The sequence below is a fragment of the Anarhichas minor genome, unplaced genomic scaffold, assembly GCF_050575085.1.
Source record: "Anarhichas minor isolate MPS153535 unplaced genomic scaffold, ASM5057508v1 ptg000014l, whole genome shotgun sequence".
Taxonomy (NCBI): domain Eukaryota; kingdom Metazoa; phylum Chordata; class Actinopteri; order Perciformes; family Anarhichadidae; genus Anarhichas; species Anarhichas minor.
In genome coordinates, this window is record NW_027466460.1 from 760,561 (window position 1) to 904,739 (window position 144,179).

The 144,179-nt window shown below is 41.0% G+C and overlaps 5 protein-coding genes and 1 long non-coding RNA gene across 10 annotated transcripts in view; 2 read left to right on the top strand and 4 right to left on the bottom strand.

Moving 5' to 3' along the window:
* Window positions 1–426: 426 nt before the first annotated feature.
* Window positions 427–26,055, bottom strand: LOC142949964 (glycine receptor subunit beta-like). The gene is made up of 11 exons (XM_076091863.1): window positions 26,037–26,055; window positions 21,580–21,703; window positions 9,626–9,732; window positions 7,679–7,746; window positions 7,196–7,422; window positions 6,512–6,594; window positions 4,715–4,852; window positions 4,073–4,225; window positions 1,804–1,952; window positions 840–998; window positions 427–720 (listed from the first exon to the last, which is right to left on the bottom strand). Exons 1-11 carry the CDS (start codon window positions 26,053–26,055, stop codon window positions 427–429), a joined length of 1,521 nt encoding a protein of 506 aa, XP_075947978.1.
* Window positions 13,067–16,988, top strand: LOC142949401 (uncharacterized). Of its 3 annotated transcripts, none has more exons than XR_012954029.1 (6): window positions 13,067–13,101; window positions 14,036–14,601; window positions 14,698–14,859; window positions 14,943–15,029; window positions 16,054–16,368; window positions 16,472–16,988. It is a non-coding gene; the product is annotated as an uncharacterized LOC142949401 (long non-coding RNA). The 3 variants fall into 3 exon arrangements; XR_012954028.1 differs by having other exon boundaries at window positions 14,036–14,085; window positions 14,336–14,601; window positions 16,054–16,988; XR_012954027.1 differs by having other exon boundaries at window positions 16,054–16,988.
* Window positions 26,056–39,630: 13,575 nt separating the features above from the next.
* LOC142950069 (uncharacterized) lies at window positions 39,631–72,245 on the bottom strand. The gene is made up of 14 exons (XM_076091973.1): window positions 71,804–72,245; window positions 69,951–70,027; window positions 69,374–69,488; window positions 65,166–66,246; window positions 58,819–59,204; window positions 55,163–55,266; window positions 54,816–54,933; window positions 53,717–54,461; window positions 51,760–51,772; window positions 50,330–50,423; window positions 49,082–49,865; window positions 47,474–47,621; window positions 45,405–45,798; window positions 39,631–43,525 (listed from the first exon to the last, which is right to left on the bottom strand). The coding sequence occupies exons 1-14, from the start codon at window positions 72,084–72,086 to the stop codon at window positions 42,840–42,842; spliced, it is 5,028 nt and encodes a 1,675-aa protein (XP_075948088.1). The 5' UTR covers window positions 72,087–72,245; the 3' UTR covers window positions 39,631–42,839.
* Window positions 72,246–78,633: 6,388 nt separating this feature from the next.
* LOC142949965 (glycine receptor subunit alpha-1-like) lies at window positions 78,634–103,446 on the bottom strand. 3 transcript variants are annotated; one of them, XM_076091864.1, is made up of 10 exons: window positions 103,358–103,422; window positions 96,127–96,257; window positions 94,587–94,654; window positions 86,599–86,822; window positions 85,750–85,832; window positions 83,809–83,946; window positions 82,998–83,212; window positions 80,684–80,833; window positions 79,586–79,714; window positions 78,634–78,963 (listed from the first exon to the last, which is right to left on the bottom strand). In XM_076091864.1, exons 1-10 carry the CDS (start codon window positions 103,420–103,422, stop codon window positions 78,634–78,636), a joined length of 1,533 nt encoding a protein of 510 aa, XP_075947979.1. The 3 variants fall into 3 exon arrangements, with proteins under 3 accessions (XP_075947979.1, XP_075947980.1, XP_075947981.1); XM_076091865.1 differs by lacking the exon at window positions 79,586–79,714 and having other exon boundaries at window positions 103,358–103,446; XM_076091866.1 differs by lacking the exons at window positions 79,586–79,714; window positions 103,358–103,422 and adding an exon at window positions 80,530–80,541 and having other exon boundaries at window positions 78,634–78,994; window positions 80,706–80,833; window positions 96,127–96,220.
* Window positions 103,447–109,103: 5,657 nt separating this feature from the next.
* On the top strand, window positions 109,104–118,085 carry LOC142949960 (uncharacterized). The gene is made up of 7 exons (XM_076091857.1): window positions 109,104–109,229; window positions 111,727–111,805; window positions 114,789–114,913; window positions 114,999–115,109; window positions 115,528–115,597; window positions 116,777–116,949; window positions 117,138–118,085. Exons 1-7 carry the CDS (start codon window positions 109,173–109,175, stop codon window positions 118,083–118,085), a joined length of 1,563 nt encoding a protein of 520 aa, XP_075947972.1. The 5' UTR covers window positions 109,104–109,172.
* Window positions 118,086–125,549: 7,464 nt separating this feature from the next.
* LOC142950070 (neuronal membrane glycoprotein M6-a-like) overlaps window positions 125,550–144,179 on the bottom strand; it is an 18,912-nt gene continuing 282 nt past the window's right edge. Inside the window, exons 2-7 of the mRNA XM_076091974.1 lie at window positions 134,953–135,145; window positions 134,347–134,503; window positions 133,214–133,367; window positions 128,431–128,507; window positions 128,232–128,297; window positions 125,550–125,813 (exon numbers count right to left, since the gene is read on the bottom strand). Of these exons, the coding sequence (XP_075948089.1) occupies window positions 125,661–125,813; window positions 128,232–128,297; window positions 128,431–128,507; window positions 133,214–133,367; window positions 134,347–134,503; window positions 134,953–135,145 (800 nt within the window). The 3' untranslated portion in view covers window positions 125,550–125,660. The remainder of the gene's footprint in view (window positions 125,814–128,231; window positions 128,298–128,430; window positions 128,508–133,213; window positions 133,368–134,346; window positions 134,504–134,952; window positions 135,146–144,179) is intronic.

A 144,179-nucleotide genomic window follows, 5' to 3' on the forward strand; every position in this document is an offset into this window, starting at 1 on the left:
TTCTTACATTCATTTTCTAATGTCGTATTGGCCATTTTGGAGCTCTATACCTTTCACACAAAGTGTTTCCAGTAGAAAGCATGTATGTCTAATGCACAGTGTAGGCGTCTTGGTGTCACCACAGCGGGGTTTAGTTTATACATTGTGCTGTATCACACAGAGACACACATGCAGTGCCTACTTAATGCCTGGGTTTAAAGGGGATTCAAGCGAACATCCCCAAGGTTCAGTAGTTTTGGTGAATACAGTTACTCCCAGGGACCACAGCGGTCTCCGGAGCTCTGCAAACATGGCTCTGAAATAGTATACGTTCAATTTAATATTTGCTGTGTCATTTGCAAGTTCAATGTAGTTTCAATATCAGTATGGTGACGAACTACAGGATACAAACCACTTCCTCTTAACAGTACTCTATTATTCTCGCTCTCACAGATAGACAGACCAGTAGACAACATTGAAGAAGAGGAAGGAGAAGGGGAAGAGGGCCCTTGCATAGAGGTCAACGCGTTTGGCGGCAGCAGGTATGACGGCTTTGGGTGGCGCTGGTTTCTTGTTGGCTTTGTTCTGGGCCTTGAGGGCCCCCAACACCTCGACCGCTTTACCATAACAGTCAAAGTTTGAAAGTTCAAAGTCTCGTGGTAAGGATCCCACGATGCTGAAGTCATTGGCGCGAAGGTCCGACTTAGAGGTGCAAACTTTCTTACAGCGAGTTTCGACCACCTGGTCAAAGACAGAGAGTATTTGATTGTTTCACTTTAAAGAAAGAGTCGTCAAATGGTTTGACTCTCGCCAATTAAATTGAAATGAACAGCTGGTCCATATGGCCGAGTTGTGTTTACCTGCAGAGTGTTGACATGAATGGGTGTCCCACCAGTCCCATTCACTGTGTTGTTCTTTTTATTTGCTGCCATCTTTCCTTCTTTTTCTTGCAAGTCTTTCTCTTTCTGTGCCATTATGGCTTTCTCCTCCTCAATCCGTCTGGGACTGTTCAGCATCACCTAGAGAAAAGAGAAAGAGAGGGAAACACAGGGAGTAAGAGAGAGAGAGAGAGAGAGAGGAGGGGGGGGAGGTAGTGGGAAATAGAGAGGGGGGACAGAGTGACAGTGGATGGATTTTGTGAATTTCGCGGGCACAGCTTGCCTACAGAGATACTGATGACATTTGATATTTCCAATCACTTGATGTCCAAAAGCTTTTCCTCCACTCTGAGTGTGTGTCCTGTAAGGTGATGTGATGTAAGGTTATTTGTTTTAATCAAATTTTCTGCAAAAACATTTCCAAAATCAACTTTGCTAATGGTATCAAAAAGAATGGAGGAGGGGGCGAAAAACCTTGCCATCACGTGGCATGGGGGAGTTCTGCACTGTCCTGTTTTGTCCACTGTCCACTATGTTATTGATGATCAACACGTCAAATTTACTGAATAATACAGTAAACTGCAACCAGAGGAAATGCCCAGACTCCCTTAAAGAATCATGCTGTTTTGTGAGTTAAGAGAATCTTAATAAACGTTGTGTAATGCTGTCTACGATAAATTCATAATCATAAACGTAGGACGCAGGATACAATAAGTTACATCTGTCTTTGGGCAAAACCTGTTGTCACCACTCAAACCTTAAAACACTCATCCACAAAGTATTTGTTGTCTAGACCTCCTAATGCTGAGTCATAGAGGACTTTTCCCTGTTGTGTACCGCTACTGTTGCTCGATTCTTCTCACATAATCCGAGACCCTTTAACCCAGTGATGGGTACGGAGATGTACTGTACATGTACAGTTGTGCGTTTGTGTGTAAGAACTGACCTGCACCACAGCGTATTCCACCAGTGATGAAAACCCGAAAAGTAGACAGGTAATGAGCCAGATATCGATGGCTTTTACGTAGGAAACCTTTGGTAGCTCTGACGCCAAGAGCATACTCTCACTGGACAGAGAGAGTACTGAGAGAATACCTGTAAACACACAGATGTTAACACATTAATGCCGCCACGTGGGAAGATTATTTCCAGATAAGTGACATTTGTGTCAAAGTAACTCTACCTAGATGGGAGAGCAAAAGGTGGTGGGTTTGTAGCAATGATGAGTGTGATGATGTCAACGTAATTTACCATCAACTAGATCGTGGGATAGCATGATAAAGGAAGGGTGGTTTGATGAATCGATGGATTGATGGCCCAATATGAATTCCTGATGAGGGCAGAATTCGGGAAAATCAATAATAAATTCGATATTTGCAATATTTTCTATTGTTATAAATTATAACAATACACACTATAATCTGCTGTGAAGACCATGTATCAAATATTTATGTCTGGAGCGCCCTGGTAGCATTTCAGCACACCACAAGTCTGAACTGAATGCTGTAAGATTAACCAAAAGATTGCAGCACCAGACGCTGCACAGAGAATAAATCAATTTCTTGATACGCCCTTTAAGATAACCGCAATAAATCTCTAATAAGTCTCAATCTTCATGTCTCATGCACAATAACAGTTTAATAAGCGAGGAAACAATGTGAAAGAGAACATTTTAGGAGGGGACTCTACTCATATATTATTCAGTAAAAACAATTTTTCCCCTCGTTGTGCGACAGGGACAGAAGAGGTAAACACAAACAAACAGGGGTCTCATTTACAACCCTTGTGTACAAACAAAATGGGGCCTGAAAGAGGCGTACGCCGCTTCCCAGCCAATGACTGCTCTCGCACAAACAATACACTCCATATCCTCAATTTCAGTCCTGATCATGATCAATGGTGTCACCTAGAGAACATTTAGAAAGTTACCACTGTTTGTCTCGATCGTTTTGGAGGCAATCAGTCTGGCCGCCGTACACCGATGAGCCTTAATATTACATAATGTTCGTAATGCTGCAGGACGGATGCACTGGCACTGTGAGGCCGACATGAATGGACGAATTAGGAGGGAACAAACGTTCAGGGTCCACCTCACCCACAAGCACCTTGATTGCTGTGTCCGAAAAATTACTTTTCTTCCTCATTTCTATGCATCAACATTCCCTCTATTTCTTTTTTCTTCTTCAAATTTTCACTGAGCCAACAGATGAATAAATGAATCCAGGAAAACGCAGCATGTGAACAATTATCCACCATTGTACTTTATAAAACAGGCAGCAGTTCATTTGTTCTAGAATAACACAATGATGAAACTGAAGCGAAAACGTATTCGAAAATTCACTGAGAGAAGTGTGGGCAGCGTTACTTGCACCCGTGATTGACAACATAATAAGTCAAATCCATCCGTGATGCGGCGTGTAACTCACTGCTGTTATTCTATGTCTGAAGAGGGCTTATGTTGCCTCCAGAAATAGAGTGGCACACTAGCTGTATTACAGAAGGGAAATTGGACGTGGCACATCCCCACAAAAACGTTAAGTCCCCCAGCCCTGACAGAAGAAGAGATTAAGTTCTGCCTTTGGCAACCAGTAAAAGGAGCTTGGACGATCTCTGCACCACCTCAGCCTGGATTCCTCTTGTCTTTCCCTATCATTACCTTTGTCTCCTTTGTCCACAAAGACAGGATGACAATCCATTTGACAGGCAACACAGACACATAATTCTTTTTTTATGAGGGCCCAAGCTGTCAGAATTACCACGGAGCCCACACGGTCACTAACTGCACTCCCTGAATAATTATTATCTACGAACAAGCAAGACAGACAAAAGTGGCTCAATATGCATTTGTAGAACAAATCCAAGATGTCGAACAAGTTCAGCAGCAAAAAACAGGTTAAAAAGATTGACCTAGAAGCTAAAGCCTACAGATTACAGTGTAAAGTGAACCACCACATCACCTGGCCATCAAGACTGAAGACAAGGAATAAAGGAACAACACTGTTCCTGTAAAGCCAGGTCTGTCATCACTGTTACGATCTTTAAAAAGCCAAAGCAGCATATCAGTCCCTGTTTGCAAATATCGGTGAGGATAGTGATACTGATACTGATATTTCACCTACCTGTGAGTCTGCATAACTTCTGTAAATATTTGAATATTGCATACTTAATAAATTGATGCAAATACAGCATGTCAAGTGTATATCTGTGGTACTCACCCAATGGCACCCTCGCAGCTGAGGCATCAGGGTTGATCCAGAACGATAACCAGGACAAAACGACAAGCAACAGAGTTGGCGCATAAATTCCCATCAAGTAGAAACCAACCTGCCGACGCAATGTAAAGATCACTTCAACGCAGGTGTAGTATCCTAGAAACAGACAGAGAATAAGTAATGCATACAACAATCTCTCTGGTGGATTAGCCAAAAGCTAAACTATAGACGATGGAGCGTGTAGAAGACTAACCTCATATGTACCCTTAACTCCCCTTTACTACCCACTGAGCCAATCAAGACAGAGACTATAAAACACATTTTGATTGTGTCACTTGAATTAATCAAATCACGTATATATATTTTTTAAATGCAGCACTATGAATACATTCATAAAGGGGCAATAGTTTTGCATGCAATGTTTTTAAATGCTGCATTTGTGTTACCATATTACCTTCCAGTAATATACCAAAATTATGAAATGTTAAAATAAAAAATAAAATGTAATATTATAAATAAATGATAAAATATGAACGTAAAATATAATGTAACAGTTAAGGCAGTAAAGGGTTAACCGTTTGCTTTGCAGTGGCTAAATGCAGGCTTATGTTAATGGTTATAATGATATGATCAATACATACTAACCTGTTCCTTGATAGTATTTTGTGCAGTTTCCATATATTATGTCCTCTTGTTTAATGTCGAACTGAGGGAGAGCAATTTCATCCATCTGAACTGGGTCAGACTGCCACATGAACACCAGATCACTGGTGGTGTAGCCAACTAAAACATACAAATGAAAATGAACAATCTTTATGTTCAGCATCAACACCTTTAGTCACAAGACATTAGTTTTAAAACACACATTATCTCTACAGTATATGCTGATTTTTTAAATGTATTTTTAAACTCTCTTTGTTTTGCCCTTTGGCACGGTGGTGTGATAGTTAGCACTCATGCCTCACAGCGAGAGGGGCCCGGGTTTAAAAGGCAGTCTGACCGGCCATTTTGTTTGGAGTTTGCATGTTCTCCCCCGTGTCAGCTTGTCTGTGTTCTCAAGCTTCCACAGTCCAGAGACATGCAGGTTGGGTTAATTGATGCCCGTGGATGTGAATGTGAGCGTGAATGGTTGTCTGTCTCTATGTAACAGCACTCTTGAAAGCCTGGCGTCCTGTCCAGGATGTACCCTGTCTTCGCCCTAATGGCAGCTGGGATCAACTTCAGCCCCCCACGAACCTGAATAGGATAAGAGGTTACAGATAATGGACGGATGTTTTGCCCTTTTCTCAGTTTTTTCAACTTTGTTTTCCTGTTGCTGCATATTGGTGACAGACCGTACAACAGATTCTCTGTCTTCACCCACTCCAACTTTCACCCCTTCACTTCTGACCATAAACTATTGTGTGGGCATCGGAAATGGGCATGCTTATTCAACTGAGCAACCTACCGATATTTGATATTTAATAACCGTTATTGACTGTATTAAAGTCTTTGGGAAAAGCCATTTGCAGCTTGTACAAGGGACAAGTTGTGTTTCTTAATAAAACTCTTGAATGCCAAAAGTAAACAGGAAAGCACACCTAACTGAGACCTCATAACTTACCTACTGAAAGCACCATGCTGTCAGAGGCCACGGCATGTGTTCAACACATTAATGTGGTAGTAAAGGTGGAGCTGAATTGAATTACTTTGTATACTGCTGGGTAGTTTACTTTACAATAATAGAATGCCATTTATCCACAGACGATAGCTTCTGAGTGGTTGCCCTAGATTAAATAGACGCCGGGGATCCCCGCTAGTTAGTTGACCTTTCTTGAGTTGACCAAGTACAGTTGAGTTACAACAACTTGTTTTTTAATGGCAAAATCGTGTCATTAAGAATTCCCTTGGAGAAGTTCATTAGAGTACAGCACGTGGAAATGGACAAAAATACTCAAGAAACTCACACAAAATAAAAAATGGCCAACTTCCTGTTGCATTAAGAGCATGACCCCAAGACACTTTTGTATTTAATGTCATTGTTCTGGAGAAGTGACTGTTATGCTAGCTTTGATCTTTCAGCATTCATGCAAGGTATAAAGTGCCGTGCAGCAGCAAAGTGGCAGAAAGAAATGGGTTACTACTGTAACACCTGTATACTGTCATGTTTTTCAGATCAATTCACTCTTCATGAAACACAATCCCATTCGCAGAGAGACACTGAAGTGCTGGTGATTTATTGTAGGATGACTGTGAAAGGTGGCTAGTTTTTCTGTACGACAGGAAATCTAACTTGGCTTACATCAGCCAGGTGTCAAAGTAATCAAATGCCCTTATCCTGACTTTTAGAATGGCTACAGTTGACTTTAATACCTGTCAAAAGCTGTTTCACTACCTGTGAATATCAAACATTGTGTGTGTGTGTGTGTGTGTGTGTGTGTGTGTGTGTGTGTGTGCACTCACAGCTCTCCAGCTGCATCTTACACCGCTGTGTGTCCATTGGGAAGAGTTGAAGATCCAAGGGACAAGACAGAGTCACCGACAGCCTGCACACAGAAACACACACACCTTTTGACCTGATGATAGCACGAGGTGAAAAGTTAAGAAAATAGGAGTCAAATTCCATGGCAATCCTTTCAATAGTTGTTTTCGATGTTGATATTTTATTTCCGGACCAAAGTTGTGGACCCACCAGCCAACACACCAACATGACATGTGGTAATTATGAAAGACGCCAGCGGTTAAATGCAAAAGCAGCGGCTCTGTGGCTGGGAGTGAAGCTATTTAAAGCATGAAGGATGTTTCAGATTATGATGGAAAGATGATAGAAACTGAAATGACGAAAAAATCTTTAACCTAGAATTTCAATTTGAACTCATAAACTTCTTCCAGGTCACTAGGTGGTTGGACATGTGCCTGGATAGACTCACAGCAGAGAAGATACAACAACTTGGGGCCGATCTTGACACTCAAACCAATTTATCAACTATAAGACCCCCTTCTTATACAAATCATGGGTTTATGATTGATTCATATTTTAGTTTTTAATAACTGTTACATATTTTGATTATTTATCAAATCTGCTTCAAGCAAAAAACGCTACAAAGTAAGTCATGGGTCCTGGGGATGAAAAATATGTGCGCGTACCTCATACTGATTAAGATATCTCCGTTCCGGAAGATGAAGAGCAGAATGTTGTCCTGCGTGACATCGTGGAAGTTTGCGTTTTTCTCATTAGCAAAGAAAAGGTCTGGTTTCCACAAACACTGGAACATGTTGGGGTCAATAGTAAGGGAGTCACTCTTGAAGTCAGTCGGAAGTCGTAGGCGAGGGTCATTCCATCTCTGACGGAGAAATATGTTGACTCTGTAGTCCTGTAGAGAGACAGATGTTGCATTGATAAATGTCACCATGTTTCCTGCTGCTCCTGCTAATTATTCTGCTGCCACTCACACTACTACGTGTACATCTACTGCTATTACTACAATGTTATTAATACTAGTAATAGTATTACCATGTTTTAACCACTGTAAAACGTTTGGTTTACCCAAATTAAGAAAACATTATTTTTAATTTTAAACCAAATATAATTTTAAAAACCACTAAGTGTGTCTGTGGTGTATGTGTCACCATAGTGGTCTCCTGGATGGACCCAAAGCTGTTTATGAAGATGTTCACCCGGGACTCAACTGGGATACCTGAAACACACAAGAAGTAATATGAAACCAGACTGTTCTATTCCATGTAAAACAGACATATATCCGTCCTGATCAGATGCTAATGACTTAATGTATACATTTGAGGAAACACCTTCTCCAGGAGGAAATTCCACATGGATACACTGAAGGTACATACAGTGGTAGCACTTGAAAGTGCCCCATCTTCCATTGTGGAGCTACCCGGGTTTGGAAACGTGCTATCCTCCAGCAATCTTTTCTGCCACAAGTATTAAGTCAAGGATCTATTAGCCCAAACGGGAATGTAATATATGACATATATGGCCCTATATCAAGAGTGATGTTGCCAAATATGTTACATATAAGGTTATATATTGTTATCACATATACATACATCAAATACTGACATTTGGGTACTTGCCGATACCTTGTATTGATATGAGTACTACATTACACCATTACAGTTCTAACAATGATTTTGAAAACATTTTTCTGACTGGAACAAATTAAATGGAGAACAAGATGCCGTTGCTGACATTTTAACAAATTTTTTTTCTGATACAAACACAGCATAGTTTGCAGTGGGGATGTCAATAAATGTGCTATCAGTAAAACAGTTAAAAGAAATATTAAAAATAAGAAAAGCTGAACAAAACTCTGGCTGACAAGCAAGACATGGACACTTATCCGTGTCTCCTCACGGTCCTTGATGTGTTGTAGAATTGATTCACCGACATGTAAACTGAACACACACTGCAATGCTACATTCACAACTTGCTATAACATTACTGCTAACTTCATACTCATCAACACCAACTCTCGTTTGAGCAGACAATCTAACGTTACGCCGGGCTTTCAATTCACTAGCAAAAACCCTGACAGAGAATGCCAGGCGGACACGCAGCTGGCATTAAATGATGGACTTAATCTGCTTGTGCAGCGGGTTATAGTTGCAGCTGGATTCCTTATTAGGCTCAACTGGCAAGAAGTCAACTTCACATTGCTTAAAAGTAGTTTCACTCGTACGAGTATGAGTATGAGCACGGATTTAGACCCAATACCCGATACTGATATTGCCCTCCACCTCCGGAGAGAGCTCCAACCGCAGCGGATACGGATTTGGGTCTATCCGCAGTGGGCTCATCACTGCTGGACTGAGCTGAAGGAGGTTCTGGTGAGCCTGGGTGATTTTGTTGGAATACGAACCCTTGGCACGAATGAATAAGTAATAGGTATTAGGAATAACAACATAGAAATTTGCCATCCATGAATAGCTTCTACTCTATGATGGTCTTGTTTACTTATGTAGGTCATATAGAGGCATCAGTATTGCATTGCCACTGTCATAAACGTGCTCACTTGTTTTGTCCTAAACCTTACTTAGTGGTTTCTTGCCTCTACCTAAGCAAGTGTTTTTGTTTGAATTCACGTTAACTGTGTGTTTACTGCCAAGTTTGACACGCTTGGCTACCTGGTGCGCTAGAGAGTGATATTAAACGTCCCATCGTCAGTATGTGAGGAGTTGTGATGAGAATGTGTTGGTAAAAACTCTTTAGAGAGAGAAAGACAGGCAGACAGCAACAGATGATAGAGAGATACACTTGACACTATTTGAAATCAAGTAAAACATCAACACAACACAAGATCAACATATACTTAAAGTATGTTAATACAGAATGGACTATTGGATCATAGTTATTCATGCATTGAAGTGGTTTAAGTCTGTCTTAAAACAATAGTCATGTACCCAGATGTAAAATAACTGAGTACCCATCCTTTAATAAAAAATATATTATGATTCTGGATGGGCACACAGACATACTATTTGGTCCTGTGTGGCCACCATCTTTCCAAAAACAAAATGTTTCTCACTACTTACCTGTATAGTTTGTGGCATTACCTTGAAAGTTAGGCCTTATTCTTGGGTCATAACTGACCATCAGACGGTTCAAGATGTTGGAGGTGGAGTTAGGAGGGACCTGGGCCAAGTCTTCTGCGGACAACTCGCTGTTAAATTGGAATGAAAATGATTAACAACGAAATTTGAAACACTGGAAGTATAGTAAGCTTTTGGTGGAGTGCATTTGACAAAATATTGTCATAAGGTGCCCAACAACATAGCAAAGCACTAACTGTCCTATTTTTTGCTTGGCTCGAAAAATAGCAAAATCTGGCAAACAGATATTGGTTTTTAGTGGTATTTATATATATATATATATAATATATATATATATTATATATATATATACCACAGTGACTTCCGAATAAGGACATTAGCACTAGAAATCATCAAGACTATCTTTTTAAATAAATAACATAATTTGTCAGTATGAAGTCTAAGAGTCAAAGAATTTTTTTCCAATGAGCAGATAGAGTTGATTGCATTGACAAGAAGGGCAATGGAGGAACTCTGGACCCAGCACTTTGTAATTGTTTTTACTAGCAGCCATAAAGTCTTCAAAACTATGTGTTGCTTTTACTGAGTCCCATAGGATATTTCCAAGGTACAAACAAGTACATATGGACAAGACGTGGTCCGCCGAAACCGTCCCACACTCCCTGCAGAAGGAGTGCTGAGACCCACTAAATTTGGACTTTTGATAATAAAATTAGTCAGATTTTTTCAGCAGAAATCTCTAAAAAACAGTTAGTAGAAGAAGACTGGGTTTACCATACATAATGCCATGTTTCCTCCGATATTACTGTTACCCAGCGCTGCCTTATGTAATTGTTGAATTTGTATTCATATATTTGAAGCCAGGGCATAGTTTACCTATGAAGCCTTTAGTGTTTTTTGAAGCCGACATGGAGAGCCAGAAGTCTAACCAATTGGACAAAGCCAAAACCCTTCAGTAAGATTTTGCAGGTCTCACCTGAGTGTAAGATTTAGTTTGAATTTAGATCCTGGCTTCCCGTTGGAGGAGGTCCACAGAAACTCAGGAGAGTTCCTGTCTGGGCTGGGATAGGTTAATGATGGTGTGTTTACCGTAAGCCTTATTACAGTAAACTTACAGTAAGCTTTTCTGTGTGTTGTGAATTTGACGAACTGCTGAGTCCCGTTTAATGCTCCGTTGAGACTACCTCAATTATTGGACTTGCTCCGTGTTTCAGTGTTTATCACTTTAACATTGATTGAGTTGTCCCACGCTGTAGGCCCCTGCTTGTGTTAGCTTCAGTGAGCTGCATCTTATCAGTTCAAGGACCAGGGCCTTGGCCAACGAACCCAAGTTTGCGCTTCTGAGTGATAAAGAACTGCTATTGTGTCTTTCAGCCCCAGTAAGAATGCTCTTTGCTTTGAAGGCTTTTCTCTCTCACTTTTTACTCACCCACACCTACACACACACACACACACTCCTATAGCCATCCACACATACACCTCATAGACTCGCGATGACTCCATGCCATTATCACAGACTTGGAAACCACGTTGTTTCTTATCTCTTTGTTAACTTTCGGTCTCCCGTCCGCCATCAGGGACTTTCACATGACGCAGCAACTAACGTGGTCACATCCGCCATCTCGCTTCCTCTTGCTCCTCTCGCTCCTTTTCACACACACACACGCACACATGCGCCCACACATGCCATACACATGCCATACACATGCTTGCTTGTGCTTGTTTATTGCAGTTGTAGCGGTCCTAGCTGCTTGTTATTGTAGTCTAAGAATAGCTGTTTATTGATTATTGATCGGTATTACTGAAGGTATACATGCGCTTAACATAAATTATGTTGCTCTGGACCAAGTGGAGATCACACAATCAAAATTCAATGTAAATCGGATAAAGTTTGTCACATAACTCTGATTTCCTGTTGCCAGGTGATATGACTCATGAGTCAACGATGGCATGTGTCCTCAGGCCTGGACTGTTATGAAGCATGTTAAGTTTGGGGGAGACTTGACCAACTACAGTCGAGTTACAATAGCTTGTTGTTTGTTGTAATCATGTTAAATGGCCGCCATGGCATGGCTGTTCCTACTCTGAGAGTAGTGTGCCGAAAATCCATACGGAAGAAGAATAATTAGATGAATATGAAGCCTGCAGGATTGTAGTCAGTGTGCTGTGCATAGGGTTATAGCCTTATTTTGGAATCCAGCCTTGTCCAGGCCACGGTAAACACATTTTACCATTTGGGCTATTATTTTGAAAATGAACCCTGCGAGAAATGTATTTTTATTTGGAAAAATCAGCTACGTCTGGGCCCCCTGGTAAACTACGATTACCAACTGGTGTCTTTTATTTATTAAATCCAGCGCTCCTATAAACTCCTATTACCATTTCAGGCTTTTGAAAATTCAGCCGCCACTGTGAGCTCCTGTTACCTGGTTGATGCATTGCCGAAAGAAGCTGGAAAAGCTGGAAGCTAAAATGTATAATACTGTCAAAGCTGGAAGTTAAGATGGATTATCTAAAAGGGCTGAACATTTTTAAGAAATGGCGATTAAAAGCACAATATTTGAAAAAGTTTAATACAAGCTTAAGAGAGAAATAAGCTTAATATTTAGCTTAGCTACATTCTTCCACTGCTTTTCACAGACAAGGAGACACTGATGGAGGTGTAATCATCTGATGAGAATCAAGTGTTTCTGTGGCAAAATAGGTTTCTGATCGATCATACCACACTGTAAAAAAGGATTTGAACAATAAGTCATGTTAACTTCTTTCTGTCATTTACTTCAACTTATCATGATGATTTATACAATTTGAACTCAATTGTATAAGTTTTCGGTACTCCAACTCAGGTATTTAAGCCAGTTCAATGAAATGTAAATTTCAAGAAGTTAAATTAACTGAATACTGTGAGTTATAAGTATGGCTATGTCTAACAGTCAAAAACAAGTGCCAATAACTGCAGTTCCTCAAACGGCCACTTGAGGCTTTAAAAGCGATTCAATTTCCATAGGACCCCATGTTAAATTGTCTAACTTCTAAGCAGAAATACAAATGCATACAGCTTGCTACAAAAAAACGTATCTTCTTGGTCTCTTCAGTTAATTTGCCCCTTCATGAACTGTACAGAGGTGACTTGTATATAACTAATACATTTCAATTATATTGAGGCTGAAAGTTATGCATAATTGAGAGCGTGGCCGCTTTGAGTGACAGGTGGGTGCCGCAGCAGGTCGCAAGCTGTCTGTCTGCTCAGCTGCGTCACCAACCTATGTAAATACCAGACGGCGAACTAACCTAAGCCACGCGGCGGACCAATACGTTTTGGCAGCCGGATCACGAACGTGACCTGAACCTGACCACGCAGTACGTCGGTTCAGCGAACCAAGCGGCGGATGAATATGGTTAGCCAGCGAGACGATGAACGTCAACCAACCGACCATTGACAAGCGGCGCACGGCTCGGAAGGACAAAGGCGAAGTGAGGTGAGTGGATGCGTCAGCAATATCAGTCAACCCAATTCGTAAATGTATAGAAAGTATCTGCTGTCATGTTATTATATTGTCTGTAAATGCATAACGCTTAAAGTGTAATGCAGTTGGTCCAATATGGCAAACAGTCTAGCGTATAAGTTCGTTTTTAATGGTCACATTTGAGCCGTGTAAATCCTCATAACCGATCTAATTGGACCCGAACACGATATAAGGTTAATGAACAATAGTATACGAAGTCCTATCAAGAATGTTTCAGAGGGCATTTAGAAAAAAGTAATTTAAATAAGCTAATGTTTTTGGGCAGCTTCTCAATGTAACTTAGCCGACGTTTAGCAACATGGCGGTCTACAGACAGTTGGCTACGGTAAGCTTATGGACTATTTGTTGTCTGGCTAAAATGTCAGTAGCTAAGTTAGTACATTTGAAACCTAATTAAATTGAATATTTTAATCAGTTTAAATTTCTGCTGGCTGGCTTCTTAAACTGCTTTTGGCTAAACACGGCCGCTCGAAAACGGGAACTAGCTAAGTAACTCGGCGCACATGGTGTAGCTTAACCTACATGGTTTTGAAGATAATTAGCTCGCTAGCTAGTTAGCTAGTAGCGTACTTTAGCGAGCTATCTGTGTTCGCGCCACTCTAGCTTTTTTTAAAATCTCCCCCACCACAGGGCTTTCCACCACGGGTCAAGTTATTTTAATGTCATTCCTGCTCATGAATTCCCTCAGTTTCTTATGATTTTGTTAATTAAAAAAAACTCACCATAGGTTATGGAAACTACCTCGTATCCTAAGATCATAAATTGATTAGAAGCTCATTGTTCTGTGGCTATTGTGTGCATTTTACTCTCTTAAATGAAGTTTGCCGTTCATATGACTAAAGGTTTTGCTATATCATGTTATATTGATTGATTTTCTGTGTTTCAGGTGCTGATGGTTCATTCATTGAGTTTGGTTGCTGTTGATGAAGTGGAGTTGTAAGTTCTGCAGTTTTGCCTCATACAATGAAAAAACAATTGTGAGTCATTACAAAGACAATCATGGACGTGGAAGACGGGGTTTCAGCTGTATATACCCAAACTGTCTAACATATCTCTAATCCCATGTGGAATTTACGCAGCATATAAAGGAGCACAAGGAAGTAACCAGTCCAGTTGCTAAAATTCGCTGTGAACTTTGTAATTTTTCAGCACCAAGCAAGATAAAACAATTTCCTTCATTTAAAAGGACATTTGCAAAGGGGAAACGTGTTAAGAAGTCAAAGAAAGGTGAGGTCAACTACTGTCCAGATCCACCAGAAGGACAGAGTTCTGAAAACATGGAGGAAAAGCGAAAGATGTTGGAGGTGGAAATGCTTAACAAAGACCCTGATCACCAGCTGGTGGAACACCTGATGACAGCTACGTTCCCAGCGCCGAAAAGAGATTATTGGAGATCAGCCACTCGTCGCAGAGGTCCTTTCCAGATGGCCAGCTCTGTTCCTTGAGAGACAGGTAGGCAGTCACACTGCTTGTCATACTGTGTAAACTGCGTGTCCTATTCAGAAATGTTGTTTGACTAGTATTTACTATCTGTTTGCGTCTCCTCAGATAAGGGCAGAATTCAAGAGAGTCGTCACCACAGACCTTCTCGAGTGTTTTCTTGACGGACTTGATGGCCTGGTCCCAAGACTGCTGGAGGTCTACAAAGCTGCAACCATGTCTGGAAAGAAGCAGGCACTCAAAGACATTTTGAACTGTCTTGAGAAAGATGTAAGGGGTTGCTGATTATTTGTAAATTGATGCTATGTGTGCTACAACATTGTCATCTCACTGCATATTTCTCGGTCTTGTAGGACACAAATGAAAGGAGGACTGCTGCTTTGCTTGGCCTGCCACATTACATATCCGAAGATCCATCAGACGTCATCAGGATGTGTGACGTAAGACATTATGTATTTCCTTAATGCAAAACTGTGGTTACGTGTATAGATTTTAACATAATTGTGTTGTCAGATATTATGTAGGCCCTCTGATGCATTGAGGAATCTGAATTTTCTTTTCTTTTCTTTTTTAAATGACCTCAACGGCAAAGTCGGCATCGTTGTGTAGTCATGTGAAGATGGAATAACATGTCCTATAGGTTGTATGATGACAGTAAGAAGTTTGTTGCCTCTCTACTAGAGCAGGAAAGTCACCCTCAATTTGAGCACAGGCTGTACATAGATAAATAGAAAGGAGTTTGCGAACATCCGAAGAACAATTTTAGTGACATGAATTAGCCTTGAAGACAGTGGTGGAAGAAATACTGTTACAAGTGTAAGTCCTGCATTCAAAATAATGCAGGACCTGCATAGAAAGATAAGACTGTCGAATGCGTTGATGTGGCTAGTCAATATGGGCCCAAAGTTAAGTGTTTTTTTTAGCTCTCTTCACGCCGAAACCCCATTCAAGTGAATGGAGAAATTTTGCTCAGTTTTTCGGGAAAACCGCTGGGTGATTCTCTCTAAAAAATACTTAGCACACGACTCCCGATCAGGCCGCACGTTTTGATGTATTTTTTGCGCAGGTGTTGGCAACGCTGTGTGAGGAGAAGCTCGCCAAACTTAATGGATAAAGATTATTATTATTATTATTATTATTATGATTAAGCTCTATGGATTATATACAGTGTGCTTTGGCACAGGCAGTTTTACTGCCTTTGTGCTACAAAGCCACACTGAATACGAATCTGTAAAGTGACTGGTAACTAAATATATGGAGTGAAAAGTACAATATTTACCTCTAAGATTTAGTGGAGTAGAAGTAGAAAGTAACATAAAATAATCAAGTACAGTATAAGTACCTCAAAATTATACTTAAGTGGAGTACTTGAGTAAATGCACTTAATTACTTTCCCTCACTGCTTGTAGAGCATATGTACTTAAAGATGTAAAAGGTCAAACACTATTATTTCTGCTTTTCAAGGCTCATGGTGAGACTGGATGCAGCCATGAAGGGGATGCAAGTTGGCCTTCTGATAGGCTACGAAGGTCCGGAACGGGATGCAGTTCCAGGCGAGGTCTTCAACGTCGCAGTTGTGGTCGAGGAGACAATTGTGCTCCATAACATGAAAGATGTGCCATGCAGCTTTGCCATGCTTATGGGCATTATATACTCTGTGAATCTTGAGTATCCACAAGCCATGAAGTATTCCTTCGAATTTCTCCAGCGAGTGGTGATGAAGATCAAACCAGAACAAGCCTCTGCAAGAGTACATGGATTGAGAAACAAACTCCTGAGGTACAAATTGTAAAAGACAGAAAAGGACTCAAGATTTGCTAAATCCTGTCAGTTGGTCCTGTTAAAATTGTGCTCATTGTTCTTTTTCTTTTTTTTCATACAGTTACACATTCAGTGCAGTCTCTCACTAGAACGCACACCCACTCTTTTATTCCAGAAATTGGAATATAATATGTATGTGTATATGTATGTGTTTTCTTTAATATATAATAACCTGAAAATATGAATGTTGTGTTTTTGATACATTAGAATGAGCACGGAGTCTGCTATGTTTCTGAAGTAGCCCAGAATGGACAGTGTTTGGTTTGTGTTACGTTACCTGAAGGCCGCTGTAGTTCTCAACCATGCTTGGAAAGGGACGAGTGAGTGGAGGGTTATTCAGTTCATTCGTCAGTAGATACCACTAAATCCTACAACTTGGACACTCATTTGTTTACGGTTGGTCTTGGAGATTTGTATGTTAATGTTTAAATATACAGTGACTTTAAGGTTATTCTCTGCTGAGGTGGAACTTTTTGTGAATATTCTGTTTAACTACAGTATGGAAGTTGTTGGCGATCTGCATGTTTTAATGTAAACTATTTTAATGCAAGAAAATAAATTTGATTTTTGCCTCAAGACATGGTGTTTTCTTATAACTAGTCATTTGAAACGACTCATACTTTTAGGTCATTTTAACTAGGAAAGTAATGTCAAGACTTCCTTCTAACTAAAATATGTGAGTTGAAATCACTAGTTGGGACAAGTGAACAGAATGCATGATAATAAGTTATATATCTTTTTCACTCATTTTGCTAAATTGAAACCACTTATTTGGTCAAGTGAACAGAATGCATGATGATAAGTTGTATATCTTTTTCACTCATTTTGCTAAGTTGAATAAACTCATACTATACATTAATGTGAACTTACAAAGAGCAATCCAAAGCTAAAGTAAACTCAAAGTGATGAGTTGAAACAAATTGTAAATCCAATTTGACTTGACTTGAAAGTTTAAGGCAGCAATTGTACTTACGTTTTTAAGTTGAACCACATGGATTTTTTTTACAGTGCAATAGGCAATTTGATAGAGAAGCTTAATATTATAAAGTTGAATGAAAGTGTGCCTGTCAGTGTGTGTGTGTGTGTGTGTGTGTGTGTGTGTGAGAGCGAGAAAGAGGAAGTTATACATCTGAAACATCTATAGGTTTAAATCTGTTAGAAATTAAAAAAGTACAGAGAAAGGTCCCAAAAAGACTTAAGAGCAATGCACCAATCAGAAACAAGCAGAAACTGATATGGCTTTTATCAGGTAATCACAAATACCTGTGTTTCTGTGTCTGAAAATGTCAGTCATTGTTGCCATAACTGGGATAACACAGAGGTACAGACACAAATACAGAGATTAATTATGAATTAAACCTCAAATAGCTGAATTTTTCATTCTATCAACCGTTTAAAATGAGAGCGAAGGGTCCTAACTGCTGACTGATTATTTTTCTGTATGCCAGGCCTGAACGTGATGAGACATTGTTGGGCATAATAAATGTTGGTGATAATACAAAGAAGGTACGACCTGAACAAGACACTCCTGTGACACCTTGCATGGCAGCAGGGGCTACCATGCAAGGTGCCACCTGCCCACTAGAACTAAATAATTCAAACAGATGGCACAGCCTTCGGGAGCGATTTGATCAACTTCTATTGCCGAAGGACACATCGACATAGACGGGAGGAGCCTGGGATTGAACCGCCGATACCCCGATTGAAAGACGACCCGGCTCTCTAATAAATTGTGTTGTTTTGAGTAGTTCATTCGCACCCCTCCTTCATCTTCTCCTGTCTGGACACATCCAACATCCTCCTCCATCTCTGTTGGTCCGGACACCTCTGACACATCCACCTCCTAGCGACTTACAAGAGCTGACATGAGACAAAACACACAGTGTGCTGACAATTGTCAGCCCTTAGTCTTTCTCCAGTTCCTTCATATTGTTTTAGTATTGGGAGGAGATCTGCAACAGTTGTCAGATTAATCTCCAATAGCCACGAGTGCCTATTGGAGATCTCAGAATGGTTCTACGTAAGCCACTTGGACCAGTTTATGAAAAGATTCTGGAACGCACAGTTTATTCCGATGATCTTGTGATTCTTCAACTCAAATTGCATCTACGCCAACGAGGCCCATGTCCAAGGTGTTGCATAGGCCTTTTTTGCTACAGGACAAAATTATCGGCAAAGCCAACCGTTCTGAATGAACTTTGAAATATCCATCTATCCATTATCTGTAACCGCTAATTGAAGAGCTGGAGTAGGTGCCAGCTGACATTGGGCGAAGGCAGGCTACGCACCCTGGACAGGGCGCACAGGGCTGACAACCATTCACACTCACATTCACACCTATGGGCAATTAAGAAGCATCAATTAACCAAAGCTGCAGGTCTTTGAACTGTGGGAGAAAGCCGGAGAACCCTTGGAAACTCACGCTAACACAGGGAGAATATGCAAACTCCACAGAGAAGCGTCAGCCAGCCCAGGATCAAACACCTCTTGTTCTGATCTTGTGTTCCAGACCCGTCGACTACTGCGAACTGTATCAGCAGCTCCAACCTGTCATGCACCAACGTGATGAAAGCTTATTCCAGCAACTATAAAGAGAAAAAGACTTTAAAAGAACAGACTCTAAAATGAAAAGAGATTTTGAGACTGGCAAGGATGCCATAATGACCCCTATAGCTCTCTCTCAGCGGGAGAGAGAGAGGGAGATAAAGAAAAAGGTTCAAGCCGAACCTCCACGTTGTTGACAACCAGGTCCAAAGATACCGGGGGAGCCAATGAAAACTGTTCCCGGAGTGAGAGATGGAAGAATACAATCCAAGCAAACTACTAATGACATCCCACAGGATCCAAAATGCTGAGTTGCCAAAGAGAAATGCTGTAACACACAGTTTGACCACAGTAGCGGCAGTGCGAAATAAACACTAGTTCTTATTGCAGAGGGTCTAAAGAAACATCCATTACTTTCGTCCCGGAAATGACTACTGACAGTTTAACCTGACTTGCTGAAATGGTGATTAACGCTGACATGCAAAACTTCGTGATTTGATAAAGTACAAACAAATCAGTCAATCATAACACGTGAAACAATAAACTTAAGCTTTAGTGAATTTACTTTCTGTGATACAGAACAGCTTTCCTGGGAAAACACCACAACAGCATGACAAGGCCACTTGATTTTTCACAGTTCTGCTAAGTGTTGCGTGATGTACGTGTTGACTTGAAAATTGTCACGTTACCTCTGTCCCGTGTTACTTTGGTCCTGCGTTAGTTTCCTACCGGCTCTCCCCTAGTTTAGGGTGTAGTCAATAGTTCAATAAATATTTCCTTTAGAAAGGACTTGATCATTTAATTTGTGTGTATATTAAATTATAAGTCACTATACACCATGTCGAGACTGAATTGATTAAAATCAAATTTTAAAGTTTTCCCTATTTCTCCAAAATTTGGTGGCATCCTAAAATTGTGTTGCTTAATAAACTAATTGTGTCTTATAGCTGAAGCTGAGTGCCATCCCTCTCCTTCACCTTTTACACTAATTCAGACAATAAAGACCTTCAAAATACTAAATTGCAATGCTTTTGAGGTTTCATGGAACAGCATTGCCGTGGCATTGCGGTCTTGGTAACTCGACTGTACTATAAACATTCGAGGCTTAAGCCCCGGCAAAATGACCTGGTGTGAAATTTGGTAGGCATATGTAACATGTGGAGACGTACAAAAGGTACCATGAACCCAACAGGAAGTTGTCCGTTTTGAATATATTTAAGGCCATGTTTTGCCTTTCACATGTGGTGTACTTTAACGAACTTCTCCTACAGAATTAATTTGATCAGTACATTTTAAAGACTTATGATAAAAAGTTATTAAAATCTTGAGTTTTCGTAGAACGACTTTGCTGTGGCTGTTTGTCGTAGACACTTGTGGGAGGCATCGTTCGACTCAGGCGAGAGATCCTGTTTCATCGGTGTTGGTTATCCCTGCCCCCCTTCATAACCCATTATCCATTTGTCCTACACACTAGAGGGAGGCATCAATCCACTCAGCAGAGAGTTTCTGTTTCATTGGGATGGGTTATCGACGCTCCCTACAACTTGCAAGGGACAAGCGCAAATTTGGCCATAAATCAATGACAGTTTGTCCCAACATCAACACACTTGCTGGATATGGTGTATGGAGCTGTTGAAACATGTCTCTATCATGCCAAGACATATGGCTGGTTGTGCATTTACAGACAGGCTGCATACATTGTCATGATGAAACACACGTGTGATTGGTCTCAGTCCTTCTTAAGACTGAATAAAACCAACCGAGGTGACCATGAACCCCCTTGCTGCTGCCTGCGGCTTAAGGGTTAGTTGGCAATTATGCTGCTTCCTTCTGTTGCGCAAAAAAAGGGTCAGAACCCGGAATCACTACACTTTTATGTTGTTTTTATGGATTTGTGAAGCACTTTGTAACCCATGTTTCTAAAAGTGCTTTACAAATTTGTCACAACCTCTGCCTTGTTATTCCTCCCTCCAGCCACATTCCCACTTCCCCCAGGCTACTGCACTTCCATTCACCATCTATCCACCAGAGGCCCTCAGACTCTCCCACCAGACACCCGACTCCAACATTCATTCGCATTGTTTTGGTACCATTCCTATTAGTCCTGAATCAAGAACTATCTATCTGTTGTACTGCAATACTTGGCAATATTGATTTGGTCTCGCCAGACATGGCAATGCCAGATTGTTATTGTTGTTGTTGCAACTGTTCACGTTCCATTTTTTAACCATATCTAATTATTAGAATAAGTCACCAATAGAAATGTAACAAGAGTGCAGAGTGTTCTAAAAACGGATGCAACACAAACATTATGTGTGCACAGCAAAAACATGAACATTATGCATATTATCATACAGCAGAAAACATCAAGATAAAATAACAATACAAATTGTTAAACACATTTCTCTCTGTATCGGTAGAATTATTATTGTGCACAAAGAATAACGAAGCATATGTAATGTACTTGCACTTTAAAAAAAACCAAATCTATATGGATAATGTGACCTGGTGGGGTCACGGAATGATGACAAATTGTGAGGATAATGTTGCTAGTAATGGCAGCATATTGAGTGTTATTGGTAATTGAGAAAGGATGAATTTGGAGAATACAGTATATTTACTTACGATGGACAGACGACTTGTTTGCCTTTCTTTCCCCTGGATTTTCCTTCTTTGCCTGTGGTCAGTTTCCAACAACACAACAGCAACAGTAGCAAGATCATCGGCCTGAATCCAGCAGCCATGGTACCTAGAACAGAGTAAAACGCTGCCCTGAACAAATGCTACCTGTAACATACAATTAAACAATAACCATAACAATGTTGGCAACTGTGGCAACTCTGCCGACTTTAAAGACCCCTTTACTGACTTGGTCACTGGCGCTGAAACTACAAGGAAACTATTGTTTGTGTAGAAATGATTAGGGCCTGAGCACAAAATTGCAGAGCTGAAAGGTCCCTGGCACTGAAAGCGGAAAGAACCTATTTTTTTGTAGAGATTATTAGTGCGGCCCAACCAGAAGTCAGCCCTTTTGATTTTTTTTTTGATTTACATTTTTAAACTCCTCCTACAGGGTTTATTGGATTCATTACAATTGGTTTCATCTGGACCCTGGTCCTTCCTCCTACCATGGCCCTGCTGACTCCAATTGCTAAATATCACTTTTATTATTACTCGCATTCCTATTTCATATTACCGATACCATTAATGCACATTATTGACCTGCTTCTTCACCAGAGTCTCTGTGCTTTCTTGCCTCACAGGTTCCTGGTTATACCTGGACCAGGTCTTGCCTCCTGCCGTGGTTCTGTCATACATTGAATGTGCTGTAATTACATTGAATGTGTTGTAATTCACTATCCTGTTCTACACATGACATCTATTGCACTTCTGTCCATCCTGGGAGAGGGATCCCTCCTCTGTTGCTCTCCCACAGGTTTCTTCCTCTTTTCTCCCCGTTAAAGGGTTTTTTGGGGGAGTTTTTCCTGTTCCGATGTGAGGGTCCTGGGACAAGAGGATGTCAAATGTGTACATATTGTAAAGCCCTCTGAGGCAAATTTGTAATTTGTGATTTTGGGCTATACAAAAATAAATTGAATTGAATTGAATTGAATTACATTTAGTTGTCATAATCCTCCAACAAATCCGACGCTTTATAGGTATGGAATTCTTCGTGATTCCTCCAAGAGGGAAATTCACAGAATTTGTTGGGATCATTGCTCTCATCAACAGGTTATCGATATGCCATGTTGGATTACTTTTCATTACTGTGACCTATGTTTGAAGACTTAAGGATGCACAAAAACTGATGAATCTTTGCACCCATGTTCAAACTGGTAATTATTTCTTACAAAAAAAAGATTGTGAGAATATACAGTGTTTGGGTTCATGTGTGTTTACACACCCCCTAATGTGTGGAAGGCCTTAGTTGGGACATAGTTGCTCAGACATTCAAGAAATTAGGTACACACATTGCTCTCATAATTTCTGACATATTTCCCATTGGCTTTCATCAGCTCCGCCCAACCAGAAGTCGCCCATTTTTAATTTACTGTGTCTTTTCATGTATTTCATGCAAACAGTTTTGAAGTACTCCTAACCATTCATGGAAAAGATTTTAAAAAATCTAAAATGGTGCAAAATTGATTTATAAAGTCAGATCTTTAGTAGAGCATATTGAGCTGGACATTTGTGACAAAATTCATAACAATCTGACTTACAATGTGAAGGTCTTTCAAATAACATATTTGTGGGTTGGTAATTACAGTGCCACTTTGTGGCCGATTGGAGTAACATTCCTTAAGAAGCACAAGCAAATCATTCCAGTTATTGGGTCAAGTTTTATGTTTCTAGTTCGTTTCAGCTCACGAAAATTGTAACCGATGCGGCAGGATTGTAATGTTTCGTGTAGTTAATTTGTGTGTTGTGAGGCAGGAATTCCAGCTTCTGAGTGTAAGTAATTGTGGTGGTGTTTGTGTTGTTAGTATACATCTGATTCTTCTCCCCCAATTTAGCACATGTAAAATAATTGTGATGCAATGTAAATGTTGTAATTTATTTGCTCATGTCACATGTATAACAATGTTACTATTCATTATGTGTTCTAACCATGGACAGGGGTTGTAATTATTTATTACACATTGCAGCTTAACCATTGTAGTTTGAATGTTGTCAAAATATGACTGCTATGATATGGTGGTGTTATCATATTATATTATTAATCTAATTCGTTTTTTTTTGTGGCTTTTTTTGGCTTCACAAAAGTCTGTCAATGAGTAAGGGACTCATGAGGTAAAACCATTGGTCGGCGGGAGTTTCTCCATTGGTTGTTACTTCTTCTAAATGAATAGGATATTACATTAAAGCAGTCCTCAATTATTGGACCCAAAGGTTATTTCACCATGTCGTATGATTATGTTAATTCAGCACACTGTAAGAGCAAATCAGTAAGATTAGTTACAAAACTCGCCAAGTTACAAAAGTTCAGAGGTCCACCACCAGCCACCACTGCGTCAGAATTATAACCTGTATAACACTTTGTAGAAACTGCGACATTGCCTTGCGCGGACATGACCAGTCTGCTGGCTTGGTAAACCCTGGCCCTTTTAGATGCACATTTGAGACTCCAGACTAATTACAATGCTCAATCAAATTTTAAGGGGACTTCAGCCATTATGCCATTATTCAAAACGAACTTCTTACAATAAAATATTCACTGCTGCCATTATAGATCATATATATATATATTAGTGCTGGGTAACGATTACAATTTTTAATCGCATGATTTTTTTGCGATTAATCGCATTGTTATGCGCAAAGTTCAATAATGAATTCAAATGTAGTGTATTGCGCACTTTTATTTTAAAAGTACTGCTATATGAACAAAAGGGCAATAACATTTGGTTTGCAAACACTTTAAACAAATAAGGTGCTTTTTAACAGCAGTATTCCCTTTACACAGTAGCAGTTATATTTCTTGCACATATATCTGTGCTCATACGTGCCGTCATTTGTTGCGATCCTAAGAACGTTCCTCAGACCGACATCTTCCACAATACTAATCGGCCTGCAGTTGTAGCTATCCACTTCGCTGTGGTATTTGTTAGCTTGTCTTGCTTTTGTTTATCTATACTTCTCCCACACGCTGCATCCAACGTAATCTTCCGAAGCCTCCCTCCACTGTTTGTTTGGGTGATTTGCTGGCATTTAAAAAAACAACTGCGTTAACGCACGATAAAATAATTGTTGCCGTTAATTAATTAATGCGTTAATACGATAATAACGTGTTAAGTTGCCCAGCACTAATATATATATATGGTTTTTTTGGAGTTTTTAAATGCACAATTTGTTTTTGTTTTATTTTGTGCAACTCAGTCTATATACAGTATAAAGAAATCTTTACACATAATCTTGGACATCATCTTTACAAATACTGTACATCCATCCAGTTTATGTATAGTGTACCTATTCAGTATTTATGGATGTAAGTATATGTGTACATACGTATGTGCGAACATACTTGGCCAATAAAGCTGATTTACATAAGATTCACCCAACCCCCGCCTATTACGGCCCCAGCGGGATTTTGAAATGTGATTGTGTTTTGTGTGGTTGTGTTTTCGTGAGTCTTTTTTTTGAGGATCTGCTGTGAATTTTGTTGCCTCTTTCTGACTGGCTGGAGTCGTGGGTTCAGCCTGCGGTGTGTCTGCTGCTTACTAGTCCATCCATCACCTTCGGACTTTTTAAAATGCTTGGGTGTATGGCAGTTTGACAGCAGCGTTGTACTGTCCTCGGTCTCCTGACGTGTCAGTTAAGGTTAGCCAGCAGATAGATTATTTTTGTTGTTGTTTTAGCCTTGGTTTAACCTAAGTAATATTGTTTTAGTTTATTGTTAGTGTAAGTTATTTGAGTTGAAATAATACATCATTTTTCCAACACTGCAATTCAGTATTAAGACTTTGGATTGGGACCGAGGAGGGAATGGTGTTCATAACTTTTATGTTGCGCAGTTACCCTCTAGATGGCGGCTAAACATAAATCACTGTCTCGTTCAATATACACCTTTTGTTATTTAATTTACTGTGCAAAAGTCTATACTAAACGCAACGTTTTCTCTGGTTAGGGCACAAGATGTTTGTACAGTCTATTACCCCGACTTGCAGAATCATAGTGAGAGAAGCTAGTGGGATAGAGAGAGGGACAGCGAGAGGACTAGAGAGTATGGGTTGGAGGAGGAGGGGGGGCTGGACTGCGGCATTAGAATTCACTGTCAAGATTCAATGACACAGCTTAATAATGCACAATTGTCACACACATACCTTCAGACTCTTTCTCATAGCAGGAAAACTGTGACAAGTCATTTAAATGTAATGCACTCCACACACATAGGCACAAAATAGGCTGTTACACTTACATGCACAGAAGCACAGGACAGCAAAACCCTAGGAATTGTCCTTCAGTCTGAGGTAACAAGATCTGTATTGCTCTCTCTCTCTTTCCTGCACACACACACACACTCCGCCGCACGATGCATAGACCAGTAAGAGACGGAAAGTGACATTGCATATGTCTTTGATTCTTACCTCTAGAGTGCCAAATCATTATTTCTGCTGCAGTACAGGGAGTCCGTGGTTAGTCACTGAGACGCTGTAGCCTGGCTGTATGTCCTCTCTCTCTCCCCCCCTCTCTCCCCCTCTCTCTGCTGTGCTGTCCTGTGTGTGTTCCTTTATGTGCAGTGATTTATCATCCTTTTCTCCTTCCTCTGGGCCTGTCAAGGGGAAAGCAGCACAGTACTATTATTGACTCTTCTCTCTTATTAACAGAATTACTGAAAGTTCTTTATTAATAGTGTGTAAACCATCACCATAGGTACCAAGTACTGTATTATTCTTACCTATATTTTTGATACATTTATAGGGACGTGGTTACTGATGTAATGTCAGAAATTAGCTATTTATATATTTGCTTCTCCTTGTCTCTATTTATTACTATATGATGATGTTGGGATCTGGCAGGAGCGTGTTTGGTTATTAGCAAGTATGAAAACGAAATCATTGATATCAAAAGTATGAATATCAATATGATTATTAACATATATTACCAATAATGGGGCACCACCCTGGGATCAATAACCAAACTGTAGATAAAAGTCTCAAAATGTGTGTTCACTCACAATGTCAATAGTCAAAGTACTATTCCACATTCAGAGTGAACCATAAAGGTTTGAATTCGAGCACAGGCTCTATTATTACAACACGTGCACAAAATAATCACAGAAACCGCTCCTTAAAATATAACAGTTTATTTACTTAACAATGCTGATTAAAACCAACAAAATAAATCTACAAACATCTTATACAACTACAAGTATACTACCTAAAAGCAACAAACAATCATGTGGTGAGGAGTGTGTGGGTGTGTTGAAGAAGGGGGGGGGGACAAAGGAGAAAGAGCAGGAGCAAGATGGCGGCGTAGTCTCGTGAGTTATTACTCCACGCGAGACATAACAATGGCAGAGGAGAGAGGAAAAAAGGGGGGAGTGAGAAGGCGGACATTTTCAGATAAGTAATCAATCATGTCATGAAATACGCCACAATGGCGGCGAGGCCGTGATTATCCAACAGGGAATACAACACAATAGAGGCTTCCTCTGAAGAATACGGGGGATCATTGTGCAGGTTAAAGTGGCGGAGCACGGGGCAAGTTATTCGTTTTCTCTTTCGGGATCCAAAAACGTCTATTGTTTGTCCAATGAAGTTTAGAATATCAACTATTTTTTTTTAATTTAAAAGCAACGTTGTTTCGGCACCTTCTTTCATCCAAATTGAGTCGGACGGGATGGCCCAGAGTCGAGGTGAGCAGTGATTTATATAGCCTTGGTGACGTCATGGCCGCGTCACAGAGACTTCCTGTGGCCTCATCCAATGAGGCACCAGTGTTTGGTTTGACCGACATCTCACACATAAGCCTGATGGGAGGTTGGTGCGATTAAATCACTTTAGGCTTTTGAAATGCCAGGTAGGCCTTTTGCTATGTTTCAGCCACATGGGGAAGTCCCAACAATGTATAATTGAGAATCCTGCCAACATGCGGCTTGTTGTCTCCTCCCTCCTTTTTCCAGCCTGTGTTGAATCAGTTATTAAAGAGAATGTAATTTAAGAGAATGTTGGTCTGCGATTTGTTTGACTCTCTTGAAGACGCGCGTCAAAACGTCAGTCTATTAACTAGCAAAGACCATCAAACCATCAAATAGGAGCTTTCTTTAGATTTATTAAAAGAAAAACGTAATTGAGATGCAACTCAAACTTTGCATCGACTTTGTGTCGCTCATCCGTTTTGTGGGGAAGCTTCAATATTGGAAACATATTGGACTGATGGCGCTACCTTAAAGTATCCCGTTTATGTCAAAACTACGTTTTTCTAATCCTACTTTAACTTTAAATGTTCTATTTGATGAAAAGTACATTGTCCAGTTATAGAACCTTCCACCTGTGCCTAGCTTGTTCATTTTTTATTTCAAGTCCTTCTCTCCACATGGAATCATACGCTTTCTCAATGCTAAAGAAAACTAATGCCATCACTTACTTCAAGTTAAGGATCTTAACGAGAGCATCTGCTGTGGATCATCTTTTTCTAAAGCCACTCTGATATTTGCAACAACTTTCTTTTTTCTAAAACATATGATAACCTATAAAAGAATAATTTTTAAATAAATGTACATTAGTGGGAGGTTAAAGCTATTGGTCTATAGTTTTTAGCATTGGCTGAATCTTTTGCTGGTTTAGCAAATGGTAAGATTATCTTCCACTTTTCAGGTAGTCTTCCTTCTCAACATAATTTATTGAAAAGTTTCAACACTATTTCTAGAGCTCCCTACGGTAATTTTTGCTATAATATTTGCTTCCCTTTTGTGCCCTGTCTTTGCCCTGTAAGTGAATTCCATATGCAGAGCTGAGCTGATTTCTACCTTTTTATCAAACACATTTTTATTAACTTTTAAGACTTCTTTCCTTAGTTTATGTATTTCAGTAAAGTGATCTCCACTGTGGACACTGGCAAATACTCTTCCTAGAAGGTTGTCTTTTTCCATATCTGTTTTTGCAAAATTATCTTCACCCACTAAAATTGACATTGTATGGTTATCCTACTTCCACTTATCTTTTTAATCATTTTCCATACATGACCTATTTCTCTCTCTCTCTCTATCTTCTAATTGAAGAACAAAACTGTCTCCAGGCATTCTTTTAAGCTGTTTTAATTATTTTGCGTGCTATGGCTTTTATATTCTATTAAATGGTCCACACTCAAGCTATTTCTGAGGTTTCTTTCTTTAATAGCCAATAGCCATAGTGGCACAATTCTTTTATTCCCAGTTATCTCCGTTTTAGGTAAACTTTTAGATGTAGCTTCAGTTATCATACTTGTAACATTACGAGTACATTCATCCACATTCTCATCTATTTTAATGTTGCTAGCTAGCTCCCTGCAGCATTCCTTAAATATGTCCCATTGAGCATTTTGAAAGCACCATACTGTGTATAGTGATTAGATAGATAGATAGATAGTTACTTTATTAATCTTGCAAGGGGGAATTTTTTCGCTACAGGAGCATTTATAGATACAGGTAAAACAATAAAAATAACATTCAAGAAAATAATCCTATCTATGTTATCATTGCATATTTTCCATTCACATAGGCTGGCCATATTTGCAGAAGCCAATTTCAAATCAATACATTACATCTTATTCCTATGTATATCCAATTTTGTTACTCTAACCTTGGTTATACATACACGATTTATTGTGTCAATCGTCACTGCACCATTGTTATCAGTATGATCACTTCCCCATACACTAATATGTGCATTGAGATCTTCAATAAACTTATCTTTGGCTTGCCTCTCCCACAAATTCCTTAAAACAAGCAGTAATCATTAAACACTAACTGTCCGTTTTTGCACTGACAAACTATTTGCAATATTTGTTGGGGTAGCAGTGGGGCTACTTGGGTCAAAAAACGTCTGTCAGAACTCCTATCACAATATTCTCTGTCCAACGTAGAGATTAGCTTTAGGCCAATCGAGCTACCATTGGACACGGCCAATCACGGAGCTGCGCTTCTCTTCTTTAACGCCAATGTCACGTATGCCGTATGTCACGCCGCTGTTTGAGATTGGACGTGTCAGCGAAGTGCAAGACAACTCGTCAACAGTAAGTAACATTATGTTTATATTTTCTTCTTCAATAGTCATACATGTTATATTTCCATCCGTCACACAGTCATTTTGTGTTCCACTGTCACATTACGTTGTACAACACAACGGTCAGCATAGCTTGCGAACGCTAGCAATTGCTTACGCTAACGTAACGACATGTAATAATGTAACCTGCAATATTAGTTACCGGAAACAGCCATGTATAAATACTACTTATGAGTGGAAACACACAAACGTCCCAGTATAGACTGATTCTCAAGTAACAGTTTATTAACTTTGTTATCGAAATGGTGTATCAGTTAATGTTAGCTAACTTTCTGTTCGACGTCAGACCAATAGTGGTTTGGCCTTTTGGAGGAGGCAATAGACAACATATGTCTATTGACCCCAAAAAATTGGCAACATGATTGTGCAGATAATGTCAATCAGACGTAGTACACTGTGTGTGACTCACTCCAGGCTAAATAGCAATTCCTATAATTTCAGATTAATACAAGTAGTGAAACTTGTCAGTCTGTGGCCTCGGACTCTGCCCATGGTGCAACTGCTGCAGCCCGATCTGTCCTGCAACCACCTTGGAGTTTGTCAATGGGGAATATTTTCTTAGTAATTAATGTTTTGTATGTCTTATTTTGTATATGTGTTTAAAATTAACTTGTGTTCTCCTTTCAGGTCACTAAATCACACTTTGGTGGGTCACAGTCTGTCTGTCTGAAGCTTAATTTAGTGGCTAGGAGCCCAACGATTTAAAAAATTTCTCAAATGTATTCATGACTACTTAAATACAAGTGTGAATTAGAATAGTGCTATATCTGGTGCAGTGCATTTATAATACACTGTCCCTGTTTTAAATAAACAAACAAATAAATCGAATGAAATTTGCATTGTGATGCTTGTGACATCCGTGTCATTTGGCTGCTTTGGGACCGGACCTGCGGCGCTCTGGATGACATCCATCGGCAACAAGGTCGGCCAGATCTTTGTGTACTGACAGTTCTGGAGGACTGGACGCAATGGCCTCTGGTGTGATGGAGCATCTGTTCCACCCCTGATGCTGCCTTACATTGACTCAAGCTGCTGCATGACTGAGGGGTTGAGCCAGCTGCAGACCAGGTTTGCAGAGCGGCCAGTCACGTACGACTAGACATCTGGAATTTCATGAGGTTGGCCATAGGCTGCAACGACGCTACTCCCGTCTACCCAACCTTTATGGGCTGCCTCTCTGCATGCATCTTTGTGTAGGCTGCAGCAGCAGGCAAAGAGAGAGAGCAGCTCAGGTAGGAGGGTGCGCCGGCCCTTACTGATCGTCTGGTGGACATGTGAATCAGCAAGAAGGTGCTGAGCCACTAGGCATGCGGTAAGGAGGCCATCATGCTGCAGAAATGGGGGGGGGGGGGGGGGGGGGGCAAACGGGAGATACCTCATGGGGGTGGCATTGCTGGACCAGGTGCACATGGATCACATTTGGTGTTTGCAGAAACGCCACATCAGGTGTGCCGTTGTATACGGAGGCAGGTACAACCATCACCAAGAGGGGCGTTGTCCTGACTAGGTACCACTGTGTCAGAAGGTTTCACATCCCTGGACTCCTTTCACTGCCACCTGAACAGGTTCATTCCAGGTTGGTGTCTCTTTCATGTTTTGTATTCTAAATAATTTGTATGTTATTATGTGACAGCATTATTCAGATTGTAAAGCAATAAAAAATGGCATGCAGCTTGTGATGCAGTGGCAGGTCTTCGCTGCTTCACCCTCGGGCCCTCAGCTGATGCAGGCTCCAGTAACCTCACAGGTCACTGCTCCTGCTCCAGGCCGTCGCAAACTGACCCGCAAAGTACTGCACGACACGTGTAAGAAATGAGGGCAGTTAGTACAGCAGAGACGAGACACAGCCAGTACCAGGACATTGTATACTGCCCCTCAGTAGAGTCTGTTCCCAAGTAGCAATTGTTGGAGGACATAAGAAAACAGTTTGGGGATGCTTCTTCCTCATGAAACAAAAAACAAACCTGTAAGAAACAAATAAATAAAGACAATAAAATTCCACGTAAGTGAAAATAGGTAATACAAAACAGTGTTGTGTTCTCTTTTTCTCCCTTTTCTCCACATTAAACCACAATTTGCACGTTATCATTATTTGTGTCATTACTATTACAAATTAGCACATCAAATTCAAATGTAGTTTATATTTTGTTTTACTATGCACTGGTCCATGGAACAAATGTCTCAACGTTCAGACCCTAAGCTTATGTGGTCCATGGCTTCTATTGTATCCAATGCAATTATCTTTCAACTCTACAATTCTCTGAAATGAAATAACTAAAGCTGTGTCCCAATCCAAAGTCCTTCGCAGGACGCAGCCTTTGCGGGCTATGTCAGCCGCATCCTTTGAAGACAGCAAAGGCCGAACCGAGTGGTCTCCGAAAAGAGACTGGTTAACAGAGGATTTCCTGTTTGCGTAGCCAGCTGTTCCTGCCCCCACCCATTGCCGCCCCCGTCGCCTAGCAACCAGCTGACATGAAAGAGCATTGAAAAGACAGCTAACTAACGCGCTATATAAATAAAATGTATTATTATTATTATTATTTATTATACAAATGGAGCCAGAGATGCTTTTATTCTTTTTATTCTACATTATTTGGGAAGATATGCTTTATTGTGGGCTCCACCGGCGCATGATATATTTCAGGCTGATAGAGGGCCATTTTCATGTGAATTAAGTTAAAATGAAATCATGATTGGTTAAAAGTAATGTTAACTTCAGCTAGTTAACGTAGATTTTATGGCTGATGTCATTACAACTTATATCATTTTCATATTTAAAATGGCTCTAATTTAACTTGAATGTAAAAATCATTATTCAGCTGAAACAAACAGGACACAAGGCCCGACTGTCACCTGAGCAGGGAGGCCCTGGCGCTGCTGCTGGAGTGGTTGGGATGCCTCGATCCAATGTCCACCGCTTTGATTCACCCACTTCCCATAAACCCCTGAAGACAGTCTAGTCTGGGTCAGTCCACGACTCCAGAGTGATCCGTCACAGCCCACTCTATCTGCTTTAACGTGTCATATATATATTTGTGTTTGTACATTTACTGTATATTTTATTGTTATGTGATTTATTGAATTTGTTAATTGTATGTTCAATAAGTTCAATAATTCATTTTCCATAGTTCATTATCTAAATTTATATTTTTTAAAGATAATAAATCACATTTCCATTAATCAGTTAAATAACTAATGTTCCTTTCTTCTTAGTTTTCATAAATAAAAAACCCTATGTATTTAACAATAAATATACTTTATTCACTACAATTATATATATATATATATATATATATATATATATATATATATATATGTACACATACATATAAAGATATCTATATATATATCTCTCATCTCTCATCTCATCAATTTCTCCAGTAGAGGAAAGAGCCTGTATACCCTCTCCCTGCTCTCCTCTCCTCTGCTGCAACCTCATTAGCTCCAGCGGCTCATTTTTTCTCTTTCTCCTCCTCCTCTTCCTCATGGTCACTTACAGCTATACTTGGCCTTGGTGTGCCCTCAGGGATGGATGCAATGAGACGGGGAGGGGGGGGTCAAACCATGGCCAAATTGCAGCACTCAGGGTCCTGACCCTGGATACTTGCAATCCTAAGGGCAGAGGAAATCAAACAAGACAGTATCAAAATAAATGTCAATAAAAATGGTTTATTAACTTGTAGTAACACTCATGCACATACTTCTTCTTTAAGCTGTCCCTTTTTTTTGTTGCAATAGAGTCAACCTTCCATACAGGCCCATTTTTCTCCAAAATTGTCCTAATCACATTGAGAAAATTGTGAATTATCAATAATGTTGTTAATGTAATGTTAATGATTGGAAAAGCTGACACAGCAGGATCAAATAGATGGGATGCAATAGTTTTCACAAAATGTTGTTTCCATTTCATACAGAAAAAAGAAGGGCCCGTAGGGGGAGGGATAGGGAGAGGGAGATTGAGGAGCCAAAGTTGAAGAAAGAGGCAAACCCAATAAAGTATGATAAATCACGATGGTGTCAGTAAATGATTCTCACATCTACAGTATCTAAATATTAATAAAATACATTAACACCATCGGGCACATGGACAATTTGGTATTGATATTAACAACACAGAGGAACTCCAGTATATACAATATCCAAAAAGTACACCTCTGTCACATAAACTTGGTCAGACTTGATATTGACCAAAGTAGAGTAATATTGGATTACAGCCACTTATTAAAGTAGTAATGTTGGAAAAAGATTAATAAATAATCTAAGTCACAAGGGTCAAATATATACATTTAATAGTATAGTAGTCATAACAATGTATGTCATAAAAAAGACCGTATATTTCAGTGTCTCATAAGGTCTAGACATGCAAAATGTTACTCTCCCAATTTGTCTTTAAAATCTGCTCAGACAGATATGTTGGTCTCCACCTGGTGAAGGTCTTCCAAGGTACACAGCATACATCCTGAGAGATCTGGTCAGCTGTGCTGGTCTTGCTCTGCAGCTGTAGCAGTATCGTGATTATTTTAAGTTGTGTAAGGATCTCACAAAGAATTGCTAAAAGATATACTCAGTTATTACCGTGTACCAAACCAATCACAGCCAACTCTGTTGTGGGTTGTGATACACTTGGTTAAGTTAGTTAAGCACCATCTACTGGTCATTCCTTTTGTTGCAGTCAAGCGATGTGGTGATGTGATTGTAGTTTTCTTTTTCATTGGGCAAGTTCGGTCAGGTGACTAAAGTTATGAATCATTCATCATTGTGACACTATGCAACCTGTGATGTCTATAACAACACATGTTATAACTTGCCACACTTTGTAATAACTTAAAAATATATAATATTCCCACTATTATGAAGTAACATAGTTTGTAAAAACGTGCCACATTTTTTGCTAAACATTTTTAACACGAAGTGTAAGACATTTTCCCTCATTTTTAAATTGCTTATTACTTAATATTGTGATTATTACATGATGCAGAGGTTGAACTAATCATTTACCGCATGCAACATGTATTACAATTACATAATGCATTGTTATATGTTGTTATGTGCACTTAAAAAAATAAAAAAGGAGAAACTGCAATTTTTATGGAAAAATATTTTAATGGAAAGAAAATAAGTCGACGAAATCAAGTAAAGCAAGTCATCTTTAATCCTACACCTTGGTTCTTCAAGCTAGCCAAATAGTCTTATTTGTCAATTCATGCATAATAGAAACAAACGTTTTGGACAGAATAATGTGGCTTTATCTTCTATTTTGGAATGTAATTGTCACGTAATTTAAAACAAATCGTATTTTTATTATTTCATAAAAAGGATGGCAATGTGGTGAAACATGGTTTTCAGTGTTTGACGACCCCCCCTTCCACTAGGGGGTCTGTGTCCTGTTTGCTGTCTTTCTGTCTTTCAGGGTGTTGATCGGCAGCTGATGAGCCACACCTGATCCTGGTGTGGTGACAGCGATATAAACTCACCATCTGAACGTGGATCTCTCTCCCTCTTCTTTGGTTGACACGGCTGCTTATTTGTTTTGTTTGTTTAGTTTAGTTTGTGTTCTTTAAATAAATGTGTATTTATTACTTTACCACTTGTCTTGTCTACCTTCATGTTGCAGCCTTTGAGCCGGGTTGTAACATATGGGGGCTCGTCCTAACTTAATTGACCAGGTTTAAATTTGTGTAGTGAAGTTGGCTCTGCTGGTTGTAATTGGCTTGATGTGCAGAGACTGATTTCAGGATCACTGGCAGCCTAGTAGCAGGTGCACCTCGTTTGGTGAGTGAGATGTGCAGTCTGGTTGTTTGGGAGACATGGAGTGTGGTGAGAAGGCTGTTTTCCTGTTTTTCCTGGGAGTTTGATAGTGTGGTGATAAAAGTGGTTGGAGCAGTTGTGTCGGGGGCACGTCCGAGGCTGCAGGTGGGTGGCCAGTTCATGGTTGCTTTACCGGGCCTGCGGGTTTTAGTTTAGTGCGTAAGTACCCACCACAAGTAGCGCCTGAAGACTAGGGGAGAGTTTAGGTCTCTGGTTAGGCAGTCAGAGGGACGGGGCTGCTCTTGCTGTTACTGTAATAGTTTGATTCTGTACGGATCAGTTTGGGTTTTGTGTTCAAAGTTTGTTTCCTCTGTTATGAATTCTTAGGAGTTATTGGAGCGCTGTTTGTCAGATTTAAGTTGGATGCTGTTGGTCTGAGGCTTGAACCGTTCGCTGTTCCTGCTTTACTGAGGGAAACGATAGTTTCTGGGGTTTCCTGCTAACTGCATGTTTTGTATTCTGTTTTTTGTGATCATGGTCATGTTCTAGATGTTTCTGGGTCATTTTGGACTCAGTAATGAGAGCATTGCACAGCCTGTTGGGTGTTTAGCAATGCCATTAATTCAATAACCGCTCCCTATATGGTCAGTTCTTTAGAACTCTATAAAGAATCTGCTTCATTATTCTTTTCCTAGGTTGGTTCCAAAGATACCACATTTTATTGAGGAGGTTGTCCCGCTGTATAGAGCCACTGACTTCAAAGTAATCTCAGGCTCTCAAGAGGACAAGTGGAGGTAAGCTTATCTACAGTATTTCAAGGCTAAATATAATCATGGAGATTTGCATGTCAGTTTGACTCTTCTTTGCTAACTAGGACCTATTGACCATGCTACATGAACAGATGGCAAACCCACCTGTGTGTAACCGTGTTCTCGCCTGTCTGTAGACTCTGGCCAACCAGGAGTCAAGTTAAAGTGTGGCAGACAGATTCAACACATCTCCATCACTTCTGTTCCCTGGATCTCCAAATACAGTCTGTGCTGTCGATGGATGTCACATCATTGTTAAACCACATCGCAACAATCCCATAGCCTATTATAACATGAAACAATTCTAGTCCATCCTCCTCACCGGATTCTGTGACAGTGAACGGAGCTTCTGTCATGTAAATGTAGGTCACCCTGGTAGTTTGCATGACTCCAAAGCATTTCGCAACACCGATGTTGCACGGCTATTGGAAGAGGATCCTCAGGCCCTGGTCCCAGAGGGAATGCACATCATCGGTGATTCAGCTTATCCTCTGTTGCGACAACTGATGAAACCCTACCGGGATAATGGGCATCGAACCGCCAACCGGAGGATCATTCGCAACATTTGTTTGGATTCAGGTGACCAACTTGATGAGCAGGGTCTTCTTCATCAACTTGGAGGACATTGATGACCCACATCCAACTTTTTTACTTTATCCATTGTTGCAGGTCAAACCGAGGTTCTGCTTGATAAGAAATTACCACACCTGCTTGAAATGGAGCTGATCTGTGTGGGAAGCATTACAATTGGTGTGTGTGATTGATTTTCCAGATGTTGTTCAAGAATGTTTTTCTTATGATTTACTGTAATTTTACAATAAATAACTAATGCATTTAACAGAACTAATCATCTTAATGGGCAGGGTTTGTTTTATGTTGAGGTCACACAAATAGGATTTTCCAAAACAATGAATCTACTTTTCACAGTGGTCTAAGTATCTTTTTATTTAACTGTATTATAATTTAGGGTATAAGATCGGGCATATTTTAGTTCTTGGATGTCATATTTATTTAAATATTTGTGAAGATGGTGTCATTTTTAAATCATACAACCTTAAATTGAAAAACTGTACCAACAGTCCAAACATCACAGCTACATAAACGAGCTACACACGGAGGAAAAGCTTCCATCAGTGACAATTGTGCTTTTCTTTTGATGTGTTTTCTGAAGCTTCACAATCGTTAATCGATGGACTTCACACATTCCAGTGCTCTGACTGAGAAAATGACATTGAGTTGGAATTATGCTTTCTCAATAAATATCTTTATTTACAGATGCTAAATAAATAACCTTATCTATTGTTACCATTATTAGCCACATCATTGGCCAACATGAGACTATTGGCCAATAATCTAGCGTTAAGTATTACAATTACAGTAAACTTTATTGTTCCGACTGATGAACCACAGGGAAAAAACAGGACTTGATTGCGTGACCAAGACACAGGATAAGGTGTAGGTAAAACAGTCTTTATTTAGGTTCAGCAGAGGTTCACCAATCAGGCAAAAACATCGTCGAGGAAAAACAGGCAGAGAGCAAAGAAACCAGGAGCATAACACGAGGAAAATCACTGGACCGCCGGACACAGAGGACGAACTAGCACAGAGACGAGGGAACACAGGGTTTAAATACACTGAGGAGGTGTGGGTGATTAGACACAGGTGGATCCAATCAGGGGGCAGGGCAGACAATGGCCCAATCCCAATCTCCACCCTTACGGACAGTGGGACAGTCCTAAACCCTCAGACTTTGCGGGAGCGCGCCTCAAAGTCTGTGAGGGTTTAGGACTGTCCCACTGTCAGATCGAGTGTTTGAGGCTCTCTGGCAGACATTTTGAGCCCTTTATGAACCCTTTCTGTAAGTCAGCATTAGATGCAGACTTTGCCTAAGGGAATTACCCACAAATCTTTGCAATGTGATGTTAAATACGGGGTAAACAAAGAGGACGGCACAGGTGTGTTCAGCCTGTCATATTAAATTTACTCAGAAACATTAAGGGTTAAAGATGGAACAAAACAAACATGAAATCAGAAGATATTTATTCATTTATTTATTCATCAAATATTTGATTTTGTCATCGAAGCTGTTTTTACAAAAACGAGTAAATAGATTATATGAAGTTACCTCTCATCTTATGAGGAGAGAGCCTGGAAGACGCTCAAATCAGGGAGTAAATTATATAAATTAATTACCCACAATTAAACATATTTTTTTTGGCTTTCATAGTAACGTGATATGCTGCAGCAAAGTGCTGTCCCGTTCCTATTTACACCATTTCAAGCCCTCACAGTCTCTCACACTCAACCACTTACCAGGTGACGTCAGTAAGTCCTTGAGGGTTCAGGGTTTGAGGCTTTAGGGGGGACACTGGGATTGGGCCAATCACAGTGGCGGGAAAACACACAGAGGCAGGAAGTGAAGTGATCTGAAATGAGAGGAGAGGTAAGTAACACAAAATAAAACAGGAAATACTGACAAGTGATAAAAGGAAGAAAAGCATAACTTAGGAGACAGGATGAGACACGACAGTACCCCTCACTCTAGTGACGCCTCCTGACGTGGCCTCCATGGCCCGCGCGTTAATTTGCAGTGTTTTGGTTTTAGAGGTCCTATACTGCAAATACAAAACAATCAATATCAATCATAGGAGCACTTTAGTTGATCATGAGACATGGAATAAAACATATCTAGCAATTGTGAGAGATTAAAAATAGAATGTATTTAACATAATCATCCCCTTGAATTTTACTTAATCGTAATCATATCAAATGAATGACACTTGTAGTATTCTCACCGCTGGACATTTAAAGCAAGAAGAACATTGTAACATGTTACAATGCAGAGGTGTTTTATACTGAAGGATTTCTAGCCAGATGTGTGGCCCCTATCCCTGGTTAGGCTTTTCTGCTTCAAAAGGTCAGAGCATATAATCACCAAGTTTAAAACTTACGCTAAAGAGCTGGCATGCCCTCCGCACAGCCTCCACCTCCCGTGATCAATAAACCAAACATATATATCACTATTCAAAATGTTACTCAAGGTAAAGTACAAAATGATTATATCCTACATATGTTTACTTTCTACACCGAGACAGACAAAGCTGTAACGACCGTCAACCGATGCTCAGCTTTAGAAGAGGAAGAGACACGTTAGAAGATGAGGAGACTGAGAGAGAAACAGAGAGATGGTGATGGAGATGAGAGAGGAACACGTGTTCTTTGGGTTGTACTGTGGAACCTATAGGCTCAATTTACCACCTGGCATAATTATAGTGTAATAACATCTTATTATTGTATAAATATGTCACTGAAAACACACATGGTGCACTCAAACACGAAGATGAAATAGAGAAAATGTATGTAATTGTAATCATTTATTTGTAATACAAGTTTGCAGGAGAGGCAAGTGTTAGAGAGAGGGACAGGCACAGAATACAGCGGGCGAGAGAGAACAGTTGTGTGATCTTGCTTTGCCATCATCACTTTCATAAACATTGTCAACATTCATTTGCAGATGTTTTGTGATTGTTTTAGCCCATTGTGTTCTTTCAGATTGTAGTGTGGGTCATTCATCACAACATTGGACCTGATTCTCATGTATTACTGCTGCACAGATCATTGACACGAATCCCTACTGATATAATTAAGTTATTGTAATCCAATTTTTGCCTTTCTAATATCTTTAAATGCACATATTTAGATCAGCGAGGCATGGCCCCAAACCCCACTAGTTATTTTAAATACAAGTTGTCAGGAGAGAGGAGTCACAGACAAAGGGACAGGCAGTGAGTGCAGAGGGTGACAGAGAGCAGGAGTGTAACTTTGCTTTCACTTCAACAATTAGACATGGTCAACATTCATTTTCAGATGTGTGATTAGACTCTTCTAAAATGTGTGATTGTAATGTGGATCATTCATTGCATCATTTCATCTGATTCTCATGCATTACTGTTTATACTAATGCCCACTGACATGCTTTCAAAGCTATTGTTCTCCAATTTTTGGTCTCCAAACATTAAAATGCAGATATTCAGATCAGGGAAATAAAACTACTTTTCAGGGGGCATGCCCCCAAAGCCCACTAATGAGCTCAGTTTTTGGACAGCTTTATTCCTAAACCCTGCGTACAAGCATGGTTAACAGGCGCTGTGACTATGAGGGAATATTTGCGGTACAGTCGAGCTATTTTCACCAGTATTGATGGGTGTGCCAAAATTCAAGAGTCTTCCAGCACCCCACGCACCTTGTTTATGCAATGTAAAATAAAAATGAATCATCTGACTCTAATAATAATATTAATCATTAGAAGAACAATAGGTCCGCGGGCTCCGCCCTCGTCGGAGCTTGGGCTCTTACATAGCGATTTCAGTCTGGCCTTACCGACCCCTGGTCGTTGCTCGTGCCCAAATTATAATCTCTACAAAAGCAAGAGGTTCATCGCACTCTCAGCGTCAGGAACATTTTCTTATTTGGGCCCTTATAAAACATTTCACCTTCAAAACGTATGCTCGTGATAAAGGTATTTCTCTCCTCACTGAACAAAACATGTGTACATTTTTTAAATATAAAACTAACACAAATATCTGTACTCATTCTCTTAACGCATATAAAATGTCGCTGTCTCCGAGGGGCGGAATTTACGCTTGTGAACTTTGGTTTCACATTACACGTAAAATATCATTTTTTGCATCAGCACTAAAAATAAACTGACTTCTGACAGACATCCATCTGTAATAGGAGCTGTGCCACCCATGGACACATGCTTGACAACTGATAAAATGTCAATTTGGCCCTTCGAAGTTGTTATATATGACTTTGGAAAGGACATTTTTTGTTGAGGGAAAACCTAGGACACTGCTACTCGGTGACATTTGTTAATATTATAGTTCTAAACTGGCCGACTTTCAATACTATTTCAATATAAACACACATGGAGCGATAAGCGTCTGGTTTTTGGTTCATCCTAACCAGAAGCTGTAAAAGCAGTTATTATCGCCAGATTTTTATCCGATTTTTAAAAAATATTTTTATCTTTATCGGTCCTTGAACACAGGTGCGAGGAATGCTGACGTCAGAAAAAGCAACCAAAACAAAGCCTAAAATTCAGGTATTTCTATTCTATGTCTTGTTTAAAATCTCGCCCGAACAAACATTTTAAGCTGCAGGCTGCTGAGCGCAGAGAGGAGGAGAAGAAAAAAATCAAAATAGTTCAATGAATATAGCATGTAGAGCTTTTATTTTGTTGGAAAAATGTTGGATATATAGATCCCAGTGTTTTCCAATCTTTGTAAAATAAATGATCAAGGAAATTCAACTTGCGTTTTTTTCTTCTTCTTCATGAGTTATAGCATGATAACCGTGTAATGCTTCATAAAAGACAGTTTTGAGTTCTCTCTACTTTTAGCTGTGATTGTGCTTGTGTTTCCATTGAGGTGCAGGACGTTTATATTGCTGTGAAAAACAAGGCCACAGAGAGTAAAATGTGACAGGAGCAAAAAAAAAAAAACCCCGAAACTGCTTGGGGTTCAGAGGGTTAAAGGAAGACCAGGTGACATTTAAACCCATTTAACAAAAATTAAATTACTACCAACAATTTCCCAAAGCATATCATAGTCTCATAGTTTTTAATGTGCTGTCTCTAACAAATCCAGGCAGCTTTTATTGTCAATGTATTTCTGTAAAGCATGAAAAATAACTTGAGGACACCTGAAAACAGATTAATCGCAGTGAATATCGTGTTTAGGTTGCAGATATTGTTGTGGTATAAGTCGGCTAATTGTTGCATGGTATTGCAGTGCTGACTTTCAAATCAATCTGCACCTCAAACTGCCTCAACCTACAGCAGTGACTACCTGGCACAACCCAGCAGTTCCCACTGTAACACAACATAACCTACTTTGGTAAACAGTCAGTGGGAATGTTAAGTACACATTATTAGTAGCCGATGAAAAACGATGGTTTGGTCTATTTTTTTTACAGAGAACTCATAGTCGTACAGTGTTTGATCACATATCAAAGACACAAAACATCTGGAAAGTATGAAAGACAGACTAAGTAAATATGGTAACTGCTTCACACTATTGTTGCCTTATCAACATTTAACCCACTCACAGTAGGGCTGGGCGGTATGACCAAAAATGCATATCACGGTATTTTGTAAGATTCTGGCGGTTTCACGGTATATCACGGTATTTTTTTTCTCACGTTAAAGCATTAATTAATTAACGCCGAAAAGAAACGGCTGGCCAGCCAGCGGTGAACAGCTGTTTGTGTGGCATGTCTTCCGTTACGTCACTTCCTGTTTCCTTCACCTACATTCCCCTGGGTCCTAAGCCCCTCCATGGAGAGAAAAAGGGTTTAGACTGTAGGATTTAGTTGTTAGTAGGTGTTGTTTAGGTTTATTTCTTTAGTTATTTATATATATATATATATATATATATATATATATATATATATATTATATATTATATCATACACCGGTATGACGGTATATGAAAAATTCATATTGTACGGGAAATTAAAACCGGTATACCGCCCAGCCCTAACTCACAGTTTAACTACTCTGTGATCAGCCCAGTCCGAGGCCTCCCATGACCTCAAGTCCACAGCCTGTGGCGGACTGCTGGTGCGTCCTCAGGTTGCAGATCCAAGCGAACCTCTTCCCACACTGGTTACAGCTGAAGGGTTTCTCCCCGGTGTGAACCCTCTGGTGCTTCTTCAGGTTGCCGGCCTCCGAGAAGCGTTTCCCGCAGGTGTCGCAGCGGAACGGTTTCTCCCCCGTGTGGACCCTCTCGTGGGCCTCCAGATTGGACAGGCCGGAGAAAGCCTTCCCACAGGCTCGGCATATGTAGCTCTTTCTACGCTGTTCGCAGGCCGCAATGCTGTCCGTCTGGCTTTTGTTGTGGTGAGCCAGAAGGCTGGCTCGGTGTCGCGCGGCGATGGCCACCTCGATGCTGGCCAACGCCGCTGTGGATCCCCTGAACGATGGAGCCGCTGTGGAGCTCATGATCTTGTTGATTGAACTGAAACTAGAGATACTTGTTTTGTCAGCTCTGTGGGTGTTACTAACGGCGGCCGTGGCGGTGGACAGTGTGGTCTGTGCAGAGGGAACGCTGTGCTGTTGCTGAGGAACCCTGTTCCTGTCGCGATGCCGCTGCAGGTGAGCCTGTGCACTTCCTATCATGACTGTTTTTTTGCTCCATGGAGGCTGGGAGGACGGAGCGTGCATCAACACGGGTATGGACACGGGAGTCTCTGGAGCCAGACAGAAAAAAAGAAACAAGGAGTCAGCACACATTCATTAGATTGTTTTCTCCGATTTACTGAAAAATGACACGGGGCTTTTCTGTCCACATTCTACAATAAATCGATACAACAGTTAGTTCAGACCAATAACGGGATTGGACGAGAGGCATTGCTGATATAAAGTCCCAGGACTCTATAGCAGCACTATAATACAAAGAATACGCCCAACATGTCAAACTAAAGATCTGATTGGTTGAACACTATGACAATCAACAATATCGTCCCCATTCACTTAAACTGCACATGGAGCACTTGAGAGTCTGCAGGCCTCGGGCCTCTGTTCTTACCTAGAGACACAGAGGGGAAATCTGATTGGATAAAAGCTCTACTTAAAACAAGCTGCACTGGAAGCAGAGCAACTGAGGAAGACAGTAGCTGTGCAATGAGAAGATAAGATAATGGGAAAAAAAATTATAATACATGTACCGTATTTTCCGCACTATAAGGCGCACTTAAAAGCCTTTAATTTTCTCAAAAAACGACAGTGCGCCTTGTAATCCGGAGCGCCTTATATATGGATCAATTGGTTAATTGGTTGATCCATACTGGTTGTACACGGCGCTCTGTCAAAATGTTTCAGTACGACTGGTAAACTACAAAGCCGCACCGCGGTAAACACCGGTACTGTGCTTACTCCTAGTCCAACATCACTTGTGTGTATAAAGACCCCAAAATGGCACCTTTCAAGAGACACGTTTACGACGCTATTCTATTCTATGCGCCTTATAATCCGGTGCGCCCTATATATAAAAACAGTTCTAACATAGGCCATTCATTGAAGGTGCGCCTTATAATCCGGTGCGCTTTATAGTGCGGAAAATACGGTAGTGTATTTAAGAAAAGTTATAAAATTATAAAATAGCTATAACTTTGTGATTCTGTCTAGGCCAGCAGAGAAGGCCTTGATGGCCCTGACGGCCCACCACTGCTTAAATCTACTGATTACTTTGCATGAGTTAAGATGTGGAGCAAATCACTGCAGCCATAACTTCCCAGAGTTGTAAATTCCTGCCTCTTCGGAGTATGAACCGCTTCAAACTGAACTCCCTGGTTTGTAATGTATCTTCTCACTGCTCAGTTTCTTGGTCTATTTCTGGTCTGTAAATACTTCCAGGTCCACTTTAAAATGTGGAGAGTCAGCGTAATCTTCATCTTCTGAGACATTACATACCCTGTTGCAACCAGGGGTGGAAGTTACAAATTATATTTACTCTTGTTGTAACAAAGTTTTATTTGGTTTTGTGAATTTAAAAAAATCTGTAATTTTATTTGGACTTTCTTCTCACAAGTATTGGACTTTGCACCATTTCAAGGCGCTTCCATTACAGAGTAAACACAAGTCCTGATAAACTGTGTGAGAATGGAACAAAAGAAAGGTAATACATCTGCAGCGGAGAAGAGGCTGCAGGTGTATCTGCAGCCGCAGGAGCCCAGAGCTCCAGAGAGGTGACGCTCTTGAAAAGATACAAGCTCTAAATGTTTACCGTCCCTGGCCGAGTGTTCAGGGTGAGTGTGTCACATCCGGGCCGAGGGGCCTCACTCATTTCCTGAATTTGTGCTTCCTCGATTCCTCGTTCTCGGATCCTCCGGCTTGTGAGTCTGAAATGGATCTCAGCGCTCCATCTCGAAGGACATGCCAATTCCTAAAATGAGTCTCGAAGAGCGAGGATCGAGGAGGCTTGCCGGAGGAGCTATGAGCGAGGAAACACCGGTGTATTTGCGGAAGTCTTTTCGGCACACGTAAACAAATAAAAGAGACGACACACAAAGATGAATAATCCTAAACCACGGCAGGACTCTACAAATGTAAGAGTAGACGATCTCTCACCTTGTGACACAGTTGGCTGGATCGGACCGGAGGAGTAACTCGGCCCTCTGCTCATCCTCACTGCTGTGGAAAGTGAGACTTGTGGTGGCTGCAGCACGGATTGAGGTTCGGTCTCCACAATAATAACTCCATCCAGGTCACACTCTGCCGAGTCATCAGTGGTGAACGGACATGAAGGGCCACTGCGGGCCGACATAGAGTCACTATCAGGAGCCCAGCGGGTGAAGAAGGTCTCCAGTTCAAACAGAGAGTATTCAGAGTTGTCGTTACTGGACCTCTGCTGTTCTTGTGTTTTGGGGTTGGCTGGCGTGTTGGTGTCTGGTACCCTCAGCTGGACTGCCACTGTACTGCTGGGGTCTTGCGATACCACAGGCGTCGACTGAGGAGCTGCAGACTGGAGAGGAGGAAGGTCGGGGGACAGTGAGCAAAAGAGATTAAGACAGATTAAGACTCTTAATGACATTGATCTCTCACTCAGGACTTGATGGACATCTAAACAAATAGTTGTCATATTGAGATATATGCTGAGTCACTTTCTTACCAAGATTTAGATGAGAAAGCAGATTGAATTCTGTCCTACCACTGTCTGTGCGTTAAGTACGGAGCTGGAGGTAAAGTAAACATCTGATATACTTTGGTGCAAGCAGGGGCTCCTTAAAGGGCCATTATTTTTTGTTATTATTCTGTAGCTTCCTATTAGTGCTCCTCATGTATTCAAATCTGAACATTCAAATATTTTGGTCAAAGTGCATACGTTTTAGCGCCAAAATGCTATTTTCCCAAGTTCAAAATTTCCCCCCGTGACGTATGTTTTTGCATGGAGACGTTGCTCCATTTACACGTATCCGTAGTCCGTGTGTCAGCCGCTTTAACTTGCAGCCCTTCCAAACTGGGAACTGAAGCCGCTCCCTTCAAAGCCACCTGACTCCATTGACAGAAACAGTACTTTTACCTCACACGGGAGTGTTCAAGAAAGAAAGAAATCCAAACTAATCCCACCAGTTACAGCTAGTGCTAGTGTTTATATATTATTCATTAACTTATTGATTAGCTTACTTTGGTAACCTACGTTACTGCTTTTCGCTAACGGCTGAGATTGTGTATTCACGTTTTCATCTGGGTTGGAGATATTTTTTAATCAGTGCTTTTTTTTTTAAAGAATGAAGCAGGAATCATCACTGAGAACCTGTCACGGTCATCTAACATCTCCTCCCCGCTAAAGAAAGCTCAGAAAAAGCTGGATTTCTTAAACAAATATGTGCACAGGAATTTTCAGTACGATTTTCAGACGTTTTATAAACTTTTTTTTAGCTGTCTTTTATTCGGAATCTGTCAGTCTGTTTGAACTGTTATGCTTTCATTTTTCGGGCACTCCGCTCCACCTTTACGCCATCTCTGGGACCATCGGGAGCCTAGGAAGGCGAGTATTGTATATAGTTTGTATTGTTTTTGGGTGAACATTCCTTCCAGTCAAACTTGAGAAGGAAAAATTCCCATGCCTTTGTATGTGTGTGTTGTGAGAAGAGGCTCCAACTTACATTTCATTGTTTGAACCTGTTTTGTAAAATAATGAATACAGGAACCTTGTAACCATGAAGTCACTGCGGCAAAAAATTGTTCGCGCACACCAGTCCCTGTGAAACCACAAATTGTAATTTTTACGTCATGTTAGTGTTCTGATTAATTAAACAAGATATGATATTATAAGTAAGCTTCAGTGTTGGTACATGTATATTTTTACTTTAACAGCTCACGCTGAAAGAAGGGGAATAAAGTGTTGAGGTATAATGTGCTCTAATTCTCACTGTGAGACGGGATTTAAGAGGTTGGAACCAAGCGATTCCTCTGATGATTGGTCTACGAGCCCTGAGGCGTAAACGTGACTGAATACAGTGCATGTCTGCATGGGTTCTTACATCCCTAACAAAGGCCGTTACTGTCCCAATACCTCAGCGCTTCTTAACGTTCTTAATGTGACCGTCTGTGATTGTTAAATGTGCTGGACATCTTTAATATCTGAACCACTAACATACAACCGTAGACACAATACAAAATTAAAAAAATGTTACTTCAGCCAAGACTTGGATTGTAAAGCCCAGAAGGTGGTTTGGATGACACCCCACAATGCTGGCTGAAAGATCCTCCTGAGGGTGGAAGTGCAAAAATGACTGAAAAGAATGTATGTGCTTCAGAAATGTAGTGAAATTGAATTCTAGACTGAGGAATACAGACGTTCAAGGTAATCTGTACATATGGTTATTATGAATTAGAAGAATGTACTGTATGAGTTAAGAGATTTTTATGAGAACATTGTGTCACAATTTTGCAATGTATGATTTTATAATAAAAACACAAATTCACATGTTTAGTTAAAAAAAAAAATGTTTTAATGATTTACATCACAAACTGTGGACATTAAGCAGGATTGTTGTTACAAAATTGTGACACAATTGAAAAAGCTCGTGTTACATTGACAGTGTATGTTGATGCTACAATAGCTTGTTTTGTACATGATGATCGTCACACTGACACATTCCTCAAGAAGAGAATTATTATTCTTGTAGATAAAACAGGAGAAATGCTTTTGCATATCCTGGATGCGTTTCCACTGGAAGAACATGATTAAAATACTATTAAAAAAATGCACACAATATTGCATTTAATGCATCAATAGAGCTGCTGACCGAACATTTCTCCAAACAGTGTTTGAACTCACCACTCTGTCCCAAATGTCTGATTACCTCAGTGGCTGTGAGTTGTCGTTTGTTTTGTAGATTGGTATTTATGACAACCATCGAAAACCGCCCTGCAACTCTTCAATTACTAGAAATTAAAAAATCATAAGCCGTGCCACTTATTTACCTCCACGTCAGAGATCTAAGCCTGTATCTGCAACAGGCACATATATTAGCCACAGACCTTGATTTATAATTCCCTACGTTTATTATCATATACATGATAAACAACAACAGGGTCATGTCATACTCACAACACTGCTGCTCACTGTTTTATGCACTAATTATTATCAATTTCTTCTCTCAATGACACCCACCCTTTCCTGCAAGGATGTTTCACATTAAAAGCCTTGTAGTAGCTCAGCTTTGCCCCTCCTGCTCACGGTGGGCTTTTAATGTGAAACATCCGTCCAGGAGTTTCATAGAAAGTAGCGCTCAAAAAGATGTTGTAGTAGAAGCAACTGGAATCAGTTACTGAATACAGTTGTGTAATTAAGAGAACGTGTTCTAAAAAGAGTAGTGAGTACGACATGACCGTCGGGTCACTCTGCTGGAAATGTGTACAGGCTGAATTTACCACGCGAGCCATTACAGTACCGGTAACTCCATCCCTCCTTAACAGTTAGGGACCAGCCTCAACTTGTTTGTGATGGCTATTGTTTGAGAATTGACAAGCAATTTAGAGAAATATAGAGATATGTATGTAAAAAGATGGTTGTCATTTAAAATTGTACTGTCAGATGTCAGTTTGGACTTGTGGACATCTGGGGTTGGAAAATAAATTCCATATAGAATATTTTGGCTCCAGGCCGGATGTAGTCGTTATCTTGCTGCTGTCTGTATATTTCAATAGCGGTTTGAGTTTAAAATGTAAGGCTTGTTATTTACGCCTCTTTGTGTGATTTTGATACATAATAACAACATGTTTAGGTCTTTGTCTAGGATGTCCCTGGCTGCATGTCGTAGGTTTGTGGGTGGTGTCTCTTTTGGTGTTTTTTCAGGTTGCTTGGGTCAGAGAACCTCTCAGGGCAGAGCGAGCACTGGTATGGTCTCTCCCCGGTGTGGATGTTCCTGTGGATCTTCAGGTTCCAGAACTGGGAGAATTTTTTGCCGCAGATGCTGCAGCCAAAGGGCTTCTCTCCTGTGTGAGTCCTGAGGTGGGATTCTAAATTTGCCGGCGAGGTGAACCCCTTACCGCAGAAGCTACAGATGCAAGCCCTCCTCCTGGGGATGTTCTGCTGCATGTTAGCACTGCTCTGACCCCGGCAACTGTCCTGACCCCGACTCTGACCTGGGTCCAGGAACTGCTGGGGCCCCTGTATCTGACCTAAAACCTGAATGGGGCTGGACTCCTCTGACAGATTGATAACAGGAGTCTGCTGCTGAAAGGACAGAGAGGTGTGGAAGCCCCTAGAGCTTTCAACAACCAACCCCTTTCCTGCTGAATTCTCAACAGCCAATCCCCTCCCAGAACCGGCCGGCTCTGCTCCAATGAGTGCGGTGGGCAGGTACGAGAGGGGGGCGCAGTGAGAGGACGGCCCCGGGAGGCTATCTTCATGACAATAACTACCCCCCCCATTGGTCCACAGTGAAGAACGCCCATAGCTGACCTCTGAGAAGCCCGGCCCAGACTCCTGCAGGTCACACAGCTGATTGGTGGACGTTTGTGTGATTTCATCAAATGGCAAAACAGCTCTGTAGTCATCGGTGCTCGACTCCACCAAACCTGGAGACAAAGATACTTATACTTAGTGGCTTCTCTCTTTCACACTCAAAGGTGGAGAAATACACAGTTTCTGCTGCCAGGAAATGAAGTCCATCCTTCAGTGTGTAAGAGGTTGTTTTTTCTTTTCTGCAAGCATCTTTTGGACTTGACTACAGTATTTGATTTCTATATGAGAAATATATGGACATAAGCAATACGCTGGTATCTTATTGCTGATATTGTGCTCATGTTGTAGTTTGCTTTCACAATGTTTAATTTGCCTTGCCACTGAACAGGAAGAGGGCATTTTATTTTGAAATTGCTAACAAATACAAAATACAAAGTGGCCATGCTTGGTAAGAGACATCTAAACTGGCATTTACACTTTGTATCGTACGGAGAGTCAGCAGATCTCTGGTGACGTCAGAGGTGTGTGCTAATAGTGTGATCACCGCTTCAGATGGAAGGCGGATGTGTCCACTCACCCTCTTGTATGCTGAGGCCTGACTGGCTCCGAGTCCTCGTCGCCGGCTCCACCTCCTCCATCTTCACCAGCACGACGACCGGCTCCTCCTCGTTCTGCACATGTACAAAGCAGAGTGCAAACGGCATTGAGAAGAAGCGGCTTCATTCAAAACATGATGGCGTGGCTGCAGAGTAAGATATTTCCGCCATCGGTAAAAACAATTCAGTCAGTGACGGAAAATCACTTGTGTTAACGCGTTTGTCCTGTTTGTCAGTCATTGAATATTCCGTCTTATGTTGTCGAACAAGTTTACTCTTTTCTACCAAGTCGAGCAGTAAATTGAGAGCAAAATGTAAAATCAGTAATGTTTGCTCACTGCAAAATAAAAGCGCTGCACCTCTATGGAAACAGCACAGCTATGGCTAGAGGTAGAGAACTCAAACATAGTTACCATGCCATAAATCATAAAAAAAAGAACGCAAGTTCAATTTCTGTGATAATATATTTTACAAAAATTGGAAAAACACTGGAACGTGGATGTTTCCAAGTGACCACAAGAGTTACCCATAGTTGAAAAAAAAAACATGGAGACTCCACATGCTTTATATATATAATATATATATATATTATATATATAATATATAAATATAATATATATAATATATATATATAATATATATATATAATATATATATAATATATATAATATATATAATATATATATATAATATATATATAATATATATAATATATATATATAATATATATAATATATATATATAATATATATAATATATATATATAATATATATATATATTATATATATATATATATTATATATATATTATATATATATATATATATATATCTTTTACAGCCTCTCTTGTCCTCTCCTCTCCGCTCTGTGTTCAGCAGCCTGCCGTGCAGTCGAAGTTTCACAGACTTTTTGTCATGTGACTGTTGGTCTCTGACAAGTCAGTCATGGCTTCCCAGTTGTGACGAGTAGCGGAGAATTTCATGATTTTTTACAGGATCCGGTTAGAGCAAAAGGTTTAATTGTGGCGAGATTTTAAATGAGTCATGTTTTTATGATTTTAAGCTTCGTTTTGGGCTTTTTGTTTTTCTGACGGAAGTGTCACATGTGTTCAGGGAAGATGATGGTTTTTACAGCTTCCGAGTATGACAAACGGTGGAGTTTTGGCGATTGTTTAAAGAAAACATGCTTTTCAATCCCAGAGGGTTCAGAGGGAAAAACTATTTTTCCACTAATACATCCACAGACCTAGTTTCTAAATATAGTTTAACACTGTGCTTTAAGATGTACATAGCATCCAACATTGTCAAATATAAAACTAGCATGTTTATAGAGACATAATTATACATATGTGCATAACCACCCAATGCATGCCAAAATATATTCCATTGTTTTTGTATTGTTTACAATTTACAGAAACACCTGACCTGTGTAAACACAAAGTGTTGGTTTATATACACCACTGCTTTCACCTACTTGTGTATAATAGTTCTGTTTATTTCCAACTATCTTTGTTAGCTTTGTTTTTAGCTATACGTCTATTTCTTTCTTATTTCAATCTTGCTGAAATAAGACCGACGTATATATTTCTTTAAATAGCAGCAATACAAATCAGATTGCATTCTGATATTCAAAGTCATGACAACTTCATTCTTTAAAAATAGTTTTTTTAACAAGACTTTTCAGTGGTAACAAGCATATTTAATTCTTTAAATGAAATGTTGCATGTGAAATGTCTGAGAATATACACAGAGTAACAATGCTCTCAAACATTTACTTGGAGTACATGGATACTATTTCCAGACATAGTAAGTGACTGAATATTGGCTGAATTCTGACACGTGTAATTATTTATTCCAACTATATAACCAATGAAAACAACACAATGTGTAACACACAGATCACTTGAGAAACCCATTTTAAAATCTCCCAACACATAATGTAGTGGAACCAATGGTTCCACTACATTCCACCAGTCAGTGCACCTCTCACCTACTAGCCAGCGACGCTTGTTCAATTTGTAATCTTTAAACTGCGCCGCCTTCTTTAGGAGACGGCAAATTTTGAGCCACAAACTGATTTGTGGTTAAGTTTGAAGGGCAGCTGAGCTTAAGAGACGTGTGCCTAAACAGCACTGGCTCAGCCTGTGTGTTTAAAAATGTGGCAGTAACCATTTTAATATAACGGCTAAAAGAGAGTGTGCTGTGGAGGCCTGGTGGTTCAGATGCATACCACACCATAGTTTAATGGCAATTGTCACACACAATGAGCACATTGTTGCACCGTGAACACACACACACTGTGCTGACACACTCAACACTTTTCTCTCTGATAACGCTTGTAGTTAGGGCCGGCTCAGGTTTACAGCTGGGGCCGGCTCAGGTTTGCCTTACTCCAGCCCCTAGATGAGCTGCTATAGGCCTAGACTGCTGGGGGACATCCTAGCACACACTGAGCTGCTCTCGCTCCTCCTTTTCCTCTCCATCTGTATATATTCATGCACATTACTACTTTGGTACTTCCTCAGAGTCTTTGTGCTTTCTTTCCTCGAGGTTTCCATGGATCCTGGTTATGTCTGGACTGCAATGCTCTTTGTCGCCAATGTGTGATTTGTGATAAACAAATAAAATGTAAATTCACTCTGCAACCTCTGTGCGTCTAATAAAAATAACGAGTGAAACAATTTAATTTCCCCAAGAGTTTTTTTTAATGAATTCTAACAAAAACTACAGTGACCAGCTGCAAGCAATTACTGAACCTTTTTAAAAAGTAAACTATATATTTGTGAGTTTTTTTTTTTTTTCACATCAATCAGAAAGTACTTCGACATACACTAACACATTGTGGGCTTGAGTCTGCACATGAGATTCTTTCATACTAATACAGACTCCTTCTTTAAAAGGTTTTTGGGAAATGAGGCCCAGGACAACGAGTATCCACTCCAGCAGAAAATGTAAATGCGAGTGCAGCATCATCCTGGATGGACGATACTACACATTCTATACGCTACTAAAAAGATGTCTCCACTTTTCAGTCTGAAAACTTCAAAAGACCAAGACATTGTGAAGAGAGATTTTCAAAAAGTAAATAAAGTATCAGAATTTGTTTGTCCAAAAGCTGCTTCACTTCAGCATGGTTTGGTTGAGGAACTAATAATACATCTTATTCTTATTTATCTCTTTAAAAACAAAGTCACATTTAAAAAAAGGTTAAGGTTATTTTTACAAATTATTTTCATTCTGTTGAGCAGAGAGTGTATTTTTCTTACTGCCATCATAGAGTCTTTGCTGGATTATTACATCCTACAGCAGATTTCCAGTAAGAGGACAGTTCAGCTCTTGTCCCAGGTCTCCTCTTCAGTAGAATGTTACGGGTGGCTCTTTTGCTGGTGTGTTTTCAGGTTTCTTATCCAGGCGAATCCCTTGCCACATATACCACAGCTATATGGTTTCTCTCCGGTGTGAACTCTCTCGTGTTTCCTCAGGTTCCCGGCCTCGGAGAACATCTTCCCACATGTGGAGCAGCTGAAAGGCTTCTCCCCCGTGTGGACGCGTTGGTGAATCTCCACCTTCTTGGGGCGGTTAAAAGCCTTGCCGCAGTAACTGCAAACAAACAGTCTTTCGTTGGAGCCCGGTCGACGGAGCACTTTGCTGCTGTCGGCGAAGGGCTGGGACGGGGGGAAAGCGGGACCGTAACGATAGCGGCCGTTAACACCGGAAGAGGTTGATGGGAAATCTGTCGCCGCCATCGAGTATGAACAAGACGACCTCATTCCTTCCACTTCAACCACAGAGTGCTTGTCAAAAAACTCCCCAACCAACGCGTCAGCGCTTTTATTGTCGTCACACAACACGTCAAACTGTGAATCATTGCTGCCGCCATCAATATACTGGTGGGGGTTTATTATTTCCTGCAGTGAGTCTCTGCCCTCAACAAAGGCAATGCGTTCACATTTAAGGAGAGGAGAGGAGTCACTGACCTCCACTCCTCTGCTGCTGCCGGTACGCCTCGTCCTGTTGCTCTGGATCTGGGACTGACTGGAAGTGGACTGGGTGTCCTGCAGTTCAAGGCTGGGTCTCTGTCCTGCAGGTCCACGAGAGACACACTCCACCATTCCTTCAGAGAGATGGTGTGGGGCAAAAAAAGAAAAGAATAGAATGGTTAAAAACTCTCTTTTAAATTATGCAACATGGCCACGGTTTTTAATTTCTAGCAAAAGCACCAATTTATGCATGAGAGGTTTCACACATTTTACCATCAAAAAGTATGTCTAACAAAAAAGGTATATTTTCTCAGACTTGATTAACTCCTCTAAGGCTACAGAAGACTTTATTCAGACCATGTGTAAAATCAGTGGAGTGCTCCTTTAAAACGAGGAAAGAAGTAGTAAAAGGAATCTGACTGAGTATTCAATGTCAATTTCCAGTGCTCGGCTGTTTTCCATGCTACAGACAGTGGGCGAGTACTCACCATCATCTCCTATAATCGCCACGTCTTCCACCGTTTCTTCAACTCGTGACATGTTAGCCTCCACCTTCTCCTCCTTCACCAGCACTGCCTCTGGCTCCACCAGCTCCACATCTGGAGACTGCACAACAAGGCACGTTTGTCACTCGGTCAGCAAAGAGCAGGCTGCTTTTTAGATTCATGTAGCTACAGTAGATTAGTTCTGCACAAACACAACCCTCTGTTGTTTAGAGGCAAGTTCCAGGGTTATGCTCCATGTAGGATTGCTCGGCAGCCAACCCGTCCCATCCCTGTGTGCTTGATTTTCTACACAAGTCACGGCCACCTTGACTACATCGCTGAGGGCTTACCTTAGTTTGCATGCTGTCAGAATGGATCGGCTCGCCGCTTGCGACCGCTGCAGCAGCTCTACTGGACCACAGGGCCACAGCCATCCGTTGCTCAAAGGCACCAACTGCACAAAAACAAGAAAAATGTCTATTATGGAAACACCGACAGTGTACATTTCAATGGTCAGTATTGCCAGTGTTACTGCAGTGGAAGCAGAGATGGGAAAATACAAAACTGAATGTGTATTCCACATAACACAGTTGTCTTTAAATAAGTGTCCAAATTGTTGCTATGGAGTGTTTATCCAGGTCAGGGTACTGAGATATAATCCGTTTATATGGAGAACAGAGACGTTTTCTGTTTTTGTGGTCGGAATCAAAAAACTGACCAATTTTGTTTTTTGCAAATAGCTTTTTTTTTATTTTTTTCGTTTAGAATTGAAGAATGAAGAAAGGTCTTATTCTGGTCAGTACTATGAAGAACTTCATGATGAAATGTTACCAAAATCGTAACTTTTCATGGAACAATGCTGTGATGAGGATTCCATTTTGTGCCATTTCCCAGGTTGTTGTTGTTGAGGGACAAGGGACGCTAACAAACAAACGAAACCTGGCACATATACACGTGTGTTTTCGCCACTTTAGAGCAATATAGTTTTTACATAAACGGAATTAGTTGTAACAATTCACCTAATTATATTTACTATGTCTGACTGCGTAACAGTTGAAGGTACAAAAAACACTCTGAAAGGTCTTCTCTATGATTCACTATAAGGACAGACCACATCAGACACAAAAGAAACCACACAGCCAGTTATATAATTTTATAGTCAAATTCATTCAACATACGGGATGCAGAAAAACAAAACAACCGTGAGGCTCCCGCTCTACTCCGGCACAATAAACCAAACATTTACAAATCGTAGCTCGAACCCCGAGTCCCAAAGTTTCTTAACGTAACGCAAAACAGTCCGATGACAAAATCAATCCAAGACGCAAAGTCAATGACAGGCGCGGCTCCTTAATCCGTTGAACACACGCTACCTCACCACCGCCGGTTTAGCTGGTGGTAGTTCGTGCCGAAACCCTGTGCAGACTCCCGCTGTGTAATCCCAGGAAAGTTCCTTTCTGGTCCGTTGCTGAGCTGTCACCGGCAAATCGTGCTCTCTGAGTCCACTAAACACAGACTGCTTCCCCTGTCGGCGCGCACCTTCCCCCCCGTCACAATTAATACAAACCAGGACAACTAAAATAATAACAATAACAGACCCTATTCATACCCTGTGTTAATGATTACAGGCAGCTAATAACATTCATAAATACAGCACTTTTAAATATGTGAAGGAAAATAACCCATAGGTTCAATCACCATTCACAATTGCCGTACTCAAAGGCAGACTTTTGTGATCATTACAAAGTAAAAAAAGTATCCGTAATTAAAAAAATACATTTCAATGACTTAGACCTAAACATCTGCCAAAGGTATCTGAATGTCCCTGCGTGTTAGATAATAACACAACTGGGGAGCTTATTACGAGTATATATGGGGTGTCCGGACACATCGCAGGGAGAGCATGTGATGAAAGAAAGATGATTTTTTACGTTTTTGAACTACAGCCATCTATCAGTTAAGAGGTGATAACCACTAACAAGCTGCCAACCAGCAGGATCTATCGTATTAAAAAAAACATACGTATTTGTATAGGAATATAAAAACACCCACAATTCGGGCCATGTCCACACTACTCCGTTTCCATTTGAAAACGCATACGTTTTGCTACATTTACACTGAGCACCGAAAACAGAGGAGTTTGAAAACGCTCCCGAGGACGGATACGTTTGAAAACGCCGGGTTGCGTCGTATGGACGGTCGAAAACGGATACATTTAGAAACGATGACGCCCATACCCGCGTTCGCTACTTGATTGATTCTTAGCAGTCATGACGTGTCCGTCCCTGATTCGTCACACTATCATTATCAGAGATTGGAGACTAGAAAAATATATATGCTGATGTCCTGATTGCATATGTCTGTAAAACTTGATCTCACACTGTGCTGGTTAACATTAAACTGTGTAAATAATTTGTGTTTCACATGCGTGCCGAACCATGAGGGGGATCCGTACGGATCAACAATGGTCTGTTGCGCCGCTGCTATCGATACATCAACGAGCATTAACATGTAGACGAATTCAATCGGATCCGTCCGCAGTCTGTCATCCACCGCCGCTATGTTCACACAAGCACAGCACACATGATCGGACAAACACGCTAAAACAGAATCTGTCTGTCTCAGGTCTCACTGTTTAGCTTAATGTGTTCATCCCTGCTGGCTGAGACTAAGCAGCCAGGAGGACAGGAGGACAAGAGGAGTGAAGTCTATGTTCTTAATGCTTTAGAAACTTCACTCAGTAAATGGTAGGTATTTGGCAATTTACTTGGCACTGGCTCAGTCAGTGGTAACCACTGCACCCCCCTTACCGCCTTCAAAGCCTTTCCTATGTGCTCATGGTTAAGCGTAGTGCCTGGGGCACATGCTGTACTGATAATTGATACCCGGAGAGGTCAGAAGGAGATACGTTTCAAAAACCATGTTTAGAACTACAAAAAACCCTGCAGCAAACAATGTTAGCAAACAATTAGCTAGCGTCAGCACTTCTATGCATCGCAAGCTATTGGTGGTACTGAATGTCTACACATGCTTATATGGCTTTTAATGATCGTATCAGTGGATATATAGTGTTGTTCCTTTATTCCATCGTCGTCTGTCTCGATCTCCTGATGATGTGGTGCTTCACATCTACACTGTGATCAGCAGCTTCAGCTTCAAACACACAGTGTAGAGCCCTCTGTCTGCTTCTCTCTGACATCTATTTTAACTTCCTAAAAGTTTGACAATGTTTATGAATGGAGTGCAGTTAGTGACAGTGTGGGCTTATAGTCATACCTTTAATGAAATATGCATTGAGACCATTTCTAAACATGGCAGTGTCTGGTGAGCCAAATTTTTGGTGAAATTTGAAGTCAGTTAGTTGAATATCACGGATATATGAATATGTATAGGGACATTATGACACAGACTGGTATGTCTAGTGACTAGTGACTGCTGCCTCTTCTCATGTCATCTTCCAGAGTCAGGTCACTGTGACATACAGTGAGGTGGAGCCACATTTTGATGGTTTCGACCATTTTCAACCAAAATTTATTTTACTAATAGTGATCTGTACGAATTAATTTCGAACATTGAACTTAGGTGGTTGTTGTTGTTCTTCTTCTTCCCTCTCACGTGAAAGCTGAGCTTAGCCTTATGCAACAACTACAGTTATGGTAAACGGTGAGCAGGCTTGCAGAGGCCGTCCAGTCTTCCGACCACTCAAAGCGCTGTACAACACATGTCACCATCATTCTCCCATTCACACACACAGTCATACAATGATGGCAGAGGCCACCATGCAAGGTGCCACCTGCCCACCCGGCCCCTTAACTTATTCACAGTCACGGAGAACTTGGGTTTGGAGGACGGCCCGCTCTATCGCTGAGCCACAGAGGCTTAGCTACTTATTGGAAATACAGAAGGAAAAATAGCATTGAATAGTGTGTTTGAATGCAAAGACTGATCTGGGTATATACTTCACGTTAAAGTGATCCACTGTCCTGCATCGTTATCGTCATCTTACCGGAGGAAAGCGAGGACTCTCGGAGCCTGTCGCTGCCGTGGATCTGCACCCTCGCCCGGGTACCGTTCACGGCACTCTCCCGAAGCCTCCGCTCGGCGTTTCCCCGGGCCATCTTCAGCTCCAGCAAATGCAGCTTCCTCTTCAGGCCTTTGTTCTCTCTCTGGCACTGAGACATCTGTAAACTCACCACCGCATAGTCGTCGTCCACAAGCTTGCATATCTCCGCCACTGCTGCGTTAGCCAGGACCTCCATAATGGAGGCCAGCTGGGTCTGGAAGGCCAGACGGCTGGACATCCTTCCTACACTCGGTGGCTCGCTTGGCCGCTCCGTCGTTTTAAAAATACCGTTATACTCCTCTTGCAGGATTAAGGAATGCTGGAGGTTTGGTCAAACCATCACAGCTATAGTGGAAACTCTACGTGTTTAAATGTTGAGCTGGCGAGAGAAGGCTAAGCTAACGTAGCTTCTCCTCTGTCCGCAAGCAACGACGACAAACATATGGCGTCATTTCCGGCTACAGAAACACTTCCGGTGCTTTCCAAATCGCCAACTTTTGTTCCTTCTTTTTACATCAGTACGTCCTGCAGCTACTCTTACAGTATTGTACTGTAGTATGCACACAATTGGGACGTACTACTTCGTCATAACATTGCGCCTTTAACTTTGACCCTCTTGCTCATATATATATATATACAATCATAGCGCGAAATTTGAAGTAAAAACTATGCGATTGATTAGAAACGCAGCTCAACGAGGTCGCCAGTGGCGGAGGTCAACCCGGAGACCTCTGCCCTTTCTAATGGATGTAGTTTCAAATGTTGAAGTTATATTTCCATGCTTTATATAATCTAACATGCTGTATGACATCAACAACAGTAAAATTACTTATACATTCTTATTTTTAATAGTTCTGTCCTTTTATTTGTATCGGTTCTCTTTATTCACTTCAACAATTCCTATTTCTATTAATACTATCTATTCCACGGATCACCAGTGGACATGTTATTGCTGGCAGATGTTATTTTTGTTGTCGAATGTATTTTGATGCAGAGATGTTGGCACTATGGTCTGTCTGCACGTGAAGCAGCTTTACATTTAAGTTAATAGTGGGCCGAGCACCAACGAAGTCGAAGCGGAGGACCCTTTGTTCTTCTAGTGTTTATTATTATATTATTATTACTAGGTCCCAAGCACCAACGAAGTCTGAGGGGAGGACTTACTGTTCTTCTAATGATTATTATTATTGGGATTCGAGCACTGATGACTTTGGTCAAAGGCCCCATTGAAATCACAAAAATGATTAGGGCCCGAGCACCAACAAAGTCGGAGTGGAGGACTTGTTGAAATTCAAATATTTATTATTATTATCATTAGGGCCCGATCACCAATTAAGTCGGAGTGGAGGGCCTATTGTGCTTCTAATGGTTTTAAAATGTAGATAATAATAATTATTATTATCTCTTTCGGAGAAGAAACAAGGTGCTTGGGCTTCTCAAAATCTTGTGAAAGTTAGCACAAAAATCAGACTCAGCGAAAATAGCGATCTGATATGAGTGTCCTGCTCGGGTCGGACAAAATGGCTCGAAAGCGCCACCTATCGAGTAGCCCCGCTGTGGGTTTCACCTATCTGTATGGCATTTGGTCGGTATATGTAACATGATGGGACATACAAAAAAGCCCGTTGGAGCTATTTGTAAACCCAATAAAAAGTCGGCCATTTTTAATTTAATGTCGTTTTTTTTTTTTACCATTTCGAGGCGCTATACTTTAACGAACTCTTCCTTAATATTTAACCCAATTGACTTCAAATTTAGTCAATATCTTCTTCAGACCTTTGCAATTAAAAGTTATTAAAAGATCAAAAATGAAACCGAAAGTTGTGGTAACTTGGCTGTACATTATGTAATCTATGTGTACATGTTTCATAACATTCTCACCCTGAAGACATGTACATGATCATTTCGAATCATAGTTATAGCCCCACCCAGTGGTAACAGGAAGTTACAGGTAGTGTAACTTTTACATCCTCTTCCTCGAAGATTAATCACATCCAATCTAAAAATGTAAGACTTTGATTATGCTTCATTCAAATTGATGTAACTTGATTTCACATGGTCAGATCTTTTTCAAATATCTCTTTTTTGAAGAGACTCAAGGCCTGAAGACATCTGTAGGCCAATTTCGATTCACCATTATACACCAAGCTGTTACAACTCGACTGTACTTGGTCTAATCTGCCCCAAACTTGACATGCCTGATAAGAGTCATGGCTTGAGAACTACTGCATGCCAAAATTCACTCCCAGTCAAGCGCCACCTACTGGGCACTATGGCTGTGTGAGGTATTTCACAAATACAGGTCCAACAATGTTGGGGGGTTCAGGGGCATACCCCTTGAAAAAAAATCAGATTCCCCTGATCCATTTATATATACATATATATATATATATATATATATACATATATATATACACACATTTTAATAAGTTTGGGGAGCAAAAATGTATGTTTTAAAAGCACATCAGTGGGCATTAGTATAAATGATCTGTCAAGAAGTCAAACATGAGAATCAGGTTAAGTGTTGCTATAAATGACCCACACTACAATCTGAAAATACAGAAGAGGATAGAATGATCACAAAACATCTGTTAATGAATGTTGATAGAAGTAATTAGTGTTCACGTAAAAAGCAAATTCATACTACCCATCTCTGTTACCCTCTGTTTCCCTTTCTCCGTGACTCCTCACTTGTCTCCCTTGCCAGTGTATATAAATAAATAATTAACAAAAATGAATATACACCTTCTTTATTTTATCTTGTGTTTGAGTTTGCAACATTTTGGATTTTAATTATGACTCAAAAAGCACATAAACATAAGCAAAATGTGTGTTTTACAATGATATCTGTATACAATAATAGTATGGTCACACTATGATTATGCTCGGTGTTTGTGCTGTTAGATTGAGCCTCTAGGTTCCACTGAATGACCCAAAGATCATATTTCTATGTTAATAGCACTTTGAACTGGATTAGGTATGTTTTTGTTTGTGAGGATCAGCATCATGCTAATCCTATCATCTCCAACCCCTTTCTTTTTTCCCCAGCCTCCTCATCTTGTCTTCTCCTTTCCCAGAGCTGAGCATTGATCGACACCATTGTCTGTGTCAGAGTAGAAAGTAAATACATGTAGGCTACTCAGGGGTTAGAGTGAAACTAACTAGCGGGCATCACTGGCGTCTGATTAATGTAGGGCAGCCACACAGAAGCTTTTGGTTAAAATATGTGTGTCTGGGGATGAATGGCATTGAAAAGCGTAATATTGAAGTACTTTACTTGAGTTTTTCCATTTTCTGCTACTTTATAGATCTACTCCACTACTGCTGAGAGGGAAATGTTGTACTTTTTACTGTACATTTTTATGTTGTGTCTTCTACGCTAAAAAGTCACCAATACATCTCACGCTGGGGTTCATTGAAGATAGTGCTTATGAATTGCCTTGACCAAGGATGCTAGGACAGCTGACGCAGTCTGTTGTTGTCGTTATCGCTGTTGCCGTTTGTTCCATGTAGTTTTTTTGGGGTTCAGTCAATACCAAATTTTTTAAATTCAATACGATACCGATTATTTTTGTTAACAATGCAACGTTATAGATACTTATACTGATCATTTCTTAAACGGAATGTTGTTTTTTTCAAAATAAAAGTCATTTTTAGAAGAAAAAAAAAGATCATTACACTTAAAGGCAAATCACATGACGTATACAAACCATTAATAACAAATTTATTACAAAGGCAAGTTAGAGTACAGTTAAATAAAACGTTTGTGCCACTAAGTGTAAAAAATAATCCAATATTTTACAGAAATACTATGATTAAATAATAAGCCTCCTTGTTGTTCTTTGATGTTTGAAGAGCTTACTCGTGCTGCTGCTGTGTGTGGCACTATATTGTCATGAAATAGCGCATCCTGCTGTATTTTGATTTACAGGCGAAAAGTCGCACTAAAACACGCTACGTTTCCTTTCTGATGTTCTCTGACATGTTTGATGTGAAGTGTGCGACTAGGCACCGCTGTGCTCTGGGTTCTGACTGTGACACAAACCAGCTAAATACATCAGGGCTGTTTCGCCACAAACATTATACAAAAGTGGTGAAAACGTTTGGAAGTGATGCAGCCACCCACATTTGTATTGATATAATTCTACCATGTATATATTGTTAAAGCACCCAATACCACATGAGTATCCTGTGAGTAGCATGTGCAGTCTCTCTGGAGACAATAACGTTGTCTGAACTAAAAACTAAGAAATGCTCTGTGCTGACATGGTTTAGCTCAGCAAAAGCTATCGTCTCCTAAAATGACATTTTCCACTTTTCATCACTACATATGTATGACTACATGAAATACAACAACATGCACTAAGACAGATTTAGAGTTGTTGGAATGTGTAGCTTGTTCCCCTTTTGACTGAGCAAAGCTCACCACGCTAGCAGGTTCCTCCTGCTTTGAGCCAAAAAACATAAATACTTCAATTAAAACTGTACCGAGAACGTCTCAGCATCCTTTGACATCGACACTCAGTGTGCAGTGTGAGAAATGAAAACGTGTAGTGTCAGCAGTTCTGAAAAAAGCAACAAAAGCTGGAAGTGTTTGGAAATTTGAATCCAGCGTAAGAACTCACAGTAGGATAAGGCAAGATTCAATCTGTGTTCATAACATTCACTTGACATTTGATGAATTTTAAATGTATTTTAAGTCACTTTGATAATTCACCTCATTATATAGGCCGAAAAAAACTCTAGAGCTGTCAGCTGTTTCACTAGGTGGTCAGTGGTGATGATGGCTGCGTATACCATCATAATTAACCAAGATGATCCCAGATATGCAGTACATGAGCCTCCCCTCCTGGATCAGCCCGGGGGTCTTTCTCATTTCACGGTTTTGTGCCACCTCGATCCCTCGCTCCTCCGGCTTGTGACCCGGAAGTCGTTCTCAGCGCTCCATCTTGAAGGACATCCCAATTCCTAAAATGTGTCTTGAGGAGCGAGGAGCGAGGAGGCTTGCCGGAGGAGCTATGAGCGCGGAAACACCTTTGCTGAAGTTTTTTCTGCACACGTAAACAAATACAAAGAGCCGTGACACACAGCTGTAATGATCTCAAACCACGGCTGGACCCTACAAATGTAACAGTTCCTTTTTGTATTTAGAAATTGTATTTATCTAATATGCGGGATCAGACTTTCTTACTTCTTACTTCACAGCCTATGTAGCTCCTCATGAGGCTCTATTCAAACCACATTTCTTAATGATATTCACCTGATACTTGTGTTTTTATACTGAATGTATACATCCAACTCAACTGCTATAATCCTGACATGATGTTTACAGGTGCAAACAGCTTCAGGTGTCAAATTATTATGTCATTCTCTTACAATCAGCACTAATTTGCTGTATTTCATGTTGTCATATAGAAAGACAGGACTGTGTTTGTGTGTCTATAATATATATCAATAAGTCACATATAATATACGTCACTCTTTATTTGTATAGCACTTTCCGTACAAACATTTGTAGTGCTGCACGCAATAACATATATACAGTCTATAATGTGTGTGTTAAATAGAAAGTGCATGACATCTGAATATTCGTGTTACATTCTGCCACGCTGTGAACTGAATTACTCGTAAATATATAAGTTGTTATGCTCATCTGACAGGGATCATAAAATACAGTGGTGTAACTAAACAATGGACAGCTGATGCAGCATATTTAATTGTCATCGCTTTAAAATGACGGTTCGAGACGAGGAATGTCTCATTTGTTAAACGCCTGTCGCCTCGTCTCCTCTCATCTCTTCCTCTCCTCCTCCGCTCGTATCTCCCTTGGGCGGGAATAAGGCGCGAACCACGGAGGCAAAGGAAAGGAATCGGGGAGGCACAAAATCGGGAAATGAGACAGACCCCAAGTGCGTCAGCTATGTAAACACAGACAAAACCATACATGACAAATTGATGGATTAAGTGTTATAAACACTGTCTCAGGCACTCTTTTACAGTCCACTCTGTGATCCTCTCTCAGGTTGAAACAAGGAGTAAGTAACGACTGAGAAGGCTTTAGTGACAATTCTTTTGTCCGCCTTTAAAACAGAATACACATATTACTGCTATGATCGAGGACACATGTTAAATGCACTTGCAATGATATCACAGGATACAGTCTTGCTTCTTTGTTCTGGCTCACATACGATTCTGCTACTCCTTTTTTTTAGAACCACTCACCCTTCAGAGGCCAAACTGTATGAGGATCAGTTCCAGATGCCATCCACCTCGCCCGGCGCTCCGTCTACAGGCCACACTGGGACTGCTGCCGGTGTCTGCGAACGCTACACATTTGGCTGAAGGACTGTCCGCATCGGGAGCAGCTGTAGGGCTTCTCCTGCGTGTGGACTGTGCGGTGCCTCTTCAGGTGGCTGGACGAGATGAAGCTCTTCCCGCACAGCGTACACCGATAGCGCCTCTCCCCGGTGTGGATGAGGAGGTGGACCCGTAGGTTGTTGGGCTGGGCAAAGCCCTTACCACAGTGGGGGCAGGTGTAGGGCCTCTCCCCTGTGTGCACTCGTTGGTGCAGCTCCAGGGCAGCTGCGCTGGGGAAGGCGCACCCGCACACGGCACACGCCGCGGGCTCTTTGGCAGCAGCAGCAGCAGCGGCAGGGCCGCTCCTGTAGAGCCGTCTCTGGCTGGTCGTAGTGGCAGAAGGAGCTGCAGGGGGAAGAGGTGGCGGAGGCAGCGGGGCCGGTGCAGCCACCACAGCGGCAGCAGCGGTGGCAGATGCAGCAGAGGCCATGTCGAAGGACGCGGCGAAAGCAGCCATTTCATGGGTGCCGCCTGTGAAGAGCATGGTTGGAGGGCCATCCAGACTGTCTCCTCCCTGAGAGGGGAAGGAGGCAGAGGGGTGGCCATTTTCTGTGTTCCCCAAACCCAGCTGTGCTACTGCATATGCTGCACCAAGATGGCTTACCCTCTCCTGCATCCAGGCCAGGTCCAGGCCCAGACTGTTGAGGCGGTCGGGGCTCGGGTCATCCGAGGCTACAGGGTCTGACAGCTGAGAGGGATGAAGTCCATCTTGCGTAGCATCATCTGTCTGGATCTCTGGCTTCAGAGCAACATCTGTTAGATCGCCTTCAAGGTCACTGCACACGCCCCCGTGGGCCGTGACCCCCCCACTACTGGCTGTCAAACTGTTGCACAGAGGCGTGGTGGCTTTACTTTTGGCTCGAGGCCTGCAGGTCAGGTCTATGGTGGAATCAGTAGGCGATGAGGAGGGCTGGGTGGTGCAGTGGTGGTGGACACTGGTGTCAGGATCAATATCACTGGGTTCCTCGCTGGGCTCCATGGCTGAAGATGGACAGACAGACACTGGGGAACAGGCTGAGTGGAGTTAAAGAAGAAAAAAGAAGAGAAATTCAAAGATTGATATTTATTTGATGTTTGTTTGTTTGTATATATATCGCACAAAAATGGTTCACTCTCTTTGAAAACAATTACAAAAAGCCGTCCCAGGCTGCTTGAACCCTCTCTGTCTGATCAGGGCCCTGAGGTGCTGATAGTCTGTGACTTCATTGTCAGAGATACAAAACTCAAGTCGGCTAACACGTTTTCCTTACCGTCCACTACGGTCTCAGAGTTAATGGTCAATATCCCCCGTCTGTTCCCACAATTCTGTCTTTCATGTTCATCTGCGGCTCCATTCCCACTCTGGGCCACAGAGGAGGGAGTTTCACCAGACTCATCCAGCTCCACTGCGGGGCGCACCCATTCATTTTAATGACAACTTTAATCCGTCCGTGGAGAGCGCTATGCGTTTTAAAAGGGGCCGTTCACATCCAAACCGACTGGGTTCTCGCATGTTGTCTGCCAGTGTTTTTTCACAACACTAATTAACTCAGCTGTGTGACCGTCATTATGCTCCAGTACACATGTCCTAAACGGTTCTTCCCTTACATTGCAACTGAAACTGTGGAGGGAAACCACACAAACACGGGGAGAACATGCAAAGCTCCACACGGAAAGGCCTTGTCCAGACAGGGGATCAACCTCAATTATATATCTTCTTATCCTCAGGACATTTTTTTATGGCTACTGAGATTTGGCTCACTAGTGATACTGTCCCCTTAATTAAAGCTTCCACTGTTAACTTTTGCCACTAGAATCATCGCCTATAAAATAGATTGAAGTGGTCTTTGTTTTCTTTTGGCTCTCTTAAGTTTTTTTTATTACTGGTTCAGTTTCTTTCCTCTGTATACTTTTATAATGACACCCTGAGCTTAATAGTGCTATTCACACATTTTCTGAGCTCCTCTCTGTACAAATGAGGAAATGCACGGATGCCAAAAAATATTCTGATATATTAAACTTTGTGCACATCTACTAGTGCCCAATTTCCTTTTGTGAATCCCAAATCAACTTGGACATGTGGATAAGCCTCACATCCCGCCCTCTACACGCCCACATTCAACCATAAATGGTCAATGCAAAGCACCTCATGAATGTTGCATAGAAATTACGTTCTTTACGGTGACTCACGGCAACTACGGAGAGGGTGACCAAGAAAAGGATATTTTTCGGACACAGAAATCAAAGTGCTTGTGGGTGAGTTCATCCCTGAACACTTGTTCCCTCCTAATTCGTCCTTTCACGTAGTCCTCTAGCGGTGACAGTGCACCCATCATGCAGCGTTACAACCAAGGTGAACACAATTTATTTAAGGTTTGCTATGGTGAGCTTGGCCTGTATAATGATGATGACTCATAATGAGGGTCATTAGCTTTATTTACAGACTTTGCCTAATTTACACATTGCACATGTGCCGGGTGAGGTGACTGGAGAAGGCAGAATGTGTGTCTCCATCGCCCTCTGATAGTTGAATCGGATAGCTGTTCTCAATTTGTCTGAAGTATGCTGTATATGTCCCTGTAGAATGAAACATTCTGTAAATGAATAAATAAAGTTGTGGTCACTGCAGCTATTTTAATGCCAATTCTGCCAGTAAAATCTGTGAAGCTTTCCCCAATACCCGAACCTCGAGCTCTTTTATGTAGGAACAGTCCCCTGATGCCTTGGCTAACTCTTTCAACAATAGCTGGCTCCCAATCCATGGCCATGCTCCTCTCCAAATCAGGAAGAAAAATCCTAATGCTTATCCATGACTCAATGAGACAATGGATGTTTATTAAAGGCTAAGAGGTTATTACTCTCCCTTAATATCCTTAGAAGTCACATCATCAACTATTAGACAACAGGTTAAGAGGCAAGATCAGCCTATTTATCCAATTTGATTTCCAGAAGGTTTTATTGAAAGTTATTGATTCTGTTGTGAACGGTTCCTCCACTTCTAACCCTGAACCGAGCCGTGAATGAGCAGAGGGATTTCTGAATTACTTTGTTAAAAGGTTGGAGGATATTAGGACTCTGATTGTTTCAGACATGCATGTCCTATTTGTCCCCCCCCCCCCCCCCCCAAACTATGCAGTGCTGACCCAATTTCAGCCAATTTCCCTCTCACTTCTAGAAACTCTCAGATTGAATCATCTTCCCAGCTCAATATTATTCACTCTAAACTTTTAAAAGATGTACTGCACACTGTCAGTCCCTGCATTTCATCAATTATGATTTGCTGCTCGGCCACTGGTATTTTTCCCTCTTCTTTTAAAACAGGCAACTATACAACCTGTCTTAAACTGCTCACTCTCGTAAACACTGACCTATTTCTAAAATATCGTTAATATCTAGGGTTAAGGACAGTTATTTCCTCTCTACATAGTACGGAGACAGCCTTAGTTAAAGTGACAAATGACTTCCTGTTTGCTGCAGACAAAGGTGGAAGCTCCATTTCGGTCCTGTTAAGACTTGAGGGCTGCCTTTGATACAGTGGACCACTGGCAAATGGTAAATGGACTTGCATTTGTAAAACACCTTTCTAGTCTTCCGACCAATCAAAGTGCTTCACACTACATTTCTTTACCCATTCACGCACATTCATACACCGATGGTAAGCCTTCGTGAGCAATTTGGGGTTCAATCTGTTTTTACCTCTTAACTTTTTTAAATATTAAGCTTTTTTGAATTTTTTCATTTTTTTTTAACCATGTTAAAAAAAGGATGGACGCTTCATAGAGCAGGTCAGGCTCCGTTTCAGCAACTTTTGCAATGCAACGGCGCATTTAATAATATTATAAGTGACAAAGTGCTTTCTTGAGCATTTAAGTCCATCTGTGAGACATAACTGTGATCAAATATTCTAAACTCAAGGTTCACCTGATCAGGGCCAGAAAAAGCAACTAGGTGGACCTTGAGTTTAGAGTGTTTCATCACAATAATATATGCCGTGACTAAGATCTACTAATGGAGAAAAACTGACTGGTCGACTACAGTCCAGACGAGGCTTTACTCTATTATATCTTCATATTCTTTGTTTGTATTAAAACCAGAGTAAACATTGAAGCCATAAGAATAATCAGTGAAACACAGATGTAATCCTTCACAGAGCCACACTCACCAGTAGACAGGTCACACTCTGCCCTAATGTTGACCTCCACCTTGAGGTCCAGGTTGCAGTCGTCGCTCTCCACTTTCTCCTGCTTCACCAATGGCAGCAACGTGGTCTCCTCCTGCTGTGACACAGTGAAAAGCAGCTGGAACATGACATAGACATTTATTTTCATCGCACAGTTCAAGTTGAACCTAAAACTCAGACCTAGGACCATGTTCCTACATGTAGGCTACACTTAAATCCACGATGTCATAGCGGACCGTGTCAAGTTACAAATCCTCCACTACACATTGTGCCATGCAGAATAGTGAGGGAAGCATGATGAAATTTCATGATTTCACTTCTATAAAAACACTGGCGTTGAGTGTGTTGATGTGGTTTTAGCGGTTTGGTCTACTTGAGTGAACACTACACTACACAAACTTGAAGTTTCCAGGTCACCAATAAGTGTCATCTCTTCTGCCTTCAGCTTTATGTTCTCAGAGGGGAGAGTGGATGCCTTACATACAGTGCAGTATAACCTTGAAATAGTGCTCTCAAGACTCAATAGACCTTATTTTTGAAAATCATTCTGCTGATTTACCTTTGAAATGTGATGGAAGGTTTTGTCTATAGAAGTGGCAGGAAGAGGCGGCACCACAGGCTGATGGTTGTCAGCTCCTGAAAAAATAGCACAGAACACTGAGCTAGTATTGTCCACAGCTTTTCCTGCCTTTTGAGCTTGAGCCATGTTGGCTGTGTCATCATTTACCATTGTACAACCTATCTCTTACAAGAAAAGTCTTAGCTTCTGAATGAGCTCCTACAGCTTCAGACTCTCGTGTTGTGCGATTATGTAAAAGTATCATGTGATTTGCAGTCAAAGACAGAGAGAAAATGTAGTGACAAGTACTAGCACGACGTATGATAGTATGATATAGTATTTCGTACTAGCATTCATCCAACCATCAGCTGATAGGAGCAGAGAGTGTCCTAAAGCTGATGATGATTGCAAAGAATCTATTGATGGAAGTATTTGTTTATTTATGTAGGAACAGAAAAGGGATTTCTGGCACAACTTCACATACTTCTGATGGATATGCTATATATGCACGGCAATGTATATTACTATTATTATTATTATTTATACTACTATTAGTAGTTAGTCTCTAACTGTGCCTGTCTGCTGTTTGTTGCTGAGCAGGTAGTGTATCGGAGCACTGTCACAGAAAACCGCTACCTGCTGCTGCTGCTAACAAGGCTGATGAGAGCCATGAGACTGAACCAAAACAGTTAACTTCCCTAAAGCGGGATTTGGCCACTTCGGTAGTCTAACTCTAAAAGCCTCATATTAGCTTCCGTTTTTATTAAGGTCCTTCAAGTCATTTCTACAAATAATTTAGGTTTCTCTTTGCAATCAGTATGAAAAGCAGGGAAGATTGTAGTGACACATCCTGTACATGTGGGCATGTGACTTCTACTATAATAGAGAGAACATATGCTTTCAGGAGGGTCATGCTTTATTGCCTAATTTTGAGACTCATTCAAGGTTACAAGGTTTTTACTTGTCATTGTACGACAAGGTTGCACAACAAAATGTAGATTGTAATCCCAATTTGCTACATAGGAAAGAAAAAAAAAGAAAAAACAACAACAGCTATATTACATATGGAGGGTGGAGGATGAGTAATGGAGTTGCACTGAGGAAAGAAGCTGTTCTGAAGTCTGGTGGTTCGGCAGCTGATACTTCTGTATCTCTTTCCAGACGGCAGCAGGGAGAACAGGCAAACGAAGGCCGGGTATTTCAGCAGAGAAAAACTCTACACATTGAACAGAGTGGAAGCAACGAGCCTGGGAACGCCTCGGGATCCCCCAGAATGAGCTGGAACATGTTGCCTGGGAGAGGGAAGTCTGGGTCAGCCTGCTTGGCCTGCTGCCACCGCGACCCGACCTCAGATAAGCGGAGGAAAATGGATGGATGGAAGCAATGGGGGTTTGCTGGGAGCCCAGGGAGGGTCATTTGAATAAATACACATTTGGACAAAACCAAAACTCTCTGCACATAACTGCACTAGAACTGTCATTTTGGCCAGCCCTGCCACACGGTGCATTAACATGTGAATATAAGGGCCCCGAATGATGTTGAGGTCCACAGTAGTACAGGAGCCACAGGGCACGGTGTGTGTGTGTGTGTGTGTGTGTGTGTGTGTGTGTGTGTGTGTGTGTGTGTGTCTGTGTGTGTGTGTGAGATCAGTCATGACAGCAGAGCTGGATGAAGTTAGAGCAACTGTGTGGTCTCATTGAGATTAAAGACATCAGCCACCACATTGCTGTATGAGGGCATAGGTGTGTCATGATGCTCTCGGACGTAATGTAGCAGTGATGATGCAACGCACTTGGCCAACTGCAGCCCCTGCCTTTATTTATTTATTTAACCTTTATCAATTACCACCTTACCTTCGGATGGCCTAAAATGAACGGCGTGCGCTTCCTCCCGCTGACTCCGTCTCCTCGTCTTCCTCTCGTAGCTCCGCATCTTCACGTCGATCTCTCGCAGCTTCCTCCGCAGCGCGTCGTTCTCCCTCTCGCTCTTCTCCCGCTCCTGGTCCATCTGGGAGCGCAGCGCTGCGTAGCCGTCGTCCACCAGTTTGCAGATCTCCGCCACTGCCGAATTTGCCAGTATCTCGATAATCGAGGCGATTTGCGCTTGGAAGCCAACGCAGTCCGCCATCATCATCATCGCCAGGCCCGTCTGTCTCTGCTCCTGCACGGACAGACAGATGCGCGCGGCAGACGCCTGCTGCTGCTGCTGCTGCTGCCGCGGTGCACGTGCATGAATAGATCCGCGCACCAATATGTGACGGCTGAGTGTTTCGCTCACTCTGTCCGCCTTGTTTTTTTATGTCCTCTAGAATGTTTTGGGCTCTTCGGGGTGAGAGAGTCGCCTTCTGATGATGTCAGTTTGTTGTTCAGCATCACTTCACAGGCAGCTGTGTCCTACGGGTACGTCCCATAAGTCTCTCGGTTGCACCCGCATTTCCCTCACTTTGCATCTTTTACGCAAGAAACCACGCTAGAAGAGAGGAAACGAGGAAATCTGTTCTTTTCTTTTTTTTTTTTAGAGAAAAGAGACCTCCTTTCCTCTGAAGCGTCACGTGAAGCGACGTCTGTTTCTGATCACAGCTGGATCAGCTGTCAGTCGGCTTTAACAGCTGGAGAGACTTGTTGGAGTGTGTGTCTGCACACATGATCGCTGTGCTAATATTAAGACACACAGTTATCATGAATGCGCAGAGCAGCAGTGTGATCTCTGTGTGTTACCTGATTAACAAGCATTCTGTATTTATACTGTGTTCTGTGTCCCGATGAGAGGCGCGCGGATATATTTCTACTGGCAGATTGATGTTGTATTCATTCATTATTTGCGTCTGCATTTATTGATATTCTGATAGTGAAATCATTATTTGATAACCCAGAATATGATCATTTTGAACACTGGAAATTATTGATTAGGCTAAATGTTTCGGGTAAAATTGAAATGATGTAGCTCATATGAAACCTGACCCTCAGGCATTATCATCCTCACGTCACGCTTAAATTATGTAAAAAAAAAAAACATGTAGTATAATCTGTAATATGAAGTAGGCTAGCTGCCTTTTGATTTGATTCTTACAAAACCGTATGTTGCATTTCCCCTAATTGGTAACACTTTATAATAACTGCACGCTATATGCAGCATTAAAGTATGAATAAACACTTAATTCATCATAAATAAACATTGTTCCTACATTTATACACATTACTATTCAATTCATAAACATATCTATAAATGTTGTATTCTTGATGAATTAGCTAATCTATAATGTGTTTAATGATTGTATTTTTTAATACTTATAAATAGTGGATTCCACATTTCAAAATTAAGTATTATATTAATAAAAAACAATTATTTAGGAGTTGTCAACAGTTCATAAGATCATTTATAAAGTGCTAAATGCTTTAATAATTGTACATTTATGCATGCATTTATACATATGCATTTGTACATTTATTTAGGCATGCACTAATGGTGAGGGAGTGTGTTAATAGATGTTTAAAAAAAATGAAATTCATGATTAATTTAGGTAGTTACTAGTCGTTAGTTAAGTATTTTGTGGGACCTCTTCTAAAGTGAGGACTATCTGTCTCACAAAGTATTCACAAATGATATTGAAAGGCCGGTAATACCTGATTCCAGCTGCAGCCCAAGACTCACAAGTCTCAAAACATTTTCTCAAATGATTTTCTATGAACATTTGTTATTACATATTTATTAATTTGAGACAGAAAAAAAAAATACTTTCAACACATGATCAAATAATACATGAAGTATACATTTAATGACAGTACAAAAACTTCAACTACACTGATTCTTTGGAGTTTGTCTCGAAAATCTCAGATAAAAAGACACATTCTTGCCATCTCAGCTCTTTCACACGAGGTACAGTGACTAAATATGACTCCTTGTACTTTCTTAAAATATCATGAACCAACATGCCAAACGCACCATCACAGTGTTTCTTTGGGAGCCATTCATTCCACTCAATCGCTGCAAGATGGTCAGAAAGCAAACTCTCAGGCTACATCCACACTATTGCGCTGAAACGATCTCTATCCTCACAATGTCTCAGTATCATTGTAGCTCCAATAACAGCTGCTTCCTCCGCATGTCGGCAGTAGTATAATTAATAAATGCAGATGTTACTGCACAACAGCTGCTAGTATAGACAACAAGGTCAGCAACGCCTGCAATCTGGTATCCATGTTGAATTTAACCACTGGTAGTCGATCGGTAATCAAGGCTTTTGTTGTTTGTTTTGTAATGGCGGCGTGACCAATCAGGGAAGGACACGTCGTGACTGCTAAGATCCAATCAAGTAGCGAACGCGGGTGTCTACCTCATCGTTTGCAAAGGTCCCCGTTTCCGCCCGTCCACACTACACCGCAACCCTGTTTTCAAACCAACACGACTTCGGTAGCATTTTCAAACGCCTCCATTTTTGGGGTTCTAAAACTCCGGAGTAGTGTGGGCGCCAGGCAGGAACGTAGCAAAAGATATGCGTATTAAAAACGAAAACGTAGTAGTGTGGATGTAGCCTCGGTGTGGTTTCCCCTAAGCCTCTGGATCTGCTCCCTGTAGGATTTCCAGGCCCTCTCAATATGGTGGGTATGGGCAGAAGTGTGGGGATCTATATACCACCTGCTGTGGATGACAGTGTGATGGTTGTATCCTAGTGCAGGGAGTATGTCACTGACAGTTGATGATCCAAGCCTCACATGATGGGCAATCAAGGGGACTAGATCTTCTCCCCACTAGACGCAGAATAGGCTTTCCAGATCCTCGCCCTTGGTGATGCCTCACACCTAACATCCCAAAGACCCACTTCTTTCTTTCCCACCAACCAGCCATTCTTCCTCTCCCATACCGATGCAGAAACAAAACAAACACAGACGTAAACAGATACTTTATCCTAACTATAACTTGGTTGACTATATTTCACGATTACTTAAAGTGATTGTTATTAAAACACACCTTTCTTTTGTGCAGAAAAAAGGGCTCTCATCAATCACAACAAACTCCCTTCTCCTACCAATCGGCTGGCCTGCACGCCTTCTTAACCTTTCAACTGCTGTGACACAGACCTTCCTTATTTTTTAAAACCATTTTACTAAGTTGCTAAACGGGCTACAGTGGTGTGACCCATCATGCCAATCTGCCGTAGTCGTAAACCCTGAGAAAATCTTCAGAGGCAAATAAAAAAAGTAATGTTTAGGTGTCTGTAAAAATCATTGACAAAAAGTCCTATCCATTACAAAGAACTGGAATGTTGTGAGCCTATGACTATGTTATTATCGTTATTGCTTGCCTCCTTGCACATGAATTGCATACAGTTACTCAGGGAGATCTTTGAGCGACTGAAGTGTGACTTGTGCCTGACAAAAATGAGTTTTTCCCTTCTCCATATGTGCTGCTTGTCCATAGATCCTATTTAAAAAGAACAGTGACATATAATAGTTTTTTAGAAAGGGGCCTCATGCAATTCTATACGCCCCAACGCCCTGCACTGCCACACACACATCAACACACAGCCAGCAGCGTTGATGTTAGTCTACCTTTACTTATTAAATCATTTAGTTCATACCAAGCATATAGCTCTCCACTGTTTGCCCTTTTCTTCAGTTTCATGTCCCGGCGGCATATTCTGCATTTGACTTTTGTTTTTAGCGATCTCCTCTTCTGAAGCCACTTTATCAGCTTCAGGGTGTTCTTTTGTGGTTTTTTTAGCGATGTGATCATTAACAATCCTCTTTCGCCAAGTGAATCTGCTCATTGTTAGCAAAAACAATAATACTAATGAGTCACAATCATGCTTTCAATACATCATCAACGTGGGACAAAGGAAAACCCCTGACCAAAGTTGAAAGGGCGTGTTGACCCGGCTCAGAAAGGGGTCACTAGCAAGCTAGTCACGAGCTGGAGGTCCTGAGACTGGCACACGTAACCACGTCAACTCAGTTGTAAACAGAGCAATCCAGGAGACAACTTCACGATGTAACGATACTGTATTTCTTTTGATATCAGAGAGAACAAATCTTTTGTTTAGCCCGCTGGGGTACGATTGCATCGTCGGCCAAGCCGAGAAAGAATTTGGTCAATTTTGTCTAGAATCTTGTTTCAAATCTCGGCATTGACATAAACCCCAAAGCATTCACTGAGAAATACAATTCTACCTAATTCACCTAAAATATGTTAAATGTAGAGGTATGCACATTTCTCCGTCACAGCATGTTAACGTTAGATGACCATTTATTTGTTCATATGAATGTAGTGATTCAAATATTTTAGGCTTATAGCATGCCAAGACCAGCAGATAAGGGAAATAGAACATTCTAGATGTATTCAATAATACACAATTACTTTCTATTAGGTGTGTCCATAGCCCCTACTGCACTACTGGCAACCAAAAAAAAAAAAATCCCATGAGTTGTAGGTGTGTAAGCTGAGGGCAGAGTGACGAAAGGAGAAGATTGATGAGCTAACCATGGAGAGAGACTATCTGAAAGAACAGTTGGCATCAGGTAAGTCTCTGAACACACAGTATGTAGTCACATGATAGTACAGTTGGGTCTTATAATGTGATTGTAGTAGGATATGCATACACACGTGTTCCTTTGTGACATATGTGCTGTGAGCCTTGTGTTTGTAGTTGCATCTGTTTAAACAGTTCTTAAAATAAGAAGACACATGTTCCTCCCAAGCAATCCACATGTCTTCAAATTCCTCTTGTGAAAGCTCAGTGGAATCTTCCTCTGATACTCTGTCTGACTCCTCCTCTAACGTCCTCATTAGAGAGGGACAAGAAGAAGAGGAAGGGGAATGGGAAAAGGTATGGGAAGAAGTCTGAGGGGTTAACGTTACTTTCACCCCGTTTCACTTGCTGGGTTTCCGGTCGGCTCACGCTTATCTCTGCTGTACAATTGTTCCTCTCCCGGCATGACGTGGCATTGCGTGTGCATTTGTTGATGGCGCTAACTAACCAGTCTTGCTGTAAGAAATCCCATTCTGGATAGAGAGGAATGACCTGGTAAACCATCTACATGTAGGTCTCTCAGTTGCAACCACTCTGATCTCGCTGTAGATTGAAACAGTATGTGAGCGTGTGACTCACAAGCATACATTCCGTTTGGTCTGCGTGTTCTCTTAATCGCTGACCAAGAAAAGGAACGGGTGGTGACCCGGTACAAAACAATTCTGAGGCAGTGCGGTAGAGGAGGGACCATGTCTGCTGCTTTCAAGCAGGAGAGGAAAAGAGCTGACCTAGGAACTAGGAAGGTTTTCACATCTACTCTGAAGTTGTAGAAATGGGAAAGATCAAAACTTGGCTTAGATCAGCAATGGTTCTGTCAAATGTTTGCGAGATTGTTGAATTGAATTGGTACTGTGAAAGATTTTATTAAGTCTTTATTTTATTTGTGGCATTGTGGCACTCTATTGTTGGCGTTAGTGAATTTGTATTCAGCCATGTTTACCCTTGACAGAATTTAATTTGACATGAGATTGCAGAGGTTTGTTTTCCTTTTAAATCAACGGCACAGTTGTACAGTTACACATGTTTTATATCCAGCCATGTTCTCCTGAAGGAGAATCTGTGGATGTTGGTTTTTATAAATAAATGAAAGGCTGATGGTATGTTTTTACCAGTACATTTTTTAGCATCTTGCAATAAATGTTTATATGCTTTTTATCACGTTGTATTGTGTCTATGTGCTTTGTAGATAACTCTGTAGATAACTGAAGAAGATAGAAGACTGATTGAGACTGTTGTGAGTTTTGAGGTTTTGCCAGCCTTTCAATGTCATTTGTAAATACTTTGTAAGGCATAGATAGTCCTCACTTTAAATGAGGCCACACAAAATACTTAATGACTAGTTACTACCTGAATTAATCATGAATTGCAGTTAGATTGTGTTTCTAAAATATATATTAACACACTCCCTAACCATTAGTGTCTAAATCATTATATGAATAAATGCATGCATACGTGTACATTTAAATCATTTCTTACACTTTATAAACGATCTAATGAACTATTGACAACTCTAAAATAATTGGTTTGTGATTGAAATAATACTTAATTTAGAAATGGGGGAATCCTTTGTTTATAACATAGGAAAATAAAATCAAACAATAAAGATGAGCTTATTAATCAACAATTAAACATTTATAGATGTGTATGTGTAGTAATGTGGTGAATGATGCTTTATTAATGACGAATTCATATTTACTCATAATTTACTAATGCTTCATAGCCTGCGGTTATTATGAAGTGTTCCCCATGGATCCCAGGGCTCTTCCTCATTTTCAACTTCTTCCATTCCTCATCACATTGATGATATTTAAGGTTTTAAGTCAGATGGGCCACTTATAAATTCTGAATTTATAGGACACATATCCATATGCTGTGTATATTTATGCATCTTTTACAGAGCACTCTCCGTATACTTAATAAATAGTCTCATCATTCTGCTACTGCAGAGGTTGTCCTCTTTGAATTGGCTTTACATTTTCTGTTTTTGTTCATTATTTGTGAGAACTGATATGAGCTTTATGCTTTCAGAATGTTTTATAAATGGGTCAGGGTGAAGGAAAAGGGAAATGAAGGTAGTTAATGAAGTCCTGGTATGAATAGCGGTATAAGGATGCGTGTGCATGTACTGTAAATAAATAATCTCTGTACTTTCTTTCTCTATCGCATATGTACATCTTCACGTCGAAGTATCTTATAAAGAACCCAGTAGAATATATTGAAGAAGAGAAAGGCCAGAGGGAAGCCGGCCCTCGACACAGTGTCAATCTTTTTGGCTCTGTCGATAAATAACTTCCTCATCTCTTCGATGCTTTTACCCCCTCCACCTGCTGCTTCCCCAGGTGGTTTCTGGGCAGCGTTTGCTGTGGCTCCTGGGGTGTTCAGTACAGTAACAGTATTGTTGGCGCTGCCCTTCCGGCCCTTGCTGTTCCTTGGAGTGGAGGTCACAGCGGCTGTAGAGGTCAGTCTGTTCTCATGCACTTCCCCTTCCTGGTGGAGAGACAACGAAAGAGAGGACGGGCTCACGGATCAGATGCACATTTATTATTTCACAGACTACACATGCCACTGATGGGCCCTTGAGCATGGCACTGAACAAGGGTTAAACTGATTTGCTGCTTTGTTTATATATATACTATTGGCCTTGGATTGGATACAGCAGAAAAGTTTTTAGGAATTTCATACCTAAGCATACTCAGAAGTTTAAATTTGCCTTATTACGCTTTACCACTTACTTCCTGTGCAAACGCCCCACGTTACGTCATCATTTTACAATTCACTATGCATCTTCTGCAAATGAAAACGATTCAATAGGTTCATAAATGACCATTATGGAACATTTACAAAGCTTTCTCTAAATGTTAAAGAGATGCTTAGAGACGCTGTACTCAAGATATAACTTTTCTCAATCTAAAATCTAGTGTATCATGCTAGTTCGGGGCATCAATATGACCTACACCAGTGGCTCCCACCGTGTGTAACCCTCACCCAGTGCTCCTGGCCATGCCTTTGCTAAACCAGCAGACTGTTGGAACATGCAGGTAAAACACAAATACATGCAAACAATGCGCACACACCCACACACACACACACGTATGTACTGTGCCATTACCCTGTGGTTGGTGGTGTAGACGTTGGTCATAGATCCATAAGGAGGGCCTGTTGGTTTGAGGCCGTTGTCAACATTAACACGACGGAGGGAATAAGCTAGCTCCTCTGGATCAACACCACCTCCACTGATCTACCAGTTGACAGCATGCACACCAGTAATCAACAAACAGAAACCAAAAGGACCAAACAAAATGAAGAATAGTGTCTAAAAACAAGGGGTTGGGACACACATTCATTCAGTCAATCTAAATGTTAAACGTGTTCAATGTTAAAAGCTGCCAAATACATTTTGTTTGGGGATTTTGGTCTAAATTCTGAACAATTCCCTTAGCAGTTAACACCAATTCATTTACATTTTTAAATCATGGTTTTTGGTAATATCTCATTCTCTACTCATCTACTAACAATCCATCTGATAAAAGATGATCAGAGATTTTGGGGGGGATCCGGCCAACTCCCTTATTTTACCGGTAACTTGTTTTCATAACAATTTAAACTGAGGAGGTACAAAGTTTTTGGCCAGATAATAATACTATCCACTAATTAAAAAAAATTCAGATTCTACAAGTTTAAGATATACGTATATATTTTTTTTTTACTGAATTACCCTCCCAGACTGAGACATATAACCATTTCTGATTTCCAGCTTCCTCTTAAGTAAATGCTGTTTGTGTGCGTGAGTTGAATGAATGCGGAGTTGATCCTTTTCTGTACCAGAGATCCTAATCATGCATCGACAGCAGACTAACACTCTGTTTGGAGGGCCTTCTGTCAGAGAAATAACACAACTGTGAACCACATAGATGACGTTACAGCCGTGGTATCATGCACTAATACAGTGAGGGAGATGTGGTGTTTCAGGAGACTCAAACATGCACAGTCAGATACACTTTTGACATTTGGTATCATCAGGAATGGCATCGTGATTTTCTTTTTCACCCCCACCCCCTCCTCTCTCTCTTCCAATGCCATTACTCTAAAAGCATGCAGCCTCAAACCAGAGCTGAGAGACAAACAACAAAAGTGTGTGTGCGTGTGTGTGTGTGTGCACATCTGTGTGCAGGTATGGATAGTAAGTAGCTTGTGGAATTTTCCGTACCTTGCTCTTGCTCTTAGGATGCCGTCTGAAACGCAGCAGGTCTTTATGTTGCCTTGACACAAAGTTGACGGCGGCGTACTCCAACAGTGCAGAGAAGACGAAGAGAAGACACACTGCCATCCAGATGTCTATGGCCTTAACATAAGAGACCTTGAAAAACAAACACACACACACACACACACACACAATAGGTAAAGTGTCAATCAACATTCACCTACCAGAGGCTTTCTGGATGATCCTGCAATGCAAATGAGATGTGGTTCAAGGAACATGTTTTTGTTGACCGCTAGTAAACTTTAGGATTACGTCGCTCGAGAGACAAGCTTTTGGGAGGGCAATGTTGCTCAATCAGTTGGTCAACCCAATCTCAACCCTAGTTTGAACCTGGGTGACTTTAGTAAGTCAAAAATATTCTTACACAAAAAGTTAATTTCACATCTCTTAATATATATGTGTGTATTCCTATTTTCTTCATCATTGTCATCATTACAGACATTGTTTTAGGGTTGCAGTTACTGCGCTTTCAAAGTCAACCTAAATCTAACCACCTCTTCATCATGTAATGATTTACATTATGGGGGAGTGCAATCATCCCTATTTTATCCCCAAAAGTTAGGCAAGTCCCCACAGTTTGACTGTGTAGTCAGATTTATGTCCCTACATGACCGGTAAAACACGCACACACACACACACACACACACAAACTGCTGTGCCACTGATGCGTGTGGTGTTGAAGGGGTGCAACATTTCTTTATGAAATAATGACTTATTCAAACATGTGCTACATACTGGAGTGCTATGTTCTGTTCAGCACTGGAAACATGAGAAACCTCCTAACCTCTAAATACAGACACACGCGCACACACACCTGCACACACACACACACACACACACACACACACACACACATAGATACACACATGATAGAGATGGGTGAGCTGATAATGGTTATGTAAATATTTTTTTCTCATGCATACAAGATATCAGAGTGAGGCTAAGGGAGTCTTTCTTACACACGCACTAGCAGATACATGATGTCTGTAGTCACATACTTGTGCTTAACATGCACCAATAAAAATAGAGAAAGATTTCAGGTCTCAGGAGAGGGAATAAATCAATTCTGCCACACACACACACACACACACACTCAAACAAATATGCGGCTATATTTTCATATATATGTGCTGCACCAAAGGCCTGGAAGTTGAACCCTTTGAACCAGACGGATAACAATTCTAAATACTAAAAAAATACATAAATGTGGCACAGGTATAGGCCACAGCTAACCGACGTGACTACTGTTCATCCATGCAGTAAAACTGCGTTAGAGGATGAGGGAAATGCTGTGGATCGGCAACGAAAAAAAGCTGTGATGTCATGTCTCAGACCTCTGAGCCACCAGACCTTCCATAAAGGGAAAGCTGGCCAATGGGACAATGACATGGAATAGTCAGAGTCGGAGAACCCTGAACACATCATGGCTGGCTTTAAAAGTTGCAGCTGACAGAAGTTGCTCCAATCCTGCCCCTTTCCTATATGGAGATGAGGTCTGTGAAAGTAGCAGCTGACATCGTGTGTCACCATGTCACCCCCCCCCCCCCAAGATGGGGAGTAGAGTGGAAAAGACTGAGCCGGCAAGGAGGTCCGTGAATGTTTCATCGCCCCCTCGCGGAAAGGCGCTATACCTGGAGAGGTGTATTTTAGCAGACACGATGGCAATTGTAAAAATTTTAAATAACAGGAGCAACAAAAAAAACAAAAAAAAAACGTTATGGTTCTTGTATCCCAATTAGAACCCTGACAACTCTCCTCTTTCTTTCTCTCTTCATTCATATACAGATGTGTGTGTGTTATTGAAGGCCTGTGGACAGGAACAATTACAATACATTCTAAATTGTCGCTTGAACATGTTAGTACCATCCAATGCCAAGTAATATCCTTGAGATCTTACCCTGTGCTAGAGGGAGAGCAACCCTGTACTGTAAACTGGCCAAGAAAACCAGCTGTCACAAGACAGACAAATACAGACAGACAACCATTCATACTCACATTCACATTGCAAGTTAAGAGCCTCTAATTCATCTAACCTGCATGTGTTGGGATCGGGGCACCTACAATATAACGATACACTGATTCAGATGGAAAATAAAATACGCTTTGTTACATTTGTGTTTATTTCTATTTAAATTGTAACTGGTGTGCCTTCTTGGCCAGGTCTCCCTCTGAAAATAGTTGTCTATCTCAGGAGGCTTCCTGATTAAATAAAGTTAACATTTAAAAGATACAAATATTTAAAAATAATAATAAAAAAGACCTTGGGCAGTGAAGTGCGGGAACCTGAACTCTGTGTTGTCATTGTGAGGACAGTGGTGATGCCCAGTGCCACTCTGGCTGGGGCAGCATCCATGTTGATCCAGAAGGAGACCCAGGACAGAATGACAATGAGCAGAGAAGGGATGTACATCTGGATCAGATAGTAGCCCATCTGACGCTCCAGGTGGAACCGCACTTCAATGCAAGTAAATTTACCTGCAACAAAGCGGAGACACGCTTCAAATAATATTTGCATATTTATAATTACAGGCTACATGTCTGAAGTGCGGGTTATCAGCAAGAAAGATGAGGCACAGTGATGATCTCAAAAGGCACTGTTGGCTGTATCTACCTGTGCTTCAACCCTGCTTCACCAAGGCTTCAAGCCAGCCAGTGGGGCATGCTCACAGGTACGAACATGCACTTAAAGCACACATGGCCGGTCTGGTTTTTGTCAACAAAGCAAGAAGAAGCTCGGCCTAATAACACACGCAGAGGGAGAGCAACATCGCTCTCTGCTCAGGTAGACATTAGTCCACTATCTTTACATTGCAAATAGTTGTTTGCTGCTATTTTAATGCTCTGAATGCCATATATTTCTCTTTTAATGAAAAGACAATATCAGTCTGGAGGGATGTTGTCACCAATGTTCATGTTAATAATGTTATTGTTTGTTTCTCCCATCTTCCAGCCGATTCTTTTTTTTTCTTGACTTGATTCATGCAGCACATGATTGATGAAATGTGGCAACCGTTTCAACCCGCGTGCATGTTACAGTGCCTGTGTCACGAAGCTTACGGTGTGTGCGTTACCTGTGTTGTAGTGCTTGGTGCAGTATCTGAGATCTGACTCATCTTTTAGAAGAAACTGTGGCAGCGTGAGGCCTTCGGCCATTTGCACTGATCCATTCTCCTGCCACTCAAAGATCAGGTCATTCATGGTGTAGCCAACTGAAAAAAGCGAACCACAGGATAATTTGATTATCACAATCAATAAAACATTGTGCAAAATATAGGTCATGGAGAAGAGATGCATTAATGTGTAAGCAGAACATTCATGTTTTAGGAGGAGATGAATTAATTTATACTTGTAAGTGCAGCAATCCATCATCCAGTTTGTAAGCAGCATGAAGGTTTTGTTTGTAACATTTAATCTGTAATGTCACTATACTAACTACTGTATAAAGTAGCAATAAATGGAAAAGCTCAAGATAAGTACAAGTACAACAACTAAAGACGCAGCCGGGGGGGGGGGGGGGGGAGGAGAGTGTCCGGTTTGGGGACATCAGAATTGCATCTATGCTCTTTGCAGATGATGTGGTTCTGTTGGTTCCGTCAGACCGTGACCTTCAGCACGCACTGGGACCATTTGCAGCCGAGTGGGAAGTGGTCAAAATGAGAGTCAGTACCTCCAACTCTGAGGCCACGGTTCTCTGACTGAAACCAGAGGATGGCTCACTCTGGGTTGGAAGTAAGTCCGTGTCCCAAGTGAGAGAGTTCAAGGATCTCGGGGTCCTGTTCACAAGTGACAGTAAACTGGGGTGTGAGATGGAAAGGCGGTCCGGTGTGGCGTCAGCAGTGATGTGGGGCTTGTATCTGGCCGTTGTAGTGAAGACAGAGCTGAGCCTCACCTATGGTCATGAGCTATGGGTAGTGATTGAAAGAATGAGATCACGGATACATCGGCCGAAATGAGCTTCCTTCGTAAAGTAGCTGGACTCAGCCCGAGGCTGCATCCACTCTTCTACGTTTCCGTTTTGAAACGCATATTTTTGCATTGTTTACGCCTAGCATCCACACGACTTCGGAATTTTAGAGCAACTAAAACGAAGGAGTGTGAAAACGCTACCGACTGACACACTGTACATTTTCTGACATTTGGGGCAGCCCCCAAATGCTGACCCAGCAAATGGCAGAAATAACTTCTGCCACTCATTTGACCTACATTTCGCCAAGTGTTCACAAGTGTTCCAAATGTCAGATTCCTTGCTGCATATGTTGCTACACAATTACCCAGCGCCATATTCCCACAATACCTTGGGCTAAGAAGCTGAGATTTGGACTGTACTATCGTCCCAGTCTATGGATTCACTGGTGGGAAAATGAAAAGAATTGGAACATTCTTTTTTTGAATTCTCAGCCAAGGCCCAGATTTTGTTGAAAATTTAAATTCATCCAATTTGCTTCAAATTGGGCAATTTAGAGGGCTCTCCCCAGGGATGCACATTCAGAAGTTTCAGCCTCCTAGCCCGGATCACTGTGCAGATATGACACTGTCAACTGTTGTTGACACTCAATGTCAGATTCTTAGTGAAAACTGTATAAGAAATTTCTTCTTAAAAACGATTGTTGAAAGAGGCCCATAAACAGCACTCAGCCAAAGGTGCACTGATATGTATCTGTACATATTTTAGGTAGGGATACAATAAATCCCCATGCCATTACATTGTTTTCAGCTACAACTACTGTATGTGAGCAAATTACGAAAGGCAGAAGTAGAAATGTAGAAATGAAGAAATGTAGTAACAGGTATCTGATGTAATTGAAAGAATACAAATGAGTATACCATTTCCTTGATTTCAAACCATAACCATAACATTTGTTTCAAGCTTATGATTAAAACAAGGTTTAGGTTCTGTTACGGGAAAAGGTTGGGTTAGAGTAAGGGGCTAGGGAATGTATAATGTCAACAAGAGTCCTCACAAGTATAGAACTACAAACGTGTATGTGTGTGTGTGTTTGTACTGTACTTACAGCTCTCCAGCTGCATGATACAGGTCTGACTATCCATAGGGAAGTTTTTAAGATCCATGGGACATGAGAGAGTTAATGTTAATCTGAAAGCAAAGACGGAGGAGAGAACAAGTGACTAGGGAGTCACATAGAGTGACATGGTTTAATGTCATATATTAATGTCTTACAGATGTACAGAATCAAAGCACTTTTATCTTTGCATATTTTATATTAATGCGGCACTAAGTCGGATATCTTTGAGGCTCCAAAATAGCATGGAATCTCGGCAATATCTAGGGTACACAACTGACATTTTTTCTCTTGCTGTCTATCACATCCACCGTACAGAGTACAACCAGAAGGTTGGCAAACATATTAAAGACATACTGTACATAGAAACTTGCATGCAGCAATACAGCACTTCTATCAGCATCTCGTGTTTAAAGTGCCAGAGCTTTGAATGCAGCTGTAAAATGGAGGATTTTCAGAAAACATTTTTTGTTCTGCGCTTGGAAATGAAGTTACTCTTTATTTGGATCTGAACAGAACTTAAAAAATATAATTTTAGTAGTTGAGATTATACAACCCACATTATTTTCGGTTGTACTGTTCAGTGTGCATTATGTTGGAGGTAAGCATTCTGTTGGTTCATGCACTGCAAATCAAAAAAAATGATATCAGAAGATATATAAAATTAGAAAACATGTTGTGTTCAAAGAAATTCTTCATTCTTCAGTGTAAAAAGACAAATCAGAATGGTGCACTATCTTAAAGGGTACGTATGATGATAATGTATTCTTCCTAATGTCATCTTGCGCTGTGGGTGCACTGTGTGCCATGAAAATGCTAAAAGTATTTTCCCACACTTACCTTATAGAGTACAAAACATTCCCATTCTTAAATATCCTGAGCAGTTTGTTATCTGTAGTGACTTCGTGAAAGTGGGCCCCCTTCTCATTGGCAAAGAACAGGTCCGGTTTCCAGATGGAGTCTAACATAGAGGGGTCCAAGTCCAGAGAATCATCTGGGTATTCAGAATAGGCGAGTCTGGGGTCGTTCCACTGCTGACGGAGGAAGATATTTACACGGTAGTCCTACAAACACAAAGGATAACATGCATGCATTACTCACAGGGACATTTAGAGGAACCTGAAGAAAGTGGTTGACCTCCCCAAACAAACCAGTATTATGAGCAGCTCATTCCAGGTATCATGGAAGATTTTCTACTACGATACAAAAATTGTTCTGTAAATTTATAAAAAAAAGAATCGTTTGAAATAACCATACCATACTTCATCACATTTGATTCATTTTCTTCTTTTATTTGGAACTTTAATACAAACAAAAATAACACTTCAAAAATCCAAACAGTAAAACTATAATTCTTTCAAAATGAAAGCTTTAAGGTTCCTGAGTTCAATAATTTCAAGTGTCACAGGTTGTAAGGTTACCGCTGCAAATAAACACCAGTCTGACAGCCACAAGTTAATACAACATAAAATCCACACAAATTTGTATTTTAGAGCATACCAACAGAAACAATTCTGCAGGATTTGATTATCTTTCATTTAAAAAAGTTGACAAAATGCTCTGATAATCATGTAACCAGAGTTCTTTCTCATCTTGGGTTGGATGAGAAGCCTCCTACTGTTCTGTATTCACAACTTTACTTTCGTCCTCTATGTCTCTTGATGCTAAAAGATGGTCCGGGTGGCCCGGAGGGATGCTTGCAATTCTGCGCATGCACTATCCATCGGCTTCAAAACTCTCACCCACATGTGACCCACCAACCTTCATGTCGAATCAAATCACGTTACTTTGCGAGGGAGCTGGATTTGCGAGAACTCACAATAATTTCTACCGCGGTGGAAACGGTATTGCCAAATCTCTACTGGTGAAAGCATTTCTACCGGTGCACCATCAAATTGCCAAACCTTAAACAGTACAAGCTATTTCCTTAAGCAGGTTACCAAAAGTCAATATATTTATATAAACACTACACTTTCAATTTGACATATTTACACATATTTACACAAATGCGCACACATGTCCACTGATAATTTGCACAAGTGTAGCCGGCCAATCAGGACGTCCCTACCCAAATACACGTGGACCACTCAGTAAATAAGGCAGCACACTTCGCTGCTCAACATCCTAAACCTGATCAATAGAATAAAACAACATACTGACTCTCATACATCAAGGCAAAACCATTGAAAATAACCAAGAAGATGTCAGCTGCTGCGTTTACAGGCGAGCTGGTGATGCATTCACTAACCTCATCTACGGCTTAGCCATATTCATGTTCTCCCTCACCGATCTCCACGCGGGAAGGAGGGATTGGACTCAGTGCTGTGATGTCTGCTGAATCTATTTCAAGCCACCAGGAAATGGATTACCTCTCAACAGAGATCCAGTATCTGTTACAAAAACAGACTGTTTGTTTTCCCCACTCACAACAGCCAGGTTGTATTTTATATACTTCCTGGTTCCCAAGAAATCAGGAGATTTCAGACCTGTTTCGAATCACTGTATTGCCAGCCAGGTGGACTTGTATAGCGCCTTTCTAGTCTTCCGACCACCACTCAAAGCGCTTTAATGTCATCAACACATTTACACCCATTCATACACTGATGACAGAGGCTACCATGCAAGGTGGCACCTGCCCAACAGGACTGACCTATCAAGCAACACTCACACACCGTAGCTACAGCTTACGGGAACAATCTGTGTCAAAAAGTGTCTTGCCCATAGACACATCAGAGACCAAAACCTCCGATCTTCTGAATGAAGGACAACCCGCTTTACCTCTGAGCCACGGTCTCCCGCGAGGTGGGAGCAGTTGTCGATCATTCTGGCAGCCCCAGGTCGCCGCATGGCAATGTGGTGTGCAAAAATGACTCAGATGATGGCAGCCCAATCCTGAACCGTTCCCTAGCTCTGTGGGGCTTTGTCTCGGGAGGCTGGTACAACAGGCGCATTGCCCACTGTGGGCCATACTCTCCAGGCTTGGCTCCTGAGAGGGACAGGCTGAGGAGGGCTAAACTGTGTGAGCAGGTGGTGTACAGAGCTTCCAGGCTGAAAGAGCAGCATCCACCACTGCCTGTTATAGGGCAAAGTGGTGCGAGGAAAGGAGGTTCGGTCCCCTGTCCTGTGCAGTTGGCTCTATTTTCTTCCTGTTTGATGGATAGAGGGCTGTCTCATACCACTGTTAAAGTGTATGCTGCAGCCATTTCTTTCTGCCAAGAGTGTTTTGGCAACAGATCAGTCTGTGGTCACTCTTTTGTGAAGCGGTTTATGCAGGGGGTCAGAACACAGCATGTGGTGATGTGTGCCTTCTCCCCACAGTGTGAATTGCCATTAGTGCTCAAGGCTTTGGTTAAGGGTCCATTTGAGCCTTAGGACTGCTCCTCTCAGAATATGTTGGGGTTTAAGACAGCATTGCTGCTTGCACTGACCTCAGCTTAGATGGTGTGGAAACTAAACTAACTTCCCCGTTGGTGCACTCCAGTTGCTCGCTGCTTCGTGGTGATCGCAGCGTGACCACCCTCTTTGTTACCAAGAACTTAAGGACTTCTTTCATGTCGAAGGTTATACTGCTGGATGCTTTTTGTCTTCCACCCATGCAGGGGAAAGGGAGGAAAGGTTGTGTTGTTATGTTGAACACATGGCCCTCATCAGGTCCACTGCACAGCTGTTTTGTGTGCTTTGGTAATGGTGTGACCAGTAAAGACCTAAGAAATGCCCGACGGGATGGCTTTGTGAGTGCATCTCCTTACCCACCCACTGTGGTCTGCTCCCACTATAGGCAGTATGGCATATCTGCTGACTATGCTCATTGACTGGAAGTGCCTTACTCTTCCACTTCACTACACCTCCAACAGAGCTAAAGCCATTGCACGATGAACACAGATGTGGCTAATGAAATTAAACAAGGTGGACATTTGATTGAGGTGTGACAGTCATACTAACTATAGGCCTACATGAGCCAGGTTTCCCCTGCACTCATGGTGCAACAAAAGTACCTTTGAGAAGCAGTTTAGCAAATTACATAATGCATTATCACAATCATATACGTATATCTAACTGTTCATACACTTTAATTCTGTTAATTCTGTTTTTTCATTACTTTTTACGCAATAGGTTGCCTAATTCTTAAGCGAACAAACATGTAATTATAATTGCTGCATAGGAATCATGCGACAGATTCATTACATTTCAGTATTCACTGATGCAGAAACCTAATCCGAGCTGGAAATGCAATTCACTTCACAGTGATTCACTGCCTGCCTGGGGTTACCCTGAATGTCTAAAGATGTGATTTCTGTTGGCAGGTAGAGAGTCCTTCAGCTATCAGGCTGCTCTCATCCAGCATTCGTAGCATTATCTACGAAAAATAATGCCCCATATTTTGTAGATATTCTTCGGAATTGGACGGCTCCAACAACCAGTAATCTTTCAGCCAGCAGACCGCAGTTTCTTGCCCGTGTGAAACAAGAAGTCAATGTTCATGTTTTTGTCACGTACTTACGTACTTCATTAACGGCACTTCCGTGGTTATTTTAACCCAAACAACGGTCTATTCCTAAACTTTACTAAGTGGTTTTGTGACCTCAACCTAACTGATTTTCCTGAAAGTTTATTTTGAAAAGATTGTATGCATTTAACAAGCGGAAATTGACACGTGTTGCTGGCTTTCATGGGAATACCCATGATAAATGAGGAGTAACTTTACATGTCATACGTATGAGGATACGTTGCAGCTATTCAGTTATCAAAAGTCAAAGTCAAAATAAATAAATAATGCAACTGTAAAGAACCATCACAACCAACCACATACAAGTGCACTTCTAACAAGAAAACAGCTAAATTAAAATCTAGCACAAATTTGAACAGTTTTTTTAATGCGGACAAACCTGTGGCATTAGCATGTCTCCCTGTGCAGCCAGATAAACTAAACCCTGCTGGCACACACATGGAGAATGGATTAGGAGGGATGGAGAGATTGAGTGAACAAATGAAAAAAAAAGTCTTACAGTAGTTAATCTGTTTAACATAGAAAGCGTGTAAAGACCAGAATAAGCCAACCTGGCTTTAAGCCCTGTGTGTGAGCATGTGCAACACTGGGCATGATTTCCTCCTGTCTAATTTTCTCCTCCCTTTCAGTGATGTAATGGTAAAACAAAGAAGGGAAAACCGTGTCACAAAATAATAAGCATTATATAATTTTTGTTATTATTATGATAAGTCATTCAATTGTTCTTTGAAAATAATATATTTTTATTTGAGGCACATATTCAGGCTCTTCAGATAATGTATGGCTGAGATAAGCTCTGAAAACAAGAGGGATTAGAATACATTTAGGTGACTAAACTGCACGACATCACAATGTTATTTAGTACAAATACAGCTTTAGAGACCATCTCTCTTATTACCACCTGGGTAATGATATCTGGGCTCAGAACAGGAAGAACTCCACTACTCGGGACACACAAGTATGGTCCAAAATCCAAAGTTTAATTCCAAACACAGGCAGGGGGTCAATAAACAAGAGGCAAACAGAGAAAGGCTCACTTTCTTTGTGTTTTGGACAGTATGTTTGGCGAAACGCTAACAGCTCACGGAAAGATAATTCCGTGCGGACTGGTTGCATACACCTCCGCTTGTTTTTGAGTTTGAATGAAGTGTATTTTACAACACTTACAGCCTATTAGTTGCGTCAGAAAGCTTGGTGAGTTTAATTTTGTTGTTGGCAAGATTGTATGATGTGTCTTATACGATGAGAGCCTAAAGCCTGTATACATCACCGCTTGTTTTTTAATTTGAATGAAGTGTCTTTTGCGACGCCTTACATCCCATTAGTGTCTACAAGGGGGGTTAGCCAATTGTGGGTTGTATTCATTCGATCACACAATACAGCAGTGGTCGTCGCTGACACACCTGGCGGACATTATTATTATCCATACTGACAGCAACAAATCCAACTGTCTAGGACGTAAAATACACTATTTATCGGTCTATCCATGCATCCATTATTTACATCCTACTTGTAAATAATATGCGTGAAATTATATCTGGCTAAAGTAATACTTCCTGTCATGTCACTAAAACCTATTTGAAATGTGTTACGTATGTGTTTAGGCTTACTGCATGGCACTCTCTTGTCTCTTAATAGGAAGTGAGGAGTGGGTAGATGAAAAGAGTGAGAAGAGAGAAAGGTCTTAATCCTAATGCGACATATGGCCGTGTACATACACATCTCTAACATGCTCCCCGCTCTCAGAGTAGGACCTTTAACACATGCCTGATATGCTAGTAAGGTATGACACAGCCTTCCCTTCCTCCAACACTAGCCGTTAGCTAATCCCTGGACATGGAGTAAGAACTGTGCAGCTTTAATTGTCCTTGATGTTCTGGAACAGCTTGACACAAGTAAAGAAACTTTAAGGAAAATGTTGTGGCTTGATATATACGCACACTTTACTCAATAGGACAAAGAAGTTACAATTGGCAAACGGACTTGTACTTATGACCACTTAAAAGCGCCCATTCACACCCATTCACACCCATTCACAGCCATTCATACACTGATGGCAGGGGCTACCATGCAAGGTGCCACCTGCCCAATAAATGCTTATAACTACAGACATCATCAAAATATAACCTGAAAAGGTTAAAACTCTAGTGGATTTGGCATCCAAGTAAAAAAAAAAAAAGAGAAATCATAATTCCCCAAGTTATATACTACAAACAGATAAAAAAAATCACACAAAGTTGGCTCAAACATACATATAGGCCCACTGAAATATTGTAAATTCTGTAATTTGACATGGCAGTTCGTGCTTGGCAGGCCAACACACCAGAAACACACACGCACGTACAAATGGCATATCCGTCAGAACAACTCCCAGTGGTGCAGACAGCACTTAGACCCTGTCGCTTCAATCATCCATCCACTTTTCCATCCAACCATCTTTTGAGAAGGCTTCACTGATCACAACCAGTTCTGCTCTGCTAGCTAATTACGCAAAAGACGGACTACGACAGAAAGTGAAGTGGTGTTGGAGAGTCGCGAAGCATCACAAATGTGTTCATTTCAGACACACAGAAACGTACTGAATAGTGCTATCTTTCATTCAATCGATGGTGTCAACCAGTTTTGGTACTTCAATTTATATAACAATGAATAAATGAATAATAACTCAAATTTTGGGATTGGCTGCCAATAGCAACTTCAATCTTGGCAAGATGTGAAAAACTCTGAAACTGTTCAATAATTTACGGCAGATAATAATTGACAAAATAATACTTGTAATACCTTTACTATCTGAACTATCTGCTTTCTATTTTCAAATATCTTACATCAATTATTCAAGTGTGAATTTGGCTTCTACAATATTAGATTAACTTAAAACACTGTACTCAATATAAACTGCAATCTACAATTGTATCACAACGGAAGAATCTCAACCGTATGCACTGAGCAAGGGAGCAAGGGTCAAAGACTTTGTTGAGGTATCAACCTAAAATGTCCGAGACACACCCCAACCAAACCTACCTCTATTCATTTCCTTAAGCTATACAGCCTTCGTCCCCCTAAGCAGTCTGAGACGGCCTTGTGTGTAGATATTGGGGGGTACGTTCGTTACCTATAGGTCAGAAGTTACAGAACAAGCTGTCTTCCAGTGCCTTACCCACACTAGGCGGGTGTGACTGAAACATGCAATTATCCTGTCTGTGCACAGAGCAAAGATTAAGCCTTCTAGCATAAACTCAAGATTTATCTATTTAATTGACATGATTGAGCATTCTGTCAAGGACAATTGCATCTAGTTTAAAATGTAAGTTTGTCGGAAACAAGAAGCAAAGTGAAGATGCTCACAAATCACGAGTAATGTTCAACCTTTTTACCTTTAATGCACATAAAATTTCCCTTTTTAGTGTCTCTCCAACGATAAATTAATTTGTTTTTACAGGGAATGTATTACGAGGAAAATCTGCCTTTTCCAAAATATATGTGCAGAGAATGTTATGGACGAGGATACATTTCACAGGGTTTGGGCTGACTTGGATGTTCAGCTGCATTTATTATTCTAGCCAGAGTATAAATAAACTGCTCTCCGATGCCAACAGAGACGGAATAATTCTGCTGTGATGAATGACAGTGTAGGCAGTTTGTGATGGATGCTGTCGTCGATAACCCATGAGAGAGAGTCGCGTGTGCGTTACTATGAATGAACGTTCTATTCCTCACATGGACAGTGGTGTGCTGGAGATAAACTGGAAAAGACAACCAAGACCTGCAGGACCGAGAGGGCAGATGACTGTGATGATTGTGTCACCTAATGCTATTGTAAGCTTTTTTGTTGAGTTGCGACAATAAGTAAAATAAGAGTTGTTGCCGTCTTCTTTCACGTAGGTTCAAACTAGAGAGCCTCAGGGTTTGTATTTTATCACCTGGGTAGCGGCCCAACTCGGACACACTGGTTTGGCCTGGCGTCAGTAGCTCGCCCGCAATGCATCAGGAGCAGGAGAACTCAGCTTTCTCGGCCAATATATCACACACAAGGAATTCATTGCTTCACTGGACTACATTTTCCATCAACACTGATTGGACATCCATATAAAAGGTGGCAATGTTTTTCCTTTAAGTTAAGATGCCAGAAGCACTCCTTGCAAAGAATAAAAGCACAGTAAGTGGATACGTGTATATGACTATAAATGACTATAAATATTGTTTTAAGAATCCCCTGATGGAACAAGGTAAATGTAAAACATTTGTGTGTAAACTTTGTCTGTGACTTCATGCTAATTTAACCTTTATGCTAACTGTTTCATGCAGCATCGATTCTACTTGCCATGGTGGTTTCAGCAATGGACCCAAAGCTGTTGATGAAAATGTTACAGGAAACATTGACTGGAGGACCTGCAGAGTGAAAGATAGATACAATGATTACAGTAGATGGACATAATATAAATAATACAATTGTAGCACGGTTGGTTTAAAGGGTACCAACACATGTAACGAAAGCCTCCCTAAAAGTATGTAGTGAATATGAGGTGCAGTACAAGGCCCCAGGGGAAGAACATGCTTCGTAAATACATTTCAATCAGGAGAGACTTGTTTTTATAATTTAATGATTTATTATACATGCATCAAATGTGAAAAATGCAAAGACTTTGGCGATTGGACTCCATCCTGAAGTACTATCACCGAGGGAGGGTAGGAATACTGAGGTCCAATAGGCCTAATCCCCCCTGGAGTCCTGACACTGGTGGTGGTGGTGGTGAAAGGAGTTGCTGCAATCTGATGATGAATCAGGAGCATGACTGTGATGCTGACTGGAGGTGACTGGGGTGGGGGAGGGTCGCATCTGCTTAGCTGAAATGACAACTGACAGCAGCAGGGAGGAGAACACTATTTAAAGTTTGACAGCAACGATATGATTGGCTTCAGGAACCGGTGTGCAGAATCTGGTTGGTTACTTAACAGTGCACGCCCCCAATCAGCTGATAGAGTAATTACAAGGAGAGGAGAGACAGAGATTATGAGTGAGTGTCTTCCTGACTGAACTTGCGCTTGAGCAACATTTATTGCTACAAAAAAATGGAGCAGTGTTTGAAAAGTGATTGCACTCAATTTCGGGCTATCAGAAATACTCAATATTTATGATAGCTAACATAATTTAACTTGCATTAAATTCAGCTCAGGGAAGTACCCTTCGAAAAAGGACAATTATAGCCAACTAATTAATTCAGTCTCAGTTCTGGAGGTTGATACGAAGTTCTTGACTTGTAAACAGTGACCAGAATACTGAGTACGTTTCTGAGCTTTTTTCACCAGGATATAGATGTGTGAGGACCAAGTCAGGATCTCTGTGATGCTGATTCCCAGGAACATTAAAGGCAACATCAGAGAAACATTGTCCATCAACATTAACTGATGTTTGATCACCAAGCATCAAAAACTTGCCGTTGTCGGCAGGGTAACTCAAGTGAAGGGTTCAGGACTCGGAGTTGACGGGGAATAGTGCACATCCTGAATTGAAGCTTCAGCCCTGACCTCCGCTCAGAGACGGATTGAGAGGTGAGGACCTAAGACGCCGCTGAAAAGCTCATCGAAGATAACCAAAGAAAGAGAAAAGAGAAAATCGACTCCAAGCTCCCGTTAGCACAGCTGACCATTTACCAAGGGCAGTACAGAGGACAGTAAAGAGGTTGTGGGCGGGGGACGAGGCAGAGGACGTGGGTGTTTGTCTGTGGACGGCATGGACATTGGCGAAAGACTATCCAGACAAGAAACAGAAGGCTGATTGAAGCCAGGAGAAATAGAGGTTCTTCCATCTTAATTTCCTGTGTGCAGTGGAGAAATACAGACAGACATAGATAGCTAGATACCTTTAAAGTTCGGTCTTATCCTGGCATCATATCCCGACGTCCTGCCCATCAGTTTGTCCAGAAAATCCGAGGGAGACATTGGGGCCGGCCGTGTCCTCGCAACATTGTCCACCTCCTTACACTGACCAACACTGTGATAGAAACAAAACACAGATCATGCACGTGATCGTCTGCGATGTTTTCACAGCACAGAGGTAAACAGCTAAGGTTAGCGGAGGTTGCCTTTATCTGCATAGCATCTACTGGGTAACAATGGGTGTGACAAAGGTACATTATAGTGTTATTGTCATGTGTCTTGTAAAACATTGTAAAATATCATTTTTGATTATATTTTTTCACAGCAATATAAAGAAGTTATGAGAGAGGGAATTATGACCTGTTTAACTTCCTTACAGTGACGCTAGCTCTAAGCAGCTTATAATATATATATGTATATAATCAAACCAAATATTTAGATAAAAATATAATAATTAATTTCCTAATCATATGAATTTTGTACCTTTCTTTAAATAACCATTGTAGATTACAATAACAAGGTAAAAGGATAACATTTGTGAGGGTTTGCACTGACTTTGGGACGGTTGAATATATTTTTTGGAACGATTCAGGGGACTTTGCTGAAAAAAGTCTGGAGCCTTGCCGTCAATTATAGTTCTTTGAGAGAAATTTGGAATCTGCAAAGTTCTGAATCGGCAGGTCAGACTTTAACAAAATTGGCAATCGGGATTAGCTACAAAAAAATCTACTTCTTAATTTAAAATTTCTTAAAACTTTAAATTGATTTGGGAAATGAGGAACTCTGGCGACACACAGTCACTCGTAGCTAAACTACAACAGAAACATTTCAATTCATTTAACATTTTAATAAAAACATTTTTCCTTTGGTAAATTTTGACACACTAAATAGTGAACTGTCTTGACAGCGCTGACCTTTGTGGGAATAAGACATTTGTCCAAAATGGAGGAGTAGCTGTGGAGTTATATGGGGCCTCTGAATGCCACTTTGCAGGGTTTTAGGCTTTTCTCCTTGTAAATAGTATCTTAAAAAAAAAAAAAAATTGTATATATGTAAATAAAGAACAAAAAAAAACATCCAATTTCATGTAACTCTGCTCTCTCATATATAAACTGCTCCACAAAAGAGGCATGGTTAAATTCTTTGTTTTTTATCTACTGGATAGTGTGTGTACGTGTGTATGTGTGTGTTCGGAGGGGGAGAGGCGGAGAGGGCTTCTGCGGTGACTGGGTAGTAGCTTCTAAATGCTAAGGTAAAGCTTATGTATGTGTGTGTGTGTGTTTATTTGTCAGTAGGAATAAAACATCCCAAAATAGCTCTGCTCACTGCAAAGATCATACTGTTGAACACACACACATCAGCACATCCAAGTGTAGTTTCAGGCTCATCAACCTTTACTCTGACATTTGGGAGCAGCCACCATTTACCCCCAGCAGGGAATAACCTTATACAATCCTGACACCAGAATCAGGGTGTTGACCATAAGTCTGTTTCCTCATTTAACCTCTTCTAAACACACACTCACACTGGCGGTGACAAGAAAGGACAAGTAGCCCGGTGCTCATTAATATGCATTGAGCTTTGGGAGAAGGGGAGTGACAGAGAGCAGAGACATAGCTGGAGGAGGGATCTAGTGACTTTGAGACAGGAGAAAACTACAACCCATGGCAAATAAAAAGGTCAAAAACATGCCCTTTCATTTTAGCCACTGTTACTTAGTCAGTTCCCATCAGATACAAAATAAGTCAAACTTGATATGTCATATGCCCTCAGATCTCAGGACACTGGCCCTGCTGTCCCTAAAACCCAGAAAAAAAACATTAGTCAGCAGAGTGTTTCCCTGCCAAGAACAAATCCCTGTTGTTATGGGGGAGGGGAGGGGGGGGGGAGGGAGGGGTCATCAAATATAAACTCAGAAATAAATCTGTTGTCATTGTCAATGTCTGACTTCAGCATCATCTAGCTTGGGAGTGAATACATTCTTCCGTCCTGCTGTCGGAGAGAGAGCGCTGACCTGGAGTCACGCAACATGGGAGCAAAGCGTGGAGCTGCTTCTTGGTTGATGCATCGCCACGCTCACTCTCTGTCTACTCTCTGTCCGAGTCTCCCCATGGATGTGGATGCGTGTGCTCGGAGTGTGAGTCATGCTCGCCATCATGTATGTGTGCCTTTATTACGAGCCCCACCGCTCCTCTTGGCGAGACCCGCCCTGGGCAGCATCCAACCTCCAGGATTTGCCAGGCGTCTGTGCTCGCAGAGTCACTGGCAACCTGATTTGTTAGGGTCCTATGCCCATGAGCAAGAGGCTATCTTGACCTGGAATATAACATTTCTGAAAATGCTGTAGTGAATGCTGATTTGGCTTAGAATATGAAAAGATGTCCATCATCATGTTAAAATGAGGGGGGGGGGGGGGGGGGAATCCATCTTAAGTTCTGAGTTGCCTGTGGATGCAACTGTGAATGGTATACAATATCAATAGTGTATACGAGCAGCACACAGACAACCATGCAACCTATTACAATTAATTAGCCCCACATTTTCAGTTACTGCTGGCTTTACCCTTACTGGTGCTGCTCTTTATGCTTACAAAGACACCTCCATCAAACCAGAGGCCTTACTCTCTCCAGTTAATGTGTCAGTCTTTCCGTGCCATCCATTTTGTTCCACCTCTCCCTGGAACAGTTTCTTTCTTTGGACAGCACAGGGAGCTCACACAGCATTGTCAGCTCAGAGCATCTCACATCAGCTGCTAAGCTGCTTATGTTGCTGTTGCGCTACCTCTCCCCATGATTTCTCATGTTCTCTCTCCTCCCTCCTGCCTCCCTTTTCTATTCTGTGCTCTCCTCCTCTAAAACACCAGAGAGCAATTGTTAAGTAATGTAGAGCGACGTGGCATAACATCTGATCAATAATGGATTAGCTTTTGACCTAGAACTGTTGCCTCCCTCACAAAAAAATGATATAGGTGCCATCAAGAGCTCATGATCAACCATAATAGTATAAATAGTTAAAAGCACATTGCATGTTTGAAGGCCAAGTAATACCACTTCATACCAAAAATTGGTTGTGGTCATGAATTGAGTTAGCCATGTTTTTGACTCATCGCTGTTTAGGAAGAAAGTCTCTGAGCATAGCATAGTTTAATTTAAAACATTCAAACATCTGAAACAGAATGATAGCGGGTTGTGCTACTGTGGGTCCTTTCTTTTGTGCTGGCACATTACGAATGTTGTGTGGCTTGGCCAGAGCCAAATGTGTCACACTTAATTTAGCTTTTTTATCTGCAACAGACAATAAATGAATAAATAATAAATATATGGCCTTGTTCACATGATCTGAGTTTGTTAAACAATCTTAGGTTTCACAGTCAGAGGCAGACGCCAGTGATAAGAAGATGAAATCCTTATTAGTAGCAGTTATAATCCACGACAAAAATTGAATTTTCCCAACATGTATTTATTCCAGGTTAATCACATGGGTTCCCTTTCATATCCATATCTTATGGATACCTGCATTTATTACAAAATGCTCAGAACTCAACTTGTTTAGGTTTCAGTTCAGTACAGTCTATGAACCACCCAAATTACGGTACGTGTAGAGCATAATGTCCAACGGCTCGACCTGGAAAGAATAGGCAATGTGTCCGTTGTTAGTGAGGATAGTCAAACCAACACCGACTTGAACATGGAGGATACAAATGGGAAGCCTGAGCAGTAAGACTCGCCATTATCGGGCCCAGTTCTGTGGACAAAGAGTAGTGGATCAGACAGAAACTGTGACTAAAAACTGTTCAGCTTAAGATGGGTCAGGTGAAGTCTCTGGAACTAGTGATATAAAACACGTCAACACTATGTCATGAGCATGTCTTCCACTGTTTGTGCATATTTCTGGAGCAAGACCAAAAAAACTGTGCAGCAAATTATTCTGCTGAAATAATGGTGCTTGTGCAGTCCCTCTGTCCAATAGGGACACATTTTGCCAGTTTCTTTTAAGGCATCCACAAAGTTAGCAACTTTAGGAGTGAAGGTAACAATGTGAAAGGGATCCATCTTTGTTCATTATACTACAGCTGCTACATTCATTCCTTCGTGCGAGGAGGAACATTGGCAGCACTGCCAGAGCCCTATAAAATGACCTCCAGCGGGTTACTCGTGTCCATGTTTCTGACCCAACTGTCAGAATCAGACTCCATGAGGGTGGCAGGAGGTCCCGACGTCTTCTCGTCGGACTTGTGCTCGCAGCACCATGTGGCTTGATTGGCATTTGCCAAATTACATCACAATTGGCAGGTTCGTCATAGGCGCCCTGTTCTCTTCACAGATAAGAGCAGGTTCACAACATCTCCGTACATCTGGCCACCAAATTTGGTGTGGACTCAGCACATCAATCGACCTAACTCCACAACCATAGGGGCCAACCATCAGAAAAGTCGCAGACATATCCACAATAAGACTTGACACATACCCATCAAGTTTCATTCAAATTGACCTCAAGGGGGCGAAACAGGAAGTCAACTGATTTGGGCAATTTTAAGGCATTTTGGCCCACTTCCAGTTTTCACAGACGTACTTTGACGACCTCGTCCTACAGATTTCATCAACACCAAATTCGGTCATTACTATCTAAAGATAAAGATGTTGCTGTTACTTGGCTGCCATTTTGTGCCATTTGACATTCAGCGCAAAGTTATTTTTGAGGAGCTAGGGACGTTGGGAAATGTACAAAACTTGTAAACCCATTACAAAAGCTAAAATAAGGCATTTAATATGCTTTTTGTGCTTGGGTGTGGCAAGACGGCTCGATAGAAGCCACCACTGCGGTACGTTTGACCTAGATGTACGAAATGTAGTAGTCAGATTAATCAATTGCAGTCAGAAACAGTGAGTTGACATTTTTTTATTTTGTGTGAATTTCTCATGTAATTTTGGCAACTTCCAGGCTCTGTACTCCTCCTTGATAGTTCATGATTTAGTTGCTTTCCAAACTCAGATTATTAAAACAAAATATAACCAACTAATAATTGATAATTTATATAGAGTAAACTACCCAGCTGTAAATAAAGTAATTAAAATGAGCTCCACCTTCACCAGCTGCAACATTAAAGAGATAAACACTTCAATACATTAATAAATATAATACAATAACATATTATATATTACTCTGCATAATGAATATTGTACTTTTGTTTCATTAAGTATAATCAGATGATAACACTTTTGTACTTGTCTTTGAGTAACATTTTACATGCAGGACCTTTACTTGTTATAGAGTATTCTACACTGTATTATTGCTACTTTCCCCTAAGTAGACATCTGAGGACTTCTTCCACCACTGTATGTTAAAGTTAGTTTATTGAATTATTAAAAGAGTTTTCGTTCACTCACACACACAGCTGTTGTTCTTTTCTTTCTTTTGTCTCTCCGCCATCTGCTGTCTGTCTGTCTGTCTCTATACTGGGACTTTGAACTAAGGGCGTTTGCACATGGACTTTCTTAATAATAGTAAAATTAGTTATTACTTTTAGTTACTTTGGGAGCCACACCGTACTATAATGTTATGCAACCTGAGGATTGTAATACAAAACCAGATGGCACCTGATCTACTTCATATTATAGATATATCCAAGAAGTGCCTGACGGGATGCTTTGTGGGTGCATCTACCAAGCCTATAGGCAAGCGGGAAGAGCCCCATTCCACCGCAGTGTTTCCTACAGGATTTTGTGAGACTAGGACCTGGACCCTGAGCAGAAATTCCCCTTCCCCATATGCCATTTGTATTCTTATCTAAATTACATTTTGAATGCAGGACTTCTACTTTTTACTTACACTGTAGTCATAAACACATTGGTTGTAAATTCATCGACGACAGTTGAACAGCTTACAAGCACTGTCTGTGTAATGATGCGCACACACACCATTATTCCAGCAGAGTGACAGAAGTCGCTGCTTGTTTGACCTGTTGTCCGTGTTATAGGAATAAAACCGAACATCATAAATCATCGCACCTACTTCACGAACCCCACAGCGCTCGATATCAGACAGTCCGCTGGAGCAGAAGTTTATGTTTGCCAGCAGTAGGCTGACAAAACAGTTTTGGAAAGGCAGCAAGCACAGATTAAAAAACCCACAGGGCTGTGCTGGACACACTGGACACACTGGACACACTGACAGCAGAACAACTTCGATACAAATCATAAGAAAACTAGAATGCCATTCGGAGAACGCAGACCATTCATGTGCTCCTTGATCCCATTTCCTGAGTTGGGAAGTCGTTCTTCCGACTTTGGTGTGTTCTTCTGACTACAAAGAAGATTTGTTGTTTAAACCACACCGTAGCTGTTTTTGAGTTGTTGTTCCGACTTAAGGAGGGGTGTTGGCATGAATTTTCTCAGTCCGGAACTAATTTTTCCAAATATTCTGACATTACATGAATGCAGCATGCCCTATGTCATAATGTTAATGAAAGTGAAATATAATGCGAGTAAAAACAAACAAACAGACAAACCGAGCCAAAAACATAACCTTCTTGGTAATTAGATAACTGTTGTTGTTGACAATGACCGTGTGATGAGTTGTTGTTTGTGGGTTTTGGCAGGCAGCTGTCCCCTCTTCTGGACATGAATGCCGACATTAGAGGTTGAGCTCTTATCCCCATTTTTTATGATTCATCGTGTCCTGCTTGCTCATCATTTGAGTATGGCCATTTGGAATTTTAGACCGTCACAAAATATTGAATTCAAAAAAAAATAATAATAAATATATATATATATATATATATATGGAGTTAGGGTATTTTACAGTTCAAAAATACAGTTCAAAAATAAAATATCAGAATAATCTACAAAATAGAAGACAACAAGATAAAGTAAATTGAATTGAGTTTTTAACTGGTAATTAAATAGGGCTACAGATGAATAAAAACACAAAGAAAACAATATGTTTGTTTTAAACTTTAAAATTTAAATAAATAAAATGCAGTCTTATAAACATGTATGCAATGACATTAGATTTAGTATATTCTGCTACAAAATCAAGACGGTATCTGACCCCTTGTCTTGATACAACTGGCCCCAGCAGGTGCACGATTGCAATTGCACAATGTTGACCCAAATGAAACCCCTATATCAAGGAGCTCCCTTCTGACTAACGCGCGCGTGTGTGTGTGTGTATGTGTGTAGCGTTGTGGTATAAGCGGAGCGTCCACTTACTTACCCGTGCAACAGTATCAGTTTCCAGGCGAGTAGAAAGCCCGTGACAGAGAGCCTTTTCCTCCTCATCTCTCTCCAGAGGGGCTCCGGAATCTCTGCTCTCCTCGCAGCTCTTCAACCTCTCAGCACCGCAACGGAGGTCAACTCACAAACATGCCGTAGTAACAGGAACTCCAAAAAACTCAAGCGCGGTCGGTTAATTCCCATAAGTAGAACGAGAAACAGCAAGACAGCTACGGAATGAATCAGTTAAATGCAAATTTGAAAAAAAGGAAGAGCGCACGACAGCTGTTCAGACTCTAGCTCTGAGCTTGGTCCGTGCCCTCGCGAAGCATGGGGATGGAGAGACGACCCGCCCGATACTCTGGATTGGCAAGACCGGCAGATAGCTCAGCCAATCATCTGCAGGGTTGTTAATTTTTCCGGTTGAATCGCATCTGAAATTAGAAGCCCAGCGAGCTGGATATAATTCAACACCCACCCATGCATTATTACGCATTCCTCTCTCTCTCGCTCGCTCTCGCTCTCTCTCTCTCTCTCTGTGTGTGTGTCCCTGTAGCTCACCATTCTGTCAACCTTTCACATTTTCTTTTCCTTCTTCTTCTCTGTTTCTTTCTCCATCTGCCTCATGCTCTCTATCTGTTATTCTGCTCTGTTAGGCAGGATCGCAGAGTATGTGTTTGTGATTCCTGGCTGTAAAGTAGCCTATGTTGATGACAGTTTGCCATATGTGGCCAAAGTAGTAGTAGAGGGGCTGATTCAAGTTCACATTTATGTCGAGAGCACCCTGAGGCAAGAATGGATGAACAGTGGTCAGGATTTCAGATATACAGAGAAAAACTGAACTAGGGGGATTTGGGGCATGTCCATTGAACTTTTATATTTGATATGTGCATGTGGAGATAAAAATTCGATAACAATATTTTTAAAAGCATGTCAGGTATAAATGATCTGTCAGTGTTGCACTGAACAACCCACACTACAATCTGAAAATGCAGAAGATGCTGACAGGGTAACATCCAAGTGTTCAAGTAAAAGCAAATTCACACTGTTCTGTGTCGCCCTCTGTATTCACTGCCCATCCGTTTCTCTGTGACTCCTCAACTGTCTCTTTTGCCAAAGTATATTCCAAATAATTTACAAAACACCTTCTTTAATTCATATTTTATGTTTGCATTTCAAACAGCACATAAACATAAGCAAAATGTGTGTTTTTACAAAATGATAGGTTATTACACTAAAATGATGCCAGGTGTTTATTGAGTCTTTAGGTTCCACTGTACACCTAAAGAACAAATATATATTTCTGTGGTAATAACGGTGTGAGTTGGATCAGGTCAGTTTATATATTTTGAACAGCACGGGGACATGATGCTAATCCTATATCGGGCACAATGTTCAGTACCTGTGCTTCCTCTCTCATCTCCATCACTGTTTCTTTTTCTCCCAGTCTCCTCATCTACAAGCTGTATGGGCTGAAAGTGAAACTAATTACTGGGCATCACCGGCCGCTGTTTAATATATATGGATATCTGGTGATGAATGGCATTGAACCACAAGCAGTACAGTCGTAACACTATATATCTGAATCAGATTGCGACTGTGGTCTGTAAGTACTTGGAGAGTGTTGTGTTACATTGTGGCTCCTTTCCACCATCAACATTCATATTTTAACAGTGTGATATACGTTGTGCTTTTAACCCTATATGGGAAAAGAATGTATTAAAAAAAGAGCTACAATTTCTACATGGTTTATCAGACGTGGATGCAAACACCCTCAAGTTAAAGCTGAGAGGCTGCTCTTTACCTTCTTAGTCATTGTTACATTTCAGATACAAAGAACTGGAGCACAGCACTCCTGTCTGAGTACTTACAGTGCTGTATTAAGTATGCTCAACAATATCTTTTGATATATCTATATACATTGGGTATATTCATGCTCATTGATCTATTCTCAGCTATTTCATTTTGCACACCCTCATTTTGTAATGGGCTTACACCCCGTCCAAACAATCCACACAAGCCTGCTGTAATTCATCAGTTGTATGAATTGACAATTTTAGACAATTCCTATTTGTGATTTGTACAACATTGTTGCTTTCAGTGTTTAAGGTTTTTTGCTACATTGGCAGAACTTACCTTTGAGAGATTTGAGTCATTAATAATGTAAATTTATCAGGCGGCAACCTTCAGTTCTAAAAAGTGAAGCCAACTTGCCTCCTTTTTAATAGCCAGCAGGGGGCGACTCATGTGGTTGCAAAGAGAAGTTTGGTTGTATAGTCTATGTGAAAATGACCCTTTTTCCTCTCCTGGGAGAAAATATGGTGTTTTTGGAGCCACCCATTCAAGTCAACCTCCTCCCTACTTGGTGTTTGTCACTCTTTATATTTCCTGCTTCCCGATTGTGTAGAATACATACAAATTGATTTCATGAGGCTGATACAAATTAGTGCATCACTTTTTGTAGGTGTAGCAACAAACAAGCGGCAACCTCCGGTGCTAAAATAATTAGGCTGGAAATTCCAAAAACTGTAGTTCCTCAAATAGAAATGCTCCAAAAGAGAAAAGACAATCCCCAAGGACCCCCATGTTAAAAAATAAGATAAGATCATCCTTTATTAGTCCAACAGCACAAAATTGTTTTGGTCTATGTAGCTAATATTCCTATTCATGACACCTGTGTTGGGTTCAATTTTTTATATAACTCACCTGGTGAAATTATATTGAGGCTGAAAGTTAAAATGAAGCATTGAGTGACAGGTGGGTGTCTGCTCAGGTCAGGTCGCGGACCACAACCTGTCTGATCTGCTGCCTTAGTTCCATCAACGATCCACCTCTTTGCCCACTTTTGGATTAGCCGGGAGTTAGGCTGCGATGGTCTGAGCCACCCTCTTTGAGCTTCACACAGGCTCTTTAGAAAACTGAGGGTGACGTCACGGAGACTATGTCCATATTTTATACTGTCTATGAGAACAGCCTGAGATGTGACCATGACCATGTCAGGTTCTTCATGCGGCTGATTCCCAGGAGCCTAAACCTGTTCTTTTGCTCCACATCAGCTCCATTGATGTAGGCAGGGATGTGTGTCTTCACCTTGTTTTTTCTTGAATCAATGATCAGCTCATTGTTTTTTGCTGATGTTGAGCAGTGGGTCGTTCTCTGAGCCCCACTTTGTAAGATTGTTGATTTCCTCTCGATATGAAGTCTCATCATTCTTTTGTAATCCGACCGATGAGGGTCACACTTCACAACAGAGTTCTCTCCATGTTGCAGTCATGGGTGTACAGCATGAATAGAAGGGGAGACATAAAAAGTTCTACATACACAGAGAGAAGGGGGCACGGGAGGAGTGTGAGGCTGCAGGCACCAGCGTGACACTCAACATTAGATATGCCTGTACTCTGCACGACTGTCATTCACGCCTCCATCCCTCACCATCCTCTCACTAATGTGCTAGATGTAAATTAGCCATTAGGTTCTGCATTGGCGATGTTTGAGAGCCTCTGTGAATGGATTCAGCTGAGTGCAGAAAGGGCTCAGTGTCAGCAGAAGGGTGCTGCGTTATTTCTTGGAGCAGATTTAATAATGAATTGATACCTAAATATGTAATGATAATTAATAACTCAAAATGATTAACCATAAACCAATGGCATTAGTGTAAAAGGTGAAGGGAAGTAATAGAACTCTGCTGCAGCTATCAGACACAATTACTTCAAGCAGCATAATTATGGAATTGGATTCAATTTAGCATGCCACCAAATTTGGGAAAAAGGGCAAACCTCGTGACATTAATCAATTAAGTGTCATAATCTCAGGGAACTATAAAATGGTGCTCTTGTACCCTGGGGACTCTTTTAGGATGAACACCCTGGAGAGGAGACACATCAGAGGTAAGTGCTTTGAACATGCATGTTATTTGACAGCACTATTAATATATTCAATCATTTTAGTTGAAGATAACCAAACCACAAATACGTTTGTGTCTACAGGCCCGACCTTCAATAATTACTCCTGAGACCATATCAGAACCGTACAATAAACATTCAACTCTGTGTGTGAGTCTCTTATTGTCCTTTGTCTTATTGTCTTATTGGCATTTGTGCATTGTGAACAATCCACAAATGCCTGCAATGGAGAGGGTCCTTGTCACAAAGGGTCAAGCCAAAAAGCCATATGAAATATTTATTTCCATCACCTATGACACCTGTGCAAAGTTCCAAGGCTTGTTGAGCATCCTAAGCCACAGAAAAATAAGCTTAATTTTTCACAGCGGATGACGCATTGCCACGGCAACAGCGTTTAACGACAACTCACAATATTCATGATGAAGCATTGTCAATGTCTTACGGCTTACCTTACCAAATTTGAGACTGATCTGGGCAACTTCCTAGTCGGAGTACATCAAAGTATAAAACTTGTCATTTCCTTTTGCCAGTAGGTGGCGCTATGACTTTGTGAAAATATTGGCATGGAAATGTGCTCAAGCCTGGACCAGCATCATGCATAACAAGTTTGGGGGCAGATTGAATAAAGTACCTTGGCGTTACAACAACTTCCTCTTTCATGGCGAACGACACGAAATGTGTGTGACATGGGCGCCACATAAAACGAAGGTCGTTCAATGTCAGTAGACCATTTTAGCAACTTTTCATCATTAATGTCTTTAGATCATCTTGACCAAATTTGAAGTTGATCGCTTAAATTCTGTGGGAGGAGTTCGTTAAAGTACAACACCAGAAAACGATGAAAAATGCAAAGAAATTAAAAAAATTGGTGGATTACTGTATCGCCCCCTAGTGGTTGTATGCAATACAAATTTGAGGGTATGTTACAGGACACAATGTGAACATATGCTACAGATTTCATGATGATGAGCCACATGGTTTTGAAGTTATATATATTGCTGTAGAAGGCCACGCCCCTATGAAATTCATTGGTCCATATATTCTTAATGCAATAACAAACAAGCTTTTCATAGCTTTTGATGATATATATCCAATAATAATGTACTTATTTGTACATCACTTTGTTTGTACTCACTTCCTCACCATGTAAACTGTGTACAGCCCCACTCGCTTTCCGTTGTGTATTTTACATGTAAAATGGCCTAAAAACTAAATTGTATAATGTACAGTACAATTATTTTAAAGTGTGTTAAAAGTTGAATTTTGAAAATAGGTGACTTTTGTATACTTTTTATATATTTGCAGAAAGTACAATTCTTTGATAGTATATTTGCAGTGAAAATGTCAGTATATTTTAAATACAAAAAAGTATATATATTTTTCGCCTGGGTAGAAAGGTGCCATACAAGTACAAGTCCATTTACCAGTTTATCATTGACAGCAGGGCCAACGACAAGTTGGACTTTGCACTTTGGTAAATGATTGTATTGTAAGGCGTTTGTATTTTATGTTCTGTGAACTACAAGTCCTTATTATCACGAAAGCAAGGGTGTGAAGTGTTTGTTCATTATGATTATTAGTCCATAGCACCCTACAGAACTTCTACTATTAACACTAAAAGCTCTAATTCTAAGAGTTGATTGATGTTTGTATGTAAAAACATGTATATGTAGATATAGTAAATTCAAACATTGAAATACCCTTTAACTCTGTTCTCCTCACTTTTGGAATCATGGCTACACCTCTACACGTTCAGCCTTTATGTACCAGGTGAGGATCAAATTTCAAGAATGTCTCACAGTGGGCCCGCCCCAACTCTAGTGTTCACCAAAGGATTAAAAAAAAGAAAGAAAAGAAAACCTCATACGTCTTTCTGAATCCAGAGGTCAGAACTGAAGCAGATTTGCTTTCCAAATGGACTCTCAGACCACATCAGGGAAGGTTTACCTCCAACCACACAAAGCTGGAAAAGTGAGTACACAACTTGAACATGGACTTTGCTGTTTCTCAGTAGCAGTGATCATTTATGAGCCTGATAGAGCATAGGATTGAATAGACAGCCTTGTTTTCTAGCAGCTTTAGATACTAATAGATAATAATTGCTTTGTTATGATTACAGAAATAAAAATGTAATATTAACCTAATATGAACATTGCCAGACAACTGACTTTACGCTACGGTGAATAAGTAAATAGAAACATACATAGCACAAAATTATAATATACAGTATGATCTTGTCCCGGGTTCATTCACATTCCACATTTAGCTGAGAGAAGGAAGTGTGAGTTATCAGCCTTTCTGTGTGTTGCTCAAACGAAACTCCAGAGCAGGAATCCAAATTAACAAGTTGAAACACAGCACAGTTTCAACACTACACATTCCTGTGCAGCACTGACAGCTGCATGCTCACGCTTTTCAGTATCACTACAGAGCCCATTTGATTGAATTTCTAGATTATAATCTTAAACTCTAACCTGAAACTGGTATAGAAATACAAAGTGTCCATTATAAATCACTGTTAACCTGCTGTATATGTTCAGAGTTTAATGCATTATATGAAACATGAGGTGCTTTGAGTAATGATATATAATATGCAGTCCTGTAACATTTGTTCCTTAACAGCCCTGTAAACTCCACAAACAAGCCACGCACTCCCTCTTTTATTTTGAAGGAAGGACTGGGTCAGAGCCTCTGACTCAGAGGTAACGTGGTGGTTTGCCCTCACAATCTGACACTCCTCTGGACTTCCATATATGGAAAGCACAGAGAGGAAAGGACAAATGTTTACCTTCTGTGTCATATGAGGGAGGGGTAAAACTGACAAGCCCATTCACAGGAAAAAGGTTTAGGTTGGGGTTGGTGCATATGCGTAGGAGAAAAAAATGGATTCATGTAGAGGAGTAGAAAAGTATGTAATCCATCATTTGAACTACTGTATGTGACGTAGATTTATTTACATGCTAGTGACACGGTTACGCTCGATTGCAGCCAGTGTTATGCTGACCTGTCATAACGAAGCTTGCAATATTTTAACCCTATTTCTATAAGCACAGGTGGAGCCCTCTACTGGACTCTATGGTCCTCCAATCACAAGCACGCATTTGCTCACTGAAAATTTGCATAAGTCGAACCAGCCAATCAGGACGTGCCTAACCAAATACACCCTCTTCAGCCAGCGGTGTAGGAGCCGCTGCAACATCCACCCATTAACACTGATCCTGACCGACCAAAGGTTACTCGCCGCAGCCCACCTACTTCTTTATAACCTAGGGCACCACAGCAGAGACGTGGGGACACCCAGCCAACCCAGGTTGTACGTCCTGGAGCATGTAGGTGTATCATGTCCTGAAGGGGGGACTCAGGTGCAACACAATGGACACACACCCCATCCTCTAAACCAATCCTGGGTCGTTCTCTTACTGAGGTCAGTGCAAGCAGCTGCGCTCCAGAGGCTCAAAGGGACCCTTCGCTAGGGAGGACCATAGCAGTCAGTGGGTATTGCGTCAGTTGGCAAACAGATCTACTTCTGCTTTTCCAGACACGATAATTTGGAGAGCCTTCAGAAAGAACAGGTGCTCTGAGGCCCACAACCAAGGGCTCTCCACCATCCTAAACAGGGTAGCAGACCGACCTCCTTCATGCCAGTTGATGAAGGCCACCATCTTGCAATTGTCGGTCCTCACCAACACGTGCCTACCCTGTATCAGGGGCCTGAAGTGTTCGAGGACCAAGAACACTGTAGCTCGAGGGGGTTGATGTGTCTTTCCTCCATTGGGGCCACACATGTAACAGGTACTGGATCTCTGCTGAGATGGGATGTCTCCGTGCGTCCCTACACATTGAGAAAATCCACCAGACCTCGGCCGGGCTGTAAAAACTATGGCTGAGGCGGCATCTACTTGGGTGTAAGCAAGGGGGGGGCTGCGATGCCCTGCCACAGTGGTCGTCACAAACATGAAGATATTGTAATTTACGTAATTTGCATGCGAAGCCGGTGTCTCAACAGGGATGACCAGATGCAGTGCTGGAACACTGCCGGCTACAGCGCGGACACGATCTCAAGCTCCGGCCTGCACTCATTGCAGCAAAGCATCACATCTCTGTGCGGTCCATACCAAGGCACTCGAACCACGCGTCATAAAGATCTGTCCCGGTGATAAGGCCGGGACATAACAGGCACTGATAAGGTTCTTAAAGCTGCAACTCCATCCTTGGAGGTAGGCAGTCAGTGGGAAAAAAAAGAAGATGTCAAGCAGCGATGTGTGCTGCGTAATATCCTGTGGGGTCTGCACATATTCCAGTAGGCACGGTCTGATTGGCTGGTTACACTTCTGCAAATTTTCAGAGGGTGAATGTGTGCTCTCGCTTGGAGGAGAGTATTGCACACGGAGTCCAGCAGAGAGTGGAGTGAGTAAGAATGAACATTACCTTTCTCTGTCATTAACCATCTCTCGGTCTCTCTTCTCAGAAATGGAAGCCAGTGTGGTTGTCTCTGTTTCCCCCCAGTAGTGATGGAGTGGCTCGACTGGAAATCCAGTATATGGGAGGTAGTTACCTTTTCTACTTCAATCACTATTTGTCCCAGTACGGTGAAAGAAAGTTCCAGGACATCAGAAGAATATTTTTTTAGATAACTGAGATCTAATGATAATGCTAAACACACCACACACAAGCAGTCAAACGATCAGAATGGGGCATAAAGGGGGACACCATTGATTTTACACATCATCATGGGTGGTAATATTCAGCCTGTGAAAACTGTGGCATAATATCTTCTGTTCTAGAGGAGCTTTCTAAAAGTGTACAAAATATTAATAAATAACTCTGACGATGATTTTTAGGGAAAGCCTGTGTCACAAACTGAGAAATGACGTTTAAAAGATTTTGGTTTTCGGCAGAAGAAGTCTAATAAAGTATCCTATTGAGCTGCATTGTGGGAAATGAAGGATGAGGAATTTTTGGAGCTGGACACATACTAGGGACTAAATTCTGGATATCTCAGTGTGTACTGCATCAATGTGTTTACCATTTTTAGTTATGTGTGTCTTGCAAGTCTCCCAAATGTATGAAGGTGCAATGCTAAATTGGCTGGAGAACCCCTTCAAACAAGCCAGCAGTGTAGCCAGATTACCTAAACTACTTGGGATACTAGTTTGAAGGTAAAACTGAAAACTAGCAAATCTGAAAAATAATAATGGTAATGATCCCTCATTGCATGGGAAGAATTCTCAGTGTAGTAGATCAAAGTTAAGGCAGCAAGTTGGTCTGTATACCGTGATAGATGTTGAAAACCAACAGTTTGATAATTTTACTGTTTGCCTTTGTATTTCTTTTCTAAAACATGTATGCCCGCATGTTTTTTGACATAAAAATGCTTCCATATACACCGTATGGGCCGGTATATGAGCCCCATCAGCTTAAACATTGCTAAACTACATTTAAACATTAACTTACATTATTAAAAACAAGTCAACACTCAAGATACAGCCCACAAATGCTGTTCATCTTATGAGTAAGGATAGTTTTTGTTATTTTAAAGCAACAACTTGTTCAATGACCTACAAATATTATTTTCTTGGTGTAAATAACCAGCCAAAAAAAACCTACTCATACTACTTAAAGGTATAATATTTGACTGTTTGTAAACACACGGCATTCAAAATTGGACACTCCTCCTTGGTTTGAGGAGAAAGCAAGGGAGAGAGAAAGCAGTGATTGTCCAGCGAGTTACAAAGTGAAAGGAGAGAAGGAGTTGCGTTCGTGAGAACAAAGCAGTGTATCAGAGAAAAAAAACGTTATTCTTTGATTGTTTTACGGTGGTTACGTTTTAAAGCACAAATTAACACAACCACACTTCTGAACAAGCCTTTGGGGAAGATGCCGCATTGCCGGATTTTGGATGAATGCTGTCAAAGGGCATGCTTCTACCTGACGGCTGTGCTCGTATGCCAGGGTAAACGGACACACAGCCACTCTGCACACGGTAGATGAGAGAGAAGAAAAAGGGAAAAACAGAACGACGTAGCAATATATTCACACCTGTCAAATATGGCCGCTTTGTATCTGACGGAGCTAAAGTGGGCCTTGTGCCCATGGATGTAATGCTTGTGCCTCAGTATCAGATGCCGAGGGGTGTGATAAAGTGTCAGTATCTGATGATCTGAACGGATTGCACACCCTGTGACCTTCTATCGGCTGGGGTTACACTCCCCATGGGGCCAAAAGGCTCTTTGCTGAAGCCCAGAAAGTTCCTGAACACAGCCAAATAAGAAGAAAGCTGAAAATACAGGAAGAAGGCCGGGTGTCTTAAGATACTGACACCACCACACTTTTCTAGTGGGTCATAAGTGATGACTTTGAGGGATTCTTTTTGCATGGATGGATAGTTTTTTTTGAAACTTCCTGCATATTACACCAATGCGGCTATTAGGCTGGCAGAAGGTACATCCCAAGTCTCTTAAGTGCATCCACGTTTCCCTCACTTGCCTAGTCCCTTCCCCACACCGATGCATGGAGAGACGCAAGGAAACCATGCAATGAGAGAGGAAACGAGGAAATGTGTTTTTAGAGAAATGAGACGTCCTTTCCCCTGAAGCGTCACGTGAAGCAACGTCTGTTTCTGATGACAGTGGCGGCGGATCACAGCTGGATCAGCTGTCAGTTGGCTTTAACAGCTGAAGAGACTTTTTATGGAGATTGTGTCGACGCACATGTGCACTGTACTAATACTAGAGAGCTGCTGGAGCCGATCTCAGCTGGCACTGGGCGAAGGCAGGGTACACCATTATCGCAGGGCTGACACATAGAGACAGACAACTATTCACACACCACTATTTGCCTACAGGCAGTTTAAAAAAAGAAGAAAATTGTTTGTGGTCCTTTTGTTGTTCAGACCTACAATTAACCTATATATTTTAACCAAATGGTGAATCGGAAAACAAAGCAAATATAAAACTTGAGAGTGATACACCTGAGTTTAATCTGTGATCTGAAACTTCAGTGATGTTGAGATACATCAGATCAGTCCGATCAGCTGCAGCGTCCAATCAAATAACTGATAAACAATGAGGGGGGGCGTGATGGCCGTTAAAAGGCTTCCATGAAGGCTTCACTTGTGTATCCTTGCTCATGGCTCCTTAGAGATCCCTCCTCGCTCCTCTGAGTAGAAATGAGAGCTTTGGGACGGCCGTCAAGATGGCGGAGCAGAACAAATTCGGGCTGAAGCGAGGAGCGAGGAAATGACCAGGGACTTGAGATGTACCCAAACTTTATGCAGTCTTAGAGGATATTTTCTATGCTCAAAATCAAATCCTCACAATGCAAATTATGTGTGACTGTTGTAGGTAAGTTTGATGAATGTTATGAAACAAATACCGTCCAGGTGAATACATTATTAATTCTGAATTTATTTTTATTTTTGTTAATCAATGTCCTCATTCTGTGGGGCTTTATTTCAGGTTATGTGTTTCCTCAATGAATAATCTTAATATAACATTGCTGTTCTTCTCCATTATGGTGGCGGTGCTGGAGGTGATCATGTGGCTGGGGTCAGGAGACACTACCAGCCTCATGTGGACAAGAAGCTGAAGGTGGTTCGACTGTCTGAGCTGATCAGTGTCCTCAGACTCCCCCCAAACGCGGAGGCCTGTCCCATGGTCAGCCTTTCTGGTTGTTTATCATGTTTCATGTATAAGTGATAATTAAATAAATACTACAAGCTACTATCTGTGCTGTTTGCAGGAGAACATGTCAGCGTTTTGTGTGGAGACTCAGGACAGAACGATGGTGTTTGCTGCACTCAAAGAGGACAGTGTTGATTGGGTGGAAAAACTGTGTCGCAGCACGTTTCAGGTGAGGGGGAAACCGAAATAACATCAATTGTGTTAATTGTTAGTACCTTGATAATTGTTAGTCCAGGCCATAAGTATGCAGCAAATGTTGTAGCTAGTATATAATTCAGTCTGTATACAATGCCTGGTCTTCAGTAATCTCTTTTTTTTGCATTTTTGCCTTCATTTGTCAGTTTTAGACACAGGGGAAGAGAGAGGGGTATGACATGCTACAAAGGTTCCAAGGCTGAAATGAACCCGAAACACACGCACGTGCTGTAACCACTCTGCTACGAAGCTGCTCTAGACTTTCTTTTCTAAAGGATTTTACAACTGTGTGCTTCCCTTCCCTCTCCTTCCCCTCTCTCTCTCTCTCTCTCTCTCTCTCTCTCTCTCTCTCTCTCTCTCTCTCTCTCTCTCTCTCTCTCTCTCTCTCTCAGAGAAGCGTTGGCTCAGACTCCAATCAGCTTCAAATGGAGGACAACGAGATATATGCCTCAGCAGATGAAGGTAAATAATCTGTTCCTACGCTTTTGTCTGTTTTTTTTATATTTCTGCTCCCATCCTTTCACCAGCTGTCAGCTACAGTTATTTAGCAGACGCTTTTATCCAAAGCGACTTACAATAAGTGTATTCAACATAGGTATTCAAGAGAACTACTAGTCACCAGAAGTCATAAGTGCATCTCCTTTTTTAAACAAGCATCTATGAGCATAAACCAGAGCAAAAGTACAGTGCAGAAACAAACTAAGACGAATACAATAAGTGCTAAGTGGAAGGCTCAGCGTACCTTCTGTTATTGTAACACTTATCTTTTTATCCTTTGAACTCTTGTTGTCCGGTTCTGAAGAGATTTGATTGTTTTATGTGTTGTATAAAACAGAAAAGTAACCAGGCTGAACAACATACAGCAAATACAGCAATCTGCTGTACATGGTAGAAAGTCTTGTTCTGGATCAATTTCTGTAACTCCTAAACGTTATACCTTTGAGCATGTTCTTACTTAGAGTGCCATAACGTGGGACCGTACCTTAAAGGTACCATGTGTTGTACCCTGTGATATGTTTGTGTTCTCACCAAATGCATTGTGTGTATCCTAGCGCTGCCCCCTCGTAGTTGACTAATAGGTCGCTCCCTTAGTAGACTAAGATTTCTTTAGTCAATTAGTCATTTTTTTAATGCTTTTTCATTCTGAATGATGTATTTCCAAGAAACGTATGAGCAAATCTCTGGTTAACACAAGATTTAAAGTGGTGCTGTTTGTGTGATTCTTTGTGAAGAAACTCCGTTTTATAGGTCTGTCAATTAAATCAACTATTATATTATTCGACTCAGAATTTATTTTGGCGAGGACTGCCCTAGTTCATCCTTGAGGCCTAATAAATGCGTTGTATGTATTTACATCCTCGTAAAATATTTGCAGTCTTCTTCTTCCCTGCCTTTGATGGCGCAATGCTACCAACAAGAGGAATGGCATTAAGCCGGCAGTTTATCTTCTTAAAATAGAAACTAGACCCACTCATTAAAAAATAGCTCAATGGCACAGCTAGTGACCAGAAAGTCCACAGGGCGTTTCTCATAAATTGATGTTGTCACTTTATTTAATAGTATGTTGACTTTACGGAATCAAACAGTGATTGGCTTCATCAAACTACAAGTTGTTGAAATGACGACAAATATTCTCTTCATCCTCAGAGTTCTGGGTGACGGTTCAGAGGACTGATGCAGCGACACATTGCGGCCTGAAGGGGTCATACTGGCTGCAGGTGGGGCGAGAGGCGCTGCTGCTGAGAGAAACGCAGAAGAAGAACATTGTTAGCGAATGGTCGTACGAACTGCTGAGAAGATATGGAAAAGATAAGGTAAGGTTTTCAATATCATTAACATTTCCCATTTCCCATTTACCTGCTCATAAGGTATCAATTAAAACGGAATTATACAATTTGCACACAGGTAGGAATTGTGACTGGGCTGTTGATTTAGATTGCTTTTCATTCTTAGTTAGGATTGCATGAACATACTTGTGTGCCTTTTTGTTTTTTCTTACCAGCTGGCCATCACCATTGAAGCAGGTAGACGCTGTGACTCTGGTCCTGGAACATTTACCTTTGAGACACAGCAGGCTGAGAAAATATTCTCCCTGATTCAGAGTACCATCAATCGGAAGACTTCAACTGTTACTTTAGGCAACCAAAACCAAGAAGATGAGAAAGTTCTCGTACCAAAAATACGGGCTCATTCCCCTCTCCCCAAAATACCAGATGTGACCAGTATGGCTGTCAATCAGGAGAACAAACTGAGGACACAGGGAAGTAAATCTGCTGCTTTACAAGAGAGTGCACATGCTCAAGAAGATTCGGTTGGTTCGTCAGAGAGTGTATCAGTGCAGCCAGCTCCTATCACCCTCATGCCTCTTCCACTGGTCCCCACACATGGCAGCCACTCTGGAGGTCATCTTGGTGGCCAATCAGAAGCTGTATATGCTGACCCAGCTGATTGCATCCAATCTGTACCAAAAGCCCGACCGACCATGGCTCTGTATGTAGACCCTGCAAGTTTTCTCTCACTCAAACCCCCCAGCTCAAGAGAAACCATCCCTCCCCCTACTACCTGGGCTCCACCTCCCTGTGTCACCACCGATCACCCAGATCCAGTCTACTCGGAGGTGTATGACAAAATCAGTCAAGTCCAGAATACACAAACTGAAATTCAGAGCAAAGGAAAAATTGAGTGTTTTGCAGATGATGAACCCATTTATACTGAGCCCAATGGCAAGAAGGATGAAGTTTCTCTTAAAACTGAAAGCAAACCAGACCCATTTGCCCATCTTTATGCCCAAGTTTGCAAAACAACACCAACATTTAGTCTTTCTTCATCCTCTAACACTACCCCATCCTGCTCTTCATCCTCTACCTCGCTTACTGCCAGTATGAGCACAACAAAGGCCACAGACCCGTCTGTTGATGATGTAATCTACGAAAACCTGGGCATCATTTAATTTTGTTGACATATTTTGGCACAGTGACTGCTAGAGACATTGAGTTCATTGAGAAACACTCTGCCTACATTAGTAAGGACTCCTCCCGCATGTGTATATCTGTATACAAACTAGTATTTATTATTTCTAAAGGGACAAATAGGGCTGTGTGACTGGCTATTCAAAAATAAGCTAGTTGCACCAAACACATTATAGTGGGCTCCCTAAACTAACCTTTCCTAGAGAGTCGCATTTTTAAGCACTGCACTCCTACTGATACATAATAGTATTTTTGTTATGCCATAAAACTGACAATATATGAAACTGTTAAAGACTTGTTAGTTAGTTTATGATGTTGTTATGTTACGATGATGTTATGATTAAAATGTGTATAGTGCTCTATAACCAGTGAAGATGAAATTTGTATTTTTCACAGTGTTGTTCATAAAGTGTTGAGAGTTGTGCTTTCTAAGTCCTCCTTTCTTTCTGAGCGACATCATTTGTACCACTAACACATACTGCAACGTATCCTCATACAACGGCTCTCATGATATCTTACAACAAGTGACTGAGTATGATTGAAACAAGACTCTGTAAATGAAAAAATAACATTCCATTTGTCATAAGCAATGAAATTAACTGTTGATCAATTCAATACACTTTGGAGTTTCTGCTGCTCCAGCCTCACTTAGTCTGGCATGAGTCTGTAGCTTATCATGGCTAGTGTTAGCTAATGTTTGCAAACTGCAGTTATTAAAAGACATAGACATAACTAAGTTTTTCACAAATTCCTCTACATTTGGTACTGTATTTACCATTACCCTGTCACTTGTGGCCAGAGTGGCTGCTATTTCGTAAAGGTGACATCGTTTTTAATTAAAAAAACATCTAAATAGTTAAACCTGACTTGAAGCTACTTCAATGTTTGTGTTGATTTCTGTGGTCCCTGGGGAAAAAAGGTGGAACTTCCATGCACCAAATTCCCTGAGAGAAAACCTCTCATTTTACTACAGCAAGGTCTGACAGTCCTGATTATTGTTCCCTCATGCCTCACTTCCCTTCAGCGTGCCCAGCAATACGGGCTGGGCATCCAGCAGCGCGATGATGTCGTTGACTCCCAGCGAGGACTGGCGAAGCAGTGAAGGGCCGCTGGTGTCTGAGCTGAAGGAGAATAGGCGATCTTTTCTCTGATGGTCTCCTTTACTCATGCAGGTCATATAGAGGCATCAATATTACATTAACAGGACAATATAACCTCTGATCAGAAGCTCTGTATCAGCACCAATTAAAGTAGCTTGTTCTTTTGAAACTGTTGCAGCATGTGAGGGTAATTATGATTCGTTCCAAGTTAGTCCTTCTCAAAATACGAATATCTCATGAACACCGTGAGGGAATTTCCTCAAATTTGGCACAAACGTCCACCTATGGAGCTTTGATTAGGTGCCATTACAACAATGGATACAACAATGGATACATGCAGTAGGATGCACTTACCTCGTTAATTATTTGTTGGCACAGATATGTACAAAAATGGAGGAGTGAATCAGATAAAGCTTGCTAGTAAGCATTCAGAGTGAGGTACAAAAAGTTGGGAATCTATGGTGATACAAAAGAAAATCTATTCCCAACGTCCAAATGTCCAACCTGACATAGCGCGTAGATCTGAAACATGCGATGATCAGTTTCAGGTCACAGACTGACATCATCAGCGTTCAGATCCCTGTTTCAGTTCATGTTGGACAAGGCCTGAATATGTTCAGGAACAGAGGATCGGGGTTTCTCGTCCTGTGATACAGTGCTTAAGGTTTTAGAGCTGCAAAGACAAAACAGATCAAATCTTTTTTACAGAGGGTCAGAAATCACAATTTGTGGAATTGAAATTCATGCTTTCTGAGTCCTGTCACAAATACATGCCGTCAGGATGATGGTAGGTAAAAGTTGATCCTTGTTCAGCCACGTTCAGTGGGTAGACAAAAAGGATGCAGGATTTGTTTGCGTCAGTACACATATTTCTCTTACAAGGAGACGTGGGTTACAGAGTGAATGAGGAGACAATTGGAGAGAGAGCAGCTCATATCGGCTCACTGATTACAACAGCTTCTTATGGCAGTATAAACAGTACATTTCAGATTTGTCTTCATTTAGGTACCGCCTGGCAAAGAAGAAGTACATATTCTCTCATCTATTTTGGGCCAGATCCCATGTGGAGATCCGATGAAAGAGGAATCTGTTATCTGCCGGTTTTTCAGTCACTGCTGCCTACGACCAGGCTTCATTCTTCTTCACCTTCAAATGTGATTGTGCAGATATAAATAGGCTTCTTAAGTGACCTGAAATATTATTTGGCCTTAGCATCCATTACAGATGGTGATTTGGCTGTGTGAACATTTAAGACTTGCAACCATTGATTCATGCACATGTATGCCAGAAATTTACAGTGTGGATTTCTCGTTTACATCTTGATTTCGTCAAACTGCTACAATATATTGCTCTGGTGGTAAACAACTGAGCAAGCAAGCTAGCTTAGCAACATCATTAGTAACAAGAACCGCAATGCTGCTCGCTAAAGAAAGTGGAAAACAAAACAAAAACAGCAGAACAGCGCCAGTGGAAAAATAATGTTTTTTGTATTGTTTTAATCATTGAAATTATGACCATTGAATGCATAACCATGCCACAAACAACAACTAGATTCATTGTCTTTTTTTATATATATATACCTAGAATAACATTACTGTATATTCATTATTATGAATTCATTTGTTTTCATCATTGTTATGTCTTCAGTTAATAACCAATGCAAGACTATACACAGGTCCCACAATGGGGATCTCAATGCACTTACACACCAAGAATAAGAGAGAGGCAGAGAGAGAGAGAGAGAGAGAGAGAGAGAGAGAGAGAGAAAGAGAGAGGCAGAGAGAGAAAGAAAGAGAGAGAGAGAAAGAGAGAGAGCGACAGGCAAAGAGAGAGAGAGGCAGAGAGAGAAAGAAAGAGAGAGAGAGCTCAAAATGTTCAATAAGTGCACAAAAAACATTTTTCATTTATCTGAAGTTAAAAACACTGACAAAACATCCATTGTCAGGCAATGAAATGATAGAATACTGTTACTGTAAAACTAGACCCTTAAAAATACTGACTGTATGCAGCCAAGACACACCTGAACAAGAGACGAGTCTGGTGGAGTCTCCCTTCCTTGACACTGATGGTAATTGTTTTTGTTTTGTTTGCTTTTTGTCAATTTCAGCTGCATTTACACAACACAAAGAACCGGGTTCGAACTGTGTTTTACCAAAATAAGGCTGGAAGAAATTACATTCCACAGGGTTTGGGAGAAAAGCCCAAGAGAAGCAAAACTAGTGCCTGTATGGACACTCAGCCACTAAATGTGTTATTGCATGTGTTGTTGACTGGCTATGTTTGGCATCTCTAAGTGTCCTCAGGTTCGGCTTCACTATTACCAACTTAAAGGCAGGATTAGAAGGATATGTCTATTGCGATTTGTAAACACAGCATTCTGATTTGCTTTTTGGGCCGAATGATAAAAAACAACCCACACGCATTTCTATCAGTCTGAGGTGCCATCTTGTGACCAATTTTGCCTCTTAAAAGACTCTACGGGCATTTTTACATTTTTTAAACCTCTTTTTCTACAAATAACATTGTGAGTATTTTTTTAAATATTGTAGCACATTATCCAATAAGTATTATTTTTAGATATTTTAATGTTCATGCTACCTTTAAATTAGCCAATATATCCACTACCTTATACGGATTTCTGGCACACATCTGTTTTTTTATATAATAGTTTTCTCTTTCTACCTTTTTCGATAACCATTGTGTTGCAAATACTTTCATGTGTGTGTAAAGGCAGCTCTCTTAGGGAGTAGAGGCTCAATACATTGGGACTCAACGTCCTCCTCCAGACTCAACCAATAGGAAATCATTCTCCCGGCTGCTCACCTCAACTGTTTCACATATATGTATATCTTTTTACAGAGTTAATGTAGGTACAGTGCTTAATACTGACCACAAAAACAACAAAAAAACACATTTACTTTCTTTTGAAATAAATGATTTCACATTTAAAAAGTCTCAAAGATTAAAAGTTGATAGTAAAATAGTGAAATGTAATAGGTGAAAAGTAAAAGACCGATGAATTTCGGCTCAGACTAATGGCGGTGGTGGAGTGTGTGTGTGTGTGTGTCTGTGTGTGTGTGTGTGCTGGTAGTCTCGTCAAATCAAACCCTTCAATTACTAATGTCATCAACACTATAACCATCATCATCATCAGCACCGTAATCATTCTGAGGATAAAGTGAATTCCCTCTCAGTCATCTCTACTGGCAGATAGAGAATCATCCCTTCACAGCTAGAACCAGGACATCACAAATCACAATCTCATTCAGAATCATGGTGATATTTCAGTTGATCATTTTTAAAACACCTAACTTTTAGATCAAATTGAAGCAGGTTAGTTAAAGTCTCATCCCAGCAGGTGTAGTTCTGCTGATATAAAACGAATAGTATGCAGCATCCAGTATGAAAGCACATGTGGAGATAAATGAGACACCAAATGTAAACTGGGAACATTCCTAAAACCACAAACCTATCCAGTAAAGTCAACCATTCCTACGGGAAACCATGGGCTTATTAGCTGGGACTTCATTCACCTCGGTCTTCATTCCCATTACCACTACTCCAGTAGAATCAATCCCTGCAGCCACTAATGGTGAGTTGTATCTCTTTGTTCCTGGTTCCCTCAGCGCCTCCAGACCTTTTTCTTTTTATAAGTCAGTATTCCCAACTCTCAAGTTACAGCACTCCATCCTATCCATTTCAAACACTCACAAACTCTTCATAAGAGGGAAAGCGGGACATTGATCCTCCATCTTGAAAAACCTCCTGCTCAGAGCTCAACCGTTACAACCTTCAATGATGCCACTCCTACACGACCAAAACACCACCCAGAATTCCTTTTTAAAATTCAACTCATAAATAAATGGCTGTTTTGGTCACATTAGTAGGACGGTGCATTAGGGCCATTGAAGGTAATAAATATTAGAATGATTATGGAGCCTGGGGAGGGGGTGATATTCCGAGAAAGAACTAAGAATTTCTGAGATCAAATTAGTACATTTATGAGAAAAAAAATGTAATTGGATATTCTCTGAGAATAAAGTGGCGAATTAAAAGACACACACCTTTGTGTAGTCAAAGATAGAATGTGTTTGTCTCTACTTTCCTCTAACTTTTACAATATTAGCATTTATTCTTGTTTATAAAAGACACAAAGAAAGAAAACATGTCTATAACATTTTTCTTTTCTCGTAAATTTGCCACTTTAAATCTCACAGAATATCCTTTTTTTCCTCATAAATTTAAAGCTTTAATCTTGGATATTTTGACTATTTTGTCAGACTATTACCACCCTCCCCCTCTCTGTAATTATTATCATTTTTTTTAACCTAAAATGACCCTGATATGCCGTCGTATATTAGGGCTTGTGAGAGAAAGATATAAAAAAGAAAACATAAATGAGAGAATTGAAACTCTCGAGAAGACGTTTGGTGTATACGCATGTGTATGTGTGTTTGTGCGTATTTGTATGTGTGCAGAACCACTGAAACACAGAATCGTTACATAAAAATGTGAAAGTGATGTCACCCTACACCTGCCCCATTTGAAGAAAAAACAAGGCTAATATTATACATAGATATTACTGGTAAAAAATGTGGCAACATTTTAAAAAGTGAGAAAAAAAACATTGTTTATCAGACCGATGAGAACATGCCACTTTTTAAAAGACTTAATGCTGATAAGGTGTGCTGTTTCTGAGGACAAATCGTCAGCTTATACAAACTGGGATGAAAGGGGGAAGAACACAAAGCCCTGTTTCATTAGGTGTTTTAAATGGCCTCTTTGAAATCCCCAATGGCATTGTAGGTGGTCTTACTCCGAAAGTTCAAGTGACCTTAAGGAGCCTCATATACCATATAGAGTACAAATAAATCAATATTTGGGGGATTTGGACAATGAGATCATTTATGACATCATCTTCATTTGAGGTTTTTTTTCCTCAATCAGCATATGGTTTCATTATTAATATTACAATGAACTATTAAGTCTGCATTTAATTTCAAAAACCCAACCCCCTGCGCCACAAATGGCTACTTGTGGAACATATACCGGTCAGTATGCGGAACAAGGATATGTGGAACAACTAATCAAACTGGGCTTTAAGGTGAACAGGGGCACATAGAGAAAGAGGATGGGTAGGGTTGCAGGGAAAATGAGTCAAAAGGAGAAGGGGAGGAAAGGAAAACGTATCAAAGCTACCCATTTGTACCTGGGAGGTACACATTTCCTTGGGGACCATATTTCTCTGTAATACCAGTCATCATAATGTGGCGAAACGACACGACACAGCATGACAACAACATACAACACTGCCTGCACAACACCGACCATTCAGCCACATCTACGGTATGTGTGTGTGTGCGTGAGTGTCTGTGTGGATGAATTCTGTATGTCTCTACTGCACATTTTGATGCTGTTGGGGAGACACAGTGACATCGCCCTTTTGAACGGCCCCCACATTACGGGGTGAGCTCATAGACACTTAACTCCACCTTGTGTCTGCTGTAGATTGTTGACTTTAGTGTGCCATGCTAACAACTCATAGCAGTTCTGCAGCAAGCTATGATGACCGAGGTTGACACCAAGAAAAGATCAACCTTTTAGCATAATATTTGCATTTGTTTTTAAAAGAAAAAGGCAAAGGTGGCCCAAACTAATTAGATGTTTAAGACCACAAATAAGTGAATTAAAATTAAAAAAATCTTTGGGTTCTTCTGGTCATCATTGTTTCTTTCTGCAATATCTTGTATGTTTCTTGTGCTATATTATACACACACTGTACTTGTTTTGTTTAACAAATTCTTGAGTAGTTTTCCAGTTGATTGTTCTGCCCATTCACACACTGCAAAGCTACTTTGGGGAATTGAAGATGAAGGCAAGCTTAGGGCCCAAAAAGGCAGAGGCCAGCGCTGGTAAACTTTGGCCTTTATGACTTCAGAGCGAAGTATCATGAACTCTTTAAAGTCAATGTTGCCAGGTTTCCTTTTTGGAACAATTTGAATTGTGCGATCACGTGATTATGGAGCTTCTGATCGGTAACTTTTAGCAGTATGCAATCTGCCATCACCAGCACCACTTCCTCTGATGAGGGTTTGTTCTGTGCTTGTTTTCACTTTTTAAGGTAATGGTAAAGACTTCACTCAAAAGTCAAAGTCAGGGTTAATATAAGTATGAGGCAAAACAACAGAGCGGATGCTAAAGTGTTAGCACAGATCACCTGAGCCAATGATCTACTGCATGGTTTTTGTGTGTTTTCATTATTTTTACGTTATCAAATTAATTCTGCCTAATAATGTCCTAATTTGTGTCTTTGAATGTATGTTTGTGTTGTCGTTCTTTCTTTCATGTGTGTACTGTATGTTTCTGCTATCCTTAGGCTTTTGTTAGGCCTTGTGTGTTTCTGTGTGTATATCAGCTTGTGTGTGTGTGTGTGTTGTTTCTCTCGTAAGGGTGTGTTTATGTGTAGGCATTGAGACGTTCTTTGGAGCGTGTGGAGTGGATGTCATGCAGCTCCTGCTCCTCCTTCGATTTGATGTCCTCATACTTCTGGATCCGGCTAGCGTCCTTCAGATAGCCCCAGTTAGCAGCTAGAGCCATCAGGAAATGGACCTGAAGGAGGAGAGGAAAAGCCATGGTTGATTCAAGTACATATGAAGTAAACCAGAAAACAAACCTCTAGTTTGTTTTGCATATACTGACACCTTTAGTCCAAATGGTACACAAATGAGATACAGATAAAGTTTGGACAAAGTCAGCTTAGACAATAGATACTAGGTGTGTGGACACAATGATAATTCTACCAGGTGCATGTAGTACAATTTTTATTATTTTGGAGAAAATGTCCGCAAATCTCTTTCAAATGTATTGCATCACTCTTACCACTAAACAGCAATAACGTGCAAAATTCATACTACATACCAATGGTATATCTTATGTACTATATATACTATATACTGTCTATGGTCACAGTACTTTTTTTGCTTTTATACAAAAAGAAACTTAGCTGTTTTGTACGAAAAGAAATGATACAAAAGTCCGGTGGATTGGCGTCACTTGCCAATCAACAAGAGACTATGAAATGTCAATCAAACTTCACAAAAAAGCAACAATTTTATTACATTGAATACTTTGTTTTTGTCTTTTTAGATCTTCCTGTTGCCATCCCACCACCAGGTGCATATTTTCACATGTGCATTGAATTGCATCAACAACACACAATCTTTAGGGTGCCCTGATGGGGGTGGTAGATAAAAGAGAAGGTCGCTCTTCTCCCAGTAGATGGCAAACCCCAACTTGGTTAGGAGTGAGATCAATTGGGCTGTATAAAAGGTAGATAAATGAGAGGGAAAGAAAGAGGGGGAGAAATCACTGTCCCATAAACCCATCTTTAAGCTGCACACTAATGCTGCTCAGCCCACTTCTGGACAAAAATAACTCCATTTTAGCATTCGCTCACCCTGCAGCTAAAAATAATCCCTCATGGTATCAACAAGCATTTGTGTTAGAGTTGTAGACTTGAGGCAGAGATCTGGTCACGTTTGGCCAACTCAAGAGCCAAGGCAGCAGGCCCGAGTACACTTAGGTATCATCAGCTAATATTAGCTTGCTGCAGATACGGCGACCATCAGACCATCCTCAAATTGTGTGTATTCTTGCTCTGTTGTTAGTTAGTAGTTGATTTTTTTAAAGTACCTGATGACTGTGAATTTAGATTGTGTGGACCCAGTAGTAGAGGTGAAATGCTTTTCCCCTATTTGCTTGGAGCATGTGGCCAGATCTTACACACTGCATCTTTAAGGCAAACACGTCCCTGGTTTGATTCCAACTGGTGACCTTGTCTCTTTACACTGTCAACTATCAAATAAGCGCAAAAATGCCCTTTAGTTCCTACGGAATGGGCCCCAGCCTAAATGCATAAAGTACAACCCCTAAATACTCCAGCTGTTAGTGTGGTAGAGGGCTGCTCTTCTCCCAGTGGATGGCAAACCCCAACTTGGTTAGGAAGTTTGGAAGAATTGGGCCGTTATAAAACATGGGGACTTTTCTCTGGACTTGACCATGATGATGAGGTTGTCGAGATAGAAATAAATCCTAATGCCAGGGTTGCTTAGCGGCTGCAGTGCCTTGTCCACATTTCTGCAGAAGGTGCGGGGGGCCAGGGAATAGCCAAATGGCTGCCTGTTGTTTCCTGTGTTTCAAAGTAGTAGTCCTCAAGGCATGATTCTTATCCAGCATGTCCGGTTTGGGGCAGAGTTGACCAAGTACAGTCGAGTAACAACAGCTTGATGTACAATGGTGAATCATTGTACATCAAGTTATCATTCGGTGGCGCTATGACTATGATTCAAAATTGGCCTATAAATGTATTCAGGCCTGGAGTCTTATCAAACAGCTGAAATTTGGAAAATATCTGACCGTGTGGATTCGAGTAACGTTTTACAGTTTATTTGTTCATGGCGAAGGTTCAAAATTCCCCAAGCCGCCAAGCCACCACCATTCAACAATTACTTACAATCTTTGCAACGAAGCACTATCAAGGTCTAAAGGCTTTTCTGAAAAAATTTGAGAGGGATGTGACTGATCTGCTAGGAGGATGTAAAAGTACACAACCTGTAACTTCCTGTTGCCAGTAGGTGGCGCTATGACTATAATTCAAAAGGGTCTTATAGATGACTTAAGGGAGAGAATATGATTGAGCATTAGATATTTGGAGCAGATTAGACAAGGTATGGCCAAGTTACAACAACTTGATGTCTTCCACAAATGTCTAGGACAAATGGTTTATGGGTTATGAAAGGGGCAGGGCTAAACTATCGGTGGTCGGGAACAACTGCAAATCAAAAGACAGAACATTTAAAAAAAATTTTAAAAACATATTCGAGTATAGAGCACAAGAGCTGTTTCAGTGAGCTTTGTGAGCATTTTTTTCCTATTGTAATTTGACCCACGGATTGGAGGTCATACCAATCAGTGGCAATTAGTTCTCAAGGCCCATAGCCAATCAGATATGAGAATAATGGTCCTCACCATGGCGATGACAGCAGCTCCTGCTCCTGCCAGTGTGCACACGAATAGATGGAAGGTTAAGTCCAGCTGTAACACACAACACAAGCCATTTTTGGTTGAGTTTAAATTTCTCTGCTTTTTGTTTTGAAACAGGTCACAAATCATATTTGCTATCTGTATCACTTCAAATTTCTTTAAACGTCTCTCTATTTCTTCTTACCTCATTGGATTCACACATCTTGAAGAACTTCTCAGAACCAGTACACACCTTCCTCTCCTCAGAGATGGTCACCACTCCTGATGAACAGAAATATTAGAAACACATATTCTTCATTACTCTGACCATCTTTTTCACCCATTGTTGTTTTGCAAGAATGCTGATGAATATACTGAAGAACCTTTGGATATAATTTTCCTGCTGCTCTGAACAAGTATCTGAATTTAATTAATAACATGGACTGACATTTATGATTCACTGGTACTGCACTGTTAGTCACTGGAACTGTACAGTGTGACCACAGTGTGCTGCTGGTGGGAATGCACTCAAAGTGACCTGAAAATGATCACAGTGTTGAATCCAAACCTTCATGAACCAGCAATTTTATTCTTGTGAAATGTTGTAATTATTATCCATGAGAAATGTTTATCAAATACATTTATTAGTTTCCTGACAGGAGGCCAATTTGCAGTTAAAAACTTTGGACAGTAGAGGACAGTGCTGCAAGATACTCTACAAAATGCCTCTTGGTGTGTGTCTTCTGGTGGGCGCTCTGGAGAACAAGATGGTGGCCAGAGCTGTGACTGCATCATGTAAAATAATATAAAATGTCTCAATTGCGCCCCCTACAAAAGTCAAACTTTGAAGGTCTACGCCCCTCACACTGCATGTCCGATTGACATGAAATGTGGCACACCTGTCCGGCTTCGTGTCCTCTACAAACAAGCCTATTGGACCATTCAAGTCCTAGATTTTCTGCCATTTAGAATTTTTTTTAAAACAAGTTTTTTTATTCAATTATATTCTACTCTTCCTGAAGCCTAGATCTGATCTGATTTTTTGATATCTTATTGCGTTTTGAAGATTTTCACCAATAAACTTCAAAAGGAGCAAAATTTGCAAGACATATCCACATAAGGACCTGAAACATACCGTGCAAGTTTCATTCTAATCGAATCCAAGAGGGCTAATTTGGGCAATTTTAAGGCATTTTGCCCATTTACTGTTTTTACAGAGGTTGTACTTCAACAAACTACAGATTCCATCACATCAACACCAAATTCGTTCAGTACTATCTTAACAATTTCATGATGAAAATGATCAATTTGTGACTTTTGATCGAACTATGTTGCTGTGGCGTGCTGCAATTTTGTGCCATTCACACAAAGTTGTTTTTGAGGGGCTAGTGATGCTTATAAATGAACGAAACTATCGATAGCGCCCCTACAAATTTTCAATGAAACAGCCCTCACCTTGACCTAGATGTATAAAATTTAGTAGGCAGATGTATCACATGTACACTGCTCTAAACCCAACAGAAAGTCAGCCATTTTGAATTTAGAGTAAATTTGCCGAATTCCAATCTGGTCAATACAAATTGCTCAGTCTGATTGCTTTTTTACTTAAATTTGCTGCGGATCATTACTGGACAAAGCTTATCAAAAGTTGTTGAAAGCATGTTGATATCTCATTGCGCTTTGATGATATTGAGCAATGAACTGCAAAAGGGGCGTCGGTGTGGAGTTTGCATGTTCTTCCCGTGCCAGCGTGGGTTCTCTCCAGGTTATCCGGCTTCCTCCCACAAAGATATAAAGCTTAGGTTGATTGCTGACTCTGAAATTGCCCGTAGGTTTGAATGTGAGCGTGAATGGATGTCTGTCTCTTTGTGTCAGCCCTGCAATAGTCTGGCGACCTGTCCAGGGTGAACAGCGGAGGAATGTATTTTTATACCAACAATGGCTTGTGTAACGACGCGACAGTGATTCTGCAGCACTGTTCTCCTGATCTGGAATCTTTTATCATAAACTGCAAACCCTTCTACTCCCCCCGTGAGTTTGCTTCATTCATACTGGGTGGTGTTTACATTCCACCGCGGACCAACATGTAGGAGGCACAGATACTGTGTGTGGAGCGGACCAACCCGGACTCTTAAGTTATTGTCCTTGGCGACTTTAACAAAGGTAACCTCAGTCATAAACTCCCCAAATACAGACAGGTTATCAAATGCTCAACCAAAGAGGAGAACAATTCGATCACTGTTACACCACAATAAGCTGGGCCTATCACGCCATCCCTCACGCTGCACTCGAACACTCTGGCCACGTTATGGTCCATCTGATTCCTGCATACAGTCGTGAGGAAATCAAAGCAGTGGACCAGTGAAGCTATGGAGGATCTTTGGGCATGTTTAGGCTGTACAGACTGGGATGTTTTCAGGACTGCTACCAACAGTCTGGATGAGTACACAGAGGCTGTGACGTCATACATCAGCTTCTGTGAAGACAGCTGTGTTCCAACAAGAACCAGGGTGCATTACAACAACGACAAAGCCTGGTTCACAGCTAAACTCAGATAGCTAAGGTTGCAAAAAGAACAGGCATTTAGGAGCGGGGACAAGGACAGGTTTAAAGAGTCAAAATACAGGTTTAGCAAGGCGGTCAGAGATGCTTAACAACAGTACTCTGAGAAACTGCAACACCAGCTCTCAGCAAGTGACTCTGCTTCTGTCTGGAGAGGTCTCAGACAGATCATCAACTACAAGCCTAAAGCCCCCCACTCCATGAATGACCTCTGCCTGGCAAACGACCTGAACAAGTTTTACTGTTGCTTTAAAAGACAGTGGGACAGTCCTGACCCCATCGCCCATGACCCCATCCACCAGCTATAGACCACCAGGTCCCCTTCCCCCAGCTCAGCAGGGGCCTGCTCCTCACATCCATACATCCCAGAGCCCCCTATCCCCCACCACAATGACGACTCTTTCTATTCTGGAGAGACACTAACAGACTGTTTAAAAGTCAGAACCCCCGCAAAGCAGCTGTCCCAGACTCTGTCTCTCCCTCCACCCTGAAACACTGTGCTGATCAGCTGTCTCCCGTGTTTACAGATATTTTCAACACCTCATTGGAGACATACCACGTACCCCCCTTCTTCAAGATGATGCTTCCTCAAAAAACCAAGGATCACAAGACTTAATGACCACAGGCCAGTTACCCTGACCTCTGGTTAAGAAGTATTTTGAGTGTCTTGTCATGTCTCGCCTCTAAACCCTCACCGACCCACTACTGGACCCCCTGCAGTTTGCCTACAAAGCCAACAGGTCTGTAGACGAAGCAGTCAATATGCCGTTCACTTCATCCTCCAGCACCTGGACTCCAGGTTCCTGTTTGTGGACTTCAGCTCTGTGTTCAACACCATAATCCTGTCTCTGCTGCAGGTCAAGCACTCCCAGCTGCACATGCCCGGCTCCACCTACAAGTGGATCACAGACTTCCTGTCTGACAGGAAACAGCATGTGAAGCTGGGGAAACACGTCTCTAAATCTTGGAACATCAGCACCTGAAGTTTGCGGATGACACCACCCTCATTAGACTCATCTCTGGTGGTGATGAATCCGCCTACAAGTGGGAGATTAAACATCTGGTGAACTGGTGCGGACTAAACAACTTTGAGCAGTCTAAAGACAGTGGAAATGGTTGTGGATTTCCGCAAGAATGCAACCCCACCTGCACCTATGACCCTGTGTGACTCCCTGTGGAGTCCTTCTGCTTCCTGGGCTCCATCTTTGCCCAGTACCTCAAGTGGGAGCTGAACATCAGTTCCATCACCAAGAAGGCTCAGCAGAGAATGTACTTCCTAAGGCAGCTGAAGAAATTCAACCTGCCAAAGACAATGATGGTGCACTTCTACACTGCCATCATTGAATCCATCCTCACCTCCTCCATCACCATCTGGTACACTGCAGCCACTGCCAAGGACAAGGGCAGACTGCAGTCTATCATTCGCTCTGCTGAGAGGGTGATTGGCTGGAATCTCCCATCCCTCCACGACTTGTTTGCCTCCAGGTCTCTGAGGCGGTCAAGAAAGAGTGGACACACACTGTTTAAGTCCCTTCCCTCTGGCAGGAGGCTGCGATCCATCAGGACCAATACCTAATGCCACAAAAACAGTTTATTCCTGTCTGCAGCCATTTTACATGATTTACCATTAAACATCAAGCTGTTGTAACTCGACTGTTCTACCTTGAATCTGGCCCAAACTTCACATGCTTCATAACAGCACAGGAATGAGGACAGCAAGATACCAATATTGACTTACCCACCAGTTAATTGCAGACAGACATCTGCGTTATGTGACAAACTTCATCTCATTCTTATACAATTTATATATTATATGGCTTACACTTCAGATACAGCAACGTAATGAATGCTTCTCGTGCCTCATCTAGTGCCACGTGGTGGACAAAGGAAGTTGTGCCAACTTTGCACTACATCATTTCCATTGTGATGACTAATAAAGTTCAGGTTAGTTCAGTTTAATTAGTTTTGAGTAGGGGAAAGATCTGGGCTTCATTGTGGCGCTTTTGTGGCAATTTTGTTACACACAGACCTTTTTACATAGTGTGTAGTAAGTAAGTAAGTTGCCTGCACTAAGTGGGAGGGCAGTAATCATTCACTGCAGGGGAAATTTGGTGTCCAGGATTATGAGAACCTGTATTTAACTAGCACTCGAAACAACTTTTGTGGATAAGAAAACCATTTTCACTTTAATAAACCCAAAAGGGAGGAAATATAATTGCTTCTTTCAAAATGTATGACTTGTAGTTGTGATCTGAATGATATCATCCAACAAAGATTTGTATGGACACCAGTACTTCTCAGGCAAGAACAGCACAGTATTATGCTCAAAAACAGGTAATTATTAAGCTTGAACTCAAAAAGCCAAGAGAGATAGATGCTTTTCTCTGTCCTCTCCATGCTTTTGAACTGAAGTGAGTGGCACACACCAAACTGACGCAGATCCAGGCAGAGGTTGGCTCCCTCCACCAAGCTGGTGTTCTGACACATGGACCAAACGTTGAAGTACATGAAGACCGGCAGGCTGGTGAATGCTGTCACTCCAAGCCATACTAGGAAGAACAGGTAGGCCAACAACATCAACTGCAAACACAGAAAAAAGATATAATGAGTGACAAATACGATGTGTTTTGCATCAGTGATGTGCTTTTTGAACATACTAAAACAGTGAAAAATGACTCGTGTTTTTTAAATGAACATTTTAAAAAATTTTGTTTGTCAAAGGTCAAAATCACTGTGACTTCAAAAAACTTATTTCAAGTATTGATCTGCAGAAATGGATGTAAACTGCAACTTAACTTGTTGGCAGAGGAAACTCATGATATGCACTGAATTAAGAATCCAGTTTAATCAACTTAGTGACTGCAATTTATTATCCTATCCCATTATTGAAATATCATATTTACAGCATATAACTATCACCTACATGTGGGTACATCACAAGATATTGCCTTTTTATGAATGACAATTCATTATAAGGGCATAACTTCTCCGATTTAACCTGAACATGTTGTAGTTTTTAATCAAACAAATAGGAGACAGTGCATTTGTTGGGGACTATTTTCAGTTTAGTCCACATTTGGTGCTCCAGTGAGTATTTGTGGCAGCAGGAGGCTTTACATGGAATTGTCAAAGTAAACTCCTTTGGTTGTGTTCATGGTAATGATGTAACATGTCACCCAGTGCAACAATGTGGCACACTGATGTGTTTTTAACAACAATGGAGCTCTATGGCTCACAGAGGAAGAAGATTTACCAGGGCTTTGATTCACCCGCAATACTTGTCAGTACGATTCACAATTCACTGTTGGTTTTGGTCTTTTCATGGTAATTATTGACCAAAGGAAACATAGGAAAAAATAGGAAATAGGAAAAATAGGATAAAATGTAGTTTTTTTTCTAGCCTTGAACTTGAATACATATCCTTATCCATTAGTAATGATCAGTTACTGCAAACTACCCAAAAACATCTTGCTACAAAGCGCTCTATCCGAAAGTGTAACAATAGAATTTAAAATGCCACTGTATCAAATAAAATCTACTGGTTACAAAGATCTCTTACGAATGCAGTCAGGCAGCGTCCGCAGGCAGTGATCTTGAACTCCCCATAGAGATCCCTAATAGCTCCGGTGGTGAAAAAGCCCTCAACCAGCAACAGCACTCCAAACACAAAGAATCCAGCTGCCAGGCCGTAGATGATGTACTTCAGGATGTCGATACTGTGGAGAGAACACACACACACACACAGTGCCGGTGATTAATAAGTATGTATATGTTTATTTCATGCTACACTGCATCTTGAAATGTTATTTGTAGGCATAATATAAGTCAGAGATGATAATTAAAGATGGAAGATGAGTCCGGATCTGGGTTGGGGTGTTGGTTTAGGCAGTGGGTGGGACTACCTGCACTTTTCCTCTTATATTGAGTGGAAAACATGTATGATTAGATAACTTACATTCACAGTTGTGTGACTATTTATTTTCATTTATAACAATTATGAGAAATAAAAACACTCTATAGACTGTGATGAGATATGTTTGGCATGAGTGGAATGCTATGTAATTTGCAAATCATCATCAAGTCATCATGCTAAAACATGAAAACCCACAGGTAAGGTCCTTTAATCCTCCAGAGAAATAAAGGGTTACTAAAATAAGTTACTTACATGGTAAACACATCCAGTGTTTCTCCCGGGGCTCTGATGACTTCAAAGTAGTTCTGAAGGATGGTGACGGTGCCGCTCAAAGCCTCGTGGCCACACCCACAGAACAAGGCCACACCCATGTAGAGGAGAATGGTAGCAATGAGAGAGGCCCAGGGCAGACTTCCCACACATCGCTCACAGCACTCCTTGCAGCCTTGACATTCACAAAAAGACAGAATTGTAAGGTTGGCAGCATCTTAACATACAGTATGATGAAATCAATTAAATAAAAGTTGAACAGCAACTGAATATCAATCGACAGAATGTCAATATATACTAATAAGATGATTCGGAAAGCTGATAGTTAGTGCACACAATGGTAATGAAGATATAAGGTAAGTACAAGATATTAAGGATTAACAGAGAGAGTTACACAGCTTAAAAATGAACAAATTAAACCAACCAACATCAAAGCAGATCTTTCCAACAAAGTAGAGAAAGTAATGCAAATCAATGACACAAGCACCACCCCCCTCCCAATGAATTTTACTCTTAAAGATTTAGCTCCATTGACAATGGAGACAAAATTATTATAAAACATGTCCTAACCGCATTCTGAAGTGTATTCATAAATTTAGAATTTATTGATGATCAGTTTATGTCTATAATTATCTGGCTTTAGCCTAGAGCCTTTATCTCCTCTATACAGTAATAGTAATTAACACACAAAGCTTGTATACATACATACTTAGTTACTGCTGACACAATGCAAAGACATACATCAACTGTGGCAGCTGCAACACTTCAACGTTTTGGTGCCATCTTACCCAGAGTCAGCTGAGACAATCAATATCACTTTCTACTCTGTGTCCAGTACATACAGTACATCCATGAGCCTCCCTAAGCTCTTTAAATTACACTTGTCGGGCACTTATTAGAGAAGTTAGGCAAACAGGCGGTTAGAGCACCATTTTCCATCCATTAAAAAATCTGATTAAACCAGAGCAACCAGATAATTTATGTAATGTGATGTTACTGTTGAAGTTATTGAAATAATTTCAAACAAATTCCATCCACTTCACCGGCACTCGCATGCCCAGTGTACGCAAACAGTCATGTGATATTCCTTTTCAGGCTTGCTAGCATGGACAGAAATCATTTCGCAAACGACGCTAAAACGCCTGTGTGGACGGAGATCATTTTTTCTTTTAAAACCCCGTTTTCAAACGAAAACGTATTAGTGTGGATGTAGCCTTAGTCAGTGTTGATGAAGATTTACGTGTGATCACTCTTTGTCTTTTCTATGCCATCCTGCTGTGTTTGGCATATCTTGACGTGATCAAATACACTTCTCCGTCTGCAACATTGTATAATTGTGCAGTGGCCTTGAATGATGCACCAACAACTGGATTTAAGCAGACATTTTCACTTGTGTGGCTGCCTTTCCAACTGTGATTTGCTGCAGTTGCAACCAGATAAAGGCTAATCTGTCCTCTTTTAGAATAGTGAGGGGTAAAGGCCACAGTACAGGGCAGAGGTTCCCAGTCCACAAATACATCAACAACCCACATATCCATCTTTATTACAATGTGTTTTTCTTGAAACCATGGATACTGTAATAAGGATAAGGATAAGGATGTTTATTGTCATTGTAAAAACATACAACGAAATTAAGTTGGCGACTCATCAGTCAGTACAGCAGCAACAGTTAGAAAGTGTATAAAAACATTAAGACAAGACGATTTAAAACAAGACATTAAATAAATATATACACGATAAAACAAGATAAAGCACTTTGTGTTAGGAGGGCAGGTAAATACCATCTTGCAGGAGGCACAGTAAGACTATTTTACTATGTAACTTAATCACACATTAACACGATGTGTCCAGCTTAACTGCAATAGGTCTGTAACAAATAATTAGATTCAATGCGGATTGTTGTATTTCACCAACTGACCTGCCTTGCATGTGCATGTAAAGGAGATAATTAGACTACATGGTGAGGGCAGGGTTGGGGTTGGGTTTAATCAAGTGACAACCACCACATCTGACTGGTACAATCACTGTGGACGTCTTTTAAGACGCAGATCCGCTCAGTGCTGCTAGATGCTGAATCAAAAAATGATCTTAAGTGTAATGAAAACTATTTAAAATCTTTTACAGCTAGAAATACATCTATCAATGGTTTTCCACAAGGATTCTTGATCTATTGATTTAGAGAAGTTTCTTCTAATGTCGAGGTGATCTCACAAAAACATGTGAAATGACCACAACCTCCTAACAGCGCAATACTGGGTGGTGGTGTTAAAATTGCTTAACATTAGGTTTAGGCAATATAACTCATGTTATATTTATACAACAAAACAGTTAGGATTTGGAAAAACATCATGGCTGTGCTTAAAATAAGTACGTAAACTAAGTACAGTAAAACATGTCACGAACGTAACTTCACAATAACTCAACAACACTTTGGGACGTGAACACATCTTCTGGTTGAAAGCCCTGTCTTTATTTGACCCACACACCTCCCCCTCCCACCCACCATAAGTAGTCTTTCTCACTGTTTATACTACGTCACTAGCTCTGATCATTGCATGTTCACAGGGATGCATTTAATATGTGTGTGTCCACAAAGGAATCCTTGTTTACCTTCCATTGGCATTTTTTTTCCGTACCACCACCGCGTAATTAGCTGTGGTGGTCATTTCACATATTTTTGTGAGTTCAGGCTGTGTGGTGTATGTATTGGGGGTGATTTTGAGATTCCATTTTGATTAAGAAGACATAATGGCCATTAAAAGAGGTGTATGTTTTGGGGCTAGCTTTGCTTGTTTGACAGGTGTTTCTGCCAATCACAACCAGCTGCAACGTCTACTGCTTTCTTTAAAAGTCTCCATTCTGGACTTTAAAAATCCATATCAGCTTGAACACACACTCCGTCTTTAAAATAAGCCCACATGTAGCTATGCGGACTCACTGAAGCCTGCATGTAGACAGAGCAGCAATCCTACAGAAAGACAATCACACAAACAACGCTTTCCTACCCCCCTCTCCCTGTTGTGTGTGTGTGTATGTGTGTGTGTTTGTGTGTGTGTGCGTGTGTGTGTGTGTGTGTGTGAGTCATCGTGCTGCTCAGGTTTAATGGACCAGCCTTGTTGCCATGCCAACAGGGGTGTGGCAGGAGCCTGCTGACCCACTTTGCCTGTAGCATTGTCATGGCAACAGTGTGGATCTGCGAGCGTTACAGTCACACTAATGCACATTTTCACACACACACACACACACAGCAATGAACGCACAAAAACACATTTACATAAACACAAAGTCAGCCTTCAGCTTCACAATAGTCTTAGTTTGTGGAAACAATCAATGTACAATTTCAATGTGCCTCTCTACAAAATATGAGCCGGTTACGGAGGAACAAAAATGTCTGCTATGTCCAGCAGGAAGGTACCATTTTGTGCCATTTTTAGATTCAGAATTTCCAAAATGTGCACGTGCCACATTCTAATAATGGTTTGTTTTACACACACCTGAATCATTTCATGTTTGTAATGCCATAAAAGCCATTCATAAAGAATCAGATCCAGGTCACATCATAGCAACAACTCTGAGGCAGATGGGCAGGCATAGAGAGGGAAATGATGATATTGTGATATTAATGTGTTTTTACGGGCATGTGTGAATGTTGTTTTTTGAGAGAGAGGGTTTCATGCAATGTGTTTGTGTCTTGCGTATAAATATTTTCATATCTGCATGTATATGAGTTCTGTTTCTGACACTGTCTGTGTGCGTGTGTGTGTGTGTGTCCTGAATTTCTGTCATGTTATAATCCTCGCCATATTTCCGTATTTGGGCTTCACAACACAGGACAGACGCTGTGACCTGCTAAAAAGTGGAAGAGGCTAAACAAAAAAAGCAGCCATGTACTGCATCTATGTGTGGATGCTTTCTTTGTTTAGGAAGAGGGAAATAGTTTCAGATGTGCTATTACAACAAGAATCTATTTGCCATCCTATTATTCAAAAATACCGTAATGTATCTGCAACATTGATAAGGGAGTCGGTCATCCCCATTTTCTATTTCCTGTTTTATTTGAATCATTTTAAAATCATTTTAAAATGTATTCATGATATCCCTTTCTCCTTTACACAGGTTGGTGTTTACAGCAACATTGTATTATTCATTATTTATTACTTTTTTCATTCAATCATATTAGACATCAATGAAATCTTTTATATATTACACATCGGTAATGTCATTGTATACGTTCCTGGTGGTTTCTGTGCGGATGACAATCAACTTGAACTGGAAATATGATTTATGGAAAACCAACGTCTTGGCCAAATGATGGTAATGTCCGTCGGTCTATTTGTCTGTCCATCCAACACATTGATCCTGCGCATGAATTGTCATTATTTCCAGAGGATCATTCCTCATTTAATCTAGTACCACCACCACCAGGACTTAATTCATATTCACATATTTACAAATCCATCCTTTTGATTTTGATCATCCAATGGTCTTTCCCATATAGAACCATCTATTTGACTAAATCGTTTGACATAAGACGTTTCCGATCATTGTGTGTTATCTGGGAGTGGTTCACGCACACAGTTGTTTTCTAGCTTTTCCCACTCAAACACGCTTTCATACTTTCACATTGAGACTTGGTGCTCATTTGGCAAGCAATTTGGCCGATGCTGTCTAGCCTGATTGTCTAACGCACTGCTGTATGTGTGTGTGTGTATGTCTGTCTGTCTGTCTGTCTGCATCACTGTGTCTTAGCTCTGAGAGAGGATTACTGAGGTCTCTCTCTCTCTCTCTCTCTCTCTCACACACACACACACACACTTACACACACAAGCGCATACATCAGAGACACACATACAGTGGCATGAAGATGGACTCAACAGTCAAAGGCCTGTTCTAACAGAAAATGACAAGTTCATCCCCACTGCAGGCTTTCGAGTGAGATGCAGTTGAGCACAATGGAGTATAACCCAGAAAAATGTAAATATATGATTATTAAAACAAATCAGAGAATACTGTTTGGTTCAAATCTGAAGATTTAGAGAAGGTCCTTTTGTGTGGATTGTGGAAATGTTCTGTGTGTGACTCACACACACACACACACACAGTTAACTGTAGACTCTGCTGGCATTGACTCCTGTGATTCCAAACAAATCCCTCCTTGCCTCTTCATCCATCACTCACTCATAGAGCCTGAGTTGTTAAAGCAAGCAAGGAACCAGTCGATAATTTGGCGAGATATATTTCACCAGGAGTCGGATAAAAAAAATGTGAATCTCAAATCCTATTCCTGTTTGACATGCCAAGATTGTTCGATTTTTAAATGCACTAAACATTACAATAGATTATTTGGATATAATTTGGATATAATTTGTTGTGCCGGATGCTTTCCACCTGTATTCACAGTAGCTGGAGATCAGTGCAGACACAGTGCTGACTGGATGAATAAGTGGTTCATCACCAAGAAATTGTTCAGCTTAAATCACTACAGGAGAAGAGCAAGTCAATAGCCGAGCAAGCAAGCATCCTCAGGATTCACCAGTTCCCCACTGTGTCCTTGCAAAAATGTAGGATGACGTAGTTCTATTTTCTGTTAATGACAATATCAGCTGTGATTTTTGCAGGAAGGCAGCCCCGCTCCAGCACCATCCTCTTTTTCATGACTGCTTTAACATAAAGAGGATACAGAGCAGCTGTACAAGAGACAGTAGGAGGGGGAAGCCCCGGTGACTCGCGAGACCAATCGCATTTCAGTGATGGATGCGTTTCAGACAGACAGACAGATTCTCAAGCAGGCCGTCAACAGGAGGCATTACAGCATTAATCAGCTGATACTGTCAATGGGCACACAAATGGAATGGGCATGTACTGCTCATGTCTACCTGCCAAAGCGACATGTAATCATGATTGGGTAATTATAAAAACAACAACTTGAACATTCTAGATGGACTATGTGTTTCCCTTGTAGGTGAAGTTAAGACAACAACAAAAAATCGAATGCATTGAGGAGTATTAAGGTGTGCCTCTATGTGCCTCCCACAGCTCTCTCCTAAATCCTTTTTTTCAAGTTACATTTTCAGTTTCGTGGTTTCTTGTATTTCAACTCTCAAAACTCTGATTTCATAAATATAAATATATTCCACCAAGACATTTTTTAAATTGACTCACAACAGAAAACATCAGCCTGACGACAGCCTGACAAATGGTGAACAGAAATATAAAGTGTGCAATATTTGTTGTTGTATTTAATGTATTTAACTGTATCCGTTTTCCAAAAAAATCCTTTTGCAATCTAACCTGAGTAGACTGTGCACATACAAACCTATAAATACACCTAAATAAATAAATGCCTTAAAGGGGACATTCTGTATTGACTTTTTTCCAGTTTCATTGTCATAAAACACAAATATTCAGAACAGTCTGAAACACCATTTCACACAACATAAATAAAATACAGAAAGCTATTTAAATGACAATTAATTTGCAAGATATTTTTCCTGTTAAAAGGAAAATCCCCACTAAAATAGTTTTTGGAGAATTGGAACCAATCCCTCCTTAAGCCAAATGGCAGAGAGATAGACTAAAGTGATGTTTTCATCCACAGAATAATGTTTCTGAGCAGCTCCATCGACGAACTGGAAGCGCTGCCGAGACACTATGACAGCAGCCTCTGAGACAATGACATAGGATTCTCTGATGAAACCCTCCATTCAAATACAAGTATAGATACAGTATACCGCAAGCTCATAATGTGTCACAGCTACTCAGAGTGTCACAAAACCACACCTTTGTGGTTGATTGAGTATATAGTGTAGGTTTCTCTCTCTCTGTGCATTTAAAAAAAACAATGCAAACATCTAAAAAACAACCATACCCAGCAACAGGGTCAACCACAACTCCTCGCCTACATATATTTGGTCCTTGAGCCTTGATGATGAAGATCTGATGGCGGATCTGCTATCAAGGTTTGTGTTAACCTCTTCCACCCGCTATTGGTCATAATACAGACCAGTTAGCCAGCTGCTCATAGTGTGTAAATGCCATACACTCACAGGGAGCAGATTGAACCTTTTGATTAGCTAGTTTTGTATTGCTTATGTCAATAAAAGGTCATGAAATTATCTTCAGAGAGATACAGCAGAGCGCACTATTGCCACGGCTTCCTCCTCTGCTTCTTTCTCTCTCCCATGCTCCTCACCCCTCACACCCTCTGTGGGCCTGCAAGTCAATTTGTATTGACTTATTCCTCTGTCCATTAAGTTCCTTTCTATTAGTGGTCACAATAATGAAATGGATACGAGGCGAATACACAAAGTCCACTTTCAGTTGCATGACTCCTGCCAGTTTTCCGTTTGACTTCTACAATAAATGATACGACTTAGGCAAGGCGTATGGATATGCTGTATAATAATCAGAAGACTAATCAGACTTTAGAATTCTGCACTTTGCACAAATGATTTGTTGTTATTAATCATATTAGCCAGCAGCACATCTTTGTCAGTCATGTGTTCAGCCAAGTTCAGCAACATAAGAAAAGAAACAAACAGTTATCCTAAAACGTTAACGATCACGGGGGCAGAGAACTGATGACCATTTGTGACACAAGATTAAGGGTTAGGCCTTGTGTGGAACTGATTTAAGACCCGAACCAGATCCCTGACATAGATCCAATTCCACACATTCTCTGGATAAAAAACGGTGCATCCCCGCATTAGAAATGTGAAAATCACATTCAATCTCATCACATTGATATTAAATACTAAATTCAAGGTAATTCATCAGTTTAAAATTAGGCCCGTGTACGACATATGGTGCTGTAGTCTCTCTTCATGTCTCTACCAGCCGCTCGGCATCACTCGCTGTCTCTGCCTAGATTCACATACTCCCCCATGTCTCCTCGTCGTCTAACCTACCACAGTTCATCACACATGGAAACACACCTGTATTTTGTCAGATGTGCGCATCCCATTCATTAAAATGAGAAGATAAGGGGGGGGGGGGGGTGTAAAAAGAAAGCAATGACGATGGACAGAATGACGCAGATGTGGGATGGGAACTAATAGATAGGAAGAACAGAAAAAAAAGAAAAAGTATCTGTAATAAAAAAATCACATTTGCTGGAAACATCATGCCTCCCTCTCTGGCTTTCTGATTGGCTAAAACAGGTTCCTTCCAGAGAAAAATACACAAATCCGCCTATCACACAACGGAATACAATTCCAATAGCCGTGTTACCATGGATACAGTGTTAATAAACGTGAATAGTGTGACAAATTCAAATAATTGTTTATTTTTGATTAAACAGATCCATCCTCGATTACATTTCTGAATCAGTTTAAGCAGCAACAATATGACCGATTTCAGACTGAAGGTAAATTAAGGAAATGGACACGCCCATTTTTAATGTTGAGAGCAACAATACAATGCAATAAGAAATATGAATATGCTATTTGGCAAAGAAAAAAAACATACGGCAAGAGATTACTTATATGTTTCATTGTGTGAGATTAGAAATTGGCAAAAAAAAATGGGTGGAGAAAGAGAGGGAGGGAAGTGACACAGTGAGATGGTGAACATGAAGGAGTCAAAATAGAGGGTTAGAGACAGAAAAAGATGGACAGAGAAAACAAGAGACAGAGCCCTGAAAAGGCAGAGAGACCGACTGAATGTAGAAATATAGTGAATGAGAATGACTGAAGAAAAAAAATACAGAAAGGGAGAGGGCTAGTGTTGGAGAGATGTGAAGAAAATGGAGGGACAGGGTAGGGAGTGACACAGACGGCAGAAAAAAAGGGAGAGCGAGGGAAAAAGGAGAGGGAAAGGCGTTCAGACAAGCGTGGAGCATCAACAATGAAGGCTAACAAAGAAAACCCCAATGCAGGCATCAATCACTGAACCACTTGGCTGTTTTTTTGGAAGGTTTTGCCCCACACTCTTCTACCCCTCTCCTCCCCCCCCCCCCTTGCCACTCCCACCTACTCCTCCATCCATCTACCCAGCCATCCATCCATCCATCCATCCGTCCATCCATCCATCTGTCCGTCCATCTGTCAGCACAGGCTCCAAAACAACACCAACCCTCCGGTGTCTGCCGTCTCCTCTCACTCTCAACCCAAACAACCTGCTTATTTATGCATCCCTTCATAAAAAAAAAAAAACGCACAACAAAAAAGGGTTATATAATCTGTGATATTATCAGGAGCAGACATATAGAT

What these genes read in the sequence shown, in the direction of transcription:
- LOC142949964 (XM_076091863.1), bottom strand. An exon ending in AAAATACTATCAAGGAACAG is followed by an intron (nt 4,226 to 4,714) that starts GTTAGTATGTAT and finishes GTCTGTTTCTAG; the next exon opens with GATACTACACCTGCGTTGAA. An exon ending in AGCTGCGAGGGTGCCATTGG is followed by an intron (nt 1,953 to 4,072) that starts GTGAGTACCACA and finishes GTGTGTTTACAG; the next exon opens with GTATTCTCTCAGTACTCTCT.
- LOC142949960 (XM_076091857.1), top strand. Translation starts at nt 109,173, where the DNA reads ATGGACTCTCAGACCACATCAGGGAAGGTTTACCTCCAACCACACAAA. An exon ending in GGAAATCCAGTATATGGGAG is followed by an intron (nt 111,806 to 114,788) that starts GTAGTTACCTTT and finishes GCGGTGCTGGAG; the next exon opens with GTGATCATGTGGCTGGGGTC. An exon ending in GAAGATATGGAAAAGATAAG is followed by an intron (nt 116,950 to 117,137) that starts GTAAGGTTTTCA and finishes TTTTCTTACCAG; the next exon opens with CTGGCCATCACCATTGAAGC.
- LOC142950069 (XM_076091973.1), bottom strand. Translation starts at nt 72,086, where the DNA reads ATGATGATGATGGCGGACTGCGTTGGCTTCCAAGCGCAAATCGCCTCG. An exon ending in CCTTCCATCACATTTCAAAG is followed by an intron (nt 69,489 to 69,950) that starts GTAAATCAGCAG and finishes ACTGTGTCACAG; the next exon opens with CAGGAGGAGACCACGTTGCT. An exon ending in CCAGCCAACTGTGTCACAAG is followed by an intron (nt 43,526 to 45,404) that starts GTGAGAGATCGT and finishes GTCTGGCTCCAG; the next exon opens with AGACTCCCGTGTCCATACCC.
- LOC142949965 (XM_076091864.1), bottom strand. Translation starts at nt 103,422, where the DNA reads ATGAGGAGGAAAAGGCTCTCTGTCACGGGCTTTCTACTCGCCTGGAAA. An exon ending in AATGTTTTGTACTCTATAAG is followed by an intron (nt 85,833 to 86,598) that starts GTAAGTGTGGGA and finishes CTTTGCTTTCAG; the next exon opens with ATTAACATTAACTCTCTCAT. An exon ending in CACCAAGCACTACAACACAG is followed by an intron (nt 83,213 to 83,808) that starts GTAACGCACACA and finishes GCTTTGTTGCAG; the next exon opens with GTAAATTTACTTGCATTGAA.